Source organism: Salvelinus namaycush, chromosome 19, assembly GCF_016432855.1.
Source record: "Salvelinus namaycush isolate Seneca chromosome 19, SaNama_1.0, whole genome shotgun sequence".
NCBI lineage: Eukaryota > Metazoa > Chordata > Actinopteri > Salmoniformes > Salmonidae > Salvelinus > Salvelinus namaycush.
This window is the reverse complement of record NC_052325.1, coordinates 37,900,454-38,024,332: the sequence shown is the minus strand read 5'-3', so window position 1 is coordinate 38,024,332 and position 123,879 is coordinate 37,900,454. Positions and strand designations below refer to the sequence as shown.

Here is a 123,879-nt window from a genome sequence, read left to right as displayed (position 1 = left end):
GCCATGTTATGTAGCGAAAATTGCGCTGTTCCTGCCATAATATGGACTTGGTCTTTTACCAAATAGTGCTATCTTCTGTATACCATCCCTACCTTGTCACAACACAACTGATTGTCTTAAACACATTAAGAAGGAAAGAAATTCCACATATGAACTTTTAACAAGGCACACCTGTTAATTGAAATGCATTCCAGGTGACTACCTCGAAGCTGGTTGAGAGAATGCCAAGAGTGTAGAACGCTGTCATCAAGGCAAAGGGTGGCTACTTTGAAGAATCTCAAATATGAAATATCTTTTGATTTGTTTAACACTTTTTCTGGTTACTACATGATTCCATGGCACCTGAATGTTTAGAACTAGATCGCATTGCTGATTACCACTGCATGAATAACTTATCACGGCTGATTAGCATGATTTGGTCAGGGACATGTTGCTAGGATAGACACAGAGACACACTTAGCAGGATGTGATGGGGAATCAACTGTTACAAACAAGGTACAAGGTATGCAAGAATCTCAAATATAAAATGTATTTTGATTTGTTTAACACTTGTTTGGTTTCTACATGATTCCATGTGTGTTATTTCATAGTTTTGATGTATTCACTATTATTCTACGATGTAGAAAATAGTACAAATATAGAAAAGGCCTTGAATGAGTAGGTGTGTTAACTTTTGACTGGTACTGTATATATTTTCATTTTAGCCATCGATTGAGTACTTTCCTGAGAGCAATAGCAGCTGGACTGGCAATATCCTACTAATTCAGATCAGAGGCTTGAGCACCAGGAGAAAGTTGATATTGTAGAGTGGGTGTCTGATGCTGCCAGCCACTTTGGCCACACAGCTGCTTTCTAACAATATGAACTTACTGTTGTTACAATAGCCTGGCATAGATGTCTGGGCAACAGGAGAATCAATATGTATGCAATGCACTGAGTAGACTCACAGATGCTTAGAAACAAAATAGTTCCATTTGTTAAGAGTAAATCAATGGCTCCAAAAAAAATGTTTTCACATTTACATTTTTACATTACATTTAAGTCATTTAGCAGACGCTCTTATCCAGAGCGACTTACAAGTACATACATTCATACTTTTTTTGTACTCTACTTTTTTTGTACTCTTCACCTTATTGATGCACGAGGCATGTGTGATTTACTGTATTTGAACGGGACTGAGCTGGTAAAATTAATTTCCGGTTGATAAATGATGATAGCGTTGTCTTTTATCTGAAGTCTTACAGGGAGGAAAATGATTGGGCGGTCTCGTCTAGTGTTACACGTGCAGACTTATAAAGGCTATTCTCTCCCCCTTGTCCCACGTTATGTTTGCTTTCTTTGAGGAAGGACACATTGAAGGACATCAGTCACCACTTTGCACTGCATGTTTCAGATCAGTTATATCCACCTCGTGTCAAGCCATCACTCACCCTGCTCCTACGCCAATTCATAAATCTATCCACGCTGGTGCAGTGACAGAGAGAGACCTGGTGGTCCAAACATCGTTTACCTTTTTTCACGTCAACCGGTGCTCAAAATAAACGCTCCCCCATCTCCCACAGGGTCAGTCAACCTCTGTGATACATTGCACTTGTGACAAACTGAAGAGATGTGAGAATTGAACTCCTCTCATTGAGAATATTCATCATTCAGGGAATATGGAGTACATACATATGTAAATGTTTTTTCTGATCCATCACATCGCACTACTACTCACTCAGGTGAATGTTTAGGCACCTCTTACTTTGCACCTTTGAACCATCAGGTTGTTTATGGCCTCACTTTATACAGACTGTATTATTACAGGCCCAACCCATCTGCTTTGATAATAGTGATTTATCCTTAATTTATGATACTATGGGGCAGTTTCCCGGACACAGATTAAACCTATTCCTGGACTAAAAAGCAAACTCAATGGAGAATTACTATTGAAAAGGCTGAATCTGTGTCCAAGAAACTACCCCTCATTATGTGATTACTTAATATGACTTAATATCCCACCTGTCATTGTAACGTTCATCGTCGGAATGAGACCAAAACACAGCGTTCATGATTTAATGTTCACAAAAACACTCAAACAAAATGGCAAAAGGAGAAAACGAAAGCACACAGTTCTGTCAGGGCAACAACCTAAACAGAAAACAACACCCCACAAAACCCAAACAGAAAATGACAACTTATATATGATCCACAATGAGAGACAACGATAGACAGCTGCCTCTGATTGGCAACCACACTCGGCAAAACAACAAAGAAATAGAAAACATAGATTTTCCCACCCGAGTCACACGCTGACCTAACCAAACATAGAGAATAAATAAGGATCTCTAAGGTCAGGGCGTGACAGTCATTGGATAAAGACACCAAAGTCAGATAGAAAATTATATTTAAAAAAAGAAGGAATTGTATTAGTAAGCTCTTTCAGTTTGATTTGTGTGGGGCCTGGGGTTGGGGTAGAGAAAAGCACCAGTCAAGGTAATCCCAGGCCAATCCAATTGATGCTGAAGACATTGAAGGGTTGTTAGTGGTGTCTCGCTGGACATCGACAGGGTCCCTGTGGTGTGTGCTAATCCAGATTCCCAGTGCAATGCTACTTGTTACATGTCCCCTCGGGTATAAGCAAGCATCATCTGTATGGGTCTTGTTTTACTATGAGACACTTTAGTCATTTGTCTGCACTGTCCAAGGCTTAATGAGTCACAGAATAACACTCCCGATGTAAGTATCGTCGTTTGGTTTAAATTTAGCTTTCTCTTCGGCTGCTTTAAACCTGTTAAGTGCCTCCCTTGGCCAAGTAGATGTGTCATTGAGCTCAATCAGGGGTTTAGTGGTCTACTGTATAACATAATATATAGCAAGCTGTTAATATCTTTAGTGTTGATATAGCTGTAATGAGAAAGTGTGTTTTGGTGAAGCATTGCATGTAGATCAGTGTGGTCAAAGCCATATGCAGGATGTTTTGAAGCTAAACTACTGACACGTTGCCTGTTATCTTTCCTTGATTAGCAAAGCTTCCCGAGAGAGGAGAAAGTGTTGGCAGGGATACACATTTCATTTAGTTCCAACGTGTGTACATGAATGAAGCATGAATGAAATGAATGAAACTGACCATCCTACCAATCCTCGACTTCGGTGATGTCATTTACAAAATAGCCTCCAATACCCTACTCAATAAATTGGATGCAGTCTATCACAGTGCCATCCGTTTTGTCACCAAAGCCCCATATACTACCCACCTGTATGTACGCTCTCGTTGGCTGGCCCTCGCTTCAAACTCGTTGCCAAACCCACTGGCTCCAGGTCATCTACAAGACCCTGCTAGGTAAAGTCCCCCCTTATCTCAGCTCGCTGGTGACCATAGCAGCACCCACCTGTAGCACGCGCTCCAGCAGGTATATCTCTCTGGTCACCCACAAAACCAATTCTTCCTTTGGCCGCCTCTCCTTCCAGTTCTCTGCTGCCAATGACTGGAATGAACTACAAAAATCTCTGAAACTGGAAACACTTATCTCCCTCACTAGCTTTAAGCACCAGCTGTCAGAGCAGCTCCCCAGATTACTGCACCTGTACATAGCCCATCTATAATTTAGCCCAAACCTCTTTCCCTACTGTATTTATTTCTTTATTTTTTTGCTCCTTTGCACCCCATTATTTCTATCTCTAATTTGCACATTCTTCCACTGCAAATCTACCATTCCAGTGTTTTACTTGCTATATTGTATTTACTTCGCCACCATGGCCTTTTTTTTTTTTTTTTGCCTTCACCTCCCTTCTCTCACCTCATTTGCTCACATTGTATATAGACATATTTTTCTACTGTATTATTGACTGTATGTTTGTTTTACTCCATGTGTAACTCTGTGTTGTTGTATGTGTCGAACTGCTTTGCTTTATCTTGGCCAGGTCGCAATTGTAAATGAGAACTTGTTCTCAACTTGCCTACCTGGTTAAATAAAGGTTAAATAAAATTTAAAAAATCACTTGGAGCTCTATAATTCAATGTAGGAGGTTGCTGTATGGTCTGGAGAGCCTGGCGGATCCATTGGCTGACTGCAGGGACCATTGGTACAACAGGAAGGATGGGAGTCAGGCATCATTCAAAGTCCTGCACCCAATTAATGTAAGTTAAACGTGATTGGGAGTCCCATAGGGCAGTGCACAATTGGCCTAGCTTCGTTAGGGTTTGGCCGGGGTAGGCTGTCATTGTAATAAGAATTTGTTCTTAACTGACTTGCCTAGTTAAATAAAGGTTCAATTAAAATTAAATAAAAATGCAAAAGAGACACAATCAATTGACATGTCTCTTTAGAAAGTTTAGGTGCTCTTGCTCATTTTCGCCAGTAATGTCAACCCTTACCAGTGATAACGCTAAACCAAACAAATTAATAAAGGAAATCATCTCTGTTTTTCTTGACTATTGTTTGCCTTGTCTCAGTATACCAAGCATACAAACAGAATAAGTTCCTTCGCTTATTTCCGTATACCTGCCTCCCCATTAAATCAAATCAAATTGTATTTGTCACATGCTCCGAAAATAACAGGTGTAGACCTTACTGTGAAACGCTTACTTTCAAGCCCTTAACCAACAATGCAGTTCAAGAAAGAGTGAAGGAAATATTTACTGAATAAACTAAAGTAAAAAAATAATAAAAAGTACCACAATAAAATAACAATAATGAGGCTATATACAGAGGGTACGGGTACCGAGTCAATGTGCGGGGGTACAGGTCAGTCAAGGTAATTTGTACTTGTAGGTATGGGTAAAGTGACTATGAATAGATAATAAACAGCGCGTAGCAGCAGTGTAAAAACAAATGGGGGGGGTGGTGTCAATGTAAGTAGTCCGGGTGGCCATTTGATGAATTGTTCAGCAGTCCTATGGCTTGGAGGTAGAAGCTGTGGATGGAGCCTTTTGGTTCTAGACTTGATGCCCCGGTACCACTTACCGTGCGGTAACTGAGAGAACAGTCTATGAATTGGGTGACTGGAGTCTTTGACGATTTTTTGGCCCTTCCTCTGACACCACCTAATATATAGGTCCTGGATGGCAGGAAGCTTGGCTCCAGTGATGTACTGGGCCGTACTCGCTACCCTCTGTAGCGCCTTATGGTCAGATGCCGAGCAGTTGCCATACCAGGTGGTGATGCAACCGGTCAGGATGCTCTTGATGGTGCAGCTGTAGAACTTTTTGAGGATCTGGGGACCCATGCCAAATCTTTTCGGTCTCCTGAGGGGGAAAAGGTGTTGTCATGCCCTCTTCACGACTGTCTTGGTGTGTTTGGACCATGATAGTTTGTTGGTGATGTGGACCCGCTCCACCACAGTCCGATGTTAATGGGGGCCTGTTCGGCCCGCCTTTTCCTGTAGTCCATGATCAGCTCCTTTGTCTTGCTGACATTGAGGAAGAGGATGTTGTCCTTGCATCACACTGCCAGGTCTCTGACCTCCTCCCTTTAGTCTGTCTCATTGTTGTCGGTGATCAGGCCTACCACTGTTGTGTCGTCATCAAACTTAATAATGGTGTTTGAGTCGTGTTTGGCCACGCAGTCGTGGGTGAGGGGACTAAACACGCAGATGTGTTGTTGCCTACCCTTACTACCTGGGGTTGGCCCGTCAGGAAGTCCAGGATCCAGTTGCAGAGGGAGGTGTTTAGTCCCAGGGTCCTTAGCTTAGTGATGAGCTTTGTGGGCACTATGGTGTTGAACGCTGAGGTGTAGTCAATGTACAGCATTCTCACGCAGGTGTTCCTTTTGTCCAGGTGGGAAAGGGCAGTGTGGAGTGCGATTGAGATTGCTTCGTCTGTGGATCTGTTGGAGCGGTATGTGAATTGGAGTGGGTCTAGTGATGATGCTGTTGATGTAAGCCAGCACCAGCCTTTCAAAGCACTTCATGGCTACTGACGTGAGTGGTACGGGGCGGTAATCATTTAGGCAGGTTACCTTCGCTTCCTTGGGCACAGGGACAATGTGGTCTGCTTGAAACATGTTGGTATTACAGACTTTGTCAGGGAGAGGTTGAAAATGTCAGGGAAGACACTTGCCAGTTGGTCCATGCATGCTTTGAGTACACATCCTGGTAATCCGTCTGGCCCTGCGGCTTTGTGAATGTTGACCTGTTTAAAGGTCTTGCTCACATCGGCTACCGAGAGCGTGATCACACAGTCGTCCGGAACATCTGGTACTCTCATGCATGCTTCAGTGTTGCTTGCGTCGAAGCGAGCATAAAAGGCATTTAGCTCATCTGGTAGGCTCGCGTCACTGGGCAGCTCGCGGCTGGGTTTCCCTTTGTAGCCTGTAATCGTTTTCAAGCCCTGCTACATCCGACGAGCATCAGAGCCGGTGTAGTAGGATTCAATCTTAATCCTGTATTGACGCTGTGCCTGTTTGATGGCTCGTCTGAGGGTGTAGCGAAATTTCTTATAAGCGTCCGGATTAGTGTCCCGCTCCTTGAAAGCGGCAGCTCTAGCAGATGTTGCCTGTAATCCATGGCTTCTGGTTGGGATATATATGTACGGTCACTGTGGGGACGACGTCGTCGTTGCATTTATTGATGAAGCCGATGACTGAGGTGGTATACTCCTCAATGCCATTGGATGAATCCCGGAAGATTTTCCAGTCTGTGCTAGCAGAACAGTCCTGTAGCGTAGCATCCGCGTCCTCTGACTACTTCCGTATTGAGCGAGCCGCTGGTACTCCCATGTACCTGTCCCTGTATTTACTGTTCCCAAGTAGATTCACTACCTGTCTCCTTTTCATCCATTTCCACTCCATTTCTACACCCACTCTCCACAGTCGTCCTTACCATCTCCCTCCGCCTTTCTGTATGTCACGACCTTAGTGATGTGCAGCTAGCTGCCAGACCTGTCTGTGGCGCTGAGGCCAGGGGGGCCTTCAGTGGCGCCATGTTGTGTTTGTGAGATTCAAGCTGAGTGCTTGCCTGTGATTGTGTCAGTGCTTCAATCCCTCTTGCGCCTCTAGCTAGCCCCCTGCTGCAGCTCGCCAGCTGGGTATGAAGATGTAGCTGCTTCCCTGCTCATCCCTCTCCTTGATTAGACCGCTGACAGTATCGTTCACGTATCCAGGAAGAGGAATTCTGCCTCTGTGACGCTTTCTCTTCACTTCCACTGAGATTTAAACTGATATAGAAGAAGCTTCATTGGTACTTCTAACCAAGAGTTAGTTTCCCTGTGTTTAATGGTTCCGGGCTCTGATTGAGGGGGTTTTAGTTCCCTTCAATTTTATTTCAACATCCATCTTTTTTAGAAATGTAAGTAGTTGTCGACACGTTGTTTTGTCGTCTGGTGTGTTGGTGTTCAGTCAACATGTTGTGTGACTGATGTTAATGTGTCCTCTTTGACAAAGGATGTTGATGAGGAGATTGAGGCTGAGTACAACATCCTGAGGACCCTGTCCAATCACCCCAAAGTGGTCAAGTTCTACGGCATGTTCTACAAGTCAGACGACCTCTCAGTCGGACAGCTCTGGATGGTTCTAGAAGTGAGATCCCCTGGGTTTTTCTGTCTCGCTTATAAAGTTGGACTTTGCCCAGCTTTACAATCCAGTCAAATATTATATACTGTATCTACTGTACATCTTCAGTACAGCATGCAGTTAATCATTTAAGGGATCATACAGTAGCACTTTGTCATTTGAGGCAATATAACCCAGTGGTGTGAGCTTGATAAACAAGACAGTGTCTGATTGTGCTCAGTATAGGTAGCTGCACTTTATCTCCTGTGTTACATTTCCACCAATATGATCAACACAGTCTTACAGTAGACTACAGCCCATCTTTGTTGTTGTCTGTTTGAGCAGTAGAAAGATCACAAACAGTAGATTTACTTTAAATGATGGGAGTGAAATCCATCGCCGAGCTGAGAGGAGGTCACCCTCCTACACTGGGAAAAATCTGAAGTTTAAAAGCTCTGGAAGGAGTTGTGACTCCAGTCTAGTTGTATGTGTGGGAGGGATGGCTCTTGTAATTAATCATAATCTAGAGTGGTGAGTATTGGAGGAGCCACTGTTGTTTCTCTCTCTCTCTCTCTCTCTCTCTCTCTCTCTCTCTCTCTCTCTCTCTCTCTCTCTCTCTCTCTCTTTCTCTTTCTCTTTCTCTCTCTTTCTCTCTCTTTCCTTCTCTCTCACACACACACACACACACAGCTGTGGGGGCTCAGTCACAGATCTCATCAAAGGCCTGCTCATGCGAGGCCAGCAACTGCTGGAGCCCGTTATCGCATACATTTTGTACGGCGCCCTCTTGGTGAGATGGCCAACTGCAAAATGCCTAATGACAGAAGGGTGTGGCATCCACACACAGTGGGTAGGGGATTGACTCAAGGGGGTGGCAGGGTGTGGGTGTAATACACATGGCGGTAGACAGCTTTATTATTAACGAACAGTTAATAATGGCATTACGGAAGCTTATTAAGCCCCTCCTCCCGCCTGCCAGGGTCTCCAGCATTTACACAACAACCAGATTATCCATTGTGACGTCAAAGGAAACAACATGCTTCTGACCACCGAGGGAGGAGTCAAGCTTGTTGACTTTGGTAATGGCTTTGATTTTCTGTTGTGGAGGCACTTCCCTTCTGTCTGGGCCTTCATTTAAAGGTCCAGTGCAGCCTTTTTTAAAATCTCAATATCAAATCATTTCTGGGATTGTTTTAAATTAAAATGGTCAAAAATAAACAAAAATATCTTCTTAGCAAAGAACAATATCTCAAGTAAGAGTTTTGCTAGGAATGTCTGGGAGTGGCCAGAGTGGGAAGGGATAAACTGAAAACTAGCAGAGAGGTTTGGAAATCTCTTTCTTATTGGTTTATTAAATCATTTAACACCTGGTGATGTCATCAGGCAGGCCAAAACTTCATCCCACCAAAACGGGCTGAAATGTCTGGGGGACTTTTCAAAACAACTCTTACACTTAAAGCGCATTATCATAATTTTCACAATTTCACATTATTATTCCAACCTCATAGAGTGGAAATATACACTCACCGGACAGTTTAATAGGTACACCCATCTGGTACCGTCGGACCCCCTTTTGCCTCCAGAACAGACTGAATTCTTTGGGGCATTCTATAAGGTGTCAGAAATGTTACACAAGGATGTTGGTCCATGCTGACGCAATGGCATCACGAGATACTGAATCCAGTGTGCCTGGCACCGATGATAATACCACTCTCAAAGTTGCTTAAGTCACTCGTTTTGCCCATTCTAACGTTTAATCGAACAGTAACTGAATGCCTCGATGCCTGTCTACCTGCTTTATATAGAAAGCCACGTGACTCACTGTTTGTAGGAGCGATCCATTTGGTGTACATAATAAACTGGCTGGTGAGTGTATATAAAACACAGGACTATCACATTTTTGAGCGCATTGGGCCTTTAACAGATAACTCATCATTGATAGTTCACGGTTAATCCATTTTCTAAAATTTGTTCACATAAAAGCCTGTGATATTATTGGTAAATGCTAACATATGGGCATCAATGCTGTGATGCAGTCCTCTTTCCATGTCTTTGTTACCGACCCTATGTAACATCTTTGTATTTCATGGACCATAGCTTAACCTAAGGCTATTATTGCCAATTTAAATTGCATTATTTGATCCTTTGCATATAAAAAGAAAGCTGTTCTGCCAAATGACTTTGAGTTGCCCCAGGCATGTTTATGTCCTCTGTGCTGAGAATGAAGTGGAATCCTGCTGATAAAAATCTGTCCCACTTAATTAGAAATGATTATGGTGGTATGGCAGGTTAACACACCAAGTGATATGCCATATCGCTATTGATTGATTCACACACTTTCCCTCTGTTTATGTAATTCACATTCATGTAATATGCACACAAATATACAGTACCAGTCAAAAGTTTGGACACACCTACTCATTCAAAAGTTTTTATTTATTTGTAATATTTTCTACATTGTAGAATAATAGGGAAGACATCAAAACGATTAAATAACAAATATGGAATCATGTAGTAAACAAAACAGTATTAAACAAATATTTTAGATTTTAGATTATTTAAAGTAGCCACCCTTTGCCTTGATGACAGCTTTGCACACTCTTGGCATTCTCTCAACCAGCTTCATGAGGAATGCTTTTCCAACAGTCTTGAAGGAGTTCACACATATGCTGAGCACTTGTTGGCTGCTTTTCCTTCACTCTGCGGTCTAAATCATCCCAAACCATCTCAATTTGGTTGAGGTCGGGTGATTGTGGAGGCCAGGTCATCTGATTAAATTTTTTGATGTCCCCACAAAATCTCTGAAGCTGGAGTCTTTTTCTCCCTCTCTAACTTTAAGCATAAGCTGTCAGAGTAGCTTACCGATCACTGTACCTGTACACAGCCAACTTGTAAATAGCACCACCGACTACCTCATCCCCATATTATTACTTACCCTCTTGCTCTTTTGCACCCCAGTATCTCTACTTGCACATCATCATCTGCACATATATCACTCCAGTATTAATGCTAAGTTGTAATTATTTTCACCTCTATGGACAATTTATTGCTTACCTCACTACTCTTCTACATTTGCACACACTGTACATAGATTCTTTCTATTTTTCTTTTCTTTTGTGTTATTAACTGTATGTTTGTTTATGTGTAACACCGTGTTGTTGTTTTTGTCGCACTGCTATGCTTTATCTTGGCCAGGTCGCAGTTGTAAATGAGAACTTGTTCTCAACTAGCCTACCTGGTTAAATAAAGGTGAAATAAAAGAAAAAATAAATGCAGCACCATCACTCTCCTTCTTGGACAAATAGCCCTTACACAGCCTGGAAGTGTATTTGGGGTCATTGTCATGTTGAAAAGCAAATGATAGTCCCACTGCTTTTTTCTGCTTTATTCTAAAGTATTTTTCTTTACCTCTGAACCGGAATCCCCCAACAGAAGCTAGCCAGCTAACTAGCTACTAGCTAGTAGTCAGCTAACCACTGCTAGCGGCCATCGGCTACCTTTAGCTTGGAAAGCTCTTGCCAGTTTGTACAACGCGATTCAAAGCAGAGCATACCGGACCAATTTTCTCTCCATATCCCCAGATTCCGACCGCAAGCTCTGAACCCACCTGGATCATCGCAGCTAGCTAGCTAGCTGCAATCCGAGTGACTACTCCTGGCTAACGTCTCTGTCCCGAAGCAAGCACCAATTAGCCTGGAGCTAGCCCATGCTAGGCCCATCTCCAGGCTAGCTGAAGAGGTCCATCAGCCACGCATGGGCTACAATACTTCATTTGCCAAATGGCCTGTACCCCTTTTACTGCTGGTACGAGGTACGGAACCCCGCCGATCCTTCACGACTGGGCTACCAACGTAATCTGCTCGAGGGGGTTATTCAACTGGCTCCTACGTTGCGACGTCCCCGGAATGGCCATCTGCTAGCCTGCTTGCCGCGGCCCGCTAGCTGTCTAGAGCATATCGGACTGTTAGCTGAATAGATCCATTTGCCAATTGGACTGGACCCCTCTGCTACACGGAACCCTACTAATCCATCACGACTGGTCTATCGACGGAACCGCACAAGGAGGCTAAAACAGACTTTCCTCCGTCGCGACGTCCCCCTAAGGCCCTTCTGCTAGCTTGCTAGCCCCGGCCTGCTAACTGAATCGCCGTGTCTCCAGCCAGCCCAAACACTCACTGGACCCCTATGATCACTCGGCAACGCATGCCTCTCCCTAATGTCAATATGCCTTATCCATTACTGTTCTGGTTAGTGATTATTATTTTATTTCACTGTAGAGCCTCTAGCCCTGCTCAATATGCCTTAACCAACCATTTAGTTCCACCTCCCACATATGCAATGACATCACCTGGTTTAAATGTTTCTAGAGACAATATCTCTCATCATCACACAATGCCTAGGTTTACCTCCAATGTACTCACATCCTACCATACCTTTGTCTGTACATTATGCCTTGAATCTATTCTATCACGCCCAGAAACCTGCTCCTTTAAAAAACTCTTTTTTTTTTTTAACTAAGCGCAAACCAGATGGGATGGCGTATCGCTGCAGAATGCTGTGGTAGCCATGCTGGTTAAGTGTGCCTTGAATTCTAAATAAATCACTGACAGTGTCACCAGCAAAGCACCCCCACACCATCACACCTCCTCCTCCGTGCTTCACGGTGGGAAACACACATGCGGAGGTCATCTGTTCACCTACTCTGCGTCTCACAAAGACACGGCGGTTGGAACTAAAAATCAAAAATTTGGGCTCATCAGACCAAAGGACAGATTTCCACCACTCTAATGTCCATTGCTCATGTTTCTTGGCCCAAGCAAGTTTCTTCTTATTATCTGTGTCCTTTAGTAGTGGTTTCTTTGCAGCAATTTGACTATGAAGGCCCATTCACGCAGTCTCCTGCGTGTTGAGATGTGTCTGTTACTTGAACTCTGTGAAGCATTTATTTGGGCTGCAATTTCTGAGGCTGGTAACTCTAATGAATTTATCCTCTGCAAAAAAAGCTAACTCTGGGTCTTCCTTTCCTGTGGCGTTCCTCTTGAGAGCCAGTTTCATCATGGCGCTTGATGGGCGCATCATAGCGCTTTTGCGACTGCACTTGAAGAAACTTTCGAAGTTCTTGAAATGTTCCTGATTGACTGACTTTCATGTCTTAAAGTAATGATGGACTGTTGTTTCTCTTTGCTTATTAGAGCTGTTCTTGCCATAATATGGACTTGGTCTTTTACCAAATAGGGCTATCTTCTGTATACCACCCCTACCTTGTCATAACACAACTGATTGGCTCAAATGCATTAAGACGGAAAGAAATTCCACAAATGAACTTTTAACAAGGCACACCTGTTAATTGAAATGCCTTCCAGGTGACTGCTTCATGAAGCTGGATGAGAGAATGCCAAGAGTGTGCAAAGTTGTCATCAGGGCAAGGATGGCTACTTTGAAGAATCTCAAATACAAAATATATTTTGATTTGTTTAACACTTTTTGCTTACTACATGATTCCATATGTGTTATTTCATTGTTTTGATGTCTTCCCTATTATTCTACAATGTAGAAAATATTACAAATAAAGAAAAAGCCTTGAATGAGTAGGTGTGTCCAAACTTTTGACTGGTACTGTACATACTAAAGCATATTAAACAACTGTGAATATGTCATTATAACAGGTATGTGATATAAAACATCAAATCTTGATTTTGCATCAAACACTGATTCACTGAGGATGTTGTGTTTTATATTAAATCTTAAATCGCCTAAATTCTATCCAGGTGTGTCTGCTCAGCTGACGAGGGCACTTTTGCGAAGAAACACCTCCGTTGGCACTCCCTTTTGGATGGCGCCTGAGATTAGCCTTTTTTACATGCGCCACTAAACCCCTTTACTTGCAGTTGCATGAGAACACAAAGACTTCTCAGCACAGAAATATCCTACATGATGACACCATTGATTTGCATTTGATGTGCTATATGGACTGTAGAGAGTGATAGACGAGTGAGTATGTACTCACCTGATGAATGAATTTAACTGTAACCTTTTTAAATCAACATTACAATGTGTATTTTAAACACAGACAATTTTTAAATGACTTGATCTTCTTCTGCATTGTTGTTTCATGTTACTTCAGCTTCAGAATCAATGAAAGCCTTTTGGTGCCCATACGAAGTTTCTCCCTCACTATTGCTAATACATTCTCTTCATATCATCATCTACAGTAAGAAACAGCAACTTGCATGAGAAGTGTTCACCTGCTTGTGTCATGTTTGTCCTGCCTGTGTCATCCCAGGTCATCGCCTGTGAGCAGCAGTATGACTCCACGTATGACGCCCGCTGTGACGTGTGGTCACTGGGCATCACAGCCATAGAGCTGGCTGATGGAGACCCCCCCCCATCAAAGCCCTCTTCAAGATCCCACGGTAAGGCACTAGAGGGCTCCATCTGCACACAGCTGGCTGGGACAGATCAGGCACACAGCGGAGTATACTTTCATAAAAAGCCTTTGATTTTTGGCTGGAGGAAAATGGCAAACTGAATTTAGGAGTGGATCATCGCAGAGCCCTTTCTCTGAAAAGAATAAAATGCCAAATATGCCAAGAAATTGTAAAGATGTTTAATGTTATTTTGTGTGCTCATGAAATGCAGGATAGACCTGGTAGAAATGCATTAAATCAGGAAAATGATTAGCGCGCTACAATGCGTGTTTCCAAGCTAAAACGCTGGATTGTAAATTCAATTGAAAATTCCAGAATGATAAACTGATCAGAAACTTAATCAAGAGTAAATGGAACAATATTTGGCCTTACCCTTAAAACTGTTATTTAATCAGAAAAATCTCTAACGTAAACACAATTTCTAATGAATAATTACTTGAAAGCTTTGATACTACAAGTGACTGACCTTTTGCTATCGGCACAGTCGCACAATTATCTCCCACTTTGGTGAGGATGAGCCCTTTTGATTGCAATTTGCATTGGTGATTAGCTCCATTCACATTGAGATGAGGCTGTCACCAGCCACCCATCACAATGTTATCTCCACCCCACCAAACTTGATGAGAAACAAGCATGTGTCGTGTCGCAGGAGTTATGGTAGCCACAACAGCGGTTGATCACACCAAACTCAAGGGAATGTAAAACAGGTCACAACAATTAAAGGCTATGGGAAAGCTGTCCTGGTCAAACGAACGCTCCCAAATCACAGAGCCTGGAATAACATTCTGCCGGGTCTGGGATGTGGCATGCATTCAGTCATCTGAGTTGATAGGATGGAACCATTTCAGTGGGATGTACAAATGGATAGCTCCTAAATTCTGTATAGTGCTGAAATGGTGATTGGCCTGTTTTTGGTAGAAAGATGTAAACAGCAGACAACACCTTAAAGAGATGAAGCTATTGACACAGTCCCAGAGCAGGTTTTGCATTTTGTGTTAAGGATGTTCATTTCCTTTAGATACCATTCACTACAGGTCATGATAAACAAAGGAAGGGCGTGTACATTTCTTTTTTTTTTAAACATTCATCCCTTTTTCTTCACCTTTTTCTGAAATCGTTTGACTTTCTGAGTGATTTGGAATACGAAGAGTTAGACGTGTGCAGCAACCTACCTTTGTTGAGACTGGGGTTTCTTTTTCTAAATAAAAATAGATACTTGGCCCTGGCCCAAAAATCTTTTGAATTGGGACCTTTGGCTGGGCGGCTCCAGGATAAATCAAAGTGTGAGCACTCTGAACCATGAAATGATTCTGTTCAAATATATTTCTCCATCAATGCAGCACGGCGGTCACAATTATAAGGGGAGGTTGCCTGACATTGTCTGTCTGTCGTATGTGGATTCTATTCGAAACAGAAGACTTGTGTTACGAAATTGTGTATCTGTGTGCTGCACTTTTATTCTGCACATTGATGAGCACAGAAATGATAATGATACACTATAAATGACCTTAATGATTGTAAAGAGGTAGATTTAATGATTGTGGGGTGTTGTTTCCTACGAGTGTTTCACATGCTTCAGCAGCTCTTTAAATGGACTATCTCATAAGCCGTAATCAGGGCGGCTTCTCCTGATTAAGCATTGTCCTTGGGAATAACAGGTTTCATAAAAATCGCACTCGCACTCAAACATGCTAGATTTTCTTATGACATTAGATCGTATGTCCTTGCACACGTTCCTGTAATTCCATCTCACAGTCCACTCAACGGGACAGTATAGTAATCTACTGTGTAAATCCCAAGATTATTCCTAGGAGGAGGACATACCATTCCAAACATGGTCACCATTTGGTATAAGCATTAAGAAAAACACATTGGATGTGTCTATGAAATATGGTATAACTGCATATTCAGTGACACTGTCTAAATCTAATTGATGCATCTCTCTCTGGCTCCATCTATTTCCTGTGGTTTTGTGATGTCGCTGGCAGTATGTAATCCTTGGGTTGAGATCTGAGAGGGTTCTGGTTGTTTTGGCTGGCTGAGGTCTATGCCCCTCGGTGTACTGCAGCATCTCCTCCACGTCGTACAGCAGATGGAGTTGCCGTAGGGTGTGGACTGTGCAGATAAAACAACAGCACCATTAACGTAGCCAGGCCTCTGGGGGCAGGGACACTGGGGCTGAACACAGGCAGGACTACTGCAAGCCATGTGATAGAGCTGTGGATTTGCGGTGGGAACTTGCACAGATGGTATCCCTTTCACAGCGACCAGTGTGAAGTGCTGAAAGGAGTTCAGATCGCTGTCAGGGAAGCTGCTCTGCTCCTCCACTCCATTTATACCTGCTGCTTGGTAAACCTGTCCACAGATAGCATCAGATACAAAGAATTGTATTGATTCCACCACTATTGTAAATCAGTATTACAGATGTAGGATCTTAATTAGAGCCAGTTTGCTACAGAAGGAGCAACAGGAAATGTGAATTATTATGTGGATTATAATTAATGGGCATTTTTGTAGGGGTTGATACATTTTTCATAAGGGAAATGACAAACTTCAGAAGTCTGTTAAACCTCAAATACACTACAAGTTTGACATGTCCTGCATTGCAGGAAAGGTCTGATGCAACAGGGTGATCAAATTAAGATCCTACATCTGTAACAGTAAACTAAGGCGGGCCCAGGATTCATTCAGTTGCAGATAGACCTCCAAGAGCCAAGCACAGATCCTCCACTACGGAAACAGATTATATGCCCATTTTAAAATGGGCTGGATGTAATTTTGTCTGCTATATAGTATGTAATATATGTGGGGCCCATGGTTATTATGAATGTGGGTAATGGTGCATAAAAAAGGGTAAAGCTGTAAAACGGTTAACTGCAGAATTAATTATGGATACTTGAGACGATGCTCTCAGATATTCAATATGTGGGAAGGTTAATTGCTTGAGCCAATATTCTCCATGCTGTATTAGCCAAACCCTGACTAAAGTCCTGTGTAAAGTCATAGGGAGAAGGTTGTGAAGGTTAACGGTAATTGGCAAAGAAGTCCAAAGCTGTGTTGATCCACCCAGATCCCAGTGGATATTAGCAATATATATAACTGGGCTTGTATCTGTCGGAAGAGAGGCGAGAACTGAGGAAGATGATGGGAGTAAATGATGGCTTGTCAGAGGCAATAAAGGCAAATGAAATCATAGGGCAAGTGAGCGGAATCCCAACCAGTGTTCTGGTGGGAGGTAATACACCAGCCAAAAGCCACAGGTAATGTAAAGGCTACAGAGCAGAACAGTCGTGGGTGAAAGACATCCATACAATGTTTACTGTTTTCTTTTACCAATACTCATCATCCATTTTCAGGGCTCAGATTGTGAAATTGACACCTGACTATCAGCCACACAGAAAGCAGGTCTTAAATGTTCAATGTGAACAGAATTCTTAGCAGAATGTAAACTGTGATTCTTGTGTTGTGATCTTGACATTCAAGATTACATTCACTGATTTTTACTAAATCCCGTGTGGCTTAGTCAGTAGAGCATGGCGCTTGGAATGCCAAGGTTTGTGGGTTTGATTCCTGCTTGGGCCACCCATATGAAAGTGTTATGCATGCTTAACTATGGTGTACATATGCATTCAGCCCATGTAACATTTTGGTGATTTGAATAAAAGGCTGGGATTAGGGTTGAGGTTAAGATGTATTCTTGCTCTTCTACAAACAGTGAGACTTTTTGATTGAGAAGTTAGTTTCAGTGTTAACTCACAGCTTCTGGCACAGACGTTTCACATGTTGGGCATTTTGGAATGTATGTGGCAGATAATTACTATTGACTACATGTCAACTGGCCGATCCATCGTAGATTGATAGTGTCTATGAATGTTGCTGATCTTGTACTGTACTCGTCCCATGTTTGTATCTCTCTTCTGTAGGTCTTTTAAACACAAAGAATCAGGAATAGTTTTTCAAAGGAGGCTGAAAAGATTTAGCATGGGCACTTAGATCTTCAAAATGTTCTACATCTGCACCATCGAAAGCATCTTGACTGGCTGCATCACCGCTTGGTATAGCAAACGCTCAGCCCTCGACCGCAAAGCACTACAGAGGGTGGTGCAGAAAGCCCAGTACATCACTGGGGCTGAGCTCCCAGCCATCCAGGACCTCTATATCAGGTGGTGTCAGAGGAATGCTTGTAAAATTGCCAAAGACTCCAGCCACCCAAGCCATAAATTGTTCACTCTGCTACCGTCCGGCGAACGGTACAGGAGCATCGGCTCTCGGTCCAACAGGCCCCGAGACAGCTTCTACCCCCAAGCCATAAGACTGGTAAATAGTAAATTAATAGTTACCCGGACTATCTGCACTGACCCTACCTTGCACTGACAATACTATGCACACTCACTAGACACTGAGTGTACAAAACATTAGGAACACCTGCTCTTTCCATGACATAGACTGACCAGGTGAATCCAGGTGAAAGCTATGATCCCTTATTGATGTCACCTGTTGAATCCACTTCAATCAGTGTAGATGAAGGGAAGTCAGGTTAAAGAAGGATTGTTAAGCCTTGAGACAATTGAGACATGGATTGTGTATGTGTGCGATTCAGAGGGTGAATGGGCAAGATAAAATATTTATGTGTCTTTGAACAGGGTATGGTAGTAGATGCCAGGCGCACAGGTTTGAGTGTGTCAAGAACTGCAACACTGCTGGGTTTTTCACGCTCAACAGTTTCCCGTGTGTATCAAGAATGGTCCACCAGCCAAAGGACATCCAGCCAATTTGACACAACTGTGGGAAGCAATGGCGTCAACATGGGCCAGCATCCCTGAGGCGTCACTACAGACCCTGGTTCAATTCCAGGCTGTATCACAACCGGCCGTTATTGGGAGTCCCATAGGGCGGCGCATAATGGGCCCAGCGTCGTCTGGGTTTGGCCGGTGTAGGCCGTCATTGTAAATAAGAATTTGTTCTTAAATGACTTGCCTAGTTATATAAAGGTTAAATAAAAAAATTAAATAAGTGGATTTAACATCAAGGAAAGAGTCGGTGTTCCTAATGTTTTGTACACTCAATGTACATACTGTACACACCAAAACGCACACACATACACACACACTTTTACACTCATAATTTGCAGCTGCTACTCTGTTCTTTATTTTACTCATATTATTATTCATCTTGATAGGCAGGATAACATAGTCATGTTATCCTGCCTTCATGTGCATACAGTGCCTTCTGAAAGTATTCAGACCCCTTGACTTTTTCCACATTTTGTTACATTACAGACTTATTCTAAAATTGATTAAATAAATATAAATCCTCAGCAATCTACACACAATACCCCATAATAACGAAGTGAAAACAGGTTTCTAGAAATTTTAGCAAATGTATAAAAAGAAAATAACTGAAATACCTTATTTGCATAAGTATTCAGACCCTTTGCTAAGAGACTCAAAATTGAGCTCAGGTGCATCCTGTTTCCATTGATCATCCTTGAGATGTTTCTACAACTTGATTGGAGTCCACCTGTGGTAAATTCAATTGATTGGACATGATTTGGAAAGGCACACACCTGTCTATATAAGGTCCCACAGTTGACAGTGCATGTCAGAGCAAAAACCATGCCTTGAGGTCGAAGGAATTGTCCATAGAACTCAGAGACAGGATTGTGTCGAGGCACAGATCTGAGGAAGGGTACCAAAAAATGTCTGCAGCATTGAAGGTCCCCAAGAACACAGTGGCCTCCATCATTCCTAAATGGAAGAAGTTTGAAACCACCAAGACTCTTCCTAGAGGACAACCATCTCTGCAGCACTCCACCAATCAGGGTTTTATGCTAGAGTGGCCAGACGGCAGACACTCCTCAGTAAAAGGCACATGACAGCCCGCTTGGAGTTTGCCAAAAGGCACATAAAGACTCCAAGACCATGAGTAACAAGATTCTCTGGTCTGATGAAACCAAGATTGAACTATTTGGCCTGAATGCCAAACGTCACATCTGGAGGAAACCTGGCACCATCCCTACGGTGAAGCATCATGCTGTGGGGATGTTTTTCAGCCGCAGGGACTGGGAGACTAGTCAAGATCGAGGCAAAGATGAAGGGAGCAAAGTACAGAGAGATCCATGATGGTAATCTGCTCCAGAGTGCTCAGGACCCCAGACTGGGGTGAAGGTTCACCTTCCAACAGGACAATGACCCTAAGCACACAGCCAAGATAATGCAGGAGTGGCTTCGGGACAAGTCTCTGAATGTCCTTGAGTGGCCCAGCCAGAGTCCGGACTTGAACCCGATTGAACATCTCCGGAGAGTCCTGAAAATAGCTGTGCAGCAACGCTCCCCATCCAACCTTACAGAGCTTGAGAGGATCTGCAGAGAAGAATGGGAGACGCTCCCCAAATACAGGTGTACCAAGCTTGTAGCATCATACCCAAGAAGACTCGATGCTGTAATCAATTACAAAAGGTGCTTCAACAAAGTACTGCGTAAAGTGTCTGAATACTTATGTGAATGTAATATTTCAGTTTTTTATATAAATTAGCAAAAATGTATAAAAACCTGTTTTTGCTTTGTCATTATGGGGTATTGTGTGTAGACTGATGAGGGGGGAAACTATTTAATCAATTTTAGAGTAAGGAGAAACAAAATGTGGAGAAACTACTTGTTCTCCTTCATCATATAGCTTTTAAGACCATCTAATGCACATCTGCTATTTTGGCAGTTTCAACCTCTGAGGAGAAGGATATTGGTTGTGTGACAGTCCAATCATGAGCAGAACAGTCAGTGTTTAGAATATTATGCATCTATCTTTCTATAATGTAGTTATTCTATGCAGGCACACTGATACCCCCTCCCAGTCCATCCTACAATACCCTGTGTTGGTGGCGAGCCTGAAGACAGCAGAGAAAAATGTTGCAGCACTTCTCCTTGTTCACTCATGTGTGCTCAACAGAACTGTTGGCTCTCTCAGATGATAGATGAGCTGGAGTTTGAGCAGGTGGCTCACAGACGAAGTCTTTATTATGTTTTCCCATTCTGCTGGACTTTACCCCTTTAAAGGCCACCAGGCTCGCTTTGTTTTCATGCTGTTGCCCCTTGAAGTTCAAAGGCTGCCAGTGTCTTTACTTTTCCACAGTTTAATGATGAACTGTGTATTCCCATATTCTATAGCTCTATCACTGTATGACTTTGGCTGTCAGGATTCATGTACATTTTCCAACCGTTTTTTAAATGTCTATTAGGAAGGAAAATAGGAAGAATTATGAGCTCTGCATACAAAGTATCATACCCCCCCCCCCCCCAAATAATACAAAATATATGATATTCATGTGGGTCACAGCAATGATTTTTTTTGTCTTTCTTCTGAGCTTAGTAGTAGACTTAAGGCTTTAAAAGTGGTGCTGACAACCACTGATTTTGCCTCAATCCACTGTGACACACATTTGACAGGAGGAGTGCCCAGGCCTAGATTTAAATAAGCCAATTGTGTTTACAATATGAGTCAGTGCTCCCTCAAATATTGGAAGAAAAAAAGATGCCTGAATTTGCTAAGCACAATGAGGGTACTTGACAGTGTTATCACCAACGTGCTGGTGTATTGACTTTGTAATATATAAGCAGTGCAGCAGTACAACATCAAGGCAAGAGTATAGCTGCAGGCTCATATTATAGTTTGTATTGAAGCAGTCAGTTAGTAAGCTTTGATCTGCACTTCAGAAAGGACTGTCTGTCTGAATTTCTATCACAGACCCGAGCGACTTAGTGCTGGAAAGAATGACACATTTTCTCTGAAAAATAAAGATGTTTAATAGGCTCTCGTTTATGTGTAGCCTATAGCTTTGTTCTTGATTATGTTTTCTTGTCAAAGAAATTAGAACCATTTGTTCTTGGTTGTTTTTTCATGGCATAAATGTACATAGCTTTTCTTCAGAGTCGCTGTCTCCATTTAATAAATTAGTCAATGATACGTTGAAGATTAAGTTTGAAAGCTTAAAGGGATAATCCACCCCCCAAAATACAAATCATGAAACTCCTGTCAATTTGGTGAAAGCCTATGTTCTATCGGTGGGTAAAATAAAACATTTCCCCACGATTTAACTTCTAAGTGGTCCTTCTGTGAAATCAGGAAATCGTGTAGGAACTCGTCATAGCTACATGGTTCTCGTCACACGAGATGGGGGATAAAACATCATCACATTTCATAATTTTTTTAAACAATTACCTGCACACCAAATCAGCCAATAGATGGTATGGGCATACTTGTCTAGAACACATTCGTCAATTTCTATCATCATGACAAAGTATATATTTTACTTAGATGTGCTCATTCTAAACTGTGTACCAAATGTTTCAGTTCTCCTTCTAGTACAATCTTGCAATGCTCCCTGCAATTCTGTTGGAAACGTGCGAAAGGGCAATTGTTGCCATAGCAACGTACTCTGCACACGCTCTGGACAGACACGACCTGCAAGTTGGAAGTCAGTGAGATATACTCCTAAATGGATTGTGCAGTTTGTTTAGGCGATTGTACCGCTAGCTAGCTACTTCACATAATGACATTGACTTTGGTATTATTGTGTGTAGCTACGTTTGCTAGCTAGCTAGCCAGCCAGCCCAGAGAGGCATTGCATTGTGGGTCGACTTGAGCTGCAACAGATTTCCACAACGATTTTCACATGTTGCTACCAACCTTGTTATAACGACAAAATGAAACGTTTGTTCACCAAAAAATATTATTTTCACATGTTAGTGTTATTTAACACTGTTAATCATAGGAATTAGTGGTTTGGGGTGGATTATTCTTTTAAGTGTATAAATGCACCCTATCCAATATTACATTATCACTCATGAGCGAAATCATATTGTTGATTATAATATGCGTGTAAACATAACTAATCACAATTTTCTTTGGTGAGCATGCTGTGAACTTTGTATAGTGTAGACATGATAATGCCCTGTATTTGAGCCCTCTCACTGCCCTGGCTCCTTTCTGATACATGCATCAACCACTGAACTAATCTTGAGGTACTCGTTATAGATGGTCTCTTTAAATGCTGCTGACAGAGGTATTACCGGGTCCCATAATTTTGGCTCCCGCTGGCAGATGCTTCCTACCAGACAGTAAGGAGCTGTTATCATTTGTCACTTTTCTCTTGCTGCCTGCCGTGGCCCTGGCTTGGCTGGCTCTCCACCAGCCTGTACTCCAAATTGTGTAACTCTCAGGTCCTATGACTATAATCAGCACTCAAGATTATACTCAACCATGCTGCTGCTCCGTCTCATGAGAACGATCGTGTTTATGCCAATGACAACAACATCAATAACTCAAACATTTCTAGTTCAATATTTTTTTAAATAACTTCATATCCAGGAATGATGATTTTTGTGTTGTGTGTGTTTGTTTCAGAAACCCTTCCCCTACATTATGCAATCGAGAGGAGAGGAGCAGAAGCTTCAGTCACTTCATTGCCCGGTGAGTATCCTTCATAGCCAAGTGCTTCCTGCTAAATAGTGTTCCTCTATTCTTACACAGTAATGAGGATGCTGGGTACGATAGTGGGAGGATATTCCAGTGGGAGAATTTAACTACTACTGCAGCTTTTATTTAGATCACTTTTTTATTATTGTGCATGTTTATTTGTCTTTATTTACTTTTTGAAGCAACCAACTGGTGTAACGGCAGTCTACGTCGTCCTCCTCCTCAGACGAGGAGAGGCGAGAAGGATCAGAGGACCAATGTGCAGCGTGGTAATTAGACATAATGAATTTAATCAAACAAAACAAGACACTATACAAACTGACAAAACACACTAACCGTCACAGTCCCGTGTAGCACCAACACTGACACAGGAACAATCACCCACCAACAAACAGTGAGAACAGCCTACCTTAATATGGTTCTCAATCAGAGGAAACGTCAAACACCTGCCTCTAATTGAGAACCATATCAGGCAACACATTTAACCCAACATAGAAACAGACAAACTAGACACACAACATAGAATTCCCACCCAGCTCACGTCCTGACCAACACTAAACAAGCAAAACACATACGAACTCTGGTCAGGACGTTACAACTGGCCCCAATGCAGCTAGTTAATGGTGATAAGAACAACATATATGACTTGTTACTTTCTAACCAACTGGCCCCAATGCAGCTAGTTAATGGTGATAAGAACAACATATATGACTTGTTACTTTCTAACCAACTGGCCCCAATGCAGCTAGTTAATGGTGATAAGAACAACATATATGACTTGTTACTTTCTAACCAACTGGCCCCAATGCAGCTAGTTAATGGTGATAAGAGCAACATATATGAATTGCAGTTAGTTAATGGTGATGACAACAAAATAATGATTTGTTACTTTCAAACCAACTGGCCCCAATGCAGCTAGTTAATGGTGATAAGAGCAACATATATGACTTGTTACTTTCTAACCAACTGGCCCCAATGCAGTTAGTTAATGGTGATAAGAACAACATATATGACTTGTTACTTTCTAACCAACTGGCACCAATGCAGTTAGTTAATGGCGATGACAACAAAATATACGATTGTGTTACTTTCTAACCAACACAAGGCTATACAATGCAAAAGTAGAGTACACATGTACATCTGACTTTTAAAAATGTAATGGGTTTCAATGGCGATACTTCAATGTTTTCCCATTTGACCAAAGGAGCAGAATGCACTGGTTACACATTTGGTTCTGGGCATCCTTTGATCACTGGAAATGGAAGGACTTGAAATTTATATTTTTTAAGCTAGATTGTATCAACCCTTTTATCTTCCTCATATTTCATCACTTTTCATTTCCATAAATCTGTCGCAGAGGAAAAACGAATTCTACTGAATTATCAGTTTTATCTTTAGGACGAGATAAGTAATCAGTCCCTCCAGTGTGGAAAACAAATAATGTCAACATTGGCCCATAATAGTCTCGCTGAATAAACAACCTCAATAGCTAGCATGCAGTGCAAATTGGAGCAGAGAGCGAGGCATAAATGAGAGAGAAAATTCAATTTCTTCAGGGGTTATTTATGGGTGGGGATTTTTGTCTTCCTTCTGTGTTGTTATTGGTGGAATAGATTGAAAGGCAGTGGTTATTCATTCATTATTAATAATGAAAACATCAAACAGCACAGCTGTGAACCCATAACCATTAGTGGTAACAGACTCATTTATTTGTGTTAGTCATGCATTCCTCAGAGCACCAGGTCTGTCAGAGTTGGATTAGAAGCTGTAGCTGAGTCCAATCTATAGTTGGTGCTACACTACTGCCTTAAAATACTAGTAAGGCTTTGCTTGAACCCATCTATCAAAAGGCCTATCATACAGACTTTTTGTTTCATAATGCACATTAAACACTGTTTTAATGATGTTATACCAAGCACCTTTTGTGTGCCTCGTTATTTATTAATTTGGTGTAGCTGGAGAGCTGAAAGAGACGGTTCAAGGCCCACGTGAACAGGAACTAATAGATGGTGCTGTTGTGTTATAGGTACCTATAGCAGTTGATTTCTATGCCATTTGTGTCATTTATTGGGAATGCTGACATCTTTATTGAATCTCTTAAAAAGCTCAATTATTCTCTCTCGTTCCGAGGGAACACAACTCATACAACCATTACTTGATTCTTACAATACAATGTTTATAAAACATCTTACTGTAATGTTTAATAAAAAATAAAAAACAAACACATTTTTATTTCACTTTGCATATTCAGATGCAATGCATTTTTATTGGGTGGTTTTTTGAATCGTGCTCTCTCTCAGTAGCATGAGGTAATGAATTCTGTGATATCAGATCAGAAATAATCTCCTCAAACAAAGCCCACCAGGCTACAATGTGTGGAGGGTGGACAATGTTATCAGGCCTGGCACAATGTTTGTGAGGACTCTCCAGCTCTCAGCCAGACCAAATCAAATTTTATGTGCCACATACGTGGTAAACAACAGGTGTAGACTAACAGTGAAATGCTTACTTTGTTGGGCCCTTCCCAACAATGCAGAGTGAAAGAAAATGAGAAATAATAGAAAAGTAATAATAAATACATAATGAGTAATGATAACTTGGCTATATACACCAGGGTGTGTGTGTGTGTGTCTACTATCGCTGTTCTGGATAATAAATGCATCATCAGTGTCTGTCCCCGTGCAGCCAAAGGAGCCGTCTTTTGAAACAAAGTGACCTGATGTTTAGCATCCCGGCTGCGCATCTCGGCTAATGGCTGCAACCTCTGCTTAATGTCCTGACACTAATGAATTCGAGGAATGAATTTCCAGATTAGACTGATAGAAAACTGATAGAAAGAGGAAGCAGAGTTACAGCCCAGATTAGGTAGCAGGAGTCAGATTGGTATTGTTCTCTTATCTCTTTGCTGTCTGCCTGCAGAGTTGTGTCGCAGTACTATAAAATATATTTAGGCGTTTAAGTGTTTAGATGAATTAAAGAATGATGGATGTTTTGAATGGAAGGGATATATACAGTATGGCTATAGGTAACGTCTTTTCAGAATAAAAGCGGGATAACAAAAAAAATACTAATTTCAAAAGAAAGTACTTGGCAGACGGATTAAATACCCTCGCCATTTGAAACGGTATCACACCATGTCCATGGACTTTTTACCCGTGTAAAAAAATATAAATAATTTGAACAACATTATATTGCCTCTGGATTGAAAATATTTATATCGTACATCATAGATGTGAAGGCAGTGGTATATTGATATATATGACCACCATGACAAAGAGTGGTCTCTAATTAAACACGGCACATAGCAGATAGAGGCCATCCATGGCTGTGCCAAAAACAGACCTGTTTGCACTGGGGGGCCATGGTGATGACCAGACCATATGGTGCTCGCAGAGGGGACAGTGTTCAGACACAGAAGCATTGATGAGAAGCTCCATAGAAGCACCCTACTGAGAACACCCTCGTCAGATAATCCAGAGAAATCAGCTTTGTAAGATGTTCAGGTCACCGTACTCTTTGTCTATTTAGTTTTTGTTCATGTGTTGACGTCGACTCAAATGTAAAGATCCACCAGGTGAATTAGTTATCAGAGGTTTTGTTTTAAACCAAGGAAAAGGTTGCACCAGGGTTGGTTTTCTATCTCCTTTATGATGTATTGCGATGTTGTAATTGCATTCTGTCGCTACACAGGTGTCTGATAAAAGATTTTGAGACTCGTCTGTCTGTGACCCGCCTTCTGGAACACCCATTCATTAAACAGGCCCATGGCAAAGGCTCTCGGTCAACAGCTGTCCACACTCATCTTCTGGAATCAAGACCTGGGCTCCAAACTTAAGACCAAAAGTGTATTGTCACCTCAAAGAAATCCTAACATTTTCAGCTGAAAACTTCCCGAGGCGACTAGGTGAAACATCTGTCGATGTGCCCTTGAGCAAGGCACTTAACCCTAATTGCTCCTGTAAATCGCTCTGGATTAGAGCATCTGCTAAATGACAACCCAAAAAAATGATCTAAAAGAATCCCCACTGCAGAACTCATTAATGAATTGATGAGCTGAGATGTGTTTTCTCACCAGTGGGTGGGCAGAGTTTTATTTCCTTTCACTGTCCCTTCAAACCAGTGTAACAGATATGATGTGTAGTCAAAGTAATGAGAAGTATGTGATTAAAGAGAAGTTAGGGGGGTGAAACTAATTTGATAGGAGGGATTGTGCTGACTCCAAGTTAGATTAATAAAAGCGTTTTTTTCTCCCAATGGATCCTTTTTAACAGTGTGACGACGACGAACATTTAGGACAGCGCACTCCTCCACCCATATGATTAAACCAATTATCCATGGAATAAAACACTTCAGTCTCATATTGATTTACTTGTAAAAAATACTAACTGTTCAACCTTGCATTATCACTGAATTAGGAATTATGCAATGATTTATATCTGGCCTACGGTGAGCTTTTATTCAAGAACAGTTGATTGTGATTGGGAAATTATTCTGTTGGCTGCTTATCAAGTTTATTTTAGGACACAGACCGACTGGGGTTAGTAGACTAGAACTAATCACACGTGTGCCAATTCTATAAGTCTGACTTACTCTGCTGTACAGTATGTGCTGGTTGGATGTATCTTACTGCTGGTGCTGTTATTAAACACACTCTAGTTTTCTGCAATTCTACACACGTTTGGGCCCATGCCATGGCATTTTTAGGATTTTAGATTGTCCCTGACTGTCTAGTTTTTATTTTACTGATTGTTAGATCTCAAAGATTATGTTATTAAAAAATATATTCCTCCATTATATTTTCTGCATACTTTATATCTGGTTTCAGTCGTTTAAGTTTACACTGAAACATTTTACAATCCTGAACAACAAAAAATATATATATGTTTTTATATATTTTTGGTTAACATTTTGCAGTGGTGGCCACTAAATGCATATAGGGGAAACACTGCACTTTGTGAATGAGATCTTGCCCATTTCATTGTTCATATTAGGTTTAGTATCTGAACTTGACTGGAATTTCTGTGTGCAATATTTTCGTGTTGATAACAGTTTTATTTTAGAGCTTGTTGTTTTTGTCAAAAGTGCTGATTAATCTAGCTAATCTCGATTACATGTCTATTTGCACGCACGCACGCACGCACGCACGCACGCACACACACACACACACACACACACACACATCCCTCCAATTATCTCAATGCGCCAGCTGCCTCTGTGCTGACCTCTTGCCAGCAGGCCCCATTGTAGAGTGAAAGGTCAAACAGAGATAAAGTGCAATCACAGCCTGTAATAATGGTGGAGATCTCCCTGGGGAACACCCTTATGGGCCACCAACAACCCATCTAAATGAATGGGGTTTATATCCAGGCTATCCAGACAGATTATTAGTCATTTAGCTGTACTCTTTAGTCACGATAATGCTTTCTTCACCATTATTTTGTCCTTTTTCTCCAACAGACATAAAATAATCAATACTCCTAAAACAGTCATAGTAGAGAGCAGTCCTGATGATGATCTGGTGAACCTGGAGGTTTTAGATGAGGTAAGATTGGATACTGTATGTTGACTTCATTGTTGTTGGACTAGAGGACGGTATATGTACACTACCGTTCAAAAGTTTGGGGTCACTTAGAAATGTCCTTGTTTTCCACGAAAACATACATGAAATGAGTTGCAAAATGAATAGGAAATATAGTCAAGATGTTGACAAGGTTATAAATAATGCTTTTTAATTTAAATAATAATTCTGTCCTTCAAACTTTGCTTTCGTCAAAGAATCCTTGCAGCAATTACAGCTTTGCAGTCCTTTGGCATTCTAGTTGTCAATTTGTTGAGGTAATCTGAAAAGATTTCACCCCATGCTTCCTGAAGCACCTCCCACAAATTGGATTGGCTTGATGGGCACTTCCTACGTAGCATACGGTCAAGCTGCTCCCACAACAGCTCAATAGGGTTGAGATTCGGTGACTGTGCTGGTCACTCCATTATAGACAGAATACCAGCTGACTGCTTCTTCCCTAAATAGTTCTTACATAGTTTGGAGCTGTGCTTTGGGTCATTGTCCTGTTGTAGGAGGAAATTGGCTCCAATTAAGCGCCGTCCACATGGTATGGCATGGCGTTGCAAAATGGAGTGATAGCCTTCCTTCTTCAAGATCCCTTTTACCCTGTACAAATCTCCCACTTTACCACCACCAAAGCACCCCCAGACCATCACATTGCCTCGACCATGCTTGACAGATGGCGTCAAGCACTCATCCAGCAACTTTTCATTTTTTCTGTCTCACGAATGTTCTTCTTTGTGATCCGAACACCTCAAACTTAGATTCTTCTGTCCAAAACACTTTTTTCCAATCTTCCTCTGTCCAGTGTCTGTGTTCTTTTGCCCATCTTAATATTTTATTTTTATTGGCCAATCTGAGATGTGGCTTTTTCTTTGCAACTCTGCCTAGAAGGCCAGCATCCCAGAGTTGCCTCTTCACTGTTGATGTTGAGACTGGTGTTTGCGGGTACTATTTAATGAAGCTGCCAGTTGAGGACTTGTGAGGCATCTGTTTCTCAAACTAGACACTCTAATGTACTTGTCCTCTTGCTCAGTTGTGCACCGGGGCCTTCCGCTCCTCTTTCTATTCTGGTTAGAGCCAGTTTGCACTGTTCTGTGAAGGGAGTAGTACACAGCGTTGTACGAGATCTTCAGTTACTTGGCAATTTCTCGCATGGAATAGCCTTAATCTCTCAGAACAAGAATAGACTGACGAGTTTCAGAGAAATTCTCTGGCCGACTCTTTTCTCTGTATATATCAATGATGTTGCTCTTGCTGCTGGTAATTCTCTGATCCACCTCTACGCAGATGACACCAATCTGTATACTTCTGGCCCTTCTTTGGACACTGTGTTAACAAACCTCCAGACGAGCTTCAATGATATACAACACTCCTTCCGTGGCCTCCAACTGCTCTTAAATGCTAGTAAAACTAAATGCATGATCTTCAACCGATCGCTGCCCGCACCCGCCCACCCGACTAGCATCACTACTCTGGACGGTTCTGACTTAGAATATGTGGACAACTACAAATACCTAGGTGTCTGGATAGACTGTAAACTCTCCTTCCAGACTCACATTAAGCATCTCCAATCCAAAATTAAATCTAGAATTGGCTTCCTATTTCACAACAAAGCCTCCTTCACTCATGCTGCTAAACATACCCTCGTAAAACTGACTATCCTACCGATCCTTGACTTTGGCGATGTCATTTACAAAACAGCCTCCAGCACGCTACTCAGCAAATTGGATGTAGTCTATCACAGTGCCATCTGTTTTGTCACCAAAGCCCCATATACTACCCACCACTGCTACCTGTATGCACTCGTTGCTTCATATTCGTCAAACCCACTGGCTCTAGGTCATCTATAAGTCTTTGCTAGGTAAAGCCCCACCTTATCTCAGCTCACTGGTCACCATAGCAACACCCACCCGCAGCGTGCTCCAACAGGTATAATTCACTGGTCATCCCCAAAGCCAACTCCTCCTTTGGCCGCCTTTTCTTCCAGTTCTCTGCTGCCAATGACTGGAATGAATTGCAAAAATCACTGAAGCTGGATAATTATATCTCCCTCACTAACTTTAAGCATCAGCTGTCAGAGCAGCTTACCGATCACTGCACCTGTGCACAGCCCACCTATAAATAGCCCACCCAGCTACCTCATCCCCATATTGTTATTTATTTTTGATATTTTGCACCCCAGTATCTCTACTCGCACATTTATCACTCCAGTGTCAATGCTAAATTGTAATTATTTCGCCACTATGGCCTATTTATTGCATTACCTCCCTAATCTTACTACATTTGCACACACTGTATATAGATTGTTCTATTGTGTTATTGACTGTACGTTTGTTTATCCCATGTGTAACTCTGTGTTGTTGTTTTTGTCGAACTGCTTTGCTTTATCTTGGCCAGGTCGCAGTTGTAAATCAGAACTTGTTCTCAACTGGCCTACCTGGTTAAATAAAGGTGAAATTAAAAATAATTTAAAAAAAGTTATTTGTTTCTGGCCATTTTGAGCCTGTAATCGAACCCACTACATTTAAAAAAGTTATTTGTTTCTGGCCATTTTGAGCCTGTAATCGAACCCACTACATTTAAAAAAGTTATTTGTTTCTGGCCATTTTGAGCCTGTAATCAAACCCACTACATTTAAAAAAGTTATTTGTTTATGGCCATTTTGAGCCTGTAATCAAACCCGCAAATGCTGATGCTCCAGATACTCAACTAGTCTAAAGAAGGCCAGTTCTATTGCTTCTTTAATCAGGACAACAGTTTTCAGCTGTGCTAACATAATTGAAAAAGTGTTTTCTAATGATCAATTAGCCTTTTAAAATTATAAACTTGGATTAGCGAACACAGCGTGCCATTGGAACACAGGAGTGATGGTTGCTGATAATGGGCTACTGTAAGCCTATGTAGCTATTCCATAAAAAATCTGCCGTTTCCAGCTACAATAGTCATTTACAACATTAGCAATGTCTACACTGTATTTCGGATCAATTTGATGTTATTTTAATTTGTAAAAAAATGTGCTTTTCTTTCAAAAACAAGGACATTTCTAAGTGACCCCAAACTTTTGAACGGTAGTGTAGGTATTTTACACAGTACACAATGTGTGTTCTCCTTCTTCTCTGCAGGAGACCCTCATCAAACACCTCTCGAAGAGGTATTACGAGCTTCAGATATACACGTACGTTGGAGACATCCTTATCGCTCTCAATCCTTTTCAAACTCTAAGCATCTACTCGGCACAGGTTAGTTTATGACAGCAGTGTCATTGTGTGTCATAATTCCTGTGAATACCTCTGTAAAGACAGAACGGTATTGATATTCTAATATGGCCTGCTCTGTCCCTCAGCTTCGGCCTTGCTCTGCATCGGCCCTGAGGTGCTCATGGAGGCCCTGACATCCCACTGTGTGGTAACCCGGGGAGAGACCATCATCCACACCAGTACTGTAGACAAAGCCGGGACGCCATGTCCAAGTCCGGGACGCCATGTCCAAAGCTCTGTACGGACACCTCTTCAGCTGGATAGTCAACCGCATCAATGCCCTCCTGCAGCCTGATATGAATAACTAGTAAGTGTAAGGCACTGGTTCTCTCTCTCTGGTCCCTCTGTCTTTGGTTGTTGCACTCTGCTTCAGATGTGTGTGTGTTGCTGTATATTATTAAGCTCTAGTGACCCTTACATCTGGGTAGAGAACCGAACACGGAGAGTAGAATATTAATGGACAGCACGAGGCAAGAAAGGGCGCAAAAGAAGTTGAATACATTTTAGTTGCGTGCTGAGAAAATAATATTCAGTTGATTAAAATAACTTCAGAGAGACTGTAAAGGGTTGTTCATTGATCCAAAAGAATTCCCTCATAAATGTGAGCGTAGACTGTCATGGAGTCATCTGCTGTCTCTGAGCTGCAGAAGGCCCACTGGGTCTGTTTCCACTTCAATAATCTGTACACTCTGTTATTGCCATTAATAACCTTTTAACCAAGACAAAAGGTGACCTCTGATGTCTTGGTAATTGAAGGGATTATGGGAAATGGTGTCTCTCCATCTTAGCAATACCGGAGTGAAATCACTCTGTTGTAAGATCTGTGTTTAGTGTAGACCTAAAGACTTGTCTAGATCACGGTTAAATACAGACTCTTGTACAATCCTTGTTAATCATAACATGTTATGATTCATTGATTGTAGTCAGAGAGCTCTGAACTTTCATAATTGTTGGGTGAACCTTTCCTTTAAATATCCAGATGCAGTATGCCAGCTTGTTCATCAATCACAGGAGAAGCATCTCCCATAACAGTAGAATTGGCCATTCAGATCAAAATATTCTCTATTTGGGTTGAACTTGGTTCATCATTAAAGTTTCATAAGTCAATGTGGTTGCTTGGGATTTGCTCAGACAGTTCCACACAAGAATGATTTTGTTCGTCTGTCCCGTTTTTCCCCTTTGAAGTGCTGCAGAAAGTGGCATGAATGTGGGAATCCTGGACATCTTTGGATTCGAGAACTTCAAGGAGAACTCCTTTGAGCCACTCTGCATCAACATTGCAAATGAACAGATTCAGTTTGACTTTAACCAGCACATTTTTTCAAATCAAATCAAGTTTATTTGTCACGTGCGCTGCATACAACAGGTGTAGACCTTACAGTGAAATGCTTACTTACAGTGCAAAAAAGGTATTAGGTGAACAATAGGTAGGTAAAGAAATAAAACAACAGTAAAAAGAAAGGGTATATACAGTAGCGAGGCTATAAAAGTAGCAAGGCTACATACAGACCGGTTAGTCAGGCTGATTGAGGTAGTATGTACATGTAGATGATGGTTAAAGTGACTATGCACATATGATGAACAGAGAGTAGCAGTAGCGTAAAAGAGGGGTTGGCGGGTGGTGGGTGGGAATCAATGCAGATAGCCCGGTTAGCCAATGTGCGGGAGCACTGGTTGGTCGGCCCAAATTTTTGCCCTGGAACAGGTGAGCCGGCAGATAGGGTGGCTCATGTTCTGGAATCGAGGTATGCGTAACAAATGGCACTACTTTTGACCAGAGTCATAGGGAATAGGATGCCATTTGGGACAAAGCCTGAATTGATTGCTTCTCCAACTCCAGTAAGAGTCCATTAACAGTGACAAATGAAGATAGACTGGATTATGCTGAAGATGTCCTTTTATTGTAGCACATATTTAAACATTTTGTTGAGCATCATTTTGTATATTAAAGGAAAAATCCACCCAAAACCACACATTCCTTTAATTTACAGTGTTAAATAACACTAATATGTGAGAACAATATTTTTTGTAGTAAAGTTGGTAACAACATGGGAAATGATTGGGGGAATCTGTTGCAGCTCAAGTCGAGTACAAAATCCACAATGCAATGCTCTCTCTATGGGCTGGCTAGGTAACTAGCTAGCAAACGTAGCTACACACAATAATACCTAAGACAATCGTCCAGTATTGAAATCGGACATGTATGATAGACGTTTTCGCTATCTAAAAGTCGTATTCCTTTATCACGGTACTGCGTCATACCTGACGTATTTCTGCCTGCTTGAACGCCAATAATTCAGATAAACATGAAAACATGAAATGACACAGGGAATCGATAGAACATCCCTCAGAGATGCACAAAAACAATATAACATTCAAAATGGGCGAACCTTTCCTTTATATGTCCAGATGCAGTATGCCAGCTTGTTCATCGATCACAGGAGAAGCTTCTCTTAATGAAACACTGCAATTCAGTGTTATCTTCTTCATAGCTTTATATGACGTTAAAATTATTATTTTTCTTCTCCCTCAACTACTAGATATTATGCTCTTAATTGATTTACTGAAGCTGTTTACCCTGGAGTGTGGGAGTTTATTGTTTTCGCTGACGACGCTGTATAGAAATGAATCAAGAGCACTTTTTGCTGTATTGTCCTTTTGTCTCAATGTTTGCTCTCTAGCAATTCCTTTCAAGGGAATTAGAGAGAAAGCTGGTATTCATGAAGTGATCACTTTATTCAGTATAATGAATAGACAAGAATTGAAGTGTAAGAATGAGGTTGTGTTCTTAAACGGTACTCTACAGTATATGTGCTGGATGTGTCCTTTTGGAAACATTTGTATACCAAGGCTTAACTAGGCATACTTAATTCCCGGATCATAACTAGGCATCTTTCCTGCATGATTTGTCATATTACATGGAATATATTTTAGTTGACTTCAATGTAGGGTTAGTGGTTAGCTGAAAAGTGATTTTTATCATGTGAAAATGTCTTCAATCTGGTGGTACACAGAAACTGATTATTCTGAGTTAATGATTTAAACATGGGGACGGTTTAGATCTGTTGGTTCCACTTTATTGGTAAAATATAGATTTAAAATCACTTTTTGATCTAAATTAAGCAGATGCAATAATGTGATATGCCTCTGGGTTATTTGCTAATGGAACTAAATTATGAATTAGTAAGTGGCTTTATTTGTTATTTCAGAACAGTTCTGTATAATTTCAGCAACTGACTTTGTTATACATTTCAGGCGAAGAAGAAGAACTGGAGTGGTGCTGTTGATTAAGAACTTTTTTTAAACATGCAAAAATCCTATTTAGCCTAGATTGTTTAATTGGGTTATTTAGTGAAAACATTAACTGTGGACTGTTCTATATTCTCTGTGTTTTAATTAGATGGAGTACCAGAGCGAGGGGTTGAGGACAACCATCCCATCCTGGACATGTTCCTCCAGAAGCCCATGGGCCTGCTCTCTCTGATGAATGAGGAGAGCCGGTTCCCCCAGGCCACCGACCAGACCCTAGTGGGTAAGACAAGGCCTCACCAGCAGACACGGTCAAGTCCATGTGTACTTAAACAACCCTGCTCTGAAAACAACTATGTTTAATCAAGATTAGTCTTTTTTTCAATGTTATCTTCAGATACATTTGAGGACAATCTGTACTACAAGTACTTCTGGAGACCAAAACATATTGAGCTCTGCTTTGAGATTCACCATTATGCTGGCAAGGTATAGATCAGGGCCTTGTTGCCCAGTTGCGAATAAACTTAAGCATTACGACGATCATACCAGATGCATCGTTATTTACGAGCCAACTTTTTAAGAGTGTTTCCCAAACAAGCACATTTATTTGCATCCCCGTTAGCTTTTACAGAAGCAGCAGCTACTCTTCCTGGGGTCCACAAAAAACACCAAACATGACAAGTAACAAAACACTGATAAACACTCTAACCGCTAGGCTATCTGCTGCCCATCATTCCAACGATGATCTTTAACGCTACGAAGGCTCTGGGAATTGAGGCCCAGTGCAGTATGTATGGATTAGTATCCAATGTATCATTGGTGTTTGCACGCTAATACAGTTGGATAGGTAGTTTTTTTTTATCAGGTATGGTTTGAGTTGATTATCCCTTTGCTGTCATGTAGGTCTTGTACAACGTGAACGGGTTTCTGGAAAAGAACCGAGACGCTCTCCCTGCAGACATTGTTGTGAGGACATCAGACAACAAACTTCTGCAGCAGCTGTTTTCAAGTCCATTAACAAAAACAGGTAGGTCGCAAGACTTTCAATAAAAATGTTTTAGAATTCATTATCATTCATTATCACTCCTTTGGAGTGTTATTATGCTACTGCCCTAAATTCCATACAGGAAGTTGGAAACCGCACTTTTTGTTTAAACAACTAAATAATCTTAATTCTGTTTACACTGTGGTAGAAATGTATTGGGGTCCCGATGAGTGTACAAAACATTAGGAACACCTACTCTTTCCATGACATAGACTCACCAGGTGAATCCAGGTGAAAGCTATGATCCCTTATTGATGTCACCTGTTAAATCCACTTTAATCAGTGTAGATTAATGGGATGAGACAGGTTAAAGAAGGATTGTTAAGCCTTGAGACAAGGATTGTGTATGTGTGCCATTCAGAGAGTGAATGGGTAAGACAAAATATTTAAGTACTTTGAACGGGGTATGGTAGTAGGTGTCAAGCACACGCGGTTTGAGTGTCAAGAACTGCAACGCTAGTGGGTTTTTCATGCTCAACAATTTCCTGTGTGTATCAAGAATGGTCCACCACCCAAATAATATCCAGCCAACTTGACACAATTGTGGGAATCATTGGAGTCAACATGGGCCAGCGTCACTGTGGAATGCTTTCGACACCTTGCAGAGTCCATGCCCCAACGAATTGAGGCTGTTCTGTGGGCAAAAGGGGGTTCAACTCAATAGTAGGAAGGTGTTCCTAATGTTTTGGACACTGTGTATGATTGCATGTTTGTTTCTAGTATTGTTCATGTCTCAATAAACTTTCAGGTAAGGAGATTTTCTTTTTTTAAGACGCCTCTCCAGACACAGCGGCATCCTGGTCCTCCTCCACTCAAAGCCCCTCTCTCTGCGACGCGATACTGTGTGTGGATAAATCTCCAGTCTCCATTATCTCCTGAGAGGCTCAGCTCCCCATGGAGGGCTCTGTTTTTATTTTCACTAAGCTGCCACGTTTGGTTTCATGATGCTTGCTGCTATCTACAGATTGTGCAGCAGCGGGATATTTTTGTGATAAGGTTTCCAAATACCCAGGAGATGAAGAAATGGTATTTAGAGATCATATTAGCAACTCTTCTTCCCAGTCTTTTCTGTTTAGTTAAATAAAGGTGGTAATATCCTCATCATTAGCCGTGGCTGGGGCCCGTGGTCACTTGGCTGAGCCGGCATGCTAATGGATGTGTTCAATTACCAGATACAGCACTTCATACTTTCCTCCAGTTAAGCCATATTATGTGCTTCACTTCCTTTTGAGCCACCTGTAAATGACTGCTTTCAGATATAGTCGAATTAAGAGCAGCTCCAATTTACGATGGGTACTTTGGTTTAGCCTCCATTAGAAATCCATGTGCAATGTCTATAGGCTAAATTGGGATGTAGTGCATGAGGTGAGCCCACAGCCATCCTCCTCTTTACTTGATTGACGAAAAATACACTAGCATGAAAAAGTAAATTCAGTATAATGTGAATGGGTGGAGAATTCACTGCACTTTGGTACTTCGAAGTATTGAGTAACAGCAGAGATGTGGTTCACCATTCATGGCTACAGACATGGTGTCAATTAGGCCTAAAAGCCTCTCTAATTTGGTTCAGCTCGTCCAACGGCTTTCTTATTTTCAGCATAAACACACAAAGGGATATACACTACATAACCAAAAGTATGTGGACACCTTCTCGTCGAACATTTCATTCCAAAATCCTGGGCATTAATATGAAGTTCGTACCCCCCCTTTGCTGCTATAATAGCCTCAACTCTTCAGGGAAGGCTTTCCACTAGATATTGGAACATTGCTGCGGGGACTTTATTCCATTCAGCCACAAGAGCATTAGTGAGGTCGGGCACTGATGTTGGGCGATTAGGCCTGGCTCGCAGTCTGCGTTCCAATTCATCTCAAAGGTGTTTTATGGAGTTGAGGTCAGGGCTCTGTGCAGGCCAGTCAAGTTCTTCCACACCTTAAAAAAAAATAATAATAAATGTACCCCTTTTTCTCCCCAATTTTGTGGTATCCAATTGGTAGTTACACTCTTGTCTCATCGCTGCAACTCTCGTACAGACTCGGCAGAGGCGAAGGTCGAGAGCCGTGCGTCCTCCAAAACACAACCCAGCCTAGCCACACTGCTTCTTGACACAATGTGTCGTAGGAAACACCTTTGTTTTTTCCCTAGCACTACACACCTGATTCAAATCATCAAAGCCTTTTGATGAGTTGATCATTTGAATCAGCTGTGTAGTGCTAGAGCAAAAACTAAAATGTGCCCCCCTTTGGGTCCCCAGGACCAGAATTGAGAACCAGTGCCTTAGACCACTGTGCCACTTGGGAGGCTTTCCACACCAATCTCAACAAACCATTTCAGTATGGACCTTGCTTTGTGCACAGGGGCATTGTCATGCTGAAACTGGAAAGGGCCTTCCCCAAACTATTGCCACAAAGTTGGAAGCACAGAATCATCTACAATGTCATTGTATGCTGTAGCGTTAATATTTCCCTTTACTGGAACTAAGGGGCCTAGCTCGAACCATGAAAAACAGCCCCAGACCATTATTCCTCCTCCACCAAACTTTACAGTTGGCACTATGCATTCAGGCAGGTAGCATTCTCCTGGCATCCACCAAACCCAGATTCGTCAATCAGACTGCCAGATGGTGAAGCGTGATTCATCATTCCAGAGAACACGTTTCCACTGCTCCAGAGAGCTTTTCACCACTCCAGCCGACACTTGGCATTGCGCATGGTGATCTTAGGCTTGTGTGCGGCTGCTTGGCAATAGAAACCCATTTCATGACGCTCCCGACTAACAGTTCTTGTGCTGACATTTCTTCCAAAGGCAGTTTGGAACTCAATAGTGAGTGTTGCAACCAAGGACAGACGATTTTTACGCGCTATGCGCTTCAGCACTCAGCGATCCCGTTCTGTGAGCTTGTGTGGCCTACCACTTCGCGGCTGGGGCAGTTGCTCCTAGACATTTCCACTTCACAATAACAGCACTTACAGTTGACCGGGACAGCTCTAGCATGGCAGAAATTTGACGAACTGACTTGTTGGAAAGGTGGCATCCTATGACAGTGCCACGTTAAATGTTACTGAGCTCTTCAGTAAGACCATTCTACTGCCAATGTTTGTCTATGGAGATTGCATGGCTGTGCTTGATTTTATACACCTGTCAGCAACCGGTGTGGCTGAAAACCATGAATCCATTCATTTGAACGGGTGTCCACATACTTTTGTATATATAGTGTATTTGCAGCAATGTCATTGGGTCAAGTGCACAGTAGGTAATAGGCATCAAGTTGAGATTTTCATGATTGACTGCAGTAAAAGTGTTATATTGCTGTTTAGTTGTAATCTAGTTATTGTTGTTATTAGTGTGTCAGTCATGGAATCTTACTCTGTATCTCGTCTCTCGTTCTCACTGGTTTTGAGATTGTCCACAGGGTGCCCTCACTCAATCTTCAACATCCCTCTGATATAGAGGTCCTGTCTTCTTATGACACTTCATGAAAGTTTAGATAATCACGTAAGATAAGAGCTTTGAGACAATCTACTTCTGCTTATCAAGTGGTAAAAGCTTGAGTTCCCTTTTAAGTGACAAATAGCAGAGGAAAATTATAATTCTATTCTTCAGGGTAAAATCTGGAGGAATGTAATTTGCATTTTAGTTCATATTATAGATTCAGTGTTATCTATGAAATTACTGCTATCTGTGGGATCAGATGAAAATCTATTTTAACCGGGTTGGTTTAGTTTTATGCTGCCGAGTTGTGAATACAAACCGGATGGCTCTAGTTGTGACCACTAGGTGTCACCCTTGTTGACATTTGAGATGAAAGGACATTGGTGGATCCGGAACAAATAGAGATTCATTGAATATACTTTTATCTGTCTTATCAAATGTGAATATCAAATTGAAATAACCAAAGCATGTAACACTTACTGTTCTTCAAATTATGTCTCAGATTTAAAATGAGTGAAGATACTGTGAACACTTGACTGCCTGGAACATTTCAGTGCTGTCAGTGAATATTACTAATTGGGAATGGACTGGTCTAGAAATGTTCAAATAAATTGAAATGTTGCATATTGATAAGTAAGATGTGATTACACGTAGAGTGTCTTGGGGAACCATCAAAGCTCCAGAAAGTGAAAAGATTTCCTGACCTGAATAGTGGGACCACTTGAGTCCAGCAGAATCTCATCAGGCAGGGTCCTTGAGGCTTGGCCATGTGGTGGTGTTTTGTCAGAGGAAATTGGATGTATTTGCATCGACAAATTCCTCCAAGCCAGGGTCTTTCCCAGATCCCTCAGATCAGAGTGTTTGAATTGGTTGAGCTGTGTATGGTCCGGTGGGGCCTAAGAGGCCTGCGGTCAGAGGAGTTGTACGTATCCTTAGGGTTGGTGTCAGCAGAGCACATCTGCACACAGGCATGGCACCGTATGACAGCCCTCACTCTGCCAGAGCAGACTGCAGGGCATAGGGGTCTAATTCAATTTTTATGGTGCATGGCTCCTCATATAGATTTACAGTATACTTACTGTATGTGTGCAGAATGGAGCTGGAGGGAATATCAGTTGTTTTATGGGCTCCTGACCAATTGTGCTATTTTGTGTTTTTTTGAGCTGATGTTAAAACGTTTTTTTTACATAATGTTTCCGCCATCGTTTCCTATGACCGAATAGAGCTTCTGGACATCAGAACAGTGATTACTAACCTCGATTTGGATAAGGATTTCTATCTGCTCCTTTTATTCTCTGTCCCCAACGCAGTAGACGACCAGTTTTGATAGCCCTTAGCCGTACCCTCATCCTACTGCTCCTCTGTTCCTCGGGTGATGTGGAGGTTAACCCAGGCCCTGCGTGTCCCCAGGCACTCTCATTTGTTGACTTCTGTAATCGAAAAAGCCTTGGTTTCATGCATGTTAACATCAGAAGCCTCCTCCCTAAGTTTGTTTTACTCACTGCTTTAGCACACTCCGCCAACCCTGATGTCCTTGCCCTGTCTGAATCCTGGCTTAGGAAGGCCACCAAAAATTCTGAGATTTCCATACCCAACTACAACATCTCCCGTCAAGATAGAACTGCCAAAGGGAGAGGAGTTGCAATCTACTGCAGAGATAGCCTGCAAAGTTCTGTCATACTTTCCAGGCCTATGCCCAAACAGTTCGAGCTTCTAATTTAAAAAATGAATCTCTCCAGAAATAAGTCTCTGACTGTTGCCGCCTGTTATAGACCCCCCTCAGCTCTCAGCTGTGCCCTGGACACCATATGTGAATTGATTGCCCTCATCTATCTTCAGAGTTCGTTTTGTTAGGTGACCTAAACTGGGATATGCTTAACACCCCGGCAGTCCTACAATCTATGCTAGATGCCCTCAATCTCACACAAATCATCAAGGAACCCACCAGGTACAACCCTAAATCCGTAAACATGGGCACCCTCATAGATATTATTCTGACCAACTTGCCCTCCAAATATACCTCTGCTGTTTTCAACCAGGATCTCAGCGATCACTGCCTCATTGCTTGCATCCGCTATGGGTCCGCGGTCAAACGACCACCCCTCATCACTGTCAAACGCTCACTAAAATCCTTCTGCAAGCAGGCCTTTCTAAATGACCTGGCCATGGGATCCTGGAAGGATATTGACCTCATCCCATCAGTCGAGGATGCCTGGTCGTTCTTTAAAAGTAATTTCCTCACCATCTTAAAAAAGCATGCCCCTTTCAAAAAATGTAGAACTAAGAACAGATATAGCCCTTGGTTCACTCCAGACCTGACTGCCCTTGACCAGCACAAAAACATCCTGTGGCTGACTGCAATAGCATCGAATAGTCCCCGTGATATGCAACTGTTCAGGGAAGTCAGGAACCAATACACGCAGTCTGTAAAGCAAAGGCTAGCATTTTCAAACAGAAATTTGCAACCTGTAGCTCTAACTCCCAAAAGTTTTGGGACACTGTAAAGTCCATGGAGAAAAAGAGCATCTCCTCCCAGCTTCCCACTGCACTGAGGCTAGATAACACGGTCACCACCGATAAATCCACGATAATCGAAAATTTCAATAATCATTTCTCGGCTGGCCATGCTTTCCTCCTGGCTACCCCAACCCCGGCCAACAGCTCCGCCCCCTTCCGCAGCTACTTGCCCGAGCCTCCCCAGCTTCTCCTTCACCTAAATCCAGATAGCAGATGTTCTGAAAAAGCTGCAAAACCTGGACCCGTACAAATCAGCTGGGCTAGACAATCTGGACCCTCTCTTTCTAAAATGATCCGCCGCCGTTGTTGCAACCCCTATTACCAGCCTGTTCAACCTCTCTTTCCTATCGTCTGAGATCCCTAAAGATAGGAAAGCTGCCGCGGTCATCCCCCTCTTCAAAGGGGGTGACACTCTAGACCCAAACTGTTATAGACCTATATCCATCCTGCCCTGCCTCTCTAAAGTCTTCGAAAGCCAAGTTAATAAACAGATCACTGACCATTTCGAATCCCACCGTACCTTCTCCGCTGTGCAACCCGGTTTCCGAGCTGGTCACGGATGCACCTCAGCCACGCTCAAGGTACTAAACGATATCATAACCGCCATCGATAAAAGACAGTACTGTGCAGCTGTCTTCATCCACCTGGTCAAGGCTTTCGACTCTGTCAATCACCGTATTCTTATCGGCAGACTCAATAGCCTTGGTTTCTCAAATGACTGCCTCGCCTGGTTCACCAACTACTTTGCAGATAGAGTTCAGTGTGTCAAATCGGAGGACCTGTTGTCCGGACCTCTGGCAGTCTCTATGGGGGTACCACAGGGTTAAATTCTCGGGCCGACTCTTTTCTCTGTATATATCAATGATGTCGCTCTTGATGCGGGGGATTCCCTGATCCACCTCTACGCAGACGACACCATTTTGTATACATCTGCCCCTTCTTTGGACACTGTGTTAACTAACCTCCAAATGAGCTTCAATGCCATACAACACTCCTTGCTTTTCCTTCCAGTTCTCTGTTGCCAGTGACTGGAACGAATTGCAAAAATCACTGAAGCTGGAGACTTATATTTCCCTCACTAACTTTAAACATCAGCTAACTGAGCAGCTAACCAATCGCTGCAGCTGTACATAGTCCATCTGTAAATGGCCCACGCAATCTACCTACCCCATCCCCATATTGTTTTTATTTACTTTTCTGCTCATTTGCACACCAGTATCTCTACTTGCACATCATCATCTGCTCATTTATCACTCCAGTGTTAATCTGCTAAATTGTGATTACTTCGCTACTATGGCCTATTTATTGCCTACCTCCTCACGCCATTTGCACACACTGTATATAGACTTTCTTTTTTTCTATTGTGTTATTGACTGTACACTTGTTTATTCCATGTGTAACTCTGTGTTGTTGTTTGTGTCGCACTGTTTTGCTTTATCTTGGCCAGGTCGCAGTTGTAAATGAGAACTTGTTCTCAACTAACTTACCTGGTTAAATAAAGGTGAAATAAAAAAAAATCTATGAGTTGGTGGCGAAGGACATACGGCTCATTCCGGGCTAGCCCCAAATCCCTACACTCGAAAAAGGAAGAGGCAACGTTATTGAAGCCGGCGTGCGGGATACCTGACAAGACTACGTTGGCGAGTGGATAAACCGCCTCTACCCTCTGTTCTATTGGTGAATTTGCAATCACTGGAGAATAAACTGGACGAGCTCCGTTCGAGAGTATCCTGTCAACGTGATCTGAAGAACTGTAATATCCTAGATTTCTCTGAGGCGTGGCTGAACAAGGACATGGAAAATATAAATCTAGTTGTTTTTTCTATATATCGGCAGGATAGAACGGCAGCGTCAGGTAAGCTCAAGGGGGGTGGTGTGTGTCTCTTTGTTAATAATAGCTGGTGCATGATCTCTAATATTAAGGAAGTCTTGAGGCTCCGCTCACCTGAGTTAGAATACCTCATGATAAGCTGTAGACCATGCTATTTACTAATAGTTTTCATTTATATTTTTGTAGCTGTCTATTTACCACCACAAGCAGATGCTGACACTAAGACTGCACTCAACAAGGTGTATAGGGCCATAAGCAAACAAGAAAATGCTCACCCAGAGATGGTGCTCCTAGTGGCCGGTGATTTTAATGGAGGAAAATCCATTTTACCTTATTTCCACCAGCATTTCACCCGTGCAAATAGAGGTGCAAAAACTCTAGATCGCCTTTACTCAACACACAGAGAATCATACAAAACTCTCTCGCCCTCCATTTGGCAAATCTGACCATAACTCTATCCTCCTGATTCCTGCTTACAAGCAAAAACTCGAACAGGAAGTACCAATATGACAAGTGGTCCGATGATGCGGATGCTAAGCTATAGGACTGTTTCGCTAGCACAGACTGGAATATGTTCCAGGATTCATCAGATGGCATTGAGGAGTTTACCATATCAGTCACCGGCTTCATAAATAAGTGGATTGATGACGTCATCCCCACTGTGAGTGTACGTACATATCTCAACCAGAAGCCATGGATTACAGACAACATCTGCACTGAGCTAAAGACTAGAGCTACCACTTTCAATGAGTGGGACACTAATCCGGATGCTTATAAAAAATCCTGCTACGCCCTCCAAAGAATCATCAAACCGGCAAAGCGTCAGTACAAGACTAAGATTGAATCCTACTACACCGGCTCTGACGCTCGTCGGATGTGGCAGGGCTTGCAAACTATCACAGATTACAAAGGGAAACCCGGCCAAAATGGCTAAATGCCTTCTATGCTCACTTAGAGGCAACACGGAACCATGCATGAGAGCACTAACTGTTCCAGACGACTGTGTGATCATGTTCTCCATAGCCGATGTGAGTAAGACCTTTAAACAGGTTAACATTCAGACTGATTACCAGGGCACTTACTGAGAGTATGTGCTGACAAGATGGCAAATTCTGCCTGACCCAGTCTGTAATACCTACATGTTTGAAGCAGACCACCATAGTCCCTGTGCCCAAGAACACCAAGGTAACCTGTCTAAATTACTATTTCCCCGTAGCACTCACATATGTAGACATGAAATCCTTTGAAAGGCTGGTCATGGCTCACATCAACACCATCATCCCAGACACCCTGGACCCACTCCAATTCGCATACCGCCCCAACAGGTCCACAGATGATGCAATCTCTACTGCACTCCACACTGCTCTTTCCCACCTGGACAAAAGGAACACCTGCGTGAGAATGCTGTTCATTGACTACAGCTCAGTTTTCAACCCCATAGTGCCCAGAGACTGAACACCTCCCTCTGTAACTGGATCCTGGACTTCCTGACGGGCCGCGCGCAGGTGTTGAGGGTAGGTAACATATCCGCCACACTGACCCTTAACACGGGGGGTCCTAGGGGATGTGTGCTTAGTCCCCTCCTATACTCCCTGTTCACCCACGACTGCGTGGCCATACACAACTTCAACACTATCATTAAGTTTGCAGACGACACAACGGTGGTAGGCCTGTACAGCCTATAGGGAGGAGGTTAGAGACCTGGCAGTGTGGTGCCAGGACAACAACCTCTCCCTCAATGTCAGCAAGACAAAGGAGCTGATCGTGGACTAAAGGAAACGGAGTGCCGAGCACACCCCCATTCACATCCACAGTGCTGTAGTGGAGCGGGTCGAGGAAGTTCCTTGGTGTCCACATCACTAAAGACCTATTATAATCTAGACACACCAAGACAGTCGTGATGAGCCTCGTCCCCCTCAGGAGGCAGAAACGATTTGGCATGGGCCCTCAGATCCTCAAAAAGTTATACAGCGGCACCATTGAGAGCATCTGACTGTTTGCATCACCTCTTAGTATGGCAACTGCTTAGCATCCGACCGTAAGAAACGACAGAGGGTAGTGCGTACAGCCCAGTACATCACTGGGGCCGATCTCCCTGCCTAGAGGTACCGGAGCACCAAGTTTGGGACCAAAAGACTCCCGAATTGCTTCTACCCCCAAGCCATAAGACTGCTGAACAGTTAATCAAATGGCCACCTGGACTATTTGCATTGACACACTTTTTTTTGTTGCTCTGACTTTCTTCCACTGGCTCTATGCACACTCACTGGACTCTACCCACACACTCAAATATACTAAACTGACACATCAACACATACACACCCACACACACACACTACATACAGTTGAAGTCGGAAGTTTACATACACCTTAGCCAAATACATTTAAACTCAGTTTTTCACAATTCCCAACATTTAATCCTAGTAAAAATTCCCTGTTTTTGGTCAGTTAAGATCACCACTTTATTTTAAGAATGTGAAATGTCAGAATAATAGTGGAGAGAAGAATCTATTTAAGCTTTTATGTCTTTCACCACATTCCCAGTGGGTCAGAACTTTACATACACTCAATGAGTATTTGGTAGCATTGCCTTTAAATTGTTTAACTTGGGTCGCACACGCTTTTTCAGTTCTGCCCACAAATTTTCTATAGGATTGAGGTCAGGGCTTTGTGATGGCCACTCCAATACCTTGACTTTGTTGTCCTTAAGCCATTTTGCCACAACTTTGGAAGTATGCTTGGGGTCATTGTCCATTTGGAAGACCCATTTGCGACCAAGCTTTAACTTCCTGACTGATGTCTTGAGATGTTGTTTCAATATATCCACATCATTTTCCTGCCTCATGATGCCATCTATTTTGTGAAGTGCACCAGTCCCTCCTGCAGCAAAACACCCCCACAACATGATGCTGTCACCCCCGTGCTTCATGGTTGGGATGGTGTTCTTCGGCTTGCAAGCATCCCCACTTTTTCTTCCAAACATAACGATGGTCATTACGGCCAAACAGTTCTATTTTTGTTTCATCAGACCAGAGGACATTTCTCCAAAAAGTACGGTCTTTGTGCAGTTGCAAACCGTAGTCTCTTTTTTTATGGCGGATTTGGAGCAGTGGCTTCTTCATTGCTGAGCAGCCTTTCAGGTTATGTTGATATAGAACTTGTTTTACTGTGGATATAGATACTTTTGTACCTGTTTCCTCCAGCATCTTCACAAGGTCCTTTGTTGTTGTTCTGGGATGTATTTGCACTTTTCGCACCAAGGTACATTCATCTCTAGGATACAGAACGCGTCTCCTTCCTGAGTGGTATGATGACTGCATGGTCCCATGGTGTTTATACTTGCGTACTATTGTTTGTACAGATGAACGTGGTACCTTCAGGCGTTTGGAAACTGCTCCCAAGGATGAACCAGACTTGTGGATGGCTACAATTTATTTTCTGAGGTCTTGGCTGATTTATTTTGATTTTCCCATGATGTCAAGCAAAGAGGCACTGAGTTTGAAGGTAGGCCTTGAAATACATCCACAGGTACACCTCCAATTGACTCAAATGATGTCAATTAGCCTATCAGAAGCTTCTAAAGCCATGACATAATTTTCTGGAGTTTTCCAAGCTTTTTAAAGGCTCAGTCAATTTAATGTATGTAAACTTCAGACCCACTGGAATTGTGATACAGTGAAATAATCTGTCTGTAAACAATTGTTGGAAAAATTACTTGTGTCATGCACAAAGTAGATGTCCTAACCAACTTGCCAAAACTATAGTTTGTTAACAAGAAATTTGTGGAGTGGTTGAAAAACAAGTTTTAATGACTCCAACCTAAGTGTATGTAAACTTCCGACTTCAACTGTACATATTATCTCAATTACCTTAACTACATCGTACCCCTGCTATTTCCTTTTTTTTATTTTGCAAAATGTTCTTACTTTTTAACTGTATTGTTGTCGTAAGTAAGCATTTCACTGTAAAATCCACCTGTTGTGTTTGACGCATGTGACAAAGAAAATTGTATTTGATGTACTGTACCTCCTCAGCAATCAGTATATTTATTGTGTCCCACACTATATTAATATGAATTATGTATTTCTCTGGGCTTTTAGTATGTATGTACATCAAACAAGTTGTATTTACATTAATAACCAGGAAGTATAAACACGACTAGTGTCAGGATCGTTTGTGTATGTTTTGAATTATTAGGTATCCTCGGCTTATTGGTGAAAACATGCAAGTAAAAGTGTGTGTTGTGGGTTTGTAATATTTATGTGTATTAACTTAAACACTTGCAAATGAACGTACATACATTTTATAATGCCTATTTTGCAAATTTTTATTAGATGGGAGACTAGTATCTAATAAACTCAGCAAAAAAAGAAACGTCCTCTCACTGCCAACAGAGTTTATTTTCAGCAAACTTGACATGTGTATAACACATAACACATAACAACGTAACAAGATTCAACAACTGAGACATAAACTGAACAAGTTCCACAGACATGTGACTAACAGAAATGGAATTATGTGTCCCTGAAGAAAGGGGGGGTCAAAATCAAAAGTAACAGTCAGTATCTAGTGTGGCCACCAGCTGCATTAAGTACTGCAGTGCATCTCCTCATGGACTGCACCAGATGTGCCAGCTCTTGCTGTGAGATGTTACCCCACTCTTCCACCAAGGCACCTGCAAGTTCCCGGACATTTCTGGGGGGGAATGGCCCTAGCCCTCACCCTCCGATCCAACAGGTCCCAGACGTGTTCAATGGGATTGAGATCCGGGCTCTTCGCTGGCCATGGCAGAACACTGACATTCCTGTCTTGCAGGAAATCATGCACAGAACGAGCAGTATGGCTGGTGGCATTGTCATGCTGGAGGGTCATGTCAGGATGAGCCTGCAGGAAGGGTACCACATGAGGGAGGAGGATGTCTTCCCTGTAATGCACAGCGTTGAGATTGCCTGCAATGACAACAAGCTCAGTCCGATGATGCTGTGACACACCGCCCCAGACCATGACGGACCCTCCACCTCCAAATCGCTCCCGCTCCAGAGTACAGGCCTCGGTGTAACGCTCATTCCTTTGACGATACACGCGAATCCAACAATCACCCCTGGTGATACAAAACCGCAACTCGTCAGTGAAGAGCACTTTTTGCTAGTCCTTTCTGCTCCAGTGACTGTGGGTTTGTTGGTGAGGACATGCCTTACAACAGGCCTACAAGGCCTCAGTCCAGCTGGGATTGTGCGTTCCTGGTGTAACTCAGGCAGTTGTTGTTGCCATCTTGTACCTGTCCCGCAGGTGTGATGTTCGGAAGTACCGATCCTGTGCAGGTGGTGTTACACATGGTCTGCCACTGCGAGGACGATCAGCTGTCCATCCTGTCTCCCTGTAGCGCTGTCTTCGGCGTCTCACAGTACGGACATTGCAATTTATTGCCCTGGCCACATCTGCAGTCCTCATGCCTCCTTGCAGCATGCCTAAGGCACGTTCACGCAGATGAGCAGTGCCTCACCTGTGAAAAACATTGTTTTTTATCTCTCTGTACAGTATGTATACTTAGAATAACAACACATTGACTCTTCACAGGTGAGGCCCTGGACATTTACCAAATCAGACATCCCCAAAGGCTCTCTGACCCTGGGCATCTTTCTTTTGGTGTTTTTCAGAGTCAGTAGAAAGGCCTCTTTAGTGTCCTAAGTTTTCATTACTGTGACCTTAATTGCCTCCGTCTGTAAGCTGTTAGTGTCTTAACGACCGTTCCACAGGTGCATGTTCATTAATTGTTTATGGTTCATTGAACAAGCATGGGAAACAGTGTTTAAACCCTTTACAATGAAGATCTGTGAAGTTATTTGGATTTTTGCGAATTATCTTTGAAAGACAGGGTCCTGAAAAAGGGACTTTTCTTTTTTTGCTGAGTTTATATAGATGGGCAAGGATATTAAAACACTATTAACATACTATATATTTATCTATAGTTCTGTGGTATGAGCCATGTGTCCTTGTAGTCATCTATTTGTAGTGACAACCTTATTTTACTGCAGAGAAAATGCCAATACTGTATGTAGGCCTTTCATTGTAAATACACAAGCTTACATTTCAAACATACAAGAAGTGGTCACAGACGGATTTTAATACATTACAAATGATTTCTATTTGTGTACTATTACAAGTCTGTATGTTCCGAGTTAGTGCATACTCTGCATCAACCAGTACAGTACATTTAACTCCATAGAGTTTTCTGCACGTAATTCCACTGTGATGTTTGAAATGCTACATATTGGTTCAACATATTTCACAACTCCAAGACAGTACAATGTTCCTCTCTTCATGTTAAGACATTCTCTTAAGAATTGACATGTTCCTTCAGCCGTGCAGCAGGATGACACAACGTGCCCTTTGTTCTCTTTTAGTAGTCTTCCTTTCATCCAACTGGGTTGCATTCCTCTATGCTTCGTCAGGGTGCCAACCTAGTCCTCCATCTACAGTGCATTCGGAAAGTATTCAGATCCCTTGACTTTTTCCCTATTTTGCTACGGTACAGCCTTATTCGAAAATGGATTTTTTAAAATGTGACTCATCAATCTACACACAATACCCCATAATGACAAAGCAAAACCAGGTTTTTGGAGATTTTTGCACATTTCTAAATTATAAAAAACTGAAATATTACATTTACATAATTATTCAGACCCTTTACTCAGTACTTTGTTGAAGCACCTTTGGCAGCGATTACAGCCTCGAGTCTTCTTGGGTATGACGCTACAAGCTTGGAACACCTGTATTTGAGGGGTTTCTCCCATTCTTCTCTGCAGATCCTCTCAAGCTCTGTCAGGTTGGATGGGTAGCGTCGCTGCACAGTTATTTTCAGGTCTCTCCAGATATGTTTGATTGGGTTCAAGTCCGGGCTCTGGCTGGGCCACTCAAGGACATTCAGAGACTTGTCCCGAAGCCACTCCTGCATTGTCTTGGCTGTGTGCTTAGGGTCATTGTCCTGCTGGAAGGGGAACCTTCGCCCCAGTCTGAGGTCCTGAGCGCTCTGGAGCAGGTTTCCATCAAGGTTCTCTCTGTACTTTGTTCCATTCATCTTTCCCTCGATCCTGACTAGTCTCCCAGTCCCTGCTGCTGAAAAACACCCCCACAGCATGATGCTGCTGCCACCTCCAGACGTGACGCTTGGCATTCAGGCCAAAGAGTTCAAACTTGGTTTCATCAGACCAGAGAATCTTGTTTCTCATGGTTTGAGATTCCTTTAGGTGCCTTTTGGCAAACTCCAAGTGGGCTGTCATTTACTGAGGAGTGGCTTCCATCTGGCCACTCTACCAGAAAGGCCTGCTTGGTGGAGTGCTGCAGAGATGGTTGTCCTTCTGGAAGGTTCTCCCATTTCCACAGAGAAACACTGGAGCTCTGGCAGAGTGACCATCGGGTTCTTGGTCACATCCTTGACCAAGGCACTTCTCCCCCAATTGCTCAGTTTGGCCGGGCGGCCCGCTCTAGGAAGAGTCTTGGTGGTTCCAACCTTCTTCCATTTAAGAATGATGGAGGCCATTGTGTTCTTGGGGACCTTCAATGCTAGAGAACATTTTTGGTACACTTTCCACGATCTGTGCTTCGACACAATCTTGTCACTGAGATCTACGGACAATTCCTTTGACCTCATGGCTTGGCTCTGACATGCACTGTCAACTCTAGGACATTATATAGACAGGTGTATGCCTTTTCCAAGTCCTGTCCAATCAATTGAATTTACCACAGGTGGCTTCAATCAAGTTGTCGAAACATCTCAAGGACGATCAATGGAAACAGGATGCACCTGAGCTCAATTTCAAGTCTCTATCAAAGGGTCTGAATACTTATGTAAATAAGGTATTTCTGTTTTTTACAATAAGGCTGTAACGTAACAAAATGTGAAAAAGGGAAGGGGTCTGAATACTTTCTGAATGCGCTGTATATGTCTATGCATGCACTCCATGCAGAGAAACTTAAGTAATACTTTTGTATAGTTTCTCGAATCACAGGGAATGTTTTGAGTCAGCAGTCAGATTCTGATGCCCCTTTACTTCGATACCATAAGTCACATAAGGATATTCTTTGATAATGCAACACTATGTTGTGTCACTAAAAGCCAATTATGCCATGGTTTTGATGATTGATCTGCTTTGACAGTAGTGGATGGCATTTAACATTAACTGCCTCTGGATTAGTCTCTGGGCGAAAATGGTGCTGGTTATGGGGGGGCGGGGGTTATGGCTGCCATAATCTCATTTGCTTGGTTGCTGACTTGAGTTTCCAGATCACATTTATTCAAAAACGAGAGCGGGAGAGCAGGAGAGATATCCACCAAGTCTCTGCAAACTCAGCTTTGCGATGCTGCTCTCTTACAACTTTGATTGTTCCCTGTGTCGACAGCTCGATCCACAGCATCTGAAGGACAAGGCGCGCACTGGCACTCATAAAAGAATGTAGGGAGGTGTCATATTGAACGCGGGATTGCTTTTTAATCCAGGGTACATTGACTATTCTTGTCAATAGAAACCCAATACAACTGCCAGCTTGAGCTTTTTTTCTATAGGATTCTTGCTGGGCTTAATTTTCAAAGTGAACGCACAGATGCCAGGGAAGGCTTTTTCTCATTTTCTCCCTCTGTGTATCTGTGGTGACAGCCCATGCCAAGAGCAACACGCATGAAGCAGAAACGATCAGTGTGATCCTCCAACACCGCCTGTTCCCTAAGACAGGATGACCTGATAGGAGATGGACCCCTTCACTTCCTCCTATCCACTTACAACACCCCTACAGCCTCCCGTGATTAACCCTCTGGTGAATACACACCGTTTTGTACAGTTGTGATGATGACTCCGAATATTGAGAATAGCCACGGTTGGGTTTTCAGTAAGTATCTGGTTTTAAAAAGGAAGATTTAGTGGAAAGGTGCAGGCTTAGTCAGAGAGGTGATTTACCTGAGCGATTGACAAAACGTTTTGCTGATGGCCCGTGCACGTTGTAAGGCATACATTGCACTATACACTACATACTTGACTCAAATACAGATTCCATTGCCTTTAAAGTGCAGCGGTGATTCCTTCCCACTCCGTATGTGCTCACTGTCAATGCTACACTAGTATTACCAACAGACAGAAACCGACTGTTTCATCTCAATCTGCCATTGACTTTACTACAGTCTTGTGATTTAAGGTTTGCTTTTATGCTGGACATCTCAGGTGCTGGTATGTTTCAAGAAAGGAAATCTTTGAGCGGAGTGACTGTTAACCCATGCACTAATCATGTAATCATAAGGGAATAGGGAATCACAAGGAGAATTCATTAATAAGAGCTGCTGAGGAATACATGTAGAAAGAAGTGAGAGTGTCCGTTGCGAGGCTTAGGTACAACTGTCATAGCGTCCCTCATCATCAAAACACAGCCCCTTCATCTCCCCTTGGTGGTGTCATGGCAAGTGAGAGGCGTGAAAGCACAGCGACACTTGATGGGCCCGTTCGACACTCAGCCGCTAATTCATCATGACAAATGTGCTCAGATGATCTGGCCCAGCAGCACTAATGGGGAGAGGAGAGACCGACTCCAATTAATCCATCCAGCTTTATTTTGGGCTAATTGGAGCGCGTCCCTGCTTCTGCACTGGCCTAGCAGCTACCTGACACCATTTATCTGTGGGCACCATTTTGAGAGATCCATTTTTGTGTGTTATAGGCTGAGGCCTATAAGATGTTTCTCTTTTATTTTTCCACCGAAGAGCTCTTCTCAAATTTGACTGACTGCCTCAATTCGGTCTTACGTATTCGGTCTTACGTTGTTTTGTTTTTTACATTGGATAAAAGTAGAGACTCAGAGCTAGAAAATGGTATATCATGCACTGCAGTTGTGAACAATGGGAAAGTAAATCTGCTTTGAAAGTTGATAAACTTGTAACTGCACTTTTGAGAAAATGGCCCTAGAATGTTTTAGTACACCTACTGGAGAGCTCTTCTTTGTCTACACCCATTCAGCATCGTTCACACCCTCTTAAGCCTTAGCCCCACCCATCTCTTTAAGGATTCAGTGAGGCCATGTGCTAAACAGAGTGAGTAGTTTAGTAAACAACGAAAGATTTCAAGACTAAAAGTGGTAAAAGTAGTAGCCTACAATAAGGAAAAACTCCAGGTAAAAATTCACTATCTAGTCCTTAGCCTGTACACTAATCTGTGACAACCCTCCCACTCTGTCTGCCGAATTCTTTCTCTTTGCTTTTGTTTTCCTTAATAGGATGTCGGTGGGCAGAGCCAGGAGGGTCGTCAGCAAAATGGGACACACATGAGCTCGGGTGTGTCCCGGGGATAAATATACCTTTCCCCCATACATTGAGGAGACTCTCCACACAGACACACTGTTGTTTTTTGTTGTGGCAATTTTGGGGCCTCTTTTTGTTCATTTGTTTTGGCACTTCTCAACACCCCTCATTATCACCATCTATGCACGCATCCACTCACTCATGCAGACACAGGAGGCAGATGGTTTGAGTCTCTGATATTTATTGTACAACAAGGGGCAGGCAAGAGGCAGGTCGAGGACAGGCAAAAGTTCACAAACCAGGTTGGAGTCCAAGCGGTACAGGGCGGCAAGCAGGCTCGAGGTCAGGGCAGGCTGAATGGTCAGGCAGGCGGGCTTAGTGTCAGGGCAGGCAAGAGGTCAAAACCGGGAGGACAAGAAAAAACAGAGACTAGGAAAACATGAACTCGGAAAACAAGCTGGTAAGCTTGACAAGACGAACTGGCAACAGACAAACAGAGAACACAGATATACATACACTGAGGGTAATAGGGAAGATGGGTGACTCCTGGAGGGGGGTGGAGACAATCACAAGGACAGGTGAAACAGATCAGGGTGTGACAACACTACTGACTACACACACACCATTGTTATTTAATAAATATGTTTGTCATTTCTGTATCTTCGTGTTGTCTCCCTCTTTGTTACGGGCTACGAGCTGGCTCGTAACAAATCTGACTTTGGTACAGGTCATGTTCTTCACATTACTGTCTCTGGTAAACACACACTATATCAAATAAAATCTAAGTTTATTTGTCACATGCACAGGATACAGAAGGTATAAACGGTACAGTGAAATGGTTACTTGCGTAGTAGTAATATCAAAAACAGGAAGTGAGAAGATAAATAATATTTGCATTTGGTTTTACTAGCATTTAAGAGCAGTTGGAGGCCACGGAAGGAGTGTTGTATGGCATTGAAGCTTGTTTGAAGGTTTTTTAACACAGTGTCCAAAGAAGGGACAGAAGTATACAGAATGGTGTTGTCTGCGTAGAGAATCACCAGCAGCAAGAGTGACATCATTAATATATACAGAGAAAAGAGTCATCCCAAGAATTGAAACCTGTGACACCCCCATAGAGACTGCCAGAGGTCCGGACAACAGGCCCTACGATTTGACACACTGAACCCAATTTGAGAAATAGTTGGTGAACCAGGTGAGGCAGTCATTTGAGAAACCAAGGCTGTTGAGTCTGCCGATAAGAATGTGGTGATTGACAGAGTCGAAATCCTTGGCCAGGTCGATGAAGACGGCTGCACAGTACTGTCTTTTATCAATGGCGGTTATGATATCGTTTAGTACCTTGAGCGTGGCCGAGGTGCACTCATGACCAGCTCAGAAACCAGATTGCATAGCGGAGATGGTACTGTGGGATTCAAAATGGTCAGTGATCTGTTTGTGAACTTGGCTTTCGAAGACTTTAGAAGCCAGTTTACGTTCAAATGCCTCTCCTGTGACATATGCTTAATTTCCTGAAACGAGTATGTTATGGATTCTAACTCAATTTTATTTGTCACATATTCCAAATAAAACAAGTGTAGACTACCCGTGAAATGCTTACTTGCGAGAAACAAACAACTTTGTTCTGAAACTCATCAGTCTATTATTGTTTTGAGAAATGAAGGCTATTCCATTCGAGAACTTGCCAAGAAAGATCTCGTACAAATCTGTGTACTACTCCTTTCACAGAACAGAACATGGAATAGCCTTCATTTCTCAGAACAAGAATAGACTGACGAGTTTCAGAATAAAGTTATTTGTTTCTGGCCATTTTGAGCCTGTAATTGAACTCACGAATGCTGACGCTCCAGATACTCAACTAGTCTAAAAAAGGCCAGCTTTATTGCTTCTTTAAATCAGGACAACAGTTTTCAGCAAATGACAAACTTGGTTTAGCTAACACAATTGGAACACAGGAGTGATGGTTGCTGATAATGGGCCTCTGAACGCCTATGTAGATATTCCATAAAAAATCTGCCGTTTCCAGCTACAGAAGTCATTTCCAACATTAACAATGTCTACACTGTATTCCTGATCAATTTGATGTTATTTTAATGTACAAAAAATTTGCTTTTCTTTCAAAAACAAGGACATTTCTAAGTGACCCCAAACTTTTGAACAGTAGTGTATATATATACAGTGTCATGATGTTGCCTGCTTGGGTAGTGCAAACCCCATCCCCCTCTCCCTGCCTCTCCCTTTCCTACCACAACCCATGCGGTGATCACAGAGAGATGTCGTAAATTCCTGAGAATCTCCTCATGGCCCAACAGTATTAGACAGAGGGTAAACTTACAGGACAAAGGAATTCTCTTCCACCTCACATAACTTGAGGTACGAACATATTTCATATTCCTGCAAAAGTATGAAAGCTCGGTGGAGAGTCCAGCTATGAACCGGTCCATTTGTCACCACGTGGGAAACTCATGTGAGACTGTGGGACTACATTACCATATCGCTGTTTATATAATAACCTCAGATATGAGGTTTACATCTGTTTGTTGTATAAAATGAATGAGTGAGTATGATACTGTTTGTATAATTGTGTAATATGATTTTGGACTGTTTAATTAAGAAAAATACAAATACCTTTTTGTTTTGAACTAAATCCAAGGACCGCCCTGAGCCCAGTATGGGTCAGGGACCATGGGACAGCCCCTCTCTGCTATCTGAATAAAAGCCAACTCTAAGAAATTACCATTAGACCATGTTTATCCTCAATGGGGAGAACGAAGGTTAATGTAACATTGCTGAATCTTTAACCATACCACGTGGTTAAAACTCTTATACCAATAATAACAAGTCTTTGATATTGACTACTAGTCTGCAGCTAGGAATTCGGTATCATTGAACGCGAAGAAAGACAACCGCCGAAACATCCATTCTATAACGAATGTCACTCTGAACTCTCCACAATAACTACGACAGAAGGAACTCCAACAAAAACGAACTTCTCTCCAACGATCAAGACGACACACAATGAGCGTAAATATATATATATTGATTGCAATTGTTCCCGAATGAGTGAGCGTTCATGTGTAAGGATTAGCATGTCAATTGTTATAATTATGGACTCTGTAGTGAATTCTTAGTCGAACGCCATTTTCCCTTTGTCTAACAGCCGCCATGCCGGTTCAGCCCACTAGGGCATATTTTCTCCTATCATTTCATGTAACTATTTTAAGTTTGTTTGTTTGTTTATGCATTTCTGTGAATTAATTAGTTAGTAATAAATAAATGATTTAAGACAATTGATGTATGGATGACTCATAGTGAAGACTGGGTTCGTGCAGATAATCAACAATTTACGACGTTTGGAATGAGACTAACGTGAGGTAAAAATAAATAAATCATTAATCAGAAGACTATTGATCAGATATGAAAATATCTGAAAGGTTATATTGGGAAATTATAACTTTGTAATCTAATAACTTTCCCTGGTGCCCTCGAATTCATAGTTAATTAGTTACGTTATTACTCAAGTGATCGCGTAATCCCTAACTACAGGAATCTTTGATAAAAACTATAAGTCTTCAATTTAACGATAGCAAAGACACGACAACAGTATATATATACATATACATAAAATCAATCAATCCAAATTGTGCAGTGGCCATTTGGTGAAACAAAACACCAAAAAGTTGAATGACATTCAGAGATTGTCAAGCCATGCCTTCAATACTGGGTAGGCCTACAAAGTAGGGATGGATGTATTTTCTGTTTGTCTAGATTGACATAGTCTATTTATTGTAGTGTTGAAAACACAAACCATGATATTGAAGCTCCCGATGTTGGTATGCTTTGTTTCTTGGTTGTGTGGTGTATTGGCACAGAGACCAGTTGGTGGAAAATTTGTTGCATATATTTAATATAACTATTAATATGACATCCACATGTAGAAAATCTGATTTCCCCGTAGCTGATCATTGTCTGCAGCCGGCTCTCATTGTAGTGTAAATGAAACAGGCAGGGAGAGTGAGCTTGTCCCTGGTGCTCGGCGAACCCTCAACCTTCTGGCCCATAGCCCTGCGGGAGATCAACTGTGCCACAAAAACAAGTGACAAAGGCGATAGCCACGTTTATAAACACAGGGTTGCTACAGTTATTGTTATTTGCGGCCGTAAACATTATTTTGAGTTCATGTGAAGGGGGAGGTTGTGTATTTTTTTTACAGAGTCAGGACCAGCCCCCACCCCCCAGTAAATGTCAAATTGTCCCTTATGTGTTTTGTCAGACATAAATTGTAATTTCTGTCATTCCATTTCTTAGCCCTGTTTACAATGAGAATTATATTGTTTTTTATTTTTCCCAGGTAAGTTGACTGAGAACAAATTCCCATTTACATCAACGACCTGGGGAATAGTTACAGGGGAGAAGAATGAGCCAATTGGAAGCTGGGGATGATTAGGTGGCCATGATGGTATGAAGGCCAGATTGGGAATTTAGCCAGGACACCGGGGTTAACGCATCTACTCTTACGATAAGTGCCATTGGATCTTTAGAGACCACAGAGAGTCTGCACTGGGGCATTGGGATATAGATATTTTGACCAGAGGAAACAGTGCTTCCTACTGGCCCTAAAACACTACTTCCAGCAACATCTGGTCTCCCATCCAGGACCAACCCTGCTTAGCTTCAGAGGCAAGCCAGCAGTGGGATGCAGGGTGGTATGCTGCTGCATGATTTTATAATTTATGCAATAGTGTGCTTCTGTGCATTTTCTGTTTGTTTGCGGTAGCGGTGTGTGGGTAAAATCACTGGGGAAGCCAAGCCAGGGAAAAAAATACATATTATGACCTATGTGTTGTGATAATTGTGTTGTTTGCTCTATAACCTGTTAGTTCATATGCCTCTACTCACCTAATCACCTATGCTTAGTAATACAGTGACAACTAAAAGATACCAAAAACGATTTAGTCCAATCAACGTAAGCTATATAAATATGATGTGGCTGTCCATGGTACTGATGTCTGTGTGTGTGTTTGTGTGCGTGAATGCTTGCAAGTAGAATAAAACATGTTAACTCACCCTACTTGTAGAGGAACGGCAGAAATGCCATCCTCTTCTTTTTCATGTTGATGAAACTGTCTATGACTGTCATACAGTATACAGTAAATGCGGAAGACACATTTCAGTTGAATGCATTCAGTTGTACAACTGACTAGGTATCCCCATTTCCTTTGCTTTTAGTTTTTGTTGTCCTAGGCTACCTGGCTAAAATGCTTGCTTGCTAGCCTAACTTCCTTTCATGGGCAATGATGCACCAGCCTACTACATCTAGCTGCATGTTTAATATCCATCCTCTCAGGCTAGGGGCACAATGTACACGTTTATGATTGGATCAGAATCGTTGTTATAATCATTGGCCAGTACGAAGAATTAAGTAAAACCATAAGTCCAAATCCCTATCTCCATCCATGGCTAATTTAGGAATGGGACGATTTTAGCTAGCTAGCTAGCCACCGGAAGACCAACACAACGAGATGCAACAATTCCATTTTTTTTCTGTCCATGACGTTTGGATTCGGATGATGTCATTGGTTTGAAGCCAAATCCAACCTGGCTTCCCTTTACACTTTTTTTTGGTGTGCCAGGACCATTCACAACTGTGCTCACTCAGTTTAGCTCAACCCTGATTGGCTATTATTTTATATATAAAAAATGATCAGGGAGACCAAATGCTCGCTAGCTTCCCTTGCATTCAATGCTAGCTAAACTCAGCAAAAAAAGAAATGTCCTCTCACTGTCAACTGTGTTTATTTTCAGTAAACTTAACATGTGTAAATATTTGTATGAACATAAGATTCAACAACGGAGACATAAACTGAACAAGTTCCACAGACATGTGAATAACAGAAATGGAATAATGTGTCCCTGAACAAAGGGGGGGTCAAAATCAAAAGTAACAGTGGCCACCAGCTGCATTAAGTACTGCAGTGCATTTCCTCCTCATGGACTGCACCAGATTTGCCCGTTCTTGCTGTGAGATGTTACCCCACTCTTCCACCAAGGCGCCTGCAAGTTCCCGGACATTTCTGGTGGGAATTGCCCTAGCCCTCACCCTCCGATCCAACAGGTCCCAGACGTGCTCAATGGGATTGAGATCCAGGCTCTTCGCTGGCCATGGCAGAACACTGACATTCCTGTCTTGCAGAAAATCACGCACAGAACGAGCAGTATGGCTGGTGGCATTGTCATGCTGGAGGGTCATGTCAGGATGAGCCTACAGGAGGGTACTACATGAGGGAGGATGATGTCTTCCCTGTAACGCACAGCATTGAGATTGCCTGCAATGACAACAAGCTCAGTCCGATGATGCTGTGACACACCACTCCAGACCATGACGGACCCTCCACCTCCAAATCGCTCCCGCTCCAGAGTACAGGCCTCTGTGTAACGCTCATTCCTTCGACGATAAACGCGAATCCGACCATCACCCCCGGTGATGTTACACGTGGTCTGCCACTGTGAGGACGATCAGCTGTCCGTCCTGTCTCCCTCTAGCTGTCTTAGGCATCTCACAGTACGGACATTGCAATTTATTGCCCTGGCCACATCTGCAGTCCTCATGCCTCCTTGCAGCATACCTAAGGCACGTTCACGCAGATGAGCAGGGACCTTGGGCATCTTTCTTTTGGTGTTTTTCAGATTCAGTAGAAAGGCCTCTTTAGTGTCCTAAGTTTTCATAACTGTGACCTTAATTGCCTACCATCTGTAAGCTGTTAGTGTCTTAACGACCGTTCCACAGTTGCATGTTCATTAATTGTTTATGGTTCATTGTACAAGCATGGGAAACAGTGTTTAAACCCTTTACGATGAAGATCTGTAAAGTTATTTGGGATTTTTACGAATTATCTTTGAAAGACAGGGTCCTGAAAAAGGGACGTTTCTTTTTCTGCTGAGCTTATATGTCATTCTCTTTCTGACCAAAATGTGTGACTGTCAGACCCTAAACACAATGTCATTGTTATTACCGTTGAATAAATTACTATATGCTGTTTCAAATCATATGTTGTGGGCTGTCTTGACCACAGCTGTGTGTGATGTGACAACACATTCCTTTGGCATGAAGTGAAGCCTTTTGGCAAGAGCAGGACGTTCCTGTTCTAAAGTTAGACTTGATCTGACTTTTAATTAATCCATGGCAAATGGATTTCTATCACTCCAGAGATGTAAAACTGTATGAGTCATACTGTAGAATATGAACGGATTGTTTGTCCGTTGGAACAAGAAAAGTGTCGTTTCCGGCCATAGTTGTTTTAGGTGAATCATTCTCATCTATTAGCCCTTGAGAGCTGACCTAAAGTGTTGTAATTATCATGAAAGGAATGACCTCATCTTGGTCCATTGAAGTACGGGTCTATGAAATCCAGGATGATTTTTTTTGTCTGTCAATTCAGCTTTTGCTTCAAGAAAAACAAAGGTTTTCCTCGGAGTGTGCACTGCAGCCTGGTTAATGCTGCCTCCTGTTTCTGGAGCCGTATTTTTCTAAGGTGTGTGTGGCACATCTGTGCAGCTATTGTTTATTCATGGCGTAAACCCTTTGAAATGTGTTAAAATACTTCCCACTCATTATAAAAATCCTGCCACCCATGGATTAGGACTTTGATGTCACCAATCCTGCTTCAAAGGCTTATTTCGCTGCTATTAATCACAGTTTAGCCTCTGAAGATATAGCCAGAGAAAACATTTGGACATCTTGTGCAGAAACTTTGAAATGTTTCAGACTGTCTTGCATATGCTCGGTTCATATCCTCTCGTCCGTGTGCAGGAGGGACTGTAGCACCACTGTGCAGACAGCTGTACTACTGATTCCATCAAATCCAGCTCAGACTGGTCCTGAACTGCCCTTTCTGTCTACCTGAAGGATTACCCAACACACTGGTCCACAATGGAACTGGCCTACTCTCAGAGTCATGCTTGTTGAAAGCAGGAGTTAACTTGATTTTCCTCTCTATGGCAACTGTAATACTCTGGGTACAGTAGTTGACTTTTTCTATTGAAAGGATTGCTCTGTATAATAGACAGTATACTGTAAATACAGGTAACTGCCAAAATAAAGGAAACACCAACATAAAGTGTCTTCATAGGGCGTTGGGCTACCACGAGCCAGAACAGATTCAATGCATAGATTCTACAAGTGTCTGGAACTCTATTGCAGGGATACAACAGCATTCCTCCACGAGAAATTCCATCATTTTGTGTTTTGTTGATGGTGGTGGAAAACTCTGTCTCAAGCACCGCTCCAGAATCTGTTCAATTGTGTTGACTGGTTACTGAGACGGACATGGCATTTGGTTTACATTATGTTCATGCTCATCAAACCATTCAGTGACCACTCGTGCCCTGTGGATGGAGGCATTGTCATCCTATAGGGGGCATAGCCATGCTAGCCAAAATAATGGCCTGCCCAGCAGTTTTATACATGACCCTAAGCATGATGGGATGTTATTTGCTTAATTAACTCAGGAACCACACCTGTGAGAAAGCACCTGCTTTCAATATACTTTATGTCCCTCATTTACTCAAGTTTCCGTCACCTGTATGTGGTATTGTATTGACGTGTTGCTTTGCTGTGTTGGTTTGAACAGGTAATCTGGCCGCTTCCAGGGCGAGAGTCACTGCTGCCTCAAGGTCACTATCACCCCAGCTCAGCTCAGGACACCACAAGGTGGGTTCTTTCTCCCTTAACCCTTTATACAACTCAAAAACATCATGGTGGTGGCTATTATTTCATCCAAGTTGAGACCATATCACTCCTTATATAAGATTACAGGCATTACATCAAAAACAAACAGTAGAAATCAAACACAACATAGCATTCGCTTGTGACTTCCATTAAAGCAGATAAATTTGAATCATTTGAACATTGAGAACCATTTGAGTCCATTTGCACCATGCTCTACCTTTAACTGCGATCCCTCTGGCACTACAAGGATGAATTGTCAAAGGGGGCATATCTCAGTGGTCCCTTCTGTCAACAGCTGGTGAGGAAGGAGGCTTTAAATGCTGACTGCTGATACAGCTTGCTCTTACAATTCCTGTTGTAAAGAACAACATGTTGAATTGTAGACGTTTGATGGATGTTAAAGGCCTCTAGACAGCGTGAGGCCACAGTTAGGCCATAAACAATTACTTCCTGCTACAGCCCTCTGAAAAGGCTATCTGGGGTTATACCTCACCTATAAACTAGTGTTGTAAACCTGATTTTTGCACATTCCCCCTCACTGTTGCTCTTAGTGTACCATAAAAGTAATTGTCAGCGATTTATACAAATAATACTCTGCTGCTCTATTCATCTCTCACTGTCTGAACTGACCTCCTTTAAGGAGAACCATTCAGTAAATCATAATGTCCAGTTAAGATTTTGTCCATTGTCAAATATTGTATATTAAGAAAATACTTCTCACGTTAGGATTTTTGTTGTACCCCTTAAAGGGGATGTCAGATTATTTACTTCTGTACAGCACTTTGAGATATCAGCTGATGTAAGAAGGGCTATATAAATACATGTGATTTGATTTGTCTATACTCTTGTATTTTCCTTTCTTTCCATGTTTCTCAACAACACCTTCCTGTATTCAGTCTCCCAAATACCTATTGAAGGTAAGAACAGCCTATGGTTTACTGTGCATTCGGAAAGTATTCAGACCCCTTGAATTTTACCACATTTTGTTACGTTACAGCTTAATTCTAAAATGGATTAAATTGTTTTCCCCCTCATCTCATCAATCTACACACAATACCTAATAATGACAAAGCAAAAACTGTTCAGACCCTTTACTTAGTACTTTGTTGAAGCACCTTTAGCAGCGATTACAGTCTTGCATCTCCTTGGGTATGACTCTACAAGCTTGGCATACCTGTATTTAGGGAATTTCTCCCATTCTTTTCTGCAGATCCTCTCATGCTCTGTCAGGTTGGATGGGGAGCGTCGCTTCACAGCTATTTCCAGGTCTCTCCAGAGCTATTCAATCTGGTTCAAATATGGGCTCTGGCTGGGGCACACAAGAGACTTGTACCAAAGCCACTCCTGCGTTGTCTTGGCTGTGTGCTTAGGGTCGTTGTCCTGTTGGAATGTGGACCTTCACCCCAGTCTTAAGTCCTGAGCCCTCTGGAGCAGGTTTTAATCAAGAATCTCTCTGTACTTTGCTTCATTCATCTTTCCCTCAATCCTGACTAGTTTCTCAGTCCCTGCTGCTGAAAAACATCCCCACAGCATGATGCTGCCACCCCATGCTTCACCGTAGGGATGGTGCCAGGTTTCCTCCAGAGGTGACGCTTGGCATTCAGGCCAAGGAGTTCAATCTTGGTTTCATCAGACCAGAGAATCTTGTTTCTCATGGTCTGAGAGTCCTTTAGGTGCCTTTTGGCAAACTCTAAGTGGGCTGTCATGTGTCTTTTACTGAGGAGTGGCTTCCGTCTGGCCACTACCATAAAGGCCTGATTGGTGGAGTGCTGCAGAGATGATTGTCCTTCTGTAAGGTTCTCCCATTTCCACAGAGGAACTCTGGACTTCTTTCAGAGTGACCATCGGGTTCTTGGTCACCTCCCTGACCAAAGCCCTTCTCTTCTGGTTGCTCAGTTTGACCGGGCGGCCAGCTCCATGAAGAATCTTCGTGGTTCCAAACTTCTTCCTTTTAAGAATGATTGAGGCCACTGTGTTATTGGGGACCTTCAATGCTGCAGACATTTTTTAGTACCCTTCCCCTGGTCTGTGCCTCAACACAATCCTATCTCTGAGCTCTACCGACAATTCCTTCGACCTCATGGTTTGGTTTTTGCTCTGACATGCACTGTCAACTGTGGGACCTTATATAGACAGGTGTGTGCCTTTCCAAATCATGTCCAATCAATTTAATTTACCACAGGTAGACTCCAATAAATTTGTAGAAACATCTCAAGGATGATCAATGGAAACAGGATGCACCTGAGCTCAATTTCGAGTCTCATAGCGAAGGGTCTGAATAGTTATGTAAATAAGGTACCTCGGTTTTTTTTGTGTTTTTATACATTTGCACACAAAAAATACAACCTGTTTTCGCTTTGTCATTATCATCAATGTTTTTAAAAAAAAATCAATTTTAGAATAAGGCTGTAACGTAATAAAATGTAGAACAAGTCAAGAGGTCTGAATACTTTCCAAATTCACTGTATCTTCTACCTCATCTTTCTTGAGTCTAATGATAGACTAAAGGTAACATGTGGCGGGTTCACTTACGCTGTGGTTTGACATTGTGACATTTTAATGCAGTCTTTGGAAAAGCATCAAACCACCTTATGAGCTACACCAGTGGTTCCCAACCAGGGGTACTCGGACCCCTGGGGGTACTTGAGAAGACTCATGAGACCATTGGCCTACTGGTAAAATACACATGAGGGGGGTGGGGTACTTCAGGGGTACTCATGTTAGAGCAAAATTGACTTGGTGGTACAGTAACAGAGAAAGGAACCACTCAGCTACACTGTACCTGCTCTGTGAGAAGAAAGTACATGGTAAAAGTTAGTCAAACTCTGAAATATGACTGATGTAAAATGCATGTTCGCTTTAGCTCAATCAAAGTCGGTGGAAAGTTCAAAACAGTTAACCGATGAAAAGCTCATAAAAGTTATCATTGCAAACAAATGATTGAACTAGTGCAGACGTGTGGACGGCCCTTGTTAAAATACACGGACAGAAGTAGTTGAACAGAAAGGGGATGATTGCTGGTACTTCTGTCTGAACAGCGTTCAACATAGTAAACTGTCAGAACATCCAATTACTCCATGAAGTTATTCAGAAAATGTTTGACATACCTTTCCCCCTGTGCTAAGATTAAATAAAGTATTAAGATATGCACTTTGCTGTGTAGACTTACTATGAAATATAGATTGAGTCATACATTTTGATGAAGCCATGATGTGCGAGGACCATTAAAATGCTTATATTGCGTCCTCGTTAACCCGTTGTTAGAAGGACTATCTGGTTTGGGATGGCAAGCCTCATTATACAGAGCAGCGTTAGCTGCAATTCTCCCATGGCCCTACACTGTTGGCTTTAAGTGTTTATGGTGCTGCTGCCCTACAGAGACAACACCGAACAAGCAACGATGTACTGTTTTCCATCCCATTATGAGGAAGGAATTATGGTGACAGCTTGTGTTTACGTGGACACCATGGAGATGATGCGGCACCCTGAGGAAACCACCAACATGAGGAGACAGACAGTGGCCTCCTACTTCCGGGTATACATCTCCCTCACCATCATCATCATCACTATACCCAATCATTCCATTTCAGCAATGTTTTTCATTTAACTCTAATACAGTACAGAAATAGAAAAGGGTTTTCATTTTTGGGTCAATTTATATCCACCCGTGAATAAGAATGTCAGTAAGAAGATTGTTTTGCTGACACAATGACAAAACAGCATCAGCGCGATATCTGGGAATTCCACAATGACCCTAGGAAATAATGCATAATGCAAATAATAATCCCTGTTTTCTTGTTTGCTCCGCCCCCGTCGCCTTGCTTCGTCTCCTCACTGCGTTGGCAGTACTCCCTGATGGATCTGTTGTCTAAGATAGTGGTGGGTCGGCCCCACTTTGTGCGCTGCATAAAGCCCAACGATGACAGACAGGCGCTGGATTCCTGTAAGGGGAGGGTGATGGTGCAGCTGCGTTACACTGGGGTCCTGGAGACAGTGAACATCCACCACCAGGGCTACTCCCACCGCATCCTGTTTGAAGAGTTTGTTAACAGGTAACAACCGCGCTGTACTGGGCGCCGGGGCGCTAGCTGTGCACTCACGCTGAGTGCTGACACAACCCCAGAGTTAGAGCAGAACAAGTGCACGGCGTGTGCTACATCACACAAAACACGGCTTCCTTAATTGGAAAGGAGTCAAAACTTGAGCAGAGCAAGCGGCTCACTAATTGGCAGTCATTAGTGATAGCATAAGACTACATCTCTTAACTGGGTGGGTTCACTTCACGGAACTGGGAAATAAGGGCAGAATTCAAACAGAGAGGAACTCAGGCTGAGGATAGACATTTTAATTGATTTCTTTACTATTCATGAAGGGTTTGTTTTTGTGCTCCTTGTCCTGGATAGTGTCTATATCTGATATAGGAGCCCATTATTCCCTGGGTGGTTATCATGAATGATGAAATTGGGTTACGGACTTTTTTCTATTAGATACAGGATATTAGATAAGGTTTTTATTTGTTTTCCCAATGTCTGGCAACATCTGCCAATGTGAGAAGATTTCTTCCATTGAAACGGCCTAATAAAATATTAAGCTTAGGTTTGATTTTATCCACACCAAAAAATCCAAAAGCAGGTATTTAAACCTTCTTGAATCCTGTCAAGAATAAAAGACCTGCTCAGACTCAGTCCTTGGGTGTAACGACCTGGGTGTCGGGGGGTGCGAAGTCAGACGCAGGAACAGCAGAGCTTCAATATGTTGAGTCTTTAATACCCAACTGGCAAACAAAATGTCCAACACGGACGTACTGGGTGTCATACACAACGGTCCAATGACACGAGAAACAAACCCAGTCCACAATAACAATATCCACTCCCGAAATCCAAAAGCTACAATATAACAATCCCGCACAAAGAAGCGTACGGGCTGGCTGACTAATAAAGCCACACTAATTAACAACTAACTGAACACAGGTGATACAAATAAACACATAAGGAGGGGGAGGAAAAAGAGTCAGTGGCAGCTAGTAGGCCGGTGACGACGACCGCCGAGCGCCACCCGAACGGGAAGGAGAGCCTGCCTCGGTTGAAGTCGTGACATTGGGGAAATGTAGGAAACCTAGGTTTGATCAATTATCCTTTGAAAAATATTCCAGGCACCTCCAATGGGGAGCTTTAATACGATATCAAATGTAATTAGCTTAGGCTTGTGGCCTGTGTAAAAAGCAGTGAGACGGCTGGTTAGTTCCGCTGCTCCAGGGGAGCTTTTAAAAGATTGTGTGTTTAATTTAGCCTGATTTCTTGCAGAAAACCCTCAATGACCATATGCGGATCTTCTGCCTGTCCCAATTCTAGGACGGTGTTGGTGAGGTTATTTTCACAGTGTTAAAGGTGACAGTTCATCACCTGACAATGGGCTGTTAACCCTCAAATAGAGTGTGTGTGTGTGTGCGTGCGTGCGTGCATGAGTTAAAGGGGGGCTAGATTCTCAAATGTTCAAACGCTGCCGTCCTATTGTGTTACTGGATGGAATTAACCCATCTATTGTTTGGAATATAGGAGACCGTATCTTAGCAAGTCCCTGACTTTCTGTCCTCCGTCGGGACTGCAACCTCGCGATTGAGTCCACCCCATCCCATCCAAGTCAGGCAGAAATAATACTGACAGACTCAGTAGTTAAACTGCACCTGAAGTGGAAAACTGATTTAAATGTGTGCTCTCATATCAAAGGCTCGTCTGATGTTACCAAGGAGTGTGCTTTGTATTTGCCATCAAAGAAATAACAGGTATCAACAGGAATTAGAATGAAAGGCTGTGGAATGGGGGTGTTCAAATATGTTTTTCTTCCAACTCGATTGTTTCACCAGAACACCAGAACACCAGAACACAAGGAATGAACCAACAGTTTGGGAGCCTTGATGTCCCTGAACAAACAGTTATATCAGCTCTGTCCTATGCAGGTGTTTTGTAAACTGTGACAGGCAGGACAGTCAAGGCCTTAGACAATGAAGTAGAGGCATTCCATGGAGTTGATTTACACAGATTGGCCCTGATGGGCATCATCTGTGTAGTGATTGAAATAAGAGAGCGTAGTCCATTCAAAAAGAGCTCAGACAGTAGGCCTCTGTTAGCGGCTCATGGCTCAGTGAGTCTCGTTTTCTTTGTGCACTGTGGGTGGACCCATGCCTCAGATCCATGCATGGTAATTCATTTCATTTAGATTTAAATAAAAATTAAATAAACTTGTATGAAGGAAGAGTCTCTGAACGGTCTGAAAACATAAATTCACAGCTAAACATATGATTACGATATACACTATATAAACAAAAGTATGTGGACAGCCCTTCAAATTAGTGGATACTGCTATTTCAGCCACACCCATTGCTGACAGGTGTATAATATCTAGCACACAGCCATGTAATCTCCATAGACAAACGTTGGCAGTAGAATGGCCTTACTGAAGAGCTCAGTGACTTTGAACGTGGCACTGTCATAGGATGCCACCTTTCCAAAAAGTCAGTTTGTCAAATTTCTTCCCTGCTCGAGTTGCCCCGGTCAACTGTAAGTGCTGTTATTGTGAAGTGGAAACGTCTAGAAGCAACCAGGCTCAGCCACACAATCTCACAGAACAGGACCGGCGAGTGCTGAAGCACATAGTGCATAAAAATTGTCCGTCCTCGGTTGCAACACTCACTACCGAGTTGAAACTGCCTCTGGAAGCAAAGTCAGCACAAGAATTGTTCGTCTGGAGCTTCATGAAATGGGTTTCCATGGCCGAGCAGCCACACTCAAGCCTAAAATCTCCATGCGAAATGCCAAACGCCGGCTGGAGTGGTGTAAAGCTCGCCACCATTGGACTCTGGGCAGTGGAAAAGTGTTCTCTGGAGTGATGAATCACGCTTCACCATCTGGGTTTGGCGTGTTCCAGGAGAACGCTACCTGCCCGAATGCATAGTTCCAACTGTAAAGTTTGGTGGATGTGGAATAATGGTTGGGGCTGTTTTTAATGGTTCCTGCTAAGCCCCTTAGTTCCAGTGAAGGGAAATCTTAACGCTACAGCATACAATGACATTCTAGACGATTCTGTGCTTCCAACTTTCTGGCATCAGTTTGGGGAAGACCCTTTCCTGTTTTAGCCTGATGGTGCCCCATGCAGAAAGCAAGGTTCGTACAGAAATGGTTTGTCGAGATCGGTGTGGAATAACTTCACTGGCCTGCACAGAGCCCTGACCTCAACCCCATCGAACACCTTTGGGATGAATTGGAACGCAAACTGCGAGCCAGGCCTAATCGCCCAACACCAGTGCCTGACTTCACTGATGCTCTTATGGCTGAATGGAAGCAAGTCCCCTCAGCAATGTTCCAACATCTAGTGGAAAGCCTTCCCAGAAGAGTGTTATGGCAGCAAAGGGAGGACCAACTCCATATTAATGCCCATGATTTTGGAATGAAATGTTCGACGAGCAGGTGTCCACATACTTTTTGTCATGAAGTGTATGATAAAGGTCAGACAGTAAAAGGTCAGATATCTTTCCCTCGCCCCTTTTTCATAGGTATTACTACCTTGCTTTCTGGGCTCACCAGGTTCCTGACACCAGCAAAGAGAATGCCGTTGCCATACCGGAGCGGGCCAAACTAGAGAACTGGGTCTTAGGGAAGACGAAGGTAAAGTGATGATGACTGTCCAGATACATTATAGTAATGTTTGTTTCCAAACCTATGGCTGGCATCTCAACTCTGTCCATGGATTGAGGTGCTTCAATGTTAAGCTCCCTGGGTGTACTGTGTGTCAGTTGTTCCTGAAGTACTACCATGTGGAGCAGCTGAACCTGCTGCTGAGAGAGGTGATAGCACGGGTGGTGGTGATGCAGTCCTACATGAAGGGCTGGCTGGGGGGCGAGGCGCTACCGCAGAGAGTAGGAGAAGAGAAACCACGAAGCCATCATCCAGTCAGGGATACCTCCACCTGGCATAATCTGGACTAGTTTTCGTTAAAGAGATTAGTTTGATAACCACAGTGTGAACTATAGGGGAGAGCAACGCTTCAGAGAGTAGACAATAAGAGCTCTGAGAGTTCAAAGGGATCTAGCTCATTGCCACCTGGTTGTGGTGTGTTTTGAAGTGGGATCTCGTGTTGTAGGTGCTGTCTATGTTGTTTCACTGAGGTTGATCAGTAGCTTTTTTCTCTCTGTAGCCTGGAGGGGCCACACTGCCCGACAGAATCTCAAGCAAACCAGGAAGGAGTGGGAAGCTGCAGCTGTTTGCATAAAATCAGGTAAAGCACTGGAGATATTGTTGTATTGTTCTCAGAAGTTCTCAACACACTCGGTAGGGCACTTCTGGAATTTATGTCCAGTTTATGTGCTTGGGGGGGTTTTCTTTCAATATTTTGACGAGAAATTAATATAAAAGCCAGAAAATCGTAAGGTTTGATAAAATACCTTATTGATCTCAATAAGCATTCCATGAAACAGTAATCATTCATTAATAATGTATAAAGAAAGGCTTTTGAAAGTTTGGGCAGCATTTGGTCTCCATGTTTCAGAAGAACAGTGCACATTGAGATCATTTTTTCCTTTCATCTATTTCCCAGTAAAGGCAAGAGAGAAGCTTATCCCTTCTGTTTCCTCACAACTTCCTCTCTCAAATTCCCAGTCTATTACACTGCTCTCACATACCAGAAACAAGATGCCTTTTTGTACTGTCAACCTTTTCATCTGAAATGTAAATTAATTCTTACTCAGTGTGCCTTGACGAAGATCAAAGTGAGCACATTAACCTTTTCGGGCCTCCCCCACTCCTTTGAGCCTCTCGCTGGAGGACAAGGGAGGGTGCCAAGAGGGGGAGGGTTGAGGAGGAAAGAGGAGGGCTGGGGGAGGAGACTTGGCGTTGTTTTATGTGGCTCCTAAGGGCTGCCCTCATCTGGCACACGGAGCATCTCAGTCGCCTGCTCACCTTGTGTAATTGTCCTCCATTAAAACACTTGTATATAACATTGTGGAATGGGTAAACAGGTTTTTTGGTGTGAGAAAAGCTACACTGTCGGCTCTCGCTCGCTATCTCTTTGTAGAAGTGCACATTGATGTGTTTGTGTGTGGGCAGTAGGGCTGTGGAAAGGGCCCGACCTTACATAAGTGGGGCCTCAGCCCCCCGACGGAACACTCCAACACGCTCACATTGTGTGTTTGACTGCAGTTTATAGCCTTTGAGGTGGGCCTGCATTTGCATTATTTAAATAAACAGATGCCTTTCAAATGTATGAGCCTGGTGGCTCCTCAGATCTCGACAGGGCCTGGGGGGGGGCTGCTAACCATCGATCAGATTAGACCATGGAAAATAGAGCTGCTTAACAATGTACTGCAACATGCTTTTCCACTGTGTCAAATTTTACAACTAAAACACTAAGCCCTTTGACTGAATAATGTGAATTGCCCTAATTTGATACATCCAAAAGAGCTGAGGTTGCCCTTTTTAATCACATATTGTTTTGAAAATGAAACCCTCCTTTTAGTACTGGATAACATCTTTGTTTACAGAAATTGTCAAAGACTCCAGTCACCCGAGTCATAGACTGTTCTCTCTGCTACCACACGGCAAGTGGTACCGGAGCGCCAAGTCTAGGACCAAAAGGCTCCTTAACAGCTTCTACCCCCAAGCCATAAGACTGTTGAACAATTAATCAAATGGCCACCCGGACTATTTACATTGACCCCTCCCCCCCTTGTTTTTCCACTGCTGCTACTCGCTGTTTATTATCCATGCATAGTCGATCTTCACCCAGGGGCAAGAGGCTACACCACCGAGGACATGCATTTTTGGGTCAGTTTCAGTTATCTCTGTCTCTGTTTGTGTTTATGTATCCGTCAGGCTCGAATGATTAGGATGCTCCAAAGTTCAGCCATACAGACAGCAGGGTCCTCCACAATGCCCCTAATAGGGGATGATATTCTGTCTTTGAAGGTCATTCGATCTGAGCCTGGTGTGCACCCCTGTCAAGCTCTTTCTCAAGTTCTTACAAAAGGACCTCCGGTAGAGACCACAGTCATGGGGCAAAGGGGTTTGCATACCAGTCACTCAACCGGAGTTCTACTAGGCAGATTTATTTCCTCCCCTCTTTAATGTATTGTTGTTTCAACCACCAGGAAGCTCCTCCTCTTGCACCACATCTCCTTTTTATAAGTCTAATAAATATCTTTCCACCAAGATAGCGCACTTGTCTGACCGCTAACGGGGCTGGGCTCTGAACTGGTCTCCAGATGTAAGAGCTGAACGCCGTTTGTGTTTACTCAGCATATGGCAGACTAGTCATTAAGGAAGTATGTGCAAAGCAGGAGAGCAGCAACTGAACTGCAGTATACATGGTGTCTGGCCAGTGCTGCTCGCAAATCCAACCTAGCTGACTCTCACACTCTCCTTTAACACTTGTTCTTTCATTCAAGTCCCCTATTTGCTCTCTCTTGTCTTAGTATTTAGAATAGTATTGGTTTATTCCATAATCTTTAAATGTTAAAGGTTCAATGCAGCTGTTTTTATCTCAATATTAAAATAATTTCAGGGTAACAGTTAAGTACCTTACTGTGATTGTTTTCAATTTAAATTGTAAAAAAAGGAACAAAAATAGCAATTTCTCAAGCAATAATTTTGCTAGGACTGTCTGGGAGTGGTCTGAGTGGGGAGGGGAAAACTGAAAACTAGCTGTTATTGGCAGAGAGGTTTGGAACTATCTTTGTTACTGGTCTATTAACGGATTTACTGCCTGGTGATGCCACCAGACAGGCCCAAACTCCATCCCACCAAAACAGGCTGAAATTTCAGGCAGTCTTTTCAAACGGCTCTTACACAATTTTTTAAAATTCTTTTTTTATTTAACCTTTATTTAACTAGGCAAGTCAGTTAACAAATTCTTATTTACAATGAGGGCCTACCCTACTATAAGGGCATTATCATAATTTCACAATTTCACAGGATCATTCCAACCTCATCGTGTAGAAATATATATAAAATACAGGAAAAGGATGTTTTTGACTGCATTGGACCTTTAAGGGTCTGAACTGACAGGTTTAAAATGCAATTTTTAGAATGTAAATACATAGAAAATCCTTCCCTGGGCACAAACTGGTTGAATCAATGTTGTTTCTACGTGATGTGTCAACATATTGTGATATGGAATCTATGTGGTGTTACAAGTTTTGTTTTTTCAATTTCTGTTTTTAGGTTGGACTTTAGCACGTATAGCTCGTTAGCACATAGGGTGCACCGTTTGGTGTCACCTCGTTAGTCAGTTTGTGTTACACCAGTGCTGGCTTGTCATCTCGTTAGTGGGAAGGTGTTTCCCCTATGCTCCAGTTGTCTTGATAGATGCGGAGGGTTAACACCTTAAGTTGGCTCTCCCTATTTAGATTTCTAGACAAACAATCCTTTATCCGACTTCCCCGATTTTCGTTTTGCTCCACCCTTTTGGTTTACTTCCTGTCTTAAAAGCTTGGTGTGGGTTTTTCTTTTGTTTGCCTCTTAGTGGGAAAGTTTAGTGGGCTTTCATGGTGGGTGTTTTTTAGGTCCCAGTTCTTGTTGTAAAGCAACTTTCAGTGGACACCCCACATGAGTGTCTTTTAGAACACCTCCTAAAACCCCACCTGTTTCCTTTTGGTTGTTGTCACTGACTCTTTGTTAGTTCCCCCTTCTGTTTGAGCGACATTTTTCGTTTTCTTGCTGGGGAACGTAACAGTGGAAAATACATTGAACTTTTGGAATACAGTAAATCGTCTATTAACTTGTCGACAAGTTAACACATGTTGGATTCACGTCTCCAACTAAACCAAAAAGAAAAGTTAAAGAATAGGATTGAGCCAGTGGCTCAAATGAAACTATCCAACCATTAGATACATCTCTTTATATGTTGATATTTGGTTGCATTATCAACCAAACACAATTCAATATTACTTTTTTAACACAGTAAATAGCCTAAAGTTAAGGCTATCTTACAAACTAATGTAACAGTATTTATTCAACCTTAAAATGAGTAACTCATAGATGGCCACATTTTGAGGTTACTATAACTACAGTATAAATGTCATACATAATCATAGAAAGAGTGCATGCTCAACATAGCATGCAAAGGTTGCAGGACTTTGGAAATCCTCACAATAATCTGTGCAGAATCTCATACAGCATTGATCACTTGCACCTTTTAATGTAATATTAAGGGGAAACGGGGCTACCTAGTCAGTTGTATAACTGAATGCATTCAACTGAAATGTGTCTTCCACATTTAACCCAACCCCTCTGAATCAGAGAGGTGCAGGGGGCTGCCTTAATTACATCCATGGCACCCAGGGAACAGTGCCTTGCTCAGGGGCAGAACAACAGATTTTTACCTTGTCAGCTCAGGGATTCGATCCAGCAACTTCTCAGTTACTAACCACTAGGCTACCCGCTCTAACCACTAGGCTACCAGCAAGCAGGCAGTTACCTGCAATCCAGGTCATTTGATTGTGCTATTAGATGAAGCACAGTGATAAGACATTAAGTTGTTGTATAAATACAAAATATCTGACATTGTATTCTAACTTTGTTGTGCTTTTAAATGGTTGAAAGCGCAGTGATAACACATTTAGATGACAAATAAACCAAAAATCACACATTGTTTTTCCATTGGAATTTGTGCTTTTAGATGGTTGAAAGGATAGTTATAACACATTGGGAATTCAACAAACTTCTGTCTTTCCTTTTTGAGTGGGTGAATAAATGTTGAAATCTCATTGATCAACGTCTCAACCAAATATTACCCAAATGTCCACGTTGAAATGATGTGGTGAACCCAGTGGGTTGGGTTTGGCACTATATTGCCAACTGATGCACAGATCCTCCATTTTGATGGAGGAGATGAAATCTTTATTCATTTCAACTTTTGTTGACTTTGTCGGTCAAGGCAATGCATCTCTCCAGACTCTTACTAGATTTTTACATCTGAAAATGTTATGCTTGTTGTATACCCGGGCTGAGTTTTTCTTCTGGGAATTTTTCTCCATGTTTACAATCATATTCCCTGGTGAGACAACTTCAAAACTCAACTTAACAATTCTGTTTAATCAGTGTTGGAATCGCTCCATATAGATTTATTTTGACTTGATCTGGCACATTCTCTCCTTTCAAGATCTGCGTGTTCTTACCTAGACACTGTTACTTTCCCCTTTTATATCCCTCAGTGCACACGGTCTATGTTTGTGTCCATCTCCTAAGGTTTCTATTGCATCATACTTCCAAATGTGAATAATATTCTCCGCCTTTGTTCTATTGCTCCTGTGTAGTGTGTCTTTGAATTTTGATTATATCTACTGTAGCACATTAAATCTATTGTGATAGGTGGTTTAGGGTCAGTCCTCTCAACTATCTTTTTCACCTTTTGTAGATATGATGGCAGACACATTTTCAGTGATGATAGAGAGAAGGTAAGTTTATATCAGAGAAATTAATATTTTCAGCATGCGGCATTCATAATACTGTACTTCTACAAAGCCCCTTGAACATAGATTATTCGTGAGAGTTTTTTTTGAGTCCTTGAGACAAAAGACTTCTCTTGCTCCAAACTCCATCTCAGAGGAGAGACAGGGTGGTACGGGAATGGAAGAATCAAAAGGCTGGAAATTCACTGCTGAGAATAAATGCTCACTGTTCCCTGAGGTGATTTGTCTTTGCGCTTCTCTTTCTACAGATGTAAGAGCCCTTTTTTAGTAAAGACCTGAGGTTCTTTGGTAGCACTTTGATATCCTGCTCGAATTCAATATGTGAAATAGAAGAGCCACTCCGTGACTTGGAGCACATCATAGTCTTTGAAGTCTGATCCAATTTTTGCTGCTCACCATTTGATGTTGAAAGGATGAAATGAGGAAAACGTAGAGTTTTTGCCAGTAACTCTGCTGAGCATATGTAAGATTAAAAAAGCAAAATCCTTTGGAGGATGTACTTAGAAATGTTAAGCAGATTAATACTTTCCTATAGCTCTTTTATTTAAAGATAAAATTAAATACGAGAGGATGTCTGTGTGCTGTTATTTTCACCCTCACAATTAAGTCAGTGTGCTGCTATTTGCAGGAAGGTAGGGGTAATAGAGGGGCCAATGCGATTGCATTAGCATGTGATTAACATTGCAAAACACATTCATGGGTTCTAGTAAATGCGTCTGCCAAAACAGTAAATTCAAAATAAATGAATTTGAATCCAGTGACTGAGTAAGAAACAATAATAAGACATGACAATAAGACATGACTATGAACCAATAATAAATAGGCAGCCTGCTTTTACTTGTCAGTCTGTCTGTCTGTCAGTCTATGTATTTTCTGTTTCCATTGACAGTATTCTTCAGGCTGTGTTTATGCCTCTTCTTTAAAGGTTGCCTCCGACAACCATGATAGACAAGTGAGAGACGACAGCAGAGACAAAGGGATAGAAGACACAGTAGTGAAGCCTTGCAGGGAGACAGGCAGTCTGCGAGACACACAGTGTAAACAAGGTAAGCCCAAGTACACAGCTGGCGGGTGCAGGTAATTACAAAAGGAGACAGGAGAAATCCTGCTTTAATGGATAAAGTGCCATTTTTAATACAGATCCCCTTTCAACCTTTCATCCCTACCAATCCTTCCTGCCATTTTTTTGTTGACAACAAAGGGATGGTGTATTATGAGTAATCATTTCTGTGGTATTTTAATAACCTAGGTCAGTTCATCATAAACGATGTCTCATCGCGAGGGTTTTAGAAGCACCGAGCACTTCAAAGCCTCATTCCCCCACACGCCGAGCCCTTCACTAAAGATCCCATCAATGTCTCTAATAGACCCACATAGCAATGGTGACAGGAAAAAACACAAACCCTGATTTGTTGAACATATGTTTGGTTTGCTTTTTGCCCAAGGCGCTGAATTCCATTAATTCATGCTGCCTGGGAGGCTGAGTGGGTGGTTGAGTAGGGGGTTGCTGATTACGGCCGTCACCCAGCCCACCACTAGCCTGCCTGAGTAATGGGGGCTCGGCCCTTCATTAATGTTATTAGGAGTCTGAGGTAAGAGACAGAGGTGGAATACCGTTTAGCAGCGTGGCCAGGAGATTACGTGGATTAGACATGATAATATAACACAGACAGGGCTCTCCAGCGGGCGCGGGATTAGTGTCAGCACGCCACAGCAGGTCTGGGTTAGATAGCGGCTAATCCGGTAATGCCAGATACAGGTGACCCCCGCTCTGAAGAATCACTGACGCTGACGAGGGACTGCTTTTAAGAATGAATGACATGTGATGTGAATATAAAGGGAAATGCTGGAAGGAGTAGTAGTTCCCTGCTTTATAGCAAAACTAATTAAGCAGTCATGCCATTATGAATTGGGAACAGTGTTTGGGAAAATATTCATTATTAATAGCTAGGTTCATTCATGAAGTTTGAAACTCCCCTCTCCTAAGAGCAGGGGAATCGTTTTTGGGCAAAATGCTAAATGCTGTGATAAAACTTTTTCCTTTTCAATAAGCCATGGGCTTTCCTAATGCTTTACTTCTGTTGTGTGCAGAGAACACACAGACTTTCAGGTATCCATTATCCCTTTCCTCCCCGTTTGTGTTCTGAGGTCTGCTTGTGGCTCCAGTTGCTTTCAGGAAACCATATTTGAATATGTTGAGGGAGGCCACGGTGACTCAGAAACCCAGGGCACACTTTGATCCCTGCAGATCTGAGGCCTTTTTTTATCCTGAGGTTGAGCGAGTGATGGAAGCCTGGCCCTGCCAGATGTTTGGAGACCAGGCTTCTTCCTGTATCTCATCCTGCTGACGCCCCTGGTGATCGCTTATATTCTGAGGTGAAACTGGAGTGTTTCAGGACACCAACAGAGAAAGTTCAAAATCAGGCCAGGAAATTCAAATCCGCTTTTGCGTTTGGCCAAAACCGCTTTGGCACGACCCGGAACCTCCCCTTGAGTTTGATGGACTCTAAGTCCCTTCTACAGTAAGTAATTTGACTGAGCCCAGCTCTGCTGTGTGGGCCAGGCCATCCATCCCCCTTTGTGCTTCAAAACAAAGAAAGCAAGACAGGAGGAGATTACCCCCAGTTTAAAATATGTCTGTTTCAGTGTATGTTTAACACAGGGCTAAGGGACTAACCCCCAGCTTTAGCCAGATAGCCGCAGTGCTGTCTTTTATGGAGGGAAGGAGTGAAGAGAGTATTAAAGCACTCCACAGTCACAGCCCTTTCCTCGCATGTCTGAAGTGTCAACCTTTGATTTGCAACATTTTGTCACCGAGAAAGTTCAGCGAGGCGCAGTCATGTAAACAGAACACTTACAGCACGTAACTTCTCTCTACCTGTCTCACCGGCCTGAATATGAATACAATATGAATAATATTTCAAAACGAGTCACGCAGTCGAAAGGCTCTGCGAGTAACGTGGCGATATGATCAGAGTGCTGTTTACGCTCCTCAGTGTGGTAAACAGGCTGGTGCCGAGGATCAGTCAGAGGCTGACTTTATGGTTTATGAAAGCTGAGCTACTTATGTTAACAGGCTTTTTGAAGATTATAGTGCTGGTAAACATACATGTCAGGAGTGAGACGGCGATAAAGAGGAGTCACAACACAGAGACCAATTACCACTGCGTCTGGGAAGACTCTTAACCTGGTCTTTTGAAGAGTAGGGAAGAAAATGGCAAGGAAAAGAGGAAGGATCAGTACTTTTGAGGTTTTCTATTACTTATTGGTTGTGGTTCTGTACTTTGAACTACAGTATATAGCACGTACTAGTCAATGTGCATTGATCTGGTTGGCACTCTGAGCTGTGCTGCAACTTTAAGTGACCAATGGGAACCCGGTATTAGGCCATGGTATTACCCAACTGTGCTAAAACCCACATTCACTGATCCATCCCACTATCCTACCATTCAACTACCCCATTACCAACAACTCTTGACACCACTAACCACATGTCCTCTCACTAGCTGTGCAACCACGACGCCCCACTCCCCCAGCCCAGCGCCTACCCTCACCACCACCGCCGTATCAACATACATCTGCGAGACAAATGATCCACCCTCTCCGTGTTCCTCAGACAATCGCTCTCCCTCCCTCTCACAGTCTCTCAGCCTTTTGATTTATCTGTCTGTCTCCACACATCATAGAGGCTGAACCGGATGCCTAACACATTTCTTCAGTTTTAGGCAAATTACAGGCACGTAGCAGAGATTTGGAGTGGATAGGAAGGCTCAATTTAACGGAAGGAAGAAAGAACTCCTCCTGTCTGCCACTACCTAGCATAATCCTCTTAATGTCAGTGAGAGTAGTTAACAGAATGTACTTCCAAACTACTCATCACATTTTCTACAGAATAATCTTTTTAAACGTACCCGTAGTATAGCAAGGTATAAGATTATATTCAAACTTTGTGGCTTGGGTTATTTTGAAAGTTTTTTCGTAATCAGAACTTTTAGGATATCCAGATTGTTGAAGTTGTTGTCCTTTAGAAATGGTTATTAGAATGTGTGTTACCCAACACAGTGCATTTCCATTACTTTGGTTCATCACTTTGCGGGATGGTTTCTCGATGACTGTGCGACTTCTCCTGTGCAACATACCAACATGCACTCACTGCTTAACCTGGAGGGCTGCACTGATACATCATACAGAAGTCTGGCAAATGATTGACAAATGATTTTCCCGGCACATGAAGATTTCTTCGGGAGTCAAGCCCCAAATCTCCCGTCAGTGGAAAATGATTGATTTCAGTGTTAAAAATTGGTTGTAAGTAACAACATCCTCTGCCTGCGTTAGTAAAAAACAGATGCAGGAACTGCCCTTCGGAGGATAATCTAGAGAACCCTGTGATTTTCCTAGTGTGCCTTTATAATTTGCAACACATGGGTTACCATTTAAGTACGATGTCCCAAATGAAGACATTGGTAATAAATTACAGGAGTCCTGGAAAGCTCTGGAACTCCCCTTGAAGTTTGACTAGAGCTAGCTGTCTATTCAGGGACTTTCTGTTAGCAATAAACAGTGTATGTGTGTGTGCGTGCATGTGTGTGTGAGGGGGTTTGCAGGGGAAAGAGAGGGGTCTGGGCTACACATGCCTCATTTAGACATCAAAGGACTCCACTGATGATTTTTCCTTATAATCCATGCCTTTTGCAGATCCGGCTCTCTCCATCTGAATAAACAAAGCCCAAGTGGTTAACTGTGGTCTGGGAGAAGTCAGGTGATCCCAACACGCGATTCAGGAAGTAAATCGATACATCTCCTAATTTATTCGTCTAAAATCCCTTTTAGCAGCTCATTTATGTTGGTATTGAGGAGTATTCTGATTTTCAAGGGATTTATAACTGGTATGTAGATCAGAACCTCTTTGAAAATGAAAGAAGTACCTATCTCAAAAATTATTCTCATCCTTTTTATCTGTCGATGCGAGCATGTACAATATGTAAGTATGCTGATAAGAACAGCAAACTCTGCTGGGGGAAAAAATCTGAAAAAGAAAATCAATGTTGTATGAATTGCAGCGCTTGATTGACCATTGATCCACCCCACCCCAAACATCAGACGGTGCCCACCATCATTTAACAGGCCTGGTGTAAGCCACTCTCTGACCTCTTCCCAGACCTACCTGGTTCCAAAGTGCTCTCATGCCTAAAGTCCATTTGGCAGCCTCAGTGCCTGTAAGGTATCTGCAGGAACAGCATTCCTCTGGGACTGGCCTGGATCAAATGGCAGTGATTTTCCAAACAGAGGCGGAGATGGGAAGCCTGACCCATCCTCTGATCTACTATATGCTTTAATCACTGCGGGTCAGGCTGGATAAATGGGGATGTTGGAACTGGGAGTTTTTGACTCCTGGACTGCACACTCACACAGGGATCCAGCTGTATACAAGTTACAGCTGTTCACTCAGGATGGAGGGTCTAAAGTGAATAGAGAAAGCATCTCAACTCAGACCCCAAACATAAATATCCTCCATTCAGGCATCTAATGCTATAATGAATCATTCCTTTGCCATAAACATTCATGATGTCATTCGTTTCTTTGTTTTAAAGGAAAGGGCAATGTCTTACTGAACAGAACTTGGTTGGAATTGTGATTAGAAAATGAATGTCAACTATCAAGATTGCATGTCAGCTACCAAGCTAACTAGCTTTGTTTTTCTTAACATGTTTTGTTCCAGTGATAAACAGTGCTTGTGTCACGACTTCCGCAGAAGTCGGTCCCTCTCCTTGTTCGGGCGGCGTTCGGCGGTCGATGTCACCGGCCTTCTAGCCATCGCCGATCCACTTTTAATTTTCCATTTGTTTTGTCTTTGTCTTACACACATGTTTGTTTGTGAGTGATTGTTTCTATGTAGGAAGGTCCATTATTATGGGCTCTGTTTTTGTATTGCATTTATTATATGTTGAGTAATATACGTTTATTCACTCATATCTGCTGTCCTGCGCCTGACCCCTATACACCAGCTACACACAGACTTCCTTACAGAATCACTCACCAGAAAGAATGGGAGTCAGCAGGAGCAGACGCCCTCCCTTCAGAGATAGAAGAGTGTGTCCAGCAGCGCGCGACCATATTTCAACATCTGGGCACCGCCATGGATCGCGTGCTGCAGAAGATGGATCGTTGGGAGAGAGGAGGAGGTTTTCCAGCGCCTCCACCAGCCCCACTACAACAGGTCCCACTGTCCACCCCTCTTCCACCTGGTCCCAGCGGGATTCGACTCGCGCTCCCGAGGGAGTATGATGGGACGGCTGCCGGATGCCAGGGGTTTCTACTACAGCTGAAGCTCTACCTGGCGACCGTCCACCCGGCTCCTTCGGGGCGTGAGAGTGTGTCCGCCCTCGTCTCCTGCCTCTCAGGCAAAGCCCTGGAGTGGGCCAACGCCGTATGGAGTGAGGGAGACGCGGCGTTGGACCATTACGCAGAGTTCCACCTGAGGCAGGGGACGAGGAGCGCGCAGGATTTCGCCTTGGACTTCCGGACCTTGGCCGCCAGCGCGGGATGGAACGACAGGGCCCTGATCGATCACTACAGGTGCAGTCTGCGCGAGGACGTCCGTCGGGAGTTGACCTGCCGAGACACCACCTTCACATTGGACCAGCTGGTGGACATGTCCATCCGGCTGGACAACCTGCTGACTGACCGCGGACGTCCGGATTGGGACCTGTCAGTTCCATCCCCAGCACCTCCGCTCCGATGCCCATGGAGCTGGGAGGTGCTGCACTTAGGGCGACCGGAGGAGGGGCCATTCCCTGCACCATCTGTGGCCGCAGAGGGCTCACTGCTGGTAGGTGCTGAGGGGGTTCCTCAGGGAGTCGAGGCAGCAGGCAGGGCACTATCGTGTCACCCCAGGTGAGTCGGCACCAGGCTCACCCAGAGCCCCCTGTTGCTCACATATGTGTGTTTATTTCATTTCCTGAGTTTTCCCCGCATTCCCAGCATAAGGCGCTAGTAGATTCAGGTGCAGCTGGGAATTTTATTGATCGTTCATTTGCTCATAGTTTAGGGATTCCCCTTGTTCCTGTGGATATGCCTTTCCCTGTGCATGCCCTAGAGAGTCGACCATTAGGGTCAGGGCTGATTAGGGAGGCCACCGCTCCACTTGACATGGTTACGCAGGAGGGTCATAAGGAGAGAATCAGTCACTTCCTTATTGATTCTCCTGCGTTTCCCGTGGTGCTGGGCTTACCCTGGTTGGCCTGTCATGACCCCACTATTTCGTGGCAACAGAGGGCTCTCAGGGGGTGGTCACGAGAGTGCTCAGGGAAGTGTGTGGGGGTTTCCATCGGTGCGACTACGGTAGAAAGTCCAGACCAGGTCTCCACCGTGCGCATCCCCTCAGAATATGCCGATTTGGCTCTCGCCTTCTGTAAGAAGATGGCGACTATATTACCACCTCATCGACGGGGGGATTGTGCGATAAATCTCCTGGTAGACGCAGCACTTCCCAGGAGTCACGTGTATCCTCTGTCACAGGAGGAGACGGTGGCTATGGAAACATATGCCTCCGAATCCCTGGGTCAGGGAAACATTCGGCCCCCCACTTCACCTGCCTCCTCGAGTTTCTTTTTTGTGAAGAAGAAGGATGGGGGTCTGCGCCCATGTATTGACTATCGAGGGATCAATCAGATCACTGTGAGGTACAGCTACCCGCTGCCTCTCATCGCCAGTGCGATCAAGTCAATGCACGGGGCGCGCTTCTTCACAAGATTGGATCTCAGGAGCGCTTACAACCTGGTGCGTATCCGGGAGGGTGACGAGTGGAAGACGGCATTTAGTACCACCTCAGGCCACTATGAGTACCTCGTCATGCCTTACGGGTGATGAATGCTCCATCAGTCTTCCAGGCCTTTGTTGACAAGATTTTCCGGGACCTGCACGGGCAGGGTGTAGTGGTGTATATCGACGACATTCTGTAATACTCCGCTACACGCGCCGAGCATGTGTCCCTGGTGCGCAGGGTGCTTGGTTGACTATTGGAGCATGACCTGTACATCAAGGCTAAGAAATGTCTGTTCTTCCAACAGTCCGTCTCCTTCCTAGGGTACCGCATTTCCACTTCAGGGGTGGAGATGGAGAGTGACCGCATTTCAGCCGTGCGTAATTGGCCGACTCCCACCACGGTAAGGGAAGTGCAGCGGTTTCTAGGGTTTGCCAACTACTACTGGAGGTTTATCCGGGGTTTTGGTCAGGTAGCAGCTCCCATTACCTCACTGCTTAATGGGGGACCGGTGCGGCTGCAGTGGTCGGCTGAGGCGGACAGGGCTTTTGGTCACCTGAAGGCTCTGTTTACCTCACCTCCCATGCTGGTTCATCCGGATCCCTCTTTGGCGTTCATAGTGGAGGTGGACGCGTCCGAGGCTGGGATAGGAGCCGTGCTCTCTCAGCTCTCTGGCACGCCACCAAATCTCCGCCCCTGTGCTTTCTTTTCGAAGAAGCTCAGCCTGGCGGAGCGAAACTTTAATGTGGGGGACCGAGAGCTGTTGGCTGTTGTCAAGGTTCTGAAGGCGTGGAGACATTGGCTTGAGGGGGCTAAACACCCTTTTCTCATCTGGACTGATCACCTCAATCTGGAGTACATCCGGGCGGCGAGGAGACTGAACCCTCGTCAGGCAAGGTGGGCCATGTTCTTTACCCGTTCTTTTTTCCCTCTGTCTTACAGACCAGGTTCCCAGAACGCTAAGGCAGACGCACTGTCCCGGATGTATGACACAGAGGAGCGGTCCATGGATCACACTCCCATACTTCTGGCCTCTTGCCTGGTGGCACCGGTGGTGTGGGAGTTGGACGCGGACATAGAGCGGGCATTACGCACAGAGCCCACTCCCCCCCCAGTGTCCAGCTGGGCGCCTGTACGTTCCGTCTACTGTCCGCGACCGTTTGATCGATTGGGCCCACACGTCACCCTCCTCTGGTCACCCTGGCATCGGTCGGACGGTGCGTTGCCTTAGTGGGAAGTACTGGTGGTCCACCTCGGCCAAGGACGTGAGGGTTTATGTTGCCTCCTGCTCGGTGTGCGCCCAGTGCAAGGCTCCCAAGCACCTGCCCAGAGGGAAGTTACAACCCCTACCCGTTCCACAATGGCCGTGGTCGCACCTGTCGGTGAACTTCCTGACAGATCTTCCTCCATCACAGGGCAACACCACGATCCTGGTCGTTGTGGATCGGTTTTCTAAGTCCTGCCATCTCCTCCCTTTGCCCGGTCTCCCTACGGCCCTACAGACTGCGGAGGCCCTGTTCACTCACGTCTTCCGGCACTATGGGGTGCCTGAGGATGTAGTCTCTGATCGGGGTCCCCAGTTCACGTCCAGGGTCTGGAGAGCGTTTATGGAACGTCTGGGGGTCTCGGTCAGCCTTACCTCAGGTTTTCACCCCGAGAGTAACGGGCAGGTGGAGAGAGTAAATCAGGATGTGGGTAGGTTTCTGCAGTTATATTGCCAGGACCGGCCGTGGGCGGCGTTCATCCCCTGGGCAGAGATGGCCCAAAACTCACTCTGCCACTCCTCCACTAACCTCTCTCCTTTCCAGTGCGTACTGGGGTATCAGCCGGTTCTGGCAATGTGGCTCAGAGCCAGATCGAAGCTCTTGCGGTGGACGAATGGTTTAAGCGCTCAGAGGAGACCTGGGACGCCGCCCATGTGCACCTGCAACGGGCCGTGAGGCGGCAGAAGGCGAGCGCCGACCGCCACCGCAGTGAGGCCCCAGTGTTCGCACCGGGGGGCCGGGTCTGGCTCTCGACCCGAAACCTGCCCCTCCGCCTGCCCTGCCGGAAGCTGGGTCCGCAGTTTGTGGGGCCATTCAAAGTCCTGAGGAGACTGAACGAGGTATGCTACAGGTTACACCTTCCCACAGATTACCGTATTAATCCCTCGTTCCATGTATCTCTCCTCAGGCCGGTGGTGGCTGGTCCACTCCAGGAGTGTGAGGTGCGCGAGGTTCCTCCGCCCCCTTTGGACATCGAGGGGGCCCCGGCGTATGCTGTTCGAGCCATCCTGGACTCGAGGCGTCGGGCGAGGGGCCATCAGTATCTCGTGGAGTGGGAGGGGTACGGTCCGGAGGAGAGATGCTGGGTGCCGGTGGAGGACGTCTTGGACCCTTCGTTGCTGCGGGAGTTCCACCGTCTCCATCCGGATCGCCCTGCGCCTCGTCCTCTGGGTCGTCCCCGAGGTCGGTGCCGGCGCGCTGCTGGAGCCGCGCGTCAAGGGGGGGGTACTGTCACGACTTCCGCTGAAGTCGGTCCCTCTCCTTGTTCGGGCGGCGGTCGACGTCACCGGCCTTCTAGCCATCACCGATCCACTTTTCATTTTCCTTTTGTTTTGTTTTTGTCTTACACACCTGGTTTCAATCCCCCAATTACCTGTTCATTATTTAACCCTCTGTTCCCCCATGTTTGTTTGTGAGTGATTGTTTCTATGTAGGAAGGTCCGTTATTGTGGGCTCTGTTTTTGTATTGCATTTATTAAATGTTGAGTAATATACGTTTATTTACTCATATCTGCTGTCCTGCGCCTGACTCCTATACACCAGCTACACACAGACTTCCTTACAGCATGCTGCTATGTACTGTAGTTGCAATATTCTGCAGTATGATTACATTATGACACTTTGTTCAAGGCCGTCAGGATTCATTATTCTTAATTGAGTGCTTTGATTCGGTTTTAGGGAAATTTAAATTTGCTTATCAAACCCATTTCAAACGTCATTAGCAGAATAATGTCCCACACACAATATTTTTGTAAAAACCTTCAACCGATTGAAGCTTACATCAATTGGCCATGCTCCCAGCAAGCTTTGTGGTGCCATTGGGAAAAGATGAGCATCAACCAATTGGTGCTTACGTCTTACATTGCATTCAATGGGAAAAGATGAGTGTCAACCAATTGAAGCTTCTGTCAATACATTGCATTAAAAAAAATATGTTAAATAAGCCTTTCGCGAACTAGTACTCACACTTGACCTTTTTCCCCCTTACTAGCTCTGACTTTGCTGACAGCTACGTTATTGAGGAAAAATGTATTTACTATGACTGTCCTATGTGGTTGTCCCACCTAGCTATCTTAAGAGGAATGCACTAACTGTAAGTCACTCTGGATAAGTCTGCTAAATGACTAAAATGTAAATGAGTGTCAACCAATTGAAGCTTATGTCACTATATTCTAGTCAATGGGAAAAGATGAAAAGGTGAGACTTACAGAAATACAGACCTCTCTCTCTGTCTCTTTCTCTCTACCTCCTCTTCTCTCTCCTCCCCCTTCTTTCACCCTTTCCCCCTTTCCCCCTCTCGCCCCCTTCTCTCTTTCTCCCTCCTATCTCCCTCCTCTCTCTATCGCTCTCCCTCCCTACTCTCCCTCTCCCCTCCCCCCTTCACCTTCTCTCTCCCCCTTCCTCCCACCATCTCCCCCTTATCTCCCTCCCCCCTCCATTCACTTGCCCTCCTTCTTCCCCTCCTCCTCCCTCCTCTCATCTCTCTCAATTCAATTTAAGGGCTTTATTGGCATTGGAAACATATGTTAACATTGCCAAAGCAAGTGAAATAGATAATAAACAAAAGTGAAATAAACAATAAAAATGAACAGTAAACTTTACACTCACAGAAGTTCCAAAAGAATATATATATATTTTTTCAATTTCAAATGTCATATTATGTCTATATACACTGTTGTATATACAGCTCTGTATGTCTTTACCCCCCTCCCCTCTCTCCTTCACTCTGTCCCTTTCTCTCTTCCCTCCTTCTTCTCTCTCTCCCTCCTCTCCCCTCCCTCTCTCCCTCCTCCCCCTCCATTCTCTCCCTCCTTCTTTGCCTCCCCTCCGCCTTTTCTCATCTTCTTCTCCCTCCTCTCCCACCTCCACAGACAGGACATTGATGCTGAAAGACAGGCAGGCAGGCAGACGAAGGCAGACACACAGACAGTTTCTAGACCTGCAAGACCATTGTGTCCAATTGAGGTAAAAATGCTTTTGGGTCGATTGACTTTCAATTTCATATGCCGGGACATGACGGTACCCCGGTCACAAGTATATATAATTTGGAAGATTCAACTTTTTTAAGCCTTCAAAACAGCCCCTATGACTCCGAATTAAGTCACTTACTGTAATTGCAGGAAGTAGAAATTCAATGTATGGCCTCCTGGGGACACTCTTTATCAATGCCCTGAGCTTCAAGTCTTTACGTTAAGAATGGACCGTTCTACAGAGGATGGAAGACAGTGTTTTTGTGTAACAGGGAGAGGATGAAGCCCCATGTTGAGGATGAATTAACCCATTTCATGTTGCCACAGTAAGCTGAACCTCAACACAGGGCATCCCTATAAGGCCACGATGAGTTGTGTGGAAGTGCGGTTAGCTGGCTCAATTACAGTCCACGGGTGGTTAATGGTTATGTGAGGGCTATAGGTAATGCTTTTCTATGCAAGAAAGGCCTTGTTCTCTGTGGGACCAAGTTTTCACTGAGAAGAGTCAGGTTGTAGGCTTGCGTTCATCGGGAGCATCTGTTGAACTCTCCCATACCTGGATTTTGTTTCCATTCTGCATATGTCACTCAAAAGCTGTTCACTCCTTTACCGTCGGGTAGACTGTATTTGATCATGAGGTCTGATACCAACTTCAAATCATGTCTACTTTTCTGTAATGTAGTGGGGGGTGGGGCGAATTAATTAGGGTTATTTCTAGAATTGTTTCCTTTAAAAATATATATATTTCAACTCTATTTAACCAGGTAGGCTAGTTGACACATACAACAACACAGAGTTACACATGGAATAAACAAACATACAGTCAATAATACAGTAGAAAAAAAGGATATATACAGTGTGTGCAAATGAGGTAAGATAAGGGAGGTAAGGCAATAAAATAGGCCATAGTGGCGAGGTAATACGATATAGCAATTAAACACTGGAGTGACAGATGTGCAGAAGATGAATGTGCAAGTAGAGATACTGGGGTGCAAAGGAGCAAAATAAATAAATACAGTATGGGGATGAGGTAGTTGGATGGGCTATTTACAGATGGGCTATGTACAGGTTCAATATTCTGTGAGGTGCTCTGACAGCTGGTGCTTAAAGTTAGTGAGGGAGATAAGAGTCTCCAGCTTCAGCGATTTTTGCAGTTCGTTCCAGTCATTGGCAGCAGAGAACTGGAAGGAAAGGCGGCCAAAGTAGGAATTGGCTTTGGGGGTGACCAGTGAAATATACCTGCTGGAGCGCGTGCTGCGGGTGAGTGCTGCTATGGTGACCAGTGAACTGAGATAAGGCGGGGCTTTACCTAGCAAAGACTTGTAGATGACCTGGAGCCAGTGGGTTTGGCGACGAATATGAAGCGAGGGCCAGTCAACAAGAGCGTACAGGTCGCAGTGGTGGGTAGTATATGGGGCTTTGGTGACAAAATGGATGGTACTGTGATAGACTGCATCCAATTTGTTGAGTAGAGTGTTGGAGGCTATTTTGTAAATGACATCGCTGAAGTCGAGGATCGGTAGGATAGTCAGTTTTATGAGGGTACGTTTGGCAGCATGAGTGGAGGATGCTTTGTTGTGAAATAGGAAGCCGATTCTAGATTTAATTTTGGATTGGAGATGCTTAATGTGGGTCTGGAAGGAGAGTTTACAGTCTAACCAGACACCTAGGTATTTCTAGTCCACATATTCTAGGTCAGAACCGTCCAGAGTAGTGATGCTGGACGGGCGGGCAGGTGCGGGCAGTGATCGGTTGAAGAGCATGCATTTAGTTTTACTTGCATTTAAGAGCAGTTGGAGGCCACGGAATGAGAGTTGTATGGCATTGAAGCTCGTCTGGAGGTTAGTTAACACAGTGTCCAAAGAAGGGCCAGAAGTATACAGAATGGTGTCGTCTGCGTAGAGGTGGATCAGGGAATCACCAGCAGCAAGAGCGACATCATTGATGTATACAGAGAAGAGAGTCGGCCCGAGAATTGAACCATGTGGCACGCCCATAGAGACTGCCAGAGGTCCGGACAACAGGCCCTCCGATTTGACACACTGAACTCTATCAGATAAATAGTTGTTGAACCAGGCGAGGCAGTCATTTGAGAAACCAAGGCTGTTGAGTCTGCCGATAAGAATGTGGTGATTGACAGAGTCGAAAGCCTTGGCCAGGTCGATGAATACGGCTGCACAGGACCTTGAGCGTGGCCGAGGTGCACCCATGACCAGCTCGGAAGCCAGATTGCATAGCCGAGAAGGTACGGTGGGATTCGATATGGTCGGTGATCTGTTTGTTAACTTGGCTCTCGAAGACATTAGAAAGGCAGGGTTGGATAGATATAGGTCTGTAGCAGTTTAGGTCTAGAGTGTCTCCCCCTTTGAAGAGGGGGATGACCGCGGCAGCTTTCCAATCTTTGGGGATCTCAGACGATATGAAAGAGAGGTTGAACAGGCTAGTAATAGGGGTTGCAACAATTTATTTCGGCAGATCATTTTAGAAAGAGAGGGTCCAGATTGTCTAGCCCGGCTGATTTGTAGGGGTCCAGATTTTGCAGCTCTTTCAGAACATCAGCTATCTGGATTTGGATGAAGGAGAAATGGGGGAGGCTTGGGCGAGTTGCTGTGGGGGGTGCAGGGAAGTTGACCGGGGTAGGGGTAGCCAGGTGGAAAGCATGTCCAGCCGTAAAAAAAAATGCTTATAGAAATTCTCAATTATCGTGGATTTATCGGTGGTGACAGTGTTTCCTAGCCTCAGTGCAGTGGGCAGCTGGGAGGAGGTGCTCTTTTTCTCCATGGACTTCACAGTGTCCCAGAACTTTTTAGAGTTTGTGCTACAAGATGCAAATTTCTGTTTGAAAAAGCTAGCCTTAGCTTTCCTAACTGCTTGCGTATATTGGTTCCTAACTTCCCTGAAAAGTTGCATATCACGGGGGCTATTTGATGCTAATGCAGTACGCCACAGGATGTTTTTGTGCTGGTCAAGGGCAGTCAGGTCTGGAGTGAACCAAGGGCTATGTCTGTTCCTAGTTCTAAATTGTTTGAATGGGGTATGCTTATTTAAGATGGTGAGGAAGGCACTTTTAAAGAATAACCAGGCATCCTTTACTGACGGGATGAGATCCATATCCTTCCAGGATACCTGGGCCAGGTCGACTAGAAAGGCCTGCTCGCTGAAGTGTTTTAGGGAGTGTTTGACAGTGATGAGGGGTGGTCGTTTGACCGCAGACCCATTACGGATGCAGGCAATGAAGCAGTGATCGCTGAGATCTTGGTTGAAGACAGCAGAGGTGTATTCGGAGGGCAAGTTGGTTAGGATGATATCTATGAGGGTGCCCGTGTTTACGGATTTGGGGTTGTACCTGGTAGGTTCATTGATCATTTGCGTGAGATTGAGGCCATCAAGCTTAGATTGTAGGATGGCCGGGGTGTTAAGCATGTCCCAGTTTAACACCCCGGCCATCCTAGCATGAGCTCTGAAGATAGATGGGGGACAATCAATTCACATATGGTGTCCAGGGCCCTAACCATAAAGGGGTCTACACATAATACGCATACAAAGCTGACAGAGCGTAGCGCAATGTTGCAATGTCAATTTTTGTCACAAAAGCGGCAGCTCCTTGTAGTGCGCTCCGACATTCAACGTACTCCCGTGCCACTTGAAAATTTGAATGCGCCATATCATCCCTTTTGTAGCCGTGGGGGCAGTGTTGTGTAGGTAATGAAGCTTGCTTGGTTCCTTGATCGGATCGATAAGCTATAGGCTAGGCATCAAAGTAGACTATTTTGCATTGATAAGCTAATATAATCTCATTGACTGTTCAAACAATAAACCAAACAACATTGTAGCCTGATTAGAATCCCCCCAAAATGTATTTTGTTTTAAAGTAATAACTAATGATTCCGGGCTATTGGTGAAAACAGCTGCGAGATGTGTGCTTTTTCTCTACAACCAAAACATGATGACATTCTATTTTTAGCTGATATGGGAGTGAATACATTCAAGCAGCATATCAAATAAAATAAATGTTTATTTGTCAAATGCTTCGTAAACAACAGGTGTGTACTAACAGTGAAATGCTTACTTACGGGCCCTTACCAACAATGCCTGAGAGAAAGAAAATAGAGAAATATTAGAAAAGTAAAGCACGTAATAATAAAATTATAGATACACGTCCTCCCGAGTGGCGCAGCGGTCTAAGGCACTGCATCGCAGTGTTGCGGCGTCACTACAGCCTGGGGTTCGATCCCAGGCTGTGTCATTACCGGCCGTAACCGGAAGTCGGTGCACAATTGGCCTGGGTTTGGCTGAGGAGACTTTATTTGGCTCATCGTGCTCTTGTGGCCTGCATGCTGACTTCAGTCATCAGTTGAACAGTGTTTCCTCTGACACATTGGTGCAGCTGGCTTCCGGGTTAAGCGAGCGGTTGTTAAGAGCGTAGTTTAGCGGGTCATGTTTCGGAAGGACTCATGACTCAACATTCACCTCTCCCGAGCCAATGAAAAGTTGCAGCAATGAGACAAGATTGTAATCATGAAATTGGGGAGAAAAAGGGGGTAAAAAAATGTAAAGAAATAAAAAGTATAGATACACAATGACTAAGGATAACTTGGCTATATGCAAGAGGTACCAGTACGGAGTTGATGTGCAGGGGTACGAGGTTATTAAGGTCGATATGTACATATAACTAGGAATAAAGAGACTAGGCAAAAAGATAGATAATAAACAGTAGCAGAAGCATATTTGATGAGTCAACAGAGTTAGTGCGAAGAAGGTCAATGCAGATAGTCTGGGTAGTTATAGTTAACTATTTAGTAGTCTTATGGCTTGGGGGTAGAAGCTGTTCAGGGTCCTCTTGGTTCCAGACTTGGTGCATCGGTACCCCTTGCCATGTGGTAGCAGAGAGAACAGTCTATGACTTGGGCAGCTGGAGTCTTTGACAATTTTTCGTGTCTTCCTCTGACAATGCCTGGTGTATAGAGATCCTGGATGGCAGGGAGCTCGACCCCAGTGATGTGCCGGGCCGTACTCACTTCACTCTGTAGTGCCTTGCGGACGAATACCAAGCAGTTGCCATACGAAGCGGTGAAGCAATCAGTCAAGATGCTCTCAATGGTGCAGCTGTATAACGTTTTGAAGATCTGAGGGCCCAAATCTTTTCAGCCTCCTCGGACGGAAGAGAAGCATTGTCGTACCCTTTTCACGACTGTGTTGATGTGTGGACCATGATAGATCCTTAGTGATGTGGACACTGAGGTACTTAAAACTTGACCTGCAGTTACTCCCCAGTACACTCTCTCTCTCTCCCTCTCTGTGTGATTGTGTGGTTGGAGACAGGTGTGCTGGAGTCAGAGCAAATCCCTACCAGCTGCAACTCGTTCCATAATCAAGACCTCTACAAATACTCAGTCCTGCCACTTCCACTCTGCCAGATCGTAATCTCTGCTCATTTACCGCTCTGTCTCTGGCTCCTGTCTCCCATTCCACATCTCACCACCCTACTACCCTGTTCTGGATTTAGCTCACCACCACTACCTTGGATTCCCCTCCAGACCTGTTTACCCGGTTCTACCCAGTTCGCTCCAACCTCAGTCTCCACATCTGGTTTTCTACAACTCATCCGAGCTTCCCCGGATCTGCACTCCATATCTCCCTGTGTTACAATAAATATCTTGGTTCATTCATCCCTGTTTCCTCATCTGAGTCTGCTCTTGGGTTCCCCTGTGTCGCTCCGCCTAACAGTTTCCAGTGGTCCACGATCAGCTCCTTTGTCTTGCTGATGTTGCAGAAGAGGTTTTTGACCTGGCACCACACTGCCAGGTCTCTGACCTCCTCCCTATAGGCTGTCTCATCGTCGTCGGTGATCTACCACCGTCGTGTCGTCGGCAAACTTAATGATAGTGTTTGAGGTGTGCGGGGCCATGCAATCTTGAATGAACAGGGAGTAAAGGAGGGGACAAAACACGCACCCCTGAGGGGCCCCCGTGTTAAGGATCAGCATGGGGGATATGTTGTTGCCTACCTTCACCACCTGGGTGCGTCCTGTCAGGAAGTCCAGAATCCAGTTGCAGAGGGAGGTGTTCAGTCCCAGGGTCCTTAGCTTAGTGATGAGCTTGGAGGGCACTATGGTGTTGAACACTGAGCTGTAGTCAATGAACAGTATTCTCACATAGGTGTTCCTTTTGTCCAAGTGGTAAAGGGCAGCGTGGAGCGCAATTGAGATTGTGTCATCTGTGGATCTGTTAGGACGGTATGCAAATTGAAGTGGGTCCAATGTGTCTGTGATGAATGGTGTTAATGTGAGCCTTGACCAGCTTTTCAAAGAATTTCATGTCTACAGATGTGAGTGCTATGGGGAAATAGTCATTTAGACAGGTTACATTGGTGTTTTTGGGCACAGGGACTATGGTGGTCAGCATGAAACATGTTGGTATTACAGACTATTACAGACTGGGCCAGGGAGAGGTTGAAAATGTCAGTGGACACTTTCCAGCTGGTCAGTGCATTCTCTGAGTAAATGTCTGTGTAATCCATCTGGCCCTGCGGCTTTATGAATGTTAACCTGTTTAAAGGTCTTACTCACATCAGCTATGGAGATCGTGATCAGATGTCCGTAGCCACGTCAGTGTTGCTTGCCTCGAAGCGAGCATAGAAGGCATTTAGCTTGTCTGGTAGGCTCGCGTCACTGGTCAGCTCGCGACTGGATTTCCCTTTGTAATCCGGGATAGTTTACAATCCCTGCCACATCAGATAAGCGTCAGAGCCGGTGTAGTAGGATTCGATCTTAGTCCGGTATTGTCGCTTTGCTTGTTTGATGGTTTGTCGAAGAGCGTAGAGGGATTTCTTATAAGTGTCCGGGTTAGTGTCCTGCTTCTTGAAAGCGACAGCTATAGCCTTTAGCTCAGTGCAGATGTTGCCTGTAATCTATGACTTCTGATTGGAATATGTACGTACAGTCACTGTGGGGACGACTTCATTGATGCACTTGTTAATGAAGCCAGTTACTGATGTGGTTAACATCTCAATGCCACCGGATGAGTCCCAGAATATATTCCAGTATGTGCTATCGAAACAGTCCTGTAGCTTAGCATTTGCTTCATCGGACCACTTCTGTATTGAGCCTGTCACTGATACTTCCTGTTTGTCAAACTGGGAGTACACCGGCAAGTATAAGAATATTTGCCAGGGCGTATTATTTAATTCTAAATCAGATTATTTCACATAGCGATGTGGGAAGCTTAAAGGCTAGCTAGCTGGCAGTATTTAGCCAACTTGCTAGCAAGGGAAGACAAGACAAGAGACTCTTCTTTTGCTTGCCCAACAAATGAGAAGACAGCAAGAAAACCCAATAATCCACCCCAAAAGTTATTTTGTTTACAAATAATAACTTGTGATTACAGGCTATTGAGAAATGGTAGAACCTGCTGTAGCCAACTAGCTAGTCATGTGCTTTTTTTCTCTTTGACCAAAACATGACGTTCTGTTTTTAGATGATATGGGAATGAATATACAAGCAGCATATCAACCTGGGATAATGTTTTAGGTTACACCAGTAAATATACAAATATTTGGCAGGCATATTTTTACATTATAAATCTGATTATTTCACATGGAGATGTCAGAAGCTAAAAAGGCTAGCTAACTTGCTATCCTTTTAGCAAGGCTAAAGCCAGCTAGCCAGGCTGCCAGAGAGCTACTACTAGCAAGGGCAGGCGACTCTTCCTTGTTTTCACAAAATGAAAAGACTAAATGAAAAGATTTTGTTATGAATGGGAGTGCGACCGGTAAGGATATTATGTTACCCAAAGTGGTCCGCAACTCCAAAAATCCCTCTCCACCCATGTGCACGCACGCACGTAGATCAACAGAGTGGAGCTTGTAGTAACATTAACCCTAAACTCTAGCTTCATGTCAACATCCCGGCTCAACCCTAAACCTAGCCTCAAAACTAACCCTAGCTTCATATCCACTTCCGGCTCAACCCTAACGCTAACCCTAAATCTAGCTTCATGTGTACGTCCCTGCTCAACCCTAAACCTCAGCCCCACCCTCTGCTGGGTTTGAAGAAAACGGAAACATCTGGTTTTCAGGGATACAGTATCTTCAACCTAGCTTCCTTTTCCCCCGGATAAACCTAACCCTATCTTCATATCCACTCCGGGCTCAACCTTTACGCTAATCCTAACCATAACCCAGATTAATGTCCACATCCCAGCTCAACCCTAAACCTAGCCTCAATCCTAAACCTAGCCTCAACCTAACCCTCGCTTCATCTCAACATCTCGGCTCAATCCTAGACATAACCCTAACTTCTGTCCACTAACCCTAAAAAATAACCCTAATTAACATTTAATTAACCCCACCTCCCACTATATTGCAGAAATGTAGGCCTCATTTGAAGCCTGACCTAGAGTTAATGTGCTTTTGAGTAACATCGGCAGAACGGTTGGGCTAGAAACAAAATATGGGTATGGGATCGTTCAACAGATGTTCCCGATGAACGCAAGCCTACACCTGACCATGTGAAATTAATTGAAACTTGGTCCCACAGAGAACAAGGCCTTTCTTCCATAGAAAAGCATTACCTATAGCCCTGACATAACCATGACGCATCTGTGGACTGCAATTGAGCTAGCTAACCGCGCTTCCACACAACCCATCATGAGTTTATAGGGATGCCCTGAGTTGAGGTTCAGATTATTGTGCAAATGGCTTAATTAATCCTCAACATGGTTCCTCATTTTCTCCCTGTAGTTACATAAAAACTCTGCCTTTCATCCTCTGTAAAATGGTAAATTCTTACGTAAAGACTTGAAACTCTGGGTATTGTTAAAGAGTGTCCCCATGAGGCCGTACATTGTATTTCAGCTTCCTGTGTTAACAGAAAGTGACTTAATTGGGGGTCATGTGGGCTGATTTGAAGAGTTATAAAGGTTGAATCTTCCCAAATTGTACATATTTGTGACCCAGGGTCCATCATGACCCGGCATATGAAATTGGAAGTCAATCGATCCAAAAGCAGTTTTTTCCTCCATTGGACACAATGGTGTTGCAGTTCTAGAAGCTAAGAGGCTTGTGAGAATTCATTCTGAAGAGAATATTGGTTGGGAAAAAAATATTTACTTGAAACTGTCTGTCTCTTCCTGTCTGTCTGTCTGTCTGTCTGTCTGTCTGTCTGTCTGTCTGTCTGTCTGTCTGTCTGTCTGTCTGTCTGTCTGTCTGTCTGTCAGCCTGTCTGTCAGCCTGTCTGTCAGCCTGTCTGTCAGCCTGTCTGTCAGCCTGTCTCTCTCTGCCTGTGTGTCTTTCTGTTTGCCTGTCTGCCTGCCTGTCTGTCTGAGTCTTTCACCAATTTATTGTAGCTGTATCACCAACTTTCTTGCCTTGAATGCAATGTATTGACTTGTGTCAATGCCATTGATGCATATTTATATATCAATATATTGTCTGTGGAGGTGGGAGAGAGGAAGGAGAGGGAAAGAGATGAGAAGAAGGGGAGGAGGGAGGGAAAGAAGAAGGGAGAGAGAATGGGGGGAGGATTGAGAGAAAGAAGGGGGAGAGTGAGGGAGGGGGGAGAGAGAGAGAGAGAGCGAGAGGGGGGGTCTGTGAGTCACATCTTTTCCCATTGAATGCAATGTTTTGACATAAACATCAACACTGTGACACTCATCGTTTCCCATTGACTGCCATGTATTGACATAAACCTCAATTTGTTAACACTCATCTTCTCCCATTGAACGCAATGTATTGACATAAGCGTCAACCCTTTGACACTCATCTTTTCCCATTGAATGCCATGTATTGACATAAACCTCAATTTGTTAACACTCATCTTCTCCCATTGAACGCAATGTATTGACATAAGCGTCAACCCTTTGACACTCATCTTTTCCCATTGAATGCCATGTATTGACATAAACCTCAATTTGTTAACACTCATCTTCTCCCATTGAACGCAATGTATTGACATAAGCGTCAACCCTTTGACACATCTTTTCCCATTGAATACAATAGAATACATTGTGTGCCCTGACACTGGGACAAGAAATCTTTCTGACTGCTCCTGATAAATAAAATGTCCACATTAGAAGTGCAGATATATAAGAATGACAGCATCTCCATGGGCATTTTCGAAGTTCTGTGAATTTAGTAAATCGACGCTGGTTTGAATAACATCAAGAAAGCAGAATGAGGGGAGGAAAAAACTCTTGAGCTTTGATGTATAGGATTGAGATGTGATGAGGTCTGTTCAAAGTGAGTACAAAGTAGTGTTAAGCTGCAAAAAAGTAAATGCAGCTTAAGTCAAGGTTGGGAAGCTGAAGTAATAGGAGATGATGAAGGAATGTCCTGTCTCACCCAAAACGAAGGCTAGAAGATGAAACGCTATCTGGCATAAAAAATAGATGCTTCGTTGTAAAGGTGTCTTGAGTTTTAAAACGCATTTTTGTAACTGCTAAATCTTGAAACTTGGATGTACAGTTTTAGAAAAGATCTACTGTGATCTAAATGGTCTCATGTTTGATTAATCAGGTGATCATGTAAGCCTGCTCATTATCTATTGCAAAAACCTACCATGTTGTATCCCCATCTATTGTGTTTATGAATATTGAATAGCTACAACCATGTGGCTTTGAACATGAAAAGAAAACAACATGAAATTGGCAATGCTACAGACGTCTGCTCTCAGAAGTGGATCTGAGTTTGAGTCATTGATCTGCTGGTGCCGTATTGCCACAGTTAGCGCTGAGAGCTTGGCTTTCCTCTTGGGTCTCATAGAGGGGGAAAAAAAACATTGACATAACTGTGGGAATATTTGCTTTTCACCCTGTCCCTTACAGCTTTTAATGCCTTCATGATTTTTCTGTGAGGTTTTATTACCTCATTGTGTTTTTTTTTCAATTTAATTTAACTAGGCAAGTCAATTAAGAACAAATTCTTATTTTCAATGACGGCCTAGGAACAGTGGGTTAACTGCCTTGTTCAGGGGCAGAACGACCGATTTGTACCATGTCAGCTTGGGGATTCGATCCAACTCTCTAACCACTAGACTACCTGCCGCCCAGTGCAATTTGAATGCATCTCATTATGTAGTGGTTATCCATTGGGGCTGTTACAGCACTGCGTATCTGTGTGGAATTTTGTTGTTGTTTGTTTTGGTTGTTGTTGTTGTTGTGAGAGGATCCGACTGGGTGCCATGTCTCTGTGCTGTGTCTCAGTGATTTGTCTCTGTGCTGTGTCTGAGTGATTTGTCTCTGTTGCAGGTCCAGTGCTCAAGCTGCAGCAGCGAACCCCTCCCCGGCGGGGCAAGCAGCCCATACTGCTGAACAGCCCTGAAGACAGTCTCTATTACAACCAGCTAAATGTGAGTTCAAAGTGGCGATAAAGCCCTTTGTCTGACTTTGGTTCCAGATGATAATACAATTAAATCTACCTGTGCCAGACCCTCGAGCCCCACCCCCACGCTTCTCTGCCTCTTGTCTTGAACATGTGCTTATGCTCTTTATCTGTTGCTTTCATGTCAGGATGTCTGCCTTCACGGTGAATAATTGATGTGGTTTATCAAAGCTGAGCAAGATGCATGCTTCATCAGGCTCACTTGAGCCCTTTGATAAAAAATATAAAAAATATGCTGTGACTTCTGATACTATCAGCATCTGCTCTCATTCAACACAAAATCACTTTGAATTAAAAATGTATGACTCTCTGCTCCTCTTTTGACTGTGTGCTCTTGGCCCTTTCCACAGAGAAATCTGGATTACCAGGGGAGCAAGAGGAAGCCGAGAAAACTTGGGTAAATAACTGCTTTCCTTCCTACAGCAACTCTAAACAGAGCAGGCCCTTTGTGGAATAGTAGAATCCAGGAATGGATTTTGTTTTCCTATCATGTAAATTGAGAGCTGAAAATAACCACGTTTTTTTACAAGCTCCTTTGCGTCATTAGAGAGGGCGACGTATTAAGGCTTTGTCAGCATGCTAATTTTAATTGTTGACAATTTGACTATTTGTAAACCAGGTTTATAGGCTACCAAGTCAATGTCATATAGAAGAGGCTTAACTCCTCTCTGCCTTATCTATGTTAGATATCATTGCTTTTATTAACGGGATTAAACTGACTACATTTTCTGTTTGAAATGTTTTAAAAGAGCAGTCTTAACATTTTCCCTCTCATAATCTTCCTATCTTGAACATCACAGTCAAATCAAAGTGCTGGATAGAGAGGGTTAATACTACAAATTACTGTCAATGGTGGAGTCAATCCCTGAGGAAGACTCCTCGACTGGGGCCCCTCCCACCCTGTCAAGAGGGCCAGTCTTCAGTCAGAACTGAGCTACAACCCCTGTCAACTGGTAAGAGTCAAAGAGCACTAGCCAGACACACACTGAAAGAACATTTTCTCCATATGCACCATGTATTACAAGTACCAGTGATGTACAACAAGAGACCAAAGCAAATGTCTATTATTTTTAAGAATGACTGATGATGCTCCCCCTGTACAGGAATGTGTGTATTTGGCTGAACATGGACTCCACAATCAAGGTTTGTCTCATGAATATAGTTCCGCTGCCATGTTTTACATCAGCACTTCCTTGTACATTGACACCTCCCCCACACACCTCTCAATTTAGTCAGATAGGCTCCAGTAGTGTAGGGATTAGTTATGGTGTCGTTCATTCCTCTTCTGGCTTGTTTTGAAAAAATCTGGTTCACACAAGAGACTCATGTTAAAAGAAATATTTGTCTTTCAAAATCATGACATGGTACAGAGGTTGCATCCATAATTTGAAAGTCAATGACAAAGGCACGTTTGTGGAAAGAAAATGACACAGTGCTGTTTAGCGGAAGAGGAAAAGACTAATTAAATCTTATTTTTTTTCCTATAAAGTTTCATTGTCAGGGAATATTGTACGATAGACCCCGACTAAGACTCCCCTAACAGCAAGCTTGAGCCAAAGTAGATACTGTAGGAAAACTGCTCTATTTAGAGAGTACTGGTGGAAATCTGTCATGGAAGCAGACTCTGAGAACTAGACATTTGCCCATCATCCTCAGTCTGTGAAGACCACGGCTGTGTTCGAAAGGACTAATAGGGTCAAGGTCAGTTTATTCTCTGTTCACTGTGGTATACTAAATTAAGTGTAACAATTCTGTTATCAAGTCTTCTTCCTGAAAAGCTGTATTGAGAATATAGAGGTATACTGTAATGTGAATAGTCAATGTTATTATTTAACCCTTTGCAGTTAATTATTCAACCCCTTGCAGTGAATTATTCAATAATGATTGTAATATGTTATTTTTTTATCATTATACCAAGAGTGATCTATAGTTCGATGCTGTGTACTAGAATCTCCAAAAATGGTCTTTCACTGACACAGAGCTAGTCGTAACTCTGAATTTCCCCCAAAGTGTAGGAATTTCCTTTTAAGATGTGTCGGAAATGCGGGGCTGGCAAGTTGATTTGTAGTGGGGGGTTTTAATTTGCATATCATTTACTGCATCTCCTTTTGTTGACACCCCAGGGCCCAAGCCAAGATTTTGATCTTAATAGGAAGAGTAGGGGGGTATGACTAGTTAAATAAAGGTTAAATAAATAAAATAAATAAAAATGACGGAAGATCCCTTCCTCCTTATTCTTACTCAGTGAGAAACACATTAGAGCTCTGCCTAGATAGCAGGACCAGCCACAATCAGTCCAGGTTCTACTCTGATTCCTTTGGGTTTTCAGAAGCCCTAGGTGGCCATCAGAGAGCAAGACTACATACAATACGGGTCAGGACTAGGTCAAGTTGCATTCAGGTTTTGTGGAACTTTAAACGGTTAGCTAACATGTTGTATGGCTTTTTTCACATTGTGAGACATACAGTACTAATATGTACAAATAATGTTATTCATACCTGCGTACATTTTATTTGCCATATCTTCGATCTAAGCCTACTAGAAAGTCTGTGCCCTCAAGCCTGGAGTGAAGCAAAAGTAATTCCGCTACCCAAGAATAGTAAAGCCCCCTTTACTGGTTCAAATAGCCGACCAATCAACCTGATACCAACCCTTCGTAAACTTTTGGGAAAAATTGTGTTTGACTAGATACAATGCTATTTTACTGTAAACAAATTGGCAACAGACTTTCAGCAAGCTTATAGGGAAGGACATTCAACAAGCACAGCACTTACACAAATTACTGATGATTAGCTGAGTGAAATTGATGATAAAAAGATTTTGGGAGCTGTTTTGTTAGACTTCAGTGCGGCTTTTGACATCGATCATAGTCTGCTGATGGAAAAACGTATATGTTATGGCTTTACACCCCCTGCTATATTGTGGATAAAGAGTTACCTGTCTAACAGGACACAGAAGGTGTTCTTTGATGGAAGCCTCTCCAACATAATCCAGGTAGAATCAAGAATTCCTCAGGGCAGCTGTCTAGGCCCCTTACTTTTTTCAATCTTTACTAATGACATGCCACTGGTCTTGAGTAAAGCCAGTGTGTCTATGTATGTGGATGACTCAACGCTTTACACGTCAGCTACTACAGCGAGTGAAATCACTGCAACACTTAACAAAGAGCTGCAGTTCGTTTCGGAACGGGTGGCAAGGAATAAGTTAGTCCTAAATATTTCATAACTAAAAGCATTGTATTTGTGACAAATAATTCACTAAACCCTAAACCTCAACTAAATCTTGTAATAAATTATGTGGAAATTGAGCAAGTTGAGGTAATTAAACAGCTTGGAGTAATCCTGGATTATAAACTGTCATGGTCAAAACATGTTGATACAACAGTAGCTAAAATGGGGAAAAGTCTGTCCATAATAAAGCACTGCTCTGCCTTTTTAACAACACTATCAACAAGGCAGGTCCTACAGGCTCTAGTTTTGTCGCACCTGGACTACTGTTCAGTTGTGTGGTCATGTGCCACAAAGAGAGACCTCAGAAAAGGGCAGCACAGCTGGCCCTTAAAAGTACACGGAGAGCTAACATTAATAATATACATGTAAATCTCTCATGGCTCAAAGTGGAGGAGAGATTGACTTCATCACTTGTTTTTATAAGAAGTGTTGACATGGTGAATTCACCGATGTTTCTGTTTAAACTACCTCGGACACCCATGCATACCCCACAAGACAGGCCACCAAAGGTCTCTTCAAAATCCCCAAGTCCAGAACAGACTATGGGAGGTGCACATTAGTACATAGAGTCATGACTACATGGAACTCTATTCCACATCAGGTAACTGATGCAAGCAGTAGAATCTGATTATTTTTTTAAAGATAAAAATACACCTTATGTAACAGCGAGGACTGTGAAGAGACACACGCAGACACACATATACATGATAAGAAACACACTCTACACACGTACACATGGATGTTGTATTGTAATGTGTGATAGTAAAGTGTTATGGGTAAAGTGTTATGAAATGTAATGTCATGTAATATTTTTAATTGTTTATAACTGCCTTAATGTTGCTGGACTCCAGGAAGAGCAGCTGCTGCCTTGGCAACAGCAAATGGGGATCCTTAATAAATACAAATAGTGAATTGAAAGATTATTGGTGGTTGATAAGGCAGAATCCAGTCTTGATTTGGAAAAGCTCTTCTGTTGTTTAGGGGCAGCATCAGAAATGAGTATACCCAAATCGGATCAAATTTCAAGGACCAATAAGGTCTGTTTAGTTCCTCTGTCAAAGCTAGAAGCATATTTTTGTATTCAAATTGTAAACCTTTTCTACCAGAGAGGATTATAAATGAAATGCCCTTTGAGATTGAAACTTTGGCTGAAGAAAGTCAAACTAAGGGAATCTATATGAGTGTACTAAGAGACTCAATCTCTGATATAATTTTACAGCAGACAGTGACATTAAAATGAATAGTTGAGTATTAGTTATTGAACCTCTCCAAATATTTATTTAAGACATATACGTAAATTGTATTGCAGTATTTTACATTTCAACACTGCACAGAGGGATTCATATGGAAATTGCAAGGAAAAAAGAGGCCTATATAGTGGTGTTGGCGATTGTGCAGTTAGTTCAAAAGCCCTTCACCTCCGGTTGTACAGCAGCGGATCCAGCAGTAATTACAATACTGCTTGTGCATTACTCCCTTACTGGGGATATTTCGTTCCACTGAAGAGCCGGCTGAAATAGGTCACCACAGCACCCTGTAGTGCGTCTTAAAAGTACAGTGAATCAATTAAGTGTGATCATGCTCCCTTGATTATTTTGGCCCTGTTTTACCATGGAAAGGAATTTGAAATAGGCTTACTTAGTTTTAATAACAAGGTTAGACTATGGTGATATATGGTGCTGTAAGTGGGTGTTACTTTCCCTCTTTCTCTCTCTGCCAAATGAAGTCCCTGGCTGACTGCCTGCCTGAGCATATGAAAGGAGGTGACCTGTGGATGTAACAACCTTGGGTACTTGATTATGTATAAACAATGTTAAACAATGTTACACTGTTTGTTCTAAGCTTAGAATATGCTTGCGATGGTATGGATGGGAAAAGTAGTCATAGTGGTGTTGGACGGACAGGTGGACACCAACCAGACAGAGCAGATCTCAGTGTGTGTCTGTTAAGTAAAGGATTGAGGCCTGTCACCTGTTTTGTTTAATACCTCTTCATAAACCCCAGCTGCCTCTTGTTTTTCCCTCATTAAATCTGTCTGAATCTGGGGCAACAGAGGACTCCTTTAATGTGGTTAAATCACCACTGATGCTATCCTCGCCATTTTAACTAGTTGCTGCAAACACTGTGTTTTCATTAAACCTACAGCCAGCCTAAACATTCATATCAACCACATTTCATACTACCGCTTTCTTTCTGATATCTCGAGCTCCAGCCTTTACAAATTATGAAAAGCTTTTATTTTCCACAGGAGCACATTTACCTTTTTTCACCTAATAGTGATGTCTTACTTCAAAGAGTGAACACAATTAGGGCAACATTGTCCTGTTTCTATATCCTTTGAGTTCAAAGGGAGAGTTTTTGAATATCAATGTTTCTTGAGCAGTATTTGCAGACACACTCTGTTTTAATGCAGTTTATGTCCTTTTGAGATACAGATGTTCAGCTTTGCATTAAAGAATTTCAGCAGAGACTCTCGTAGACTGTCCTCATAGGCCTTACCCTATGATGCTCTTAGCAAGCTAATGATTGATGCCAAAGAAATGGACAGGCATGAACGTCAAACAGATGTCAGATGTGTTGAGGGTTCTGTGCAAAAGAACATTCCTTAAAAAGTGCATTAATAAAGAAACTGGTTGAGCAGGGGGGGGGGAGGGGGAGAGAGAGAGAGAGAGAGAGAGAGAGAGAGAGAGAGAGAGAGAGAGAGAGAGAGAGAGAGAGAGAGAGAGAGAGAGAGAGAGAGAGAGAGAGAGAGAGAGAGAGAGAGAGAGAGAGAGAGAGAGAGAGAGAGAGAGAGAGAGAGAGAGAGAGAGAGAGAGAGAGAGAGAAGGGGATAGAGGAAGAAGGGGATAGAGGAAGAAGGGGATAAAAGAGTGTGTTGAGTATGCACATCAAAGGACTTTTAATGACAAGGGACGCCATTAGAGTTACAGTGGCTTTTGTTTCAGCTTCCTCACACCTGCAATTTGTTGAGGGCATTCTATGCACAGTTGAGTTGCTCACATTTGCATGAAGAGAAAATGTTTGCATGAAGGGATTTCCTTGAAACTTTTCCCCTGTAATTTGGGTAGCTAATGACTGGTTTTCCTCCAAAGATTTGTATTTGAGAAACGAGCATTCAACAATCAGGTCACTTACCCATGCAATAACATAGTAAGCTAGCAAAAGACTAGATACAAAACAAGGTAAGGAAACAACATTCATCCTATGTCCTACAAAATTTGTTTAGCTAAAAAGTTTGAATGCCTATGGTGTTGGAATGAGGTTTGACAAATCAGAGCGTGAAATTCTGATTAGCCTCTCTCCGTTTGTGGAATGAACGGGGCACTAGCAGACTGGGCATGGCCAAAGGTGTAACCTGTTCTGTTTTGCCTCGGCACTGCTCGCCCAGATGGTGGGACCAGCTGCCATAGAATAAACGCTGGGCGGGTAACAGTGTGAGAATCACTGTGGCCTTGCTGTAGTTTGGGAGACTAAATGGGGAAATCTGTCTCTGTCTTTCTGCCACTGCTAAGAGGAACAGGATCATATCACCTAGGGCTTCATGACATAATCTCCTTTACTGTAGGGCACAGGCCCCTAACATGCATCCATGACAATTATACATTTATACTTCTTATAAAACAAGACTATATATGCAAAAGTCTGTGGACACCCCTTCAAATTAGTGGATTTGGCTATTTCAACCACACCCGTTGCTGATAGGTGTATAAAATTGAACACACAGCCATGCAATCTCCATAGCCAAACATTGTCAGTAGAATGGCCTTACTGAAGAGCTCAGTGACTTTCAATGTGGCACCAGCATAGGATGTCACCTTTCCAAAAAGTCAGTTCGTCAACTTTCGGCCCTGCTAGAGCTGTCCCAGTTAACTGTAAGTGCTGATATTGGGGCTATCAGCCCCACTGCATAGTGCCAAATGTAAACTTTGGTGGAGGAGGAATAATGGTCTAGGGCTGTTTTTCATGGTTCGGGCTAGACCCCTTAGTTCCGGTGAAGGGAAATCGTAACGCTACAGCAGATTCTGTGCTTTCAACTTTGTGGAAACAGTTTGGAGAAGGCCCTTTCCTGTTTCAGCATGACAATGCCCCCGTGCACAAAGCGAAGTCCAAACAGAAATGGTTTGTCGAGATCGGTGTGGAAGAACTTGCCTGGCCTGCACAGACCACTGACTTCAACCCCATCGAACACCTTTGGGATGAATTGGAACGCCGACTGCGAGCCAGGCCTAATTGCCCAACATCAGTGCCCAACCTCTCTAATGCTCTTGTGGCTGAATAGAACAAGTCTCCGCAGCAATGTTCCAACATCTAGTGGAAAGCCTTCACAGAAGAGTGGAGGCTGTTATAGCAGTAAAGGGGGAACCAACTCCTTATTAATGCCCATGATTTTGAAATGAGATGTTCGACGAGCAGGTGTCCACATACTTTTGGTCATGTAGTGTAAAGTATAACACAGAATATGTAAATAAGAGAACATGAGTAGTGAGAACTTTTACATGCAGTTAGTTAGTCTACGACAGGTGCTTTTGTCCCCGGCTGGCTTCTCCGACAGCGTAATTACTTGATATGATATGTCCGTTTCTCATCTTTCCTGGCAGAGCAGGTTTTGACGCTGAGAATTATTGTGGGAAGGCTGAATTACCACACACAGGGTGGGCTGAGAGAATGTGAAATTACTTTTCCCTCCTTCCTTGACCTTGGGCCAGCCTGCACATTGCCATGGCTTTTCTCTTGAATATGCAGAGATCCCCTCCTTCATAGGTTGGGGGAAAAAAATGTGTTTTATTGCATTGCAGGACAAATCTTGAAAATTAGAGAGACCAAAGTTGGAGTTCTTCTAAGTTGGAGGCTGTGAACAATGGCAGCCTTCTGTCAGAGAGCAACTTCAAAGGTCTGCTGAGTGACTGCTCTGAGTTATACTTTCTTGTAGATCACTGAGGAAATTCACAGATGTTTTCTCATACGAGACACCATTATAGCGGCTCAAGTACCCAGTAGCCTCGAGCACCTCTCTTCTCGTGCTCCCCCACTCCCTCTCTCACTCAGCCCCCCTCTCTCTCATGTCTCTTGTGTGAGACAGATGTGGAACCTGCTTTCTCTCCAACTGTCCAGAGAATATGAAAAGTTAAAAAAGGGTTCATGTTGTTGCATTGCCCCCCAACTACCTCAAAGCTGCACTTCTCACTGTCAATGTATTTAATGTTATAAGACCGGATGCAACGCCACTTTCACTTACTCCACAGACAGTATATGCAATTTTCTGGGAAATAATTGATACTGAAATATGAAACATGCCATATTAATGCACGTAAATAGTCAAATGCTTTTTATATAGATGGAATATGCCATTGTGCCTGGAATTGGAGACATGTTATCCTCTGTATTTCAATGTTTAATTCTCTGGACTTGAAGTCAACTATGTTTAAGTAATACAAAAGGAATGAATGATATATTATAAATGGACTTTGTCTCTCTTTGTTTTACAGATTGCCTTCTTTGACTCTGATCTCAACCAAAAATAACTGTATATTTTGATGGTCTGACTTGAATTGTACTGTATATTTTATTGACCAGGTTTATTATTTATTTTCCTGTAAGTGGATGTAAAAGATTTTATTTTAGATGAGTTGAAGTGATTGCATGTTTACGTCTCATTATTTTGATTAGCACTATTATTTGTCCAAGCAAAGTGATTGAGAAGACTATGATCAATAGTCTTCATTGAGATCACTTATCCAAAAACATCACATTTATATTGAACAAAAATATAAACGCACCATGCAACAATTTCAAATATTTTACTGAGTTACAGTTCATATAAGGAAATCAGTTAATTGAAATAAATAAATTAGGCCCAAATCTATGGATTTCACATGACTGGGCAGAGGCACAGCCATCAGTGGGCCTATATAGGCCCACCCATTTGGGAGCCAGGCCCACCCACTGGAGAGTCAGGCCCAGCCAATCAGAATTCGTTTTTCCCCAGAAAAGGGCTTTATTTGAGACAGAAATACTCCTCGGTTTCATCAGCTGTCACAGGTGAAGAAGACGGATCTGGAGGTCCTGGGCTGGCGTGTTTACACGTGGTCTGCGGTTGTGAGGCCGGTTGGACATACTGCCAAATTCTCTAAAACAACATTGGAGGTGGCTTATGGTAGAGAAATGAACATTCAATACCGTGACAACAGCTTTGGTGGATATTCCTGCAGTCATCATGTCAATTGCACTCTCCCTCAAAACTTAAGACATCTGTGGCATTGGGTTGTGTGACAAAACTGCACATTTTAGAGTGGCCTTTTATTGTCCCCAGCACAAGGTGCACCTGTGTAATGATAATGCTTTTTAATCAACTTCTTGATATGCCACACCTGTCAGGTGGATGGATTATCTTGGTAAAGGAGAAATGCTCACTAACAGGGTTCTAAACACATTTGTGCACGATATTTGAGAGAAATATGTTTTTTTTGTGCATATGGAACATTTCTGTGATCTTTTATTTCAGCATATGAAACATAGAATCAACACTTTACATGTGTTTATATTTTTGTTCAGTGTATATAAAAGTGTAAATAGCATGGCTTATCATACTAGTAATGATAAATGGTTTATAAGTCACCTTTGGTGGAACGGCTTGAATTGCTGTTATTTTTTATATCCATGTATTTCACTCTAAACAGTATAATGTCAAACAGCAATTTATTGTAGAATTGTCATTCACCCCATGTGAGATCAGAGTTGTAGTCAGTAGTACATGCAGGTTGATATTTTTTGATGCACTTGCACCATGCTGCTTTTAACATTTACGCTTTCTCACTGTCTTCATTTGTATCAACATTGTTTTACAACGTTCTAATAAAGTGAGTAAAATAAATCTAATAACATTACTCAAAGCTTTGACTGGTGTTTGAACTGCCAGTTAGACTACCACACATCATCTACAAGATGCATTCAAAGTTATACAAATATATGTTTCTAGTCCGAATTTAATATATATGACTCTTGTAAATGGAATGTTTCTGAAAAACAATAATGAGTTGCTATTCCTCAAGCCATGTTCTAACTGTATACTAGCAAGCGCCACTCATATACGGCCCCTTTTGTATTTCATAGAGCGCAGTGGATTAGAGGTAAAGTTATTGGAGCATAACGATTGCTATACACTACCTTTTATTATGCAGCAATAACATGCATAGGAAATTAGATCCTTATTGACCATTTGTGATACTTGGTATTCATTGACCATAGTTGTAAATAATATGTATTAAGGCACAGGCAAGCAAGCAGCCTATTTATTGCTTTGGAGAGAAACGGAATTGTTGCGCGGCCCAGCAGGACTCCCCCTTTCCCCCATGACTGTGTGTAGAGCCGTGGGAGAGGACCGGGAACATTAATCCCTTCAAAGGAACAGATCTAATTCAAAATCAGCCGCTCCAAGGTATTTGAGAGGACAGTGATTGTTTCTTCAGGGAAGCCTGATAAAGATAACTGCGTTGATATAGAAGAAACGTTCCAGGGCTTTACAGTTGAAGATGACTAGGCTACAACAGTTTTTTTTTTACAAAAGTTTTGAAATGATAATGATCAGAAAGGTAGTTTATATTGTATAATATGGATTATAATTCTTATTAGAAATGATATGCCTTTATAACAACATATTAAACGTTAGTTAGTTTATTTGTTTTATTTAGGTCTAATTCGTAACACTCGTTCATTCTGAAGCGCATTGAGGTCTTACGTGCTTGGCCACTTGCATGAATGCTCAACAAGCTCAAGGCGGAGATGCGGGCGGGGAGTTTCAAAATTGTTTCCACTTTCTTGGGGATGGAAAGTCCTCCTTCCTTCCCAGGCCTCTCTGCACTGGTACAACTTTTTAGGAAACACACAATAGAGACATCACACTCTCTGCCAACTTTGAGCTGGATCAATGGAGGGCTATCTAAATAGGTTATGGTTAATCATGCAGCAATACTATGGTCGTTTAGTGTTACATCAGTTGCAATTAGTTACTGGAAATAGCCTATGTGGCATATAGTTGTTAGGCTACCGCTTCTATCACTTCCAACTTATTTTTAACTAGGCAAGTTTGTTAAGAACAAATTCTTATTTACAATGACGGCCTACACCGGCCAAATGGGACTTTCAATTACGGCCGGAGGTAAGACAGCCTGGATTCTAACCAGGGTGTCTGTAGTGACGTCTCAAGCACTAAGATGCAGTGCCTTAGACCGCTGCCCCACAATACATTATCCGACACTACATTTTGCCACCAGTGGGTAATGCACTATGCACTAGAACGCTAATGACAGCACAATGGGCTTCTGGGGTTAACTATCAAAGAATGGAAGAAGTGAAGCGATGACACTGAAATGCCTGTAAGCACGTATAAACGGTAACCTTGTTCAAAGAGATGTTTTACAGTGGTCCGCCAGTTGATATGTATTGCTTGATAAACTATCAAAAGTATTTTAGTTCCATGGAAACAAGTTATCAACATCATAACTGTTTGCTATAATAAAAACATTTTATTTATATTTTTAAACATTCACTTTGTGTTGAGTCACTAGATTTGGTCTCATTAGCTACTCCTCTTGAAGTTATCAAATAGCTATTCGCCAGGAGATCTCGAGAGATAACAATGTCACATTGTCACAGAGGGTCCTGCTACAAATCCTTAATTACAAAAGAGGATCAAATGACTACAGCATCCAATACCGGAGTCTCCAGGCGGCATGGGGGTCTTTGATCAAGAAAATCCAATTATTTGTGTATATACATTTCCCACATAGTGATTACTTCATTAATTGTCCCGCCTTTATCTCCACCCTTCCCATCCCCCCTAATAATCAGCTCTTTTATCCAGACCAACAAACACACCATAGGAGCTTTGTGGATTCAAAGGATTTGCTTTCCCCTCTCAAAGAGCCGCTATTCTTTGATGATTGGGCAGCGGCAAACTTCAAAGTAACAAATCTTATTTCTGACTGGCTGGCGGCCCACCAAAGTCCTTATCAAATTCTAAGAAGTGATCCCTCACTCTCCAGATAGTCCAAGGATATCTCGAGGAGAGGAAGTATTGAGTGTGAAGACCTTACCACGTCAAGACATTTTTCTACGATTTTACATTTATCTCAATTCGTTTTATTGTGATTTGTTTTTAACAAGAAGGAAGAGGACGTTTACCATGGCAGCAGTGGCTGTACTGCGGAATGAAACACTCCAGGCTTTTCTTCAGGTTTGTTCAAAAGTTTTTGCTCTCGTGTTTTTATTTGGCCTCAAAATATTATTGTACGTATATGGTAGTTTAAATATTTGTTTAGAACGCGCGTAATACGCGTGTGTGCGCGTAATGGGCATTATACCCGATTCATATCCTATAATGACTGAAATATGGCTCTATGAATTACTTACAGTATGTGGCGAAATGAACGGCTTGGATGATTATGTTTATATTGTAGGCATGAGAGTGTATTGAAACTATTATTAGGCTAATGTCGTTTTAGTTCACGGAGCGTCAAACGTGGATCCTATGCCGTTATGACTCTGTAGTCTTTCGTTTAGTCAAGTTTAGAGCCAAGTCAACACATAATTGATAGTTATTTGTTTTACTTATACAGGACCGTACTCCGAACTCTTCTCCAGAGAACTGCAAACACTCTCCACTGGCGCTGTTAGCTGCCACTTGTAACCGGATCGGACATCACCACGGATCAAGTCCGGCAGATTTCCTACAGGTTCCTTATGACACTACTTTAGGCTCACCGTCGCGAATCTTTCATCCTTGGAGTAACGAGGGGAATCCTCAAAGCACTCTCTCTAGCAATTCTACTTTTGGACTATCTAAATCCCAACTCCACATCCAAAGCTCATTTACTTCCCACCACGAGCTCCCGCTCACCCCTCCAGCGGATCCCTCATATCCCTATGACTTTTCTCCTGTGAAGATGTTACCTTGCTCCATGCAATCTTTGCAGTCCTCGTGCCCACCCACGTACGTCCCTGCTGTAACTTATGCAGCGCCAAATGCCATGCAAGGTTTCGTTACCGGACACTCTGGCCTTGTGCACCAGCAACAGAGACAGTTGTCCCCTAACACAGGGGAGGATATTCCGTGGTGGAGTCTCCAACAGGGAAATCACGTCAGTCACCACTCAATCACCACACAATCCCTAGGTCACCACCGTTTCCAACTGCAGAGGGGTTTGGTAATGGGACATACAGACTTTGCGCAGTATCAGACTCAAATCGCTGCCCTCCTTCACACCAAGTCCCCCCTTGCAACAGCTCGAAGATGCCGGAGATGCAGGTGTCCAAACTGTCAGTCATCCACCTCAAGCGATGAGCCCGGCAAGAAAAAGCAACACATCTGTCACATACCAGGGTGCGGGAAAGTTTATGGCAAAACTTCCCATCTCAAAGCGCACCTGAGGTGGCACTCGGGAGAGCGTCCATTTATTTGTAACTGGCTTTTCTGTGGCAAGAGTTTCACCAGGTCTGATGAGCTTCAGAGACACCTGAGGACTCATACTGGGGAGAAGCGTTTTGTTTGTCCGGATTGTTGCAAGAGGTTCATGAGGAGTGACCATTTGGCAAAACATGTCAAAACTCACCAGAACAAAAAATCGAAGTGTCATGAGAAGACACTTGATCATCACGTTAAAAGGGAAGATTTGAGAAACATGTAGTAGCCTACATTAGAGTCAAGTTGATTAGTAATCAAGCTAGACCTATACTAGTGCAATATAAGTCCTTTACTTAGTTGAAGTACAAAGTGACATTTCTTTCATTTTTGGTTTCCTTCTTTTTTCTTACACCCAGAAAAATAATTTCTCTAACATTGCTGTTCTGTGTAGCACATTTTTGTATATATGACATCTGTCTCATAAAGTTAAGTTGGGATCCTGGAAAACGTACTCTAATACCCCATGAGCAGGTGGTGTTCACTGTCTATACCATATCAAGAAAGACAAGTTTCAGCTTGTGTTTTGATCATTTTCTTTGTGGAAGATTTCACTTTCTTGTAAATAATATTTAATAGCTTTTGTTGAATGATAGTGTCCGTTTTTGCTCAATGTGGGGTGTTTTAGCATGCTCTTTAAAAGATATGCTATTGTTGATATGACACAAATACTGTGTGAGAATAAAGAGAACATTTTCCAATGTCAGAATTAGTCTCCTTTAATTTTCCATAATAACATATTATCCCCCCAAAAATGTACTCCTACATAACTTTCACACTATGTGGTTACCTGTGTAAGGACTTGCACTTTGGTCCACGTCAGTTGACCATTGCTGCTGCTCAGACAGAGAATATATTAATAATAGGGAAAGTTGTATGCCATAACTGTAACCGAGAAGTTGGTCAAACCAATGATTAGGATTTAGTCCTGACCTGGACAAGAGGTGTTGGCATTTCCAGCAGTCAAAAGAGCATGTAAAACCATCATATTTCTCCTAAGTTATGATTTTCTGATAATGAAACCGGTCATAGACATCACATTGAGTATGTGATGTGTGCGGTGCATCAGCCTAAAACCAGATCATGTTGGCTCATATCAGCTAGAATCACACTATCTCTGCAGATAAGGTGTCCAATGACAACTTAAATGAACAGTTAGTGTATGTATGGATAATTGTTATGATATGATCAACATAATTGTATTCAATTGCATAGATGGCTTCCAGCACACACAAAGAATTTTAGAAAGTCAGCTTCTTCTTGCGGCTGATTATGTCCAGAGAAAAATGCTCCAATAACGTTAGAAATAAAAAGTGAGGGGTTTCTAACTTTTTTCTGTTGTGACCCAAATAAATCTGTACATTTCCCATGACCCTCGAGATAAAAAGAGTCCAATACCGATGCTTTTCCTGTGACCCTGTGACCCGGTAGGAGTTGATCGTGATCCACCAGTGGTTTCGACCCAGTATATGAGAAACACTGTGTGATATAGAATATGTAAGATACATACTGTTTTTTTTCTGTTGAGTTAAGAGACTTTACTCTACAGAGTAAATGGGAGTCAGTCTATTCTCAGGCTACAATAGACATGATATTAGAGCAGTGCACCAACAACATGACTTACTGGTCATCTTACAGTGTACAATCTGAGAATGATTTTTTGATTTTAAAAATAGAGTTGTCAAAGCACCATACTATTAATTCAGGCTTTTGCTCTGCGGTATATTTCTTTAAAGAAAAAAAATCTAGTCCCACATATATATTTTTCAAAACTGAAACTAAAATAATGCATTATACTGTATTACTAAACAATCAATCAAGAATATTGTCACAAAAACTAAGAACAAAATTAGGAATGGTTGCATACTGTAAGAGCAGTAAAGAGTCTTAAATGAGTCACCAATAAACATATCACAATTCACTGACATGTTTTACCATAATTTAAATCTAGCTATATATTCTACAAAAATTCCTCAATTCCGTTTATGTTACCCTCGGCGCTATAATTCAGGAAAAGGCGTGACTACATCAAAGAACTCCCCAGCTATTCATCAAAAGATTCAACTTCTCAGCGGTCAGGTTACTTGTTTTCCTTGCAAGAGCGCCCCCTATCGTACATTTGAATTGAACCTTTATTTAACTAGGCAAGTCAGATAAGAACAAATTCTTATTTACAATGACGGCCTACCGGGGAAGAGTGGGTTAACTGCCTTGTTCAGGGGCAAAACGACAGATTTTTACCTTGTCAGCTCGGGGATTCGATCCAGCAACCCTTTCGGTTACGGGCCCAACATTCTAACCCCTAGGCTACCTGCCTCCTAACTGCACTAGAAATGTTCTTGTGGCCCCTATCACCAACTATATGTAGGATCCTAATTTGAGTTTGCTACAGCAGGAAAATAATCCTGCAGCAACAGGAAATGTGAATGATAATGTGGATTTATAATTCATAGAATTTTTTTTGTAGGGGTTGATACATTTTTCATTAGGGTAAAGTCTGTCATTTTAAAGTGCAAATTGCAAACTTTAGAAAGCCCTTTTAAACATCTACATCCTACATCTGTATTGTACAGGTCAACTAGCCACACAATTCAGAATTTCTGCACAGTCACTCTCCTCCCCATGGAAAAAACATAATTGAATATACAGGAAATTATTTGAAAATTGATGAGGAAATGAAACTTCTGATTGGTTTAGGAATACCCTCCCTAGTGTGCGCACTGTAGTTTGAATATTGTATAGTGGCTGATATCGCCCATCCATTGCAGGACTCCTCTGAAGACAGTGATGCACAGCTCCAAGCCATAAACCCTGAAACATCATAAGAGAACCATAATGGACCTCTGTCATAAGAACTGACTAAAAGGCCCAGCTATAAAAACCAATGTAGTGACCAGGCTTTGGGATCATTCAAAACCGCCAGCTTTTCCCCTGCAGTTACAGAGCATGTTTGAAATAATATGCAGCCTAAATGCGTTTCTATTTATAACATGCTGTAAACATTGATATTTTGTGCACTTGAATGCAAATGGTTGTTTTTGGGACACAAGAAGATTGCACTTTTCAACTTGGCCTGTCCCTGAGACCTAGTAACCCAGTGATGGACTGAATAGGGCCCTTAGAACTCAGGACTTGAGGAAATTCACATCTAAACACTTAATGAGTTTGAGGACTTCATCCAGTTTTCCCAGAAGACTTCTCCACATTCCACAGACAAACAATAGTCATCTACAGTACATTCATCACACAAAAGCGAGGAGGGAAGTGGTGGGGGTATTGTGAACCAAATACATCAGGGAGACCAGGGCCGGCCCTAGCCTTTTGGGGGACCCTAGGCGAGATTTCGTTTGGGGCGGGGATGTAGAGCTGCTGCAGCGAGGGGGACCGGCACTCCCTCACTTTTTTCAATTTGAGACAACAAGGAGCTTATAAAAAAATATGAATTATAATACATTCAAAATAAATTATATTTAATTACCACAAAAATTCCATGAAAATGAATGACAAACTAAATAAAAACCTAGGCTATAGCAGCCTATAGGTAGGTACATTGGGGTTTCTTCCCTGTCTTCTCTCTCTCTGGCTGTGGCGTGAATGATGAATAACTGTAGGGGTGTGTGGAGAGGCCTGTTGGTCGGAGGCTTGACCACTTTGAGCACGCCAAATCCGACATAACAAGAACAGCCACAGACAGAAACTCTGCCAGAGGTTGCTAAAACGGCTGTCCTCAAAACAGTTTGTTATGTTTAAGGACCGATGCTGGAGATGAGAAGCAGGTACGGGGGAGTTGAACATTTAATGAGGAAAAGACAGGTAACAGGAACAGCGTCAGCACACCACTAAACAAGGGCATATGACAATCAATGCAGAAGCAGGGAACATAGCGCGGAACCAGACAGATATAGGGAAGGTAATGACAGAGGGGATTATGTCCAGGTGAGTCCAATAATCGCTGATGCGCGTGACAAGGGAAGGCAGGTGTGTGTAATGATGATGGCAGGAGAGCGCAATGCTGGGGAGCCTGGCGCCATCGAGCGCCAGGGGGGAAGAGCAGGAGCAGGCGTGACAGTCATGGGCTTGGGGCTCATGTACGATACACTTGTACTCGCCCTACTGTCCGAGTGCTTAGCTTACAGAAACGTACCCTGTATCTGTTGAATACGCCTACTAGTCCTACTTATCACTTACTATTATTATTTCAAATAGAATATTATCACTTCTCTCTAAGGGCAAGATTGTGTTGTAGATATTGGGGAGAATGAACAGTAGACGGGGGTCTAGGGGGTCCTACCTCAACAACAAAAAAATGTTGGCATTTTAAAACGCATTTCTTGCAATTCTACAGTTTGACATGACTTATTATGCCTCTCTTGTGGGGTATATGGAGGGGTATTTTGAAAATGTGCAGTTTTACAATGCTATCCTACACATTTAGTCATAAGTCTGATAGAAAATATTGCAGTTTTAAAGCTAAAGTCCTTCTACTCTACACATTTTGCCATGAGGCTTAGAGAAAATGTTGCAATTTAAAGTAACTGTCCAGTGAAAATCTCACTTGTAAAAGTTCATATTCTGTTAACTCATACCCCCAAAAATGTGTTGACTTATCCTATACTCCTATACTGGATTTTAAAAACACTTAAACAAAACCCACCTGAAACTTGTATCTCAAACAGATTGTTTCAAAAATGCTTGCTATTTCCTCATAGAGGATGTTGTCATCCAACTGACGAGGATGAGATGGCGAATCAGTGGTATACACCCACACCATTCTGTTGGGGTACGCCCACACCATTCTGTTGGGGTACGCCCACACCATTCTGTTGGGGTACGCCCACACCATTCTGTTGGGGTACGCCCACACCATTCCAACACAGAAGATCAGCTTTTTAACATACTACATTAAAAAAACATTGGAAGGAAAACTTTTTCACTCATATTGTAGTTCATTATAGGCCATATCTCATAGAAATCTGGAAACACTGGACAGTTACTTTAACAGTCGACCTTTGGCAAAAGCACAAAAATAACATCTTTGAACTATATAACGGATCAATGCACCATCATACTAGGTCATTTAATGCTTAAAAACTCAAACTAAATGGATGAAAAATATATTTTTCTAGAGTAGTGCGATTTCTTACCAATTTCTACAGCTTCCGTCCAAAACGAAATCTAGTGAAATGATGTCAACACATACTGGAGGTGTTACTGGCTATATACAAGTGGCAAGTTTAGCTAACGAACTAGCTACGTCGGTCGCGGCACACATGACACATCAATGAACCACCAAAGACACACCCCATTTCTGTTTGAAAATTGAGAAAGAGGAGGAGTTAGCAGTATTTCACATAACAGAACCGAATATTGATTGAGCTTGAGCTTGATTGAACTCAAATGATTGGCATGTAGTTTGGACATTTCTCTGGTAAAATGTGAAGAATGATCATTCATTAGGTATGCCTAACTTGGTGTTTGAGGGTATACAAAAATAGATCTAACATTTTCTAGAGACAATATGTGTGGACATAGGCAGACGTTGCAATTGGATGATGCATTTTATGCATAGGTCTATTCTACAATGATATTCAGTAGGCTACATCTGTCAGCAGGCCACAAACTTTGATTGAGAAATGTGGCACTACACCACTGGTTGGGCCCCCCCCCCCCCCCCCACCTAGCAGGCAAACAATTTAGTGGCCCCCTCTTGACGGCGGTCAAATTTAGGTTTGAAAGTTAATTTCCTGCAATTCTACAAATTCTGCCATGGGGCATAGAGAACATTTTGTAGTTTTCTTCAAATCTACACATTTAGCCATGGTGTGGAGAGAAAATGGTGCAATTTTATAACAAATTTCATGCTAATCTACAAGTTTTGCTTTGGGGCGGATAGACAAAAATTGGAAGTTTTACAGCTACTTTCCTTAAATTCTACACATTTTTCCATGACCATTTAATATAATATCTGAGTGAGAGTGACTAATAAAATCAATGGGGGCCCCCTGGAGGTCAAGGCCCTGGGCACGTGACCTTCTTGCCCAGTCGGTAATTCGGTCATGATTACTACAAGTTTAGATAGCTGGGTATACTAACTTACCAATCTAAAAAATGTTAGCTGACATCAATTGAGTGACTGTCAGTGACTAACATAGCAAGAGGAAAACTGCTGATGCACAACCACATTTCTAAATTGCACCCTGTTTATTCTTCTATTCTAACTCTCAACAGTAAGTTAAAATCCCGACTGAGTTCCCCCCCCCCCCCCCCCCCCCCCCCCCCCCTCTAGCGGCCAGGGGCCCGAAGCAAATGCCTATGTCAATTATGCCCAGGGCCGGCCCTGGGGGATATCATTGAAAGAAGTCTTCACCATTTGAACTTTAAGTCTTTGTTCAAATTTCATCATCCTCTTATGAAGCAATGACTTCTAGGGATGAGTTGAGAACATCCATGGAGGCTTCTAATAGCAGACAAAGGATTTGTTGGCCACTGATTGGCTTTACATTTCAAAGATTATAATGACTGTGGAATTTTAGAGACTGTTGGGGGTTGCATGCATGGCTGTAAATACAAAGCCTAGTTACTCCAGTAAGTTCAGTTTTATTGTTAGAATAGACTATTCATAGAGTGTGTCTGGTTGTCCATAGAGCTATTAACATCCAGTACTGATGTTATAATACAGTTGGTCAGATTGATGTTCTGTATCTATTGACAGCATCTGAGATATAGGGGGTGTAAATTGACAGGCGTTGCAAAGCTGCTTGTGAAATTTTTGGGGATCTGACCATAGACATCATATGGCTAGAGGTGGAATGGATCAGTTGTGCCAGCCTCCTGGTGATAGGTTGGGAAGTAGGAAGTACTGGTGGAGTCTCCAAAACACCCCAACGTTTTTTATGTGACTATGCGTGTGTCTGATGTCCCAATGGTAGTAATAACTTTGGTCTTGGTGGGATATCTCAGAGCATGGTAGACACTTGCATCATGTTGGTGATGCAATATACCTCCTATTGGTGCTTTCACGACAAATGGGAACTTGTAAAAAAACAAGGTCAAATCATTACGTCGGTGATCTTCAGGTCGGGAAGTCGGAGTTCTAGAAAGATGCCTGACTTTCCGACTTGGAATTCCAAGTTGGATGACCGTTCAAAACTATTTTTCCCAGTCGGAGCTCGTTTTTTTCTGAGTTTCCAGTTGTTTTGAACGCACTGAAGTCAGAAGTCAGAGATTTCTGAGTACTGAGTTCCCAGTTGTTTTGACCTAAAGAACAGAGAGATGATGTTATGGGGAAGGGGGCGGGCAGGAAGACATGAGTGACAGGTAGATGTCGACATACACAGTTGAAGTCGGAAGTTTACATTACACCTGAGCCAAATACATTTCAACTCAGTTTTTCACAATTCCTGACATTTAATCCTAGTAAAAATTCCCTGTCTTAGGTCAATTAGGATCACCACTTTATTTTAAGAATGTGAAATGTCAGAATAATAGTAGAGAGTATGATTTATTTCAGTTTTTATTTATTTCATCACATTCTCAGTGGGTCAGAAGTTTACATACACTCAATTAGTATTTGGTAGCGTTGCCTTTAAATTGTTTAACTTGGGTCAAGCGCTTCGTGTAGCCTTCCACAAGCTTCCCACAATAAGTTGGGTGCATTTTGGCCTATTCCTCCTGACAGAGCTGGTGTAACTGAGTCAGGTTTGTAGGCCTCCTTGCTCGCACACGCTTTTTCAGTTCTGCCCACACATTTTCTATAGGATTGAGGTCAGGGCTTTGTGATGGCCACTCCAATACCTTGACTTTGTTGTCCTTAAGCCATTTTGCCACAACTTTGGAAGTATGCTTGGGGTCATTGTCTATTTGGAAGACCCATTTGCGACCAAGCCTTAACTTCCTGACTGATGTCTTGAGATTTTGCTTCAATATATCCACATAATTTCCCCTCCTTCATGATGCCATCTATTTTCTGATGTGCACCAGTCCCTCCTGAAGCAAAGCACCCCCACAGCATGATGCTGCCACCCCGTGCTTCACGGTTGGGATGGTGAAAGCCTCCCCCTTTTTCCTTCAAACATAACGATGGTCATTATGGCCTAACAGTTCTATTTTTGTTTCATCAGACCAGAGGACATTTCTCCAAAAAGTACGATCTTTGTCCCCATGTGCAGTTGCAAACCGTAGTCTGGCTTTTTTTATGGCGGTTTTGTAGCAGTGGCTTCTTCCTTGCTGAGCTCAGGTTATGTCGATATAGGACACGTTTTTACTGTGGATATAGATACTTTTGTACCTGTTTCCTCCAGTATCTTCACAAGGTCCTTTGCTGTTGTTCTGGGATTGATTTGCACTTTTCGCAACAAAGTACGTTCGTCTTTAGGAGACAGAACACATCTCCTTCCTGAGCGGTATGATGGCTGCGTTGTCCCATGGTGTTTATACTTGCATACTATTGTTTGTACAGATGAACGTGGTACCTTCAGGAATTTGATAATTCCTCCCAAGAATGAACCAGATTTTTTCTGAGGTCTTGGCTGATTTCTTTTGATTTTCCCATGATGTCAAGCAAAGAAGCACTGAGTTTGAAGGTAGGCCTTGAAATACATCCACAGGTACACCTCCAATTGACTCAAATTATGTAAATTAGCTTATCAGAAGCTTCTAAAGCCATGACATAATTTTCTGGAATTTTCCAAGCTGTTTAAAAGCACAGTCAACTTAGTGTATGTAAACTTCTGACCCACTGGAATTGTGATATAGTGAATTATAAGTGAAATAATCTGTTTGTAAACAATTGTTGGAAAAATTTCTTGTGTCATGCACAAAGTAGATTTCCTAACCGACTTGCCAAAACTATAGTTTGTTAACAAGAAATTTGTGGAGTGGTTGAAAAACGAGTTTTAATGACTCCAACCTAAGTGTATGTAAACTTCCGACTTCAACTGTATGTGTATACAGACAGTGACTTGTCAGTGGGAGGAGTTAAATGTGGTATTTGCTTCTGAACATAAGCTACATTGAAGCTCATGACTGATTAATTAGGACAGCAGCAGAATAAAACAGAGGAACACCAAATACTTATGTGCAATTCTGAGTCTGTTGGGAGCAATTGTTTTGTAGAGAAGAGGATGACACCCTTTCATATTATCATATAGACATACTTGGAAAAACCTTGTAGCACAGGGACCCACCATGAGTCTTCTGTGACAGAAAGCTTAGCCAAGTGTAAGGTAGAAATAAACAACATTTCATTTCCAAATATTTCAACATGTAACTATGAACATTTACGAAGCCTATGACCCCTCTTGGCTTGTTTTCAGTAACCACCACCGTACCACACAACAGCAATTAAGACTGTGTTGATGTGTAACGTATTGGAATTGATTTAAACAGATAATGGGTCATTTTCAGGGTCATGTGTCGACAACCTGGATCTCTGCCACAACCCAACATAGGGGCCGAGACTGTAGGGCCCTAGAGCATTGGAAACATAGATCCCACTTTCTCCCTTATCTTTAATTAGCATGTTATTGAACATGTCTCTTGATACCTATTGACTTAGCATTGTAGCCAATGCTAAGTCAATAGGTATCAAGAGACATGTTCAATAACATTATAAATGTGAAATTGTAGTCCTTATTAAGATGTAATGTAGCAAAGTCGTATAAAACACCTTCCACAGTAAGCCACTTGGGATTCATTTAATTCCACTGATTTAATCATCTTATCACTGTTTCCCTCCAAAACAAATATGTAGATCTAGGCTAGCTGTGTACAAATACCAAAAATACAGAACACCTTGAAGTTTAGAACTGCATATCTGAGATCAACGGTTGCAACTGCATGTATTTAAGTGAATTACTAACGAGACATTGATACAATATACACCGAGTGTACAAAACATGAAGAACACCTGCTCTTTCCATGACATAGAGTGACCAGGTGAATCCAGGTTAAAGCTACTCAATATTAGGAGGGTGTTCTTAATGTTTTCTACACTCAGTGTATGACGGTGAATTAGACCAGTCCATTTACTTTACAAGAGTTCAGTGACCATGTCTTCAGTACCATGGACATGTGGTACTTTTTGTTCTAACACAT

General features: G+C 42.8%; 1 protein-coding gene and 1 pseudogene across 1 annotated transcript; both read left to right on the top strand.

The window, feature by feature from the left end:
• The first annotated feature begins 2,692 nt into the window (after positions 1–2,692).
• Positions 2,693–101,031, top strand: LOC120064008 (annotated as a pseudogene).
• Positions 101,032–112,509: 11,478 nt separating this feature from the next.
• Positions 112,510–114,010, top strand: LOC120063831 (transcription factor Sp5-like). Its single transcript, XM_039014144.1, has 2 exons — positions 112,510–112,560; positions 112,943–114,010. The coding sequence occupies exons 1-2, from the start codon at positions 112,510–112,512 to the stop codon at positions 114,008–114,010; spliced, it is 1,119 nt and encodes a 372-aa protein (XP_038870072.1).
• Positions 114,011–123,879: the final 9,869 nt, after the last annotated feature.

Coding starts and splice junctions, on each gene's coding strand:
- LOC120063831 (XM_039014144.1), top strand. CDS start 112,510: ATGGCAGCAGTGGCTGTACTGCGGAATGAAACACTCCAGGCTTTTCTT. Junction 112,561..112,942: donor CACTCCAGGCTTTTCTTCAG/GTTTGTTCAAAA, acceptor TTACTTATACAG/GACCGTACTCCGAACTCTTC.